The 144,179-nt window shown below is 48.8% G+C and overlaps 1 protein-coding gene across 2 annotated transcripts; it reads right to left on the bottom strand.

Annotated features, from left to right (window-relative positions):
- Window positions 1–30,377: 30,377 nt before the first annotated feature.
- On the bottom strand, window positions 30,378–72,261 carry LOC142309955 (proteoglycan 3-like). 2 transcript variants are annotated; one of them, XM_075347425.1, is made up of 5 exons: window positions 72,152–72,261; window positions 67,933–68,171; window positions 48,096–48,230; window positions 34,512–34,617; window positions 30,378–30,633 (listed from the first exon to the last, which is right to left on the bottom strand). In XM_075347425.1, the coding sequence occupies exons 1-5, from the start codon at window positions 72,204–72,206 to the stop codon at window positions 30,563–30,565; spliced, it is 606 nt and encodes a 201-aa protein (XP_075203540.1). In that variant the 5' UTR covers window positions 72,207–72,261; the 3' UTR covers window positions 30,378–30,562. The 2 variants fall into 2 exon arrangements, with proteins under 2 accessions (XP_075203540.1, XP_075203541.1); XM_075347426.1 differs by lacking the exons at window positions 30,378–30,633; window positions 34,512–34,617 and adding an exon at window positions 40,812–41,096.
- Window positions 72,262–144,179: the final 71,918 nt, after the last annotated feature.

The raw sequence follows: 144,179 nt of genomic DNA on the forward strand, positions 1-144,179 counted from the left end.
TTAAATAATTAAAAAAAAACGGCGTGCGGTCCGCCCCCAATTTTAATACCAGCCAGATAAAGCCATACGGCTGAAGGCTGGTATTCTCAGGATGGGGAGCTCTACGTTATGGGGAGCCCCCCAGCCTAACAATATCAGTCAGCAGCCGCCCAGAATTGCCGCATACATTAGATGCGACAGTTCTGGAACTGTACCCGGCTATTCCCGATTTGCCCTGGTGCGTTGGCAAATCGGAGTAATAAGAAGATAATGGCAGCCCATAGTTGCCACTAAATCCTAGATTAATCATGTCAGGCGTCTCCACGAGATACCTTCCATGATTAATCTGTAAGTGACAGTAAATAAACACACACACCTGAAAATATAATTTATTAGAAATAAAAAACACTAACAAATTCCCTGGTTCACCAATTTAATAAGCCCCAAAAAGCTCTCCATGTCCGGCGTAATCCAGGATGGTCAAGCGTCGCTTCCAGCTCTGCTGCATGAAGGTGACCGGAGCTGCAGAAGACACTGCCGCTCCTGTCAGCTCCACGCAGCTAATGAGGTGAGTAGCGCGATCAGCTGAGCTGTCACTGAGGTTACCCGCGGCCACCGCTGGATACAGCTGATCGCGCTACTCACCTCACCTGACATGATCCATGATGTACCCAGTACGTCATGAGTCGTGAAGAAGTTAAGAAAGGTCATCAATGTCCCCCACCTGGCACCCCCGCCAATCAGCTGCTTTTGGTGCCATTGGCGGCAGCAGAAAATGTTCAGTTGTGGAGCTGCCCCATCTTTGGATAGTGGCTGGGTACTGCACACCCACCTCCTATTCAAATCAATGAGATGCGGATGTGCTGTACCCGGCGCTATCAGAAGATGGAGCAGCTCTGAAACTGAAAATTTCTGGCCAACTGCAGCCACTGCCACCACCGGGCCCGAGAACACCTGATCGGCCAGGGTGTGGGGTGTTGGATCCCGGCTGATCAGACATTAAAGGGAATCTGTCACCATATTTTTCACTATTAAACTTAAAGTGTCCCCTTCTGCAGCTCCTGGGCTGCTTTCTATGGAGGTGCACCTTGGCCATAACTCCCCTTCCAGACCCCAAAAATAACTTTAGAAAACATGGCCCCCATGTATGCTAATGACCTGTGTTGGCTAGATGGGCGTGCTCATTTTCTGTTCCTGTCCCCCCTCCTGCCGCTGTTCGCCGTCCTCCTTTCTTGATTGACGTGATGACGCCTCTGTCATCATCCTCGTATTTTCAAATCTCGTGCCTGTGCTGTTATATCGGCTCGTGCAGTGCAGTTCGCTCTGCCATATCACAGGCAGAGCAGAAAACATAGCTGCCGAGGATTAGGTTGGGTACGAGGATGACGCTGGTGACGCCATACACAGCGCCGATCATAATCTCGCGCCTGCTCAAATAGCTCACCGGCGCGCGCGAGGGCAGCTATGTTTTCTGCTCTGCCCGGGATATGGCAGAGCGAACTGCGTCTGCACGAGCTGGCATAACTGCACAGGCGCGAGATTTGAAAGAGCAACGAGGATGATGACAGAGGTGTGATCACGTCAATCAAGAAAGGAGGACGGTGAACAGCGTCAGGAGGGGGAACAGGAGCCGAAAATGAGCCCGCCCATCTTGCCAACACAGGTCATTAGCATACATGGGGGTCATGTTTTATAAAAGGTATTTTTGGGGTCTGGAAGGGGAGTCAGGGCACAAGATGCACCTTCATAGAAAGCAGCCCAGGAGCTGCAGAAGGGGACACTTTTAGTTTAATAGTGAAAAATCTGGTGACAGGTTCCCTTTAATGACCTTTCCTAAGGATAGGCCATCAATGATACGGTAGTGGACAACCTTTCACATGTTGCATTTGTTATATGCAAATAAAAAGCGTCATTGTACAATACCAGCAGATTTCACACATCGACAAATGGAAAACTGCTGCGCTTTTCCTGTGTTTTAGAGACAAGCAGCGTGTCAATTCTTTCTGTGGTTTTGCTTTTTTCGCCAGTGAATGTAATGAGAAAGTGCAAAAACATCTCCAATGTCGCTGCTTTTCTAGTGAATGAAACTAACTTTATTTAAACATGTACTGTAGACAACTGACAAACAAAAAAACATAAAAAAAAGCAGTTTTTTTTTTTACTGCCAAGAGGGCAGGTTTGCTGCAGCAAAAAATGCAACGTGTGAACATGGCCTTACTCCGGGGAGAGAACGCTAGAAACCACCCTGGGCTCATTCACAATAATGTCATTTTCACGTTGCTGAAGTTGGTTTCTTATTCGTCCAGTTTCTTATTCGGGGCTGAAGTTGGTTTCTTATTCGTCAGTTTCTTATTCGGCAATTTAGTTTTTTCAGTTTTTTATGCATTTATCAACAAAAATAAACACATCACAATAATAAAATACAATGGACTGATGCGCCCTAATATAAATACACTCAAAACCAGCTGCGAAAATTATAAAACTGGCAAAAAAATGGGCATCAAAGTGGCCACCGAAGTATGTTAGTGAAAGGGTTAAATGGCTTTGGGCCACTGATCTAACACCAAAATTGCATATCTAGTGATGCCCCTAATCAAACTCAAGTGACACCAGCCTGGCCCAAAGGGGTTCTGGGCATCAAAACTGGCATCAAAGTGGGCACACAGCCAATTTTCACAGATTTGAATAAGTAACTGGTGTTTTTGAGGGGTTAAATGGCTTTGGGCCACTGATCTCACACCACATTTATATACCTAGTGATGCCACACATCAAATTCAGATCACTCCAGCCTGGCCCAAACAGGTTCTGGGCATCAGAACTGGCATCAAAGTGGGCAAAATCCCAGTTTTCACAGATTTGAATAAGTAACTGGTGTTTTTGAAGGGTTAAATGGCTTTGGGCCACTGATCTCACACCACATTTATATACCTAGTGATGCCCCACATCAAATTCAGATCACTGAATGCCCAGAACCTGTTTGGGCCAGGCTGAATTGATCTGAATTTGATGTGTGGCATCACTAGGAATGTAAATTTGGTGTGAGATCAGTGGCCCAAAGCCATTTAACCCTTCAAAAACACCAGTTACTTATTCAAATCTGTGAAAAGTGGGATTTTCCCACTTTGATGCCAGTTCTGATGCCCAGAACCTGTTTGGGCCAGGCTGAATTGATCTGAATTTGATGTGTGGCATCAATAGGTATGTAAATATGGTGTGAGATCAGTGGCCCAAAGCCATTTAACCCCTCAAAAACATCAGTTATTCAAATCTGTGAAAACTGGCCATTTGCCCACTTTGATGCCAGTTCTGATGCCCAGAATCTGTTTGGGCCAGGCTGAATTGATCTGAATTTGATGTGTGGCATCACTAGGTATGTAAATGTGGTGTGAGATCAGTGTGCCAAATCTATTTAACCCCTCAAAAACACCAGTAACTTATTCAAATATGTGTAAACTGGGGTTTGCCCACTTTGATGCCAGCTCTGATGCCCAGAACCTGTTTGGGCCAGGCTGGAGTGATCTGAATTTGATGTGTGGCATCACTAGGTATGTAAATGTGGTGTGAGATCAGTGGCCCAAAGCCATTTAACCCCTCAAAAACACCAGTTACTTATTCAAATCTGTGAAAATTGGCTGTGTGCCCACTTTGATGCCAGTTCTGATGTCCAGAACCTGTTTGGGCCAGGCTGGAGTGAACTGAATTTGATGTGTGGCATCACTAGGTATGTAAATGTGGTGTGCAAACAGTGGCCCAAATCTATTTAACCCCTCAAAAACACCAGTTACTTATTCAAATCTGTGAAAATTGCCTGTGTGCCCACTTTGATGCCAGTTTTGATGCCCAGAACCCCTTTGGGCCAGGCTGGTGTCACTTGAGTTTGATTAGGGGCATCACTAGATATGCAATTTTGGTGTTAGATCAGTGGCCCAAAGCCATTTAACCCTTTCACTAACATACTTTGGTGCCCACTTTGATGCCCATTTTTTTGCCACTTTTATAATTTTGGCAGCTGGTTTTGAGTGTATGTATATTAGGGCACATCAGTGCATTGTATTTTATTATTGTCATGTGTTATTTTTCTTGATAAATGCATAAAAAACTGAAAAAACTAAATTGCCGAATAAGAAACTGACGAATAAGAAACCAACTTCAGCCCTGAATAAGAAACCAACTTCAGCATCGTGTCATTTTCTACCCATAACTTATCCTCGTAGTGCAATGTCTTTGTGTGAGGGTGTATACAGCACTGGACCATGTTAGGGCTCTGGCTTAGTGTATAATACACATTGCCGTGGTGCAGTATGTGTCTATGTTTTATTCTTCACAGCTGGGAGGTGATAATAGAGACTGGACAGTAAGAGAACAGTGAGCGAAGTGACCCAATCTAACACAACCTTACATAGCCATGCAGACAGTGCAGAGGCCTATCTCCTAGAATGTGACTACAGTGCTGGAGGGGTTAATGCTCCTGTGCCCCACAATGCTGCCCATACACATACCTGTACTGCAGAGCAGCTCCTGTGAGGGAAGATGCTAGACTGTATGGGCTCCTGCTAGGTATGACGTCATCCTGCCCATAAGCTCCGCCCTTTCCTGTGACATCACCTCCCAGGACCGTGGACCTCTCTCTGTTTACACCTTGTATTTTTTTTTTCTTTGCTACATTTCGTTCTGCAGCAAAACCTGCTTTCATGGCTGTAGAGCTGCCCTTTTTACTGTTTTTTCAGTCTGTCATTTGTCTACAAAACGTGTTTAAATAAAGTTACTTTCATTCACCACAAAACCAGTTTTGACAGCGTTTTTGCACTTTCTCATTGCTTTCAGTGGTGAAAAAATGCAGCAAAAACGCTACAAGGATTGGCATGCTGCTTCTTTCTAAAACAAAGCAGTCATGTATTTCAGTCAGGTGTGTGCACATGAAATCTCATAGGTTTTGCTTGTATCATAAAACACAGCTTTTAGGCCATGTGCGCATGTAGCGTAATTCCATGCTTTTACGCTGCGTCCTGCGAGCCCTGCACAATGTATGTAGATTGTGCAAATTCCATCCGCTCATTGCTTTTTAGAACGCAACGTTTTGCATGCTGTCAAATCACTGCGCTCTAAAAAGTAACATGTCAATGGTTTTGTGCGTTCTGGATGCTTTCTCCACTCTGTCTGAGGCCCGCTTCACACACACGTGAAAAAACGAACCGTTTTTTCACAGACGTATTAAAGGGGTGGTTTGCTCCCCGTCTGCCGTGTTTGTGGCACATGCGTGTTCTCCGTGTGTTATACGTAATAACACATGGAGAACAGGAAGCCGTGCCTTACCCGATTCTTCCGGGGCTGTCTGTGGTGCTGACTGACAGTGTCCGCCCCAGGCCACGCCCCGCTGACGCTGCTTCCGGCTCCCAGTGAAGAAGATGCGTTGTTCAAATTCACTGGGTGTCGGATGCAGGTGACAGCCGTGGCAGAGACTGCAGGGCTCGTGGAGGTATGTGCTTTTTTATTTTTGCAATGATACATGTGTTTCTCCGGCGCGTGTTACGTGCACCCGCATCCACACTACATCCGTGTGGTATGGGTGCGGGCCGCGTGACACCCGTGCTGCCGGAGAAAAACGGACATGCCTCCGTATGGAGCACACGGCCTCACGTCTGCTCCACACGGAGGCACGGGCCAATGGCTGAACACGTGCATGCACATAGACCCATTGATTTTAATAGGTATGCGTGTGCCCGTGTCTCCGGTACAAGCGGGAACGGACCTAGCACGTACCGGAGACACGTACGTGTGAAGGGGGCCTATGGGAGAGGCAGCATACAGAACACAAGAATTCTGCAGGAATTCTGCAGACACCAAACTTTCAGAACGCAGCTTTTCAGCTACGTTCTCAATCGCACAAGCCGTGACTACGCTGCAGTGCAGAATGCACTTACGTGCGCACATGGCCTTGGGCCTTTTTTTTTTTTTTTGCATTTTTCTTGAGTTTTTTATTGCTTATTTTAACCAATAAAAGCAAGAAATAATCATCCCAGCAAAGTCTATGAGAATCCTGACTTTTTTCCTTGCAGATTTTGGTGCCGAGTAGAGAAGCAGCATTGTTTCTGCATTTCTATATTCCCCTGCAGTGTTTATCACTGTCTACAGGGAATTATAGCGAAGCACTTCGCTTCACACATCATGCGTACAGCATGGTGTGTGAGGCTCCGGAGCTCAGTAACCCGAGGTCATCAGGGTGATGAGCTAGGGATACTATGGCAACAATCAGGTCCCTGTGATCATATTACAGAGACCCGATCACCAGAGAGAGGTAAGAGATTCCTCTCCCTGACTCCTGAATGCTGCGATTGCACTGATCGCAGCATTCAGGGGGTTAAACTGCGCGGTATCTGCTCCAGGCAATGAGAGACAGTCTCAGATGTAACATCAGCTGGAGACCCGGAGGCAATCGCAGAGTTACAGCACAGGAGCCCTTTTTCGCGACCCATAGTGTTCTCATTTTTCGCGATATGGGGCTCAGTGACGGCTTATTTTTTAAGTCTTGAGGTGACATTTTTAACGGTACCATTTTTGCGCAGATGCTACGTTTTGATCGCCTGTCATCGCATTTTATGCAAAATATGTGGAGACCAAACAACGTAATTTTGGCGTTTGGAATCTTTTTGCCTCTACGCAGTTTACCGATCAGCTTAATTGACTTTATATTTTGATAGATCTGGCGTTTCTGAACACAGCGATACCAAATGTGTATATTTTTTTAACCCTTTCATTTTCAATGGGGTGAATTGCGGGTGATTTGAACTTTTATTTATTTTTTTTATTTTTTTACTAGTCCCCCTAGGGGGCTATAAGGATCAGCAGTCTTATCACATGTTCATTTCTGTATATCAGAGCAGCATTGCTCTGATCTGCAGAAAAGCTGCTCTCCCTTCACACACAATCCTGTCGGTAGTAAGAGGAACTGACTCATCATAGCTACAGCTCCAAATACGTGTATATTTTTATACCCTAATTTCCAATGGGGTTAATTTGAACTTTTAGATTTTTTTTCATTTTTTTTTTATTTTACTAGTCCCCCTTACAACTGAGATCTGCAGAAAAGCTGCTTTATTCTCACACACGGCAGTCTGCTGGGTGTAAGAGGAACTGACTCATGATAGCTACAGGAGACATCACGTGACCGTGTGCTGCCATGGCAACCATCGGCGTCACGTGAAGTCCGATGGCGCCGGGTAAGTGAATGTTTACCGTGGCCCGCTGTTATATCTCGCTGTCACATATTGACAGCGAGATGCAAGGGGTTAACACCCCGCCTGATAGCCGCACGTCAGCTTTTCAAATCAGCTGACACGGGCAGGGATTCGCTGCAGGCGGCGGTGATTACCCTGACATGATCCATGACGTACGCAGTATGTAATGTGTTGTGAAGATGTGACGCCCTGGACAAGCCAGGGGTCACAGGTAATGACATCACCACACCCTACACCCCGGTTAGGCACACCTAAGCTAGACCTGAAATCCTTGTTGCCTTCCTCCAGGGGCTGATGTCCACACCAGGGGGTGGAGCCAGGTGGTTGGTCTCCGCCCACCAAGGAGTTCACAGTCCTGGAGGAGGGAAAACACAGGTGGTTAGAGTGAAGCTAGGGAAGTGAGAGGAGAGATTAGGTTTGGAGTTTGAAGTAGAAGGAGGGAAAGTAGTGAAAGAGAAAAAGTGACAGTTTGAAAGCCTGAAGTTGGTCCGGGTGTGTGCCCCGGACCGAGACAGCAAGGTTAGCAGACGGTGGTGACCGTCTGCAGGAGTGGCCTATCGGAGTTACCGTAAGGACCGCGGACGGGTGGTGGCCCGGCGGTACCGGACCGGTACACAAGGAGAAGCCAGCACCATTGGCAGGGGCCTTTCAGATCCTGGCAAGGCTAGGAGTCGCCGTGAATTTGCCAAATCCGTCAGTGAAGGGGACCTCCGGGTCTCCAAACAACTAAGTCCCGATTGAAGGCAACCGTCCAACCGTATGAGAGAGACACCGCCACCGCCAAGGCACCAGTTTCTCAGGGCCAGCGCCTGCGGGCAAAGAGGTGCTCCTCCGGCCCATATCCAAGTCGGGGAGCAGGTTACCGGTGGGAACCCATCGCTACCAACATTACACAAGGTGCAGGGAAAGAGACAGTCACCGTTACCTACCGGGGAAAAGCAACAGCAGCCGTCCGTGGGAACCGTCTTTCCAGCCGTGTGTTTTACCGAGAACAGTGTCACCGTCTCAGGCTGAGTGAGTACCACCGTGCCGTACGGCACAGCGCTGCCCCCGCGACCCTGCACCTCACCAGGCCCCGCACCTGGCCTGCCATCCCTCATCCTCCACCCCATCACTGGGCCCCGGGACAACCAACCCCTACCCACGGAGGGGAGAACTAACAACTCTGCTGCTCCCTGTCACCGCTCCCGGGATCCCCATTCAGAGCAGCGGTGGTGTTACCAAAAATCACCACAACCGTGGGTGGCATCACGGACAATAAATCCCCAAAACCAAATCCCTTTTCACTCACGTGCGAGGAGCGCCGCTCGAGTCCCCGGGATTCGGCCCATCGCTCGAGCCACCGAGCAGCAGCGGCCGCAGCAGCGGCGGCAGCCGGACCCGAGCAGTGGGAGAGCGCAGTGTCCCCTCCTCCGCCCGCGACAAAGAGGTTAAGGTACGTTCCCACGATCAGTGTGAGGCCCCATGCGCACGCTGCAGTCTTTTAGTCACCACAAATTGCATGCTTTTCATTCACAGCAAAGTCTAGGAGAATTCACATTTGCTGTGTGAACATTGCTTTTTTTTTAACCAGAAAAATGCAGCATGACAACTCTTTTAGCATTTTTATGTGTGATAAAAAAAAGCATCAAAAATGCATGGGTTTTTTTAATGTGTTTTTTGGCCACAAGATTAAGGGCCGCTTTACACGCTACGACATCGCTAGCAATTGCTAGTGATGTCGAGCGCGATAGCACCCGCCCACGTCGTTGTAACGATATGTGGTGATCGCTGCCGTAGCGAACATTATCGCTACGGCAGCGTCACACGCACATACCTGTGCAGCGACGTCGCTGTGACAGACGAACCGCCTCCTTTCTAAGGGGGCGGCTCGTTCAGCGTCACAGCGATGTCAATGAACCGCTGCCCAATAGAAAAGGAGGGGAGGAGATGAGCGGCCGGAACATGCCGCCCACCTCCTTCCTTCCTCCTTTTCTGGTGGACGCAGGTAAGCAGATGTTTGTCGTTCCAGCGGCGTCACACATAGCATTACCGCACTTATCATCCCCGCACACACCCCGGCACTACCGCACTCATCATCATCACTGCACACACCCCGGCACTACCGCACTCATCATCATCACTGCACAAACCCCGGCACTACCGCACCCATCATCCCCGCACACACCCCAGCACTGCCGCACCCATCATCATCCCCGCACACACCCCGGCACTACTGCTCCCATCATCATCCCCGCACACACCCCGGCATTACCGCCCCCATCATCATCCCCACACACATCCCAGCACTACCACCCCCATCATCATCCCCGCACACACCCCAACACTACTGCTCCCATCATCTTCCCCGCACACACTCTGGCACTACCGCCCCATCATCATACCCGCACACACCCCGGCACTACCGCCCCCATCATCCCCCGCACACACCCCGGCACTACCGCCCCCATCATCATCCCCGCACACACCCCGGCACTACCGCCCCATCATCATCCCTGCACACACCCCGGCACTACCGCCCCCATCATCATCCCCGCACACACCCCGGCACTACCACCCCCATCATCATCCCCGCACACACCCCGACACTATCGCACGCATCATCACTGCACACATCCCGGCACTACCGCTCCTATCATCACCGCACACACCGTCGGCACTACCGCCCCCATCATCACTGCACACACCAGCACTACCGCACTCATCATGTCTGCACACACGCAGGCACTACCGCACTCATCACCGAATACACACCGGCACTACTGCTTCCATCATCACCGCACACACCGTCGGCACTACCGCCCCCATCATCACTGCACACACCAGCACTACCGCACTCATCATGTCTGCACACACGCAGGCACTACCGCACTCATCACCGCATACACACCGGCACTACTGCTCCCATCATCACCGCACACACACAGGCATTACCTCAGTGACGTCCCCGCTGACAGCGCGACTCACTTCAGTTGCTGCCTGGAGCTGACAGAGAGCGGCGGTGTTCTACGGCCGCACCTGTCAGCTTCATGTATCAAAGCTGGATGCGTCACGGGACCTCTTGTGGATTATGCCGGACCTGGAGGTGTATTTGGGGATTAATAAAGTGGTGAAAGAGGGTGTTGTTTTATCTTTTATTCCAAATAAAGGATTTTTTTGGGTGTATGTGTTTGTTTACTTTCACTTACAGGTTAATCATTGTCGGTGTCTCATAGACACCTGCCATGATTAACCTAGGACTTAGTGGCAGCTATGGGCTGCTGCCATTAACTCCTTATTACCGCAATTGCCACCGCACCAAGAAATTCGGGATGAGCCGGATAGATTCCCGGGACTTTCGCATCTAATGGATGCGGCAATTCCGGGCGGCTGCTGGCTGATATTGTTAGGCTGGGGGGCTCCCCATAATGTGGGGCTCCCCATCCTGAGAATACCAGCCTTCAGCCGTGTGACTTTACCTTGGCTGGTATCAAAATTAGGGGGGACCGCACGCAGTTTTTTTTAATTATTTATTTATTTATTGTACTGCACGATATAGACCCGCCCACCGGCAGCTGTGATTGGTTGCACTGAAACAGCTGTCACTCAGCATGGGGGCGGCTCTGTCTGCAACCAATCATAGGCGCCGGTGGGCAGGAGAAGCAGTGAATACTAGATGGAATAATGAGCGGCCGGCATTTTCAAAAGAGGAAAAGCCGACGGAGCTTTGTGACAACTGTGCAGCGTCGCGCCCGTGATCGGTGACTATGAGAAAGGGGGTGAGATGGAGGAGAGAGACCAGGAGTGATTTTAAATGATTTAGATTGTTCTGCTGGACATGCTGAGCATGCTCAGTAGAACGTGACGGAATCCGTCAGCAGATTCCGCCGCTTAGCGCATGGTGGCGGTTTCCGACAGTCATCAGACATCTTGACGGAATCCGTCAAGGTGCATTATTTTAACAACCCAAAAAGCTCTACATGTAGCGTTCCCTCCGCTAGATGCTGCATTAAAATAATGACACAGCGTCGTCCAGCGGATGAAACGCAGACACTTGCGTTACAGTGCGTCGGCAATACAAGTCTATGGAGAATAGCGCAGTGTGTTAATGGACTGCGCTATTCTCCATAGTGGCGGATTGCGCTGAACGCAAGTGTGAAAGTAGCCTCACACGTTCCCTTCCGAAGCAGACAATTAACCCTCTTTGAATATTCACTGCTTTCCCCGCCCACCAGTGCGTGTAATTGATTGCAGTTAGAAGCGCCCCCACCCTGAGTGGCAACATGTCCACTGATTGCAACCAATCACAAGCGCCAGGCCGGCCGGTGGGCGGGGATAGCAGTGCAAGTCAGTATCGTGGTATAAAAATAAATTAATAAATAAAACAATTGGCACAGGGTCCTGCATATTCTGATACCAGCACAGATAAAGCTTGGGCTTTATCATGGCTGTGTATCAGAATAAGGCTGGAGTCACACACATGCACGAGTCTCGTATTGCATCACCTGGCAGCCGCACACTCTACTGACACAAGCGTGCAGCTGCATAGAATTACATGCAGCCAACCCGCTCCTGTCAGGCAAGTGTGTGTGGCTGTGCTGGGTGATGCGGTGCGAGACTCGTGCAAGTCCCTCACAAGTGGGACTCCGGCCTAATAGGAACCACATGAGGCTTTTTTTTAAATTTAAATAAATAATTAAAAAAAAAAAAACGACGTGCGGTTCTCCCAATTTTGATACCCAGCCAAGATAAAGCTGACAGCTGGGGCTGTATTCTCAGGCTGGGGAGGTCCAGCTTAAAAATATCAGCCTCCAGCCGCTAAGAATTGTCGTATCCATTAAATGTGACAAGCCAAGAGCTTTACCTGCTCTTACTGATTTCCCTGGTGCGGTGGCAATCGGGTTAATGAGGGGCTAATAACAGTGCACAGCTGCTACTTAAACCTAGATTAGTGATGACACAGGCGTCTATGAGAGACCCGCATCAACTAACCTAAGTGAAAGTAAATAAACATACACCGAAAAAAATCCTTTATTTGGAATAAAATACAAAAAACACCCTCTTTCACCACTTTATTAACCCCAAGACGCCCCTGCAGGTCCGACGTAATCCACACAGAGTCCCACGGCGATTCAGCTCTGCTACATGTGAATATCACAGCGAATGGCCATAGAGCAGCATGGCTGCTCGCTGTGAGTGCAGAATGAATGAGATGCGATGAGTGGTAACTGGATGCAAGGAGATGTGTCACATAGGCTGGGGGTGCATCTGACTGCAACCAATCATAGACACCAGGCTGGCCGGTGGGCGGGGAAAGCCGTGCATATGAAATGAGTGGCCCAGGGAGGCCGCAGGAGCAGCATACAGCAGTGCGGGAGCCTGTATAAGTATGAAGCGCTGGCTTAATTCTTATTTCCTTTATTTGTCCTTTATTTTTTTACATTTTTTGAGATTTAGATCAAACAGCTGGAATCCTGGGCTCGGTCCAGCACCCGGGCAACTTTGAAACCGCCCTGATCTGGACTTTTACAGTCCGGGTCTGCCCAACCCTACACAAGATGCATTTTTGTGGTTAAGGGTATGTCGCGGCCGGCTGGGCACTGCGCTCACTAACGCTCGGGTCCGGCGCTGCTGCTGCTGCTCGGTGGCTCGAGCGGTGGGCCGGATCCGGGGCCTCGAGCGGCGCTCCTCGCCCGTGAGTGAAAGGGGGTGGCTTGGTTTGGGGATTTAGTCCGTGACGCCACCCACGGTTTGTGGTGAGGTTGGGGACACCACCGCTGCTCTGGACGGGGATCCTGGGAGTGATGACAGGGAGCAACCGAGATGTTTCTCTCCCCTCCATGGGTAGGGGGATTTTGGTGGTCCCGGGGCCCGGTAATGGGGACTGTAAGGTGGATGGCGGGGTTTGGCAAGGTGCAGGGTCGCGGGGGCGGCAGCGCAGTGCCAGGCGGCACGGTGGTACTCACTCAGCCAATAACGTATACGGAGTCTCTGGTAAAACAAACGGCTGGATGGACGGGTCCCGCAGCCGGCTCCTGTAGTTTCTCCCCTGACTCCAGGCTAATAGTGTGCGTCCTTCCTGGCATGGTTCCCCCCATCCTTAGTAAATGTACCCCATCCTGGCATGGTCCCCCCTCCCATCCTGGCATGTTCACCCCATCCTGGCATGGTTCCAAACATCCTGGTAAATGTACCTCATCCTGTTAAATGTACCCCATCCTGGCATGGTTTCCACTATCCTGATAAATGTACCCCATCCTGGTATGTCCACCCCATCCTGGCATATTCCAACCATCCTGGTAAATGTACCCCATCCCGGCATGTTCCCCCCCATCATGGCATGTCTCCCCCCATCCTGGCACGGTGCACCCCATCCTGGCACAGCAGCACACAGTTTAAACAAAAACAAAAAACAAACAAACAAAAAAAACCAAAAAGCCACTCACCTTCTAACACCTGCTCCACCGCTGCCACCGGATCCGCTCCACCCGGATCCAGCCCACCGCTCGAGCCACCGAGCAGCCATCGCAGCAGCGCCGGACCCGAGCGTTAGCGAGCGCAGCGGCGGCGGCGCTCTCCCCGCCCGCGACACAGCTACTTAGTGTGATCTCTCCACGAGCCTTATTGCACCTCCATTAGGCACAGCACACTGACTGTTGCTTCCTGGTGAGAGGCCGCACGGTGCGGAGACTCCACCCCTTCCGGTGAAGTCATCCCATTGTAGCCAGGATGTCTATCAGCTGTGCGACAGTAGCCGTGCACAAGGCTCTCACTGGCTGGAGTAGGAGGATGGTGAAAGTAGATGTCTAGGAGATTTTGACACTAAAGGCCCTGTCACACACAGAGATAAATCTGTGGTAGATCTGTGGTAGATCTGTGGTAGATCTGTGGTAGATCTCTGGTAGATCTGTGGTAGATCTGTGGTAGATCTGTGGTTGCAGTGAAATTGTGGACAAGCAGTTCCAGGTTTGTGGCTGTGTACAAATGGAACAATATGTCCATGATTTCACTGCAACCACAGATCTGCCAAAGATTTATCTCTGTGTGTGACGGATTGTGCGGTCAAGCATCTGGCTATCACTGCACTTGAGCAAATATGAAAACCTTGTGTTCATAGCCATTCAGAGAGGCGAAAACAGCTCACATAAACATGTTTCCTGTAGCCTCTATATACAGACCTCTTCTATCCTCTGCTTATAGACTCTTCTTGTAGCCTGTTTGTATAGTCTCTTCCTATAGACTTTTTCTGTAGCCTCTATATATTGACTTTTCTTCTATCCTGTTTGTATAGACTCTTCCTTACAACACTAGACTCCTTAATACTATTAGGCACATAGCACTGGATACTTTAATTTAATTCAATTTAATTTTATACAGTACTTGAATTGTGTAAATATGTAATTTATTATATTTAATATTTGAGCGACTATTTATAGTATATCCTTTTATATTTGTCTTTTGATTATTTATTCTTGATACTGTAATTTTTGAACAACATATAATATTTTTGTATTTTTTATAAAAATTCAAACTGCACCATAACTCATACTTTCTTCATTTACCCTTTTTTACTATATAACCTGCTTGGCCTCATATTTTTCATCCCATTTTGTATTGCCCCGTGGGAACTGACTCTGTTTTAAAACAATTTGTTTGCACATATACGCTGGTTATTTAAAATTGATTTTTAATATTTATATTTTTACATGATTTTATTGTTTTTTTATGTCACCATTAACCCATTTGAATGGGGATTTGCCTCTCACAATTCTACAGGGGCCTTTTTGATAGTCACCTGTAGACTTCCTGTACCCTCTTCCTGTAGCCTCTATATACAGGCTTTTCTTCTATCCTCTGTGTAGACTCTTCCTGTAGCCTCTATATACAGACTTTTCTTCAATCCTCTATGTAGACGTTTCCTATAGACTTTTCCTGTGGACTCTTCCTATAAACTCTTCCTGTAGCCTCTTCCTATAGACTCTTCCTGTATCCTCTATATACATTCTTGTCTTCTATCCTCTGTGTAGACTCTTCCTTTAGCCTGTATACACAGACTTTTTTTTCTATCCTCTGTGTAGATTCTTCCTGTAGACTCTTCCTTTAGACTCTATATACAGACTTTTCTTCTATCCTCTGTGTAGACTCTTCCTGTAACCTCTATATACAGACTTTTCTTCCATTTTCTGTGTAGACTCTTCCTATAGACTCTTCCTGTAGACTCTTCATATAGAATCTCCCAGTAGCCTCTTATTATGGACTCTTCCTGTAGACTCTACCTGTAGACTTTATATACAGACTTTTCTTCTATCCTCTGTGTAGCCTCTTCCTGTAGCCTCTATATACAGACTTTTCTTCAATCCTCTGTGTAGACTTTTCCTATAAACTTTTCCTGTGGACGCTTCCTATAAACCCTTCCTGTAGCCTCTTCCTATAGACTCTTCCTGTATCCTCTATATACATTCTTGTCTTCTATCATCTGTGTAGACTCTTCCTGTAGCATGTATATACAGACTTTTCTTCTATTTTCTGTGTAGACTCTTCCTATAGACTTCTCCCTGTAGACTCTTCATATATAATCTCCCTGTAGCCCCTTATTATGGACTCTTCCTGTAGACTCTACCTATAGACTCTATATACAGACCTTTCTTCTATCCTTTGTGTAGACTCTTCCTGTAGCCTGTTTCTGTATCCTCTATATACAGACTTTTCTTCTATTCTCTGTGTAGACTCTTCCTATAGACTTTTCCTGTAGACTGTTCCTACAGACTCTTCCTGTAGCCTCTTCTTATGGACTCTTCCTGTGGCCTCTTCCTATAGACTCTACCTGTATCCTCTATATACATACTTGTCTTCTATCCTCTGTGTAGACTCCTCCTGTAGCCTCTTTCTGTATCCTCTATATACAGACTTTTTTTTCTATCCTCTGTGTAACCTCTTCCTGTAGCCTCTTCCTGTAGCCTTTATATTCATACTTTTCCCCTCACCCATGACAGCACCACATGAGAGAGGGATTCGCCCAGCAAGGACAGGAAACCATTCTGAAATAAAAAGGCAGTACCTCGCCCCTTTTCAGTTGGTTTCCTGTCCTTGATGGGAGACCTAATTCTGTGCGCGGTACAGAAGAAATTGTGGGCCAGAAGAGGCCTCAACTCACACAACCCCGTCCGGTGACCGGAAGAACAGGCTGGGTCCTGTGCCGCCGTTCTTCGGGGTTGGAAGCGTTGTCCACCAACCCTCTGGGGACCTGGTGTCCGTGCGGGTGTGGGCGGCACAGACAAGGTCGTGACTTGCAGTCCAGCAGTTAGGTCACCTGAGGTCACACTGGGGGCTCACCCGCAGCCCTCAGTGAAAGTGTTGCCGGATGGTTGGACTGCGGGACACAGCCGTGACCCACAATCCAATAGTCCGGTAGCGACTTCAACTTTCACTGAGGGCAGCAGAGGTTCCTCCAGTGTGACCTTTAGGGGCACTTTGCACACTACGACATCGCAAGCCGATGCTGCGATGCCGTGCGCGATAGTCCCCGCCCCCGTCGCAGCTGCGATATCATGGTGATAGCTGCCGTAGTGAACATTATCGCTACAGCAGCTTCACATGCACTTACCTGCCCTGCGACGTCGCTCTGGCCGGCGAACCGCCTCCTTACTAAGGGGGCGGGTCGTGCGGCGTCATAGCGACGTCACACGGCAGGCGGCCAATAGAAGCGGAGGGGCGGAGATGAGCGGGATGTTAACATCCCGCTCACCTCCTTCCTTCCGCATAGCCGGCGTAAGCCGCAGGACGCAGGTAGGAGATGTTCCTCGCTCCTGCCGCTTCACACACAGCGATGTGTGCTGCCGCAGAAACGAGGAACAACATTGTAACCTCGGTATTTCCCAATTAATGGAAATGACCGACGCTACACCAATGATACGATTATGACGCTTTTGCGCTCGTTAATCGTATCATAAAGGATTTACACACTACGATGTCGAGTGCGACAGCGGATGTGCGTCACCTTCGTTTTCATCCCACCGACATCGCACCTGCGATGTCGTTGTGTGCAAAGTGCCCCTTACAGTTTGGGTTCGCTCATCCCCATTTGTGAGCACTTCTTTACTGAAATAATCCATCCACCTCACAGGTGAGGCATATCAAGATGCTGATTAGAGAGCATGATTACTGCACAGGTGTGCCTCAGGCAGGCCACAATAAAAGGTCACACTAAAATGTGCAGTTTTACAGTATTGAGGAGATTTGGGGGAAGGGGAGGGGCAGAAAACCAGTCAGTATCTCATGTGACCACCATTTGCTTCACACAGTGCAACACATCTCCTTTGCATATGTGTCGCCCGGGGACCAGGGGGTACTCAGATCCGGGCCACGAGGTCACTTCTGTGGGTATCACGGTGGTGTGACCCGGTCTGTGATCCCAGGCTCCACAGTCAAAGGGGGTTTGTTAAGGGAGATTGTCCGTGACGCCACCCACGGTTGTGGTGATTGTGGACACCACTGCTGCGATGAAGGTGCGGGACTCCCGGGAACGGTGTTGGGATGCAGCTTAGGATGTTAACCCCTCCGTGGGTAGGGGCAGTTGGTCTCGGGGCCCGTTCGGGGATAAGCAGGGAGCAGGGCGCAGTGCTGCGGTGCGGTGCCTGAGGGCACGGGCGTACTCACAAGTATGTCACACAGAGTCACTGGTAACTAGGAATTGCCGGTGTCCGCAGCCTTCGGTACGGGGGGTGTTAGTGTCCCACACACGGTGCAGCAGCTCCTGTTCTTTCCCTGCAGCCAGGTGCCTTTCTCTCCACTCTCTTCCTCTTTCTCCTCAGCCGGGAACGGGGAATCCACTCCCCTGCAGTGATCCGGGTCACCCTAGGTACCGTCGGGCCACTACCCTGCTCCGGCTACCTCTGGCCCCTTCCTCACTGCAGCCTGTCCCGGCCCTTTCGGAGCACGCTTCACTATCAGCCTGGGAGCTACAACTCCAGACTCCTCTTCTGTCTGTCTCTCCAAACACTCTGCCCCAGCCCCTCCCCTCTGCTCTGCTTTTCTCTTACACTGGGGGATGTGGTTTATCCTGCTGCACCGGTGTGAGATCAGATTACCAAGGAGGATTAACTCTTTCTGTGACAACCTGGCTTTGCCAGGGCGTCACACACCCCCTTGGTAAAACACGGCCCGTCCTCGGGCCGTCTGGCCACCAACATTTATTAAAACTGGAAAAATCAACACATTACAATCATACATCTTCCCACATCGGGAGGTACGTTTTCTAAAACTTTAAACCGTTCTGCCACCCCACACCTGCGGAGCAGATGGCCTCCTCCTGAACTTGAGGGCGTTCAACAGGGGTGACAGTCCATAAAACAGTCAACTTTTTAACTTGTGAGTAGCCGTCCATGCTCCACTACCGCTGCCGCTGCCGCCACTCCCAGTACGGGGCACGGGTTCCGTGCTCTGCCTCCTGCTCAGAAGCCAGGCCCACTTGGATGCCCTCGGCGCCGGCTACTACCGGCCTCGCTAACTGCCGAGGGCTCCATCTCTCACTGGCCTGCTCCTCCTCTCTGCAGGTGCACTCCGGCTGCTCCACAGCCGTGACGGGGTACCTGGGAGCGGCTGGCGCCACATCTGGGGCAGATTTCCAATCGGGTGCCACCTCCGTTGCGGCCGGGTGGACTGCCGGAGCCGACGTCATCACCGTGGCGGCTGGGCGGACTGCCGGAGCCGGGTAAGATGTCATCGGGGTTGCAGCTACTGCTTGTCCAGGAACGGAATTAGGCAAAGTCCTGGCGTCCCTGCCTTTACAGTCCTGGTCACATAAACTGCGGTTCCTTCCTCCTGCTCCCCCTTGGTACTCGGGAGCAGTCCTTTCAGCAACTTTTAAAGTTTTCCTTTCGCTTCCGGTCCTCCGGAGCTTCACTTCCGCCCGTGTTCTCAGGGGGCGGAGCCTCTTTTTCGCGCCCACCGCTTGGGGAAGAAGTCACTGGGAGGGAGATTTTTGCGCCCAAAATGGCGGCAAAGATGGCGACTTTCAAAATTTTTGCAGCGGATCACCGCTGACAGTCCAGAATAAGGCGCACTTCCTCCAGGTAACTGGATGGGTTCAATCCTGTTCGTGACGCCAAATGTGTCGCCCGGGGACCAGGGGGTACTCAGATCCGGGCCACGAGGTCACTTCTGTGGGTATCACGGTGGCGTGACCCGGTCTGTGATCCCAGGCTCCACAGTCAAAGGGGGTTTGTTAAGGGAGATTGTCCGTGACGCCACCCATGGTTGTGGTGATTGTGGACACCACTGCTGCGATGAAGGTGCGGGACTCCCGGGAACGGTGTTGGGATGCAGCTTAGGATGTTAACCCCTCCGTGGGTAGGGGCAGTTGGTCCCGGGGCCCGTTCGGGGATAAGCAGGGAGCAGGGCGCAGTGCTGCGGTGCGGTGCCTGAAGGCACGGGCGTACTCACAAGTATGTCACACAGAGTCACTGGTAACTAGGAATTGCCGGTGTCCGCAGCCTTCGGTACGGGGGGGTGTTAGTGTCCCACACACGGTGCAGCAGCTCCTGTTCTTTCCCTGCAGCCAGGTGCCTTTCTCTCCACTCTCTTCCTCTTTCTCCTCAGCCGGGAATGGGGAATCCACTCCCCTGCAGTGATCCGGGTCACCCTAGGTACCGTCGGGACACTACCCTGCTCCGGCTACCTCTGGCCCCTTCCTCACTGCAGCCTGTCCCGGCCTTTTTGGAGCACGCTTCACTATCAGCCTGGGAGCTACAACTCCAGACTCCTCTTCTGTCTGTCTCTCCAAACACTCTGCCCCAGCCCCTCCCCTCTGCTCTGCTTTTCTCTTACCCTGGGGGATGTGGTTTGTCCTGCTGCACCGGTGTGAGATCAGATTACCAAGGAGGATTAACTCTTTCTGTGACAACCTGGCTTTGCCAGGGCGTCACACATAGAGTTGATCAGGTTGCTGATTGTCACCTTTTAAATTTTGGTTCACTCTGAGTCTCACTGAGCAACTCAAAAACACCAGGTGGCGGGTCAGACTCTGCAGTGTGAACAGGGTCTGAAGTCACCAAGATACCTGGTGATTTTAGAGCTGAACACCGTGTGACAATATCTAAACATGGTTTGGCCACATAGCGCATTTATCCACCCATACACTGATCTAATATGTGGCCCTCTTTTTTTTTTTCTTTTTTTTTTTTGAGTTGGGGGGTTAATTTAAATTACTAGACAAGTCACATCTTGTTTTCTTTCACTTTCCCATGGTTTGGAACATGGAGTAGTAGGACATTAGTATTAAGAACCATCCATATTTAAGTAAACTTTGAAGTGGTTGAATGGCTTTTGCACTTTTTGATAAAAAAACAAAACAAAAACTCTTATGTAGTATCTTTTTATGTTTTTAACATTTACAGCTATATTGGAGTTCTTGTATTTATTCACTGCAATGTGCTCATACATTGTGTATGTATATAATGTATATTGGCTACATACACTGTGCGCAGAATTATTAGGCAAATGAGTATTTTGATCACATGATACTTTTTATACATGTTGTCCTACTCCAAGCTGTATAGACTTGAGAGCCAACTACCAATTAAGTAAATCAGGTGATGTGCATCTCTGTAATGAGGAGGGGTGTGGTGTAATGACATCAATACCCTATATAAGGTGTGCTTAATTATTAGGCAACTTGCTTTCCTTTTGCAAAATGGGTCAGAAGAGAGATTTGATGGGCTCTGAAAAGTCCAAAATTGTAAGATGTCTTGCAGAGGGATGCAGCAGTCTTGAAATTGCCAAACTTTTGAAGCGTGATCACCGAACAATCAAGCGTTTCATGGCAAATAGCCAACAGGGTCGCAAGAAGCTTGTTGGCCAAAAAAAAGGCGCAAAATAACTGCCCATGAATTGAGGAAAATCAAGCGTGAAGCTGCCAAGATGCCATTTGCAACCAGTTTGGTCATATTTCAGAGCTGCAACATTACTGGAGTATCAAAAAGCACAAGGTGTGCCATACTCAGGGACATGGCCAAGGTAAGGAAGGCTGAAAAACGACTACCTTTGAACAAGAAACATAACATAAAACGTCAAGACTGGGCCAAGAAATATCTTAAGACTGATTTTTCAAAGGTTTTATGGACTGATGAAATGAGAGTGACTCTTGATGGGCCAGATGGGTGGGCCAGAGGCTAGATCAGTAAAGGGCAGAGAGCTCCACTCCGACTCAGACGCCAGCAAGGTGGAGGTGGGGTACTGGTATGGGCTGGTATCAAGATGAACTTGTGGGACCTTTTCAGGTTGAGGATGGAGTGAAGCTCAACTCCCAGACCTACTGCCAGTTTCTGGAAGACAACTCCTTCAAGCAGTGGTACAGGAAGAAGTCAGTATCGTTCAAGAAAAACATGATTTTCATGCAGGACACTGCTCCATCACATGCTTCCAACTACTCCACAGTGTGGCTGGCCAGTAAAGTTTTAACAGATGAAAAAATAATAACATGGCCCCCTTGTTCACCTGTTCTGAAACCCATAGAGAACCTGTGGTCCCTCACAAAATGTGAGATCTACAGTGAGGGAAAACAGTACACCTCTCGGAACAATGCCTGAGAGGCTGTGGTGGCTGCTGCACGCAATGTTGATCGAAAATAGATCAAGCAACTGACAGAATCTATGGATGGTAGGCTGCTGAGCGTCATCATAAAGGAAGGTGGCTACATTGGTCACTAATTTTTTGGGGGGTTTGTTTTTGCATGTCAGAAATGTTTATTTCTAAATTTTGTGCAGTTATATTGGTTTACCTGGTGAAAATAAACAAGTGAGATGGAAACATATTTGGTTTTTATTAAGTTGCCTAATAATTCAGCACAGTAATAGTTACCTGCACAAACAGATATCCTCCTAAGATAGCCAAATCTAAAAAAACCCCCACTCCAACTTCCAAAAATATTAAGCTTTGATATTTGATTGAGAACATAGTTGTTGATCAATAATAAAAAAAATCCTCTAAAATACAACTTGCCTAATAATTCTGCACACAGTGTAGTGTATCTTTGCACTCCTGGAACGAATTATGCTCATAATTCAAGGTTCCACTGTATGTCAAAAAACAGTGCATTTATGGAACAGCGTAAGCAGCAATGTCCACGGTTTCCAGGTCCACTTGCTAGACATGTCGCGGGCGGAGGAGGGGACGCTGCGATCTCCCACTGCTCGGGTCCGGCTGCCGCTGCTGCTGCGGCCTCTGCTGCTCGGTGGCTCGAGCGAGGGGCTGGATCCCAGGGACTCGAGCGCCGCTCCTCACCCGTGAGTGAAAAGGGGATTGGTTTTGGGGATTTATTGTCCGTGACGCCACCCACGGTTGTGGTGATTGTGTGGACACCACCGCTGCTCTGTATGGGGATCCCGGGAGCGGTTACAGGGAGCAGCTTTGTTATTATTTCTCCCCTCCGTGGGTAGGGGGTTGGTTGTCCCGGGGCCCGGTGATGGGGCAGGGATGGATGGCAGGCCAGGTGTGGGGCCTGGTGAGGTGCAGGGTCGCGGGGGCAGCGCTGTGCCGCATGGCACGGTGGTACTCACTCAGCCTGAGACGTTGACACAGTTCTCGGTAAAACACACTGCTGGAAAGACGGTTCCCACGGACGGCTGCTGTTGCTTTTCCCCGGTAGTTGACGGTGACGGTCTCTGTCCCTGCACCTAATGAAATGTTGGTAGCGATGGGTTCCCACCGGTAACCCACTCCCCGGCTTGGATATGGGCCGGAGGAGCCCCTCTTTGCCCGCAGGCGCTGGCCCTGAGAAACTGGTGCCTTGGCGGTGGCGGTGTCTCTCTCCTACGATTGGACTGTTGCCTTCAATCGGGACTTAGTTGTTGGCAGACCCAGAGGTCCCCTTCACTGACGGATTTGGCAAATTCACGGCGACTCCTAGCCTTGCCGGGATCCGAAAGGCCCCTGCCAATGGTGCTGGCTTCTCTTCGTATACCACTCCGGTACCGCCGGGCCACCACCCGTCCACGGTCCTTTCGGCAACCTCCGATCAGCCTCTCCTGCAAACGGTCACCGCCGTCTGCTGACCTTGCTGTCTCAGTCCGGGGCACGCACCCGGACCAACTTCAGGCTTCCTCAACTGTCACTTTCTCTTCCACCTTAACTCCTCTCTCTTGCTCCTCTACCACTCACTTCAACTTCACTAACTGTTCTCACTCAACTGCCTGGTTTTCCCGCCTCCAGGACTGTGAACTCCTCGGTGGGCGGAGCCAACCACCTGGCCCACCCCCTGGTGTGGACATCAGCCCCTGGAGGAAGGCAACAAGGATTTTTGGGTAGCTTCGGTGTACCTATCCGGGGTGTAGGGTGTGGTGGTGTCATGACCTGTGACCCCTGGCTTGCCCAGGGCGTCACATTCCCCCTTAGCAAAATGCAGACCGTCCGCGGGCTGCCCGTCCAACACCGGTTTTATTTTTCTGAAAAAGATAAAAAACGGTAACACATACAATTATAGTAACATCATCCCACAACGGGAGGCACTTTTCTTAAATGTTACGGTAACATTTTAAACGGTTGCTACTGCCGCTCTCTCCCACCCAAGTAGCCTGGCCCTGATGCTGCCTCTAAGAAACAGGCAGCACCCCTTGACCCCAGTCCTGAACCAGTTTCCCGAGCGGGATCTGTCCTTCCCCTCCAGAGGGTAGCCACCGGTTCCGGTGGTGGCTGGGCCCCAGCCTGCTCCACTGCTGGCCCTCCCTCCAACCTGCCTCTCCGGAGGCGGTAACGGTAGCTGCAACAAACATATTTTATTTACATGCCACTAATGTTTGTGGTTGCCCTGCAAGTTCTCGGGCCTGTTCATAGAGAGTTCCCTATGCAACTTTTCAAGCGGTCCCCACGGGGACAACAATGCCGGCAACGGCCGGTTCCAATCACGGTTGCAGACAATCAGGTTACTTGCTCATCGGTGGATCACTTATCATTTTCTTCAAAAACTTTTCAAACCTTTAAACACACAGATGGTCCCAACGGGGACTGTGCAACGGTGCTCCGCTGCCTTACCCTGATTCTTCAGCTGAGGCGGATCCATCCTCCGCTACCATCATATCAAACATGCGCTGACATGCCTGCTGTGACAGGGGTGCCCGGTACCCATTCCCACCGGTGCGCGGGGTGTAGAAAACCACTGGGTCTCCTTCATAGCGGGGACGCTCACTTGCCCCTTCAAACTCAGCAGTGGGCCCGGGGCCGGAGTCATCATCAATTATTCTTGCGTCAGGTGGGTTGCTGCCAGCTGCCGCAGCCTCCTGGCCTCCAGCATCCAGCGCATCAGATCCTTCTGCAGTAGCACGGGGCAGCAGGTCAGGCGAAACACTGAGGCGCCCCATAAGTAACAGCAAGGGTGATGCATCAGTCGAGACTAGGCCGGGCCTCTCAGCCGCAGCGGCCGGTCCTGGTAGGACATAGGGACGTGGGTCACCAGTCGACTCTATTACATCTGTTCCCCTCCCGTACATCGGGGCAGTGGCAATCAGCATCTCCACCTCGTTGGTCCACTGCTCCATCATCCGGAAGATCTGATCCTGTTGATGTTGGTGGAACGCAATCACCCGGGCCTTCATCCATGCTACGGTCCCGGGCTCGGGGTCTGGCGCAATCACCGCCGGGACTTCTGGCACATTTCTATTAAGGGGCCGCGGTCCTAGCGGTTCCCCCGGGAACGATTCGGGGACGTCCTGAGTGTCTGCAGCCGGTTGGTCCGCCGGGGCGGATTGGCAGGGTATCGCTACCGGTTGGGCAGGTAGCGGGCCTAGTGGCGGAGCGGCAGCAGCTAACACAGGTAGCGGGGCGAGAGGCAGGGTGAGCGGAGGCAGGCCGGGCTCCTCAGCTTCAATGGCCGATCCCTCGGGAATACAGGTGCGTGGGTCTCTTACCCGCTCCTCCAAATCCTCTTCCACCTCGCGTCTCCGCATAGCAGCCACCACGTCCGCCATGTCGGTCTCCCACTCCTCCAGGAGGAGTTGCATGTGGGCCTGCAGACGGTTACTTAGCGGGACGGTCCGGTCCCTCAACCACGTCGCCGTGCCGGGCGCGGGGGCTTCCTCGTCGGGAATCAAACTGTACATCTTGGCAATCATGCCTTCCAGGAACCCAGTATTCCTGCAGAGTCCTGGCGTCCCTGCCTTTATAGCCGCGGCTACATGCGACCAGTAGCCATTTCGTCCACCTTAGCCTCTTTCCGGCCCCTCCTCTATCGGGGCGGGGTTTTGGCCTTCGCGCCTCCGCTACTCGAGAAGACGCTCGAGCGGGAACTTTTCGCGCCAAAGATGGCGACTTCCGAAATTTTTCGGCCGGACGCCTCCGGCGGTAACAAGGCGCACCTCTACCAGACAGCAGAGCGGTGAGATCCTGTTCGTGACGCCAAGTTGTCGCGGGCGGAGGAGGGGACGCCGCGCTCTCCCACTGCTCGGGTCCGGCTGCCGCTGCTGCTGCGGCCTCTGCTGCTCGGTGGCTCGAGCGAGGGGCCGGATCCCGGGGACTCGAGCGGAGCTCCTCGCCCGTGAGTGAAAAGGGGATTGGTTTTGGGGATTTATTGTCCGTGACGCCACCCACGGTTGTGGTGATTGTGTGGACACCACCGCTGCTCTGTATGGGGATCCCGGGAGCGGTTACAGGGAGCAGCTTTGTTGTTATTTCTCCCCTCCGTGGGTAGGGGGTTGGTTGTCCCGGGGCCCGGTGATGGGGCAGGGATGGATGGCAGGCCAGGTGTGGGGCCTGGTGAGGTGCAGGGTCGCGGGGGCAGCGCTGTGCCGCACGGCACGGTGGTACTCACTCAGCCTGAGACGTTGACACAGTTCTCGGTAAAACACACGGCTGGAAAGATGGTTCCCACGGACGGCTGCTGTTGCTTTTCCCCGGTAGTTGACGGTGACGGTCTCTGTCCCTGCACCTAATGAAATGTTGGTAGCGATGGGTTCCCACCGGTAACCCGCTCCCCGGCTTGGATATGGGCCGGAGGAGCCCCTCTTTGCCCGCAGGCGCTAGCCCTGAGAAACTGGTGCCTTGGCGGTGGCAGTGTCTCTCTCCTACGGTTGGACTGTTGCCTTCAATCGGGACTTAGTTGTTGGGAGACCTAGAGGTCCCCTTCACTGACGGATTTGGCAAATTCACGGCGACATCTAGCCTTGCTGGGATCCGAAAGGCCCCTGCCAATGGTGCTGGCTTCTCTTCGTATACCGCTCCGGTACCGCCGGGCCACCACCCGTCCACGGTCCTTTCGGCAACCTCCGATCAGCCTCTCCTGCAAACGGTCACCGCCGTCTGCTGACCTTGCTGTCTCAGTCCGGGGCACGCACCCGGACCAACTTCAGGCTTCCTCAACTGTCACTTTCTCTTCCACCTTAACTCCTCTCTCTTGCTCCTCTACCACTCACTTCAACTTCACTAACTGTTCTCACTCAACTGCCTGGTTTTCCCGCCTCCAGGACTGTGAACTCCTCGGTGGGCGGAGCCAACCGCCTTGCCCACCCCCTGGTGTGGACATCAGGCCCCGGAGGAAGGCAACAAGGATTTTTGGGTAGCTTCGGTGTACCTATCCGGGGTGTAGGGTGTGGTGGTGTCATGACCTGGGACCCCTGGCTTGCCCAGGGCATCACAGACATCATCTTCATGCTCATGCTAAGGAGGAATATTGTCGGGACCTGGCGCCATTCCAGCGGTGGGTGTTTGTAGGTTCTTTACATTTTGTTCCTCTGTTGCCATTATAATTTATTTTCCTATCACTGGGATTCCTATATATTAGCCAAATTGTGGACTAAATACTGTTTTATATTTGACCCCTGATTAGGTTAAAATGTTTGGCTGACATTTGAATGGAACTTTTTCACCTAGCACTTTTCTCCCTGCTGATCTGGTGCGCCACCTTGTGCACTTTCCCTTTTATTGCACATCATCTTGTATTCTAATTGATATCGTTATAACAGAGTATCTAATTTGTGATTTGTTTCTGATTCTCTTTTGTAAATTGGTTTTCACATTTTCTGGAATGAGCTTATCTATGGTTATTTTAGAACAGTGGGTGGTGGTATACAGTTTCCCATTGGTGTGACCACTTATTTTTATCTTTTTGTTCTATAAATGAGGCTGAAGTTTTGTATAAATAGCAGTATAGGTCTGGAACAAACAAAAAGAAAACACAATTTTGGCATTTGTGAATCCTTTTATCAGTTTACGGTGTTTTCCAATCAGGTTTATTGTTTTTATATTTTGATAGATCGCACTTTTATGGACAGCAATACCACATTTGGGTATTTTTTGTAATCTTTAACCTTGGAAAAGGTTGATGATTCAAACTTTTTTTTTTAAATTTTGTTTATATAAACTTTTTTTTTTACTAGTCCCCTTAGAGGACTTGAACCTGTGATAGTTTCAAATTTGTACTACAGTATTAATGCATATAGTAAAAACCACCCGGCCACAGGCTGGGTTTCAAAGGAGCTCCATGATGACCGGCACGGATCGGGGGTCTTCAATAGATCCTTGATTGTCATAGCCACCCACCGGCGCATCATGATCATGTCATGGGGGTGCTGCTGGGTCCATAGAATGACGCACCCCCTTGCCTGTGCTCTGTTTGTCAGCATTTGACAGCGGCATTGAATCCCTTCACGACCTTGGACGTACTGGTACGTCCAGTGTCATGTTCCTGCCTTTGATGCGGGCTCACATGCTGAGCCTGAACCTTTCCCTGCATGTGTCAGCTGATCTGATCAGCCGACATGTGCCTCTAAAAGACATGGTTGGATCGGAAATCTGCCCGCGGCTGTTAACCAGTTAAATCCCATTGTAAATCTGACGGTGATACTTAACACGGGCCATTCTTCACTCTCATCTGCGGAGACAATGGGTTGTCATAACAGCCAGGCGTCAGCTGCTGACCCGTGTCTATTACAACGAACTTCCTGTGAACGACGCCTATGAGCCGGCGTTCATATGAGATGATTATTTTTGTTGTACCTCCCCAAATCCTTTTTTCATTAGCTAAAATCCATATCATCAAAGTTTAGCTAGGGTATCTCAAGATCTAGACTGTCCCATTCAATCTGGACAGGGTTCAAATCATATTGGGGGTGTATATGACCCTGACTTTTTCTTGTATCAGAAAGCATCCATCCTTTGCTGTATTATGAACATTAATGTAGCCCCTTATATATGGACTGAACTAGAGGAATCTATCAACCCTACTCCTCTTGGTACATTCTTTTGTTATGGAAATATCATTTGGTCAAGAGTATCTCTTCCATCTCCTTTATACCACACTATATACATTTGGGACTCATTAATGACAAAATATGGTCTACCTTCACTTCTGTGCCCTTGTTAAATCTACATGGTTTTAGGATATTTCGGTTTCTGGGATGAGATGAGATGAGACATGTTACCTCTTCCTCATGATTAAGACTCATTGAGAGCCTTATCTTTCTTGCAACCATGTATGGACAGGCATGGATGGAGTATAGCTGTATCAATGGTCTTTTATTCTACCCCCCTCTCATGAGGTTTGGGTAAGACCTGTAACTGAATTTGAGTATTTATGTTCTAGTAAGGAGACCCTCCACCACAGTATATCATTGATCTATGTGTTGTTACAGGGAGATGAGATGTTTGATAATCCAGGGCCATTTCAGCTGGCATAGAAGAGAGAACTCAATAGAACTTCACCCACCATAATTGGAATAAGGTACGGTATTTATCATCAGACACAAACTTTCAATTTCCTGCCACATTCATGAAACATCATATCTATGAGGGCATAGGACCCCTGACCGTATATATTGCATATTTCCAGAAGCTTCGGACAGATGTTTGAGATGTGAGAAAGCTGAAGGCACCATGATTTATATTTGGCGGTCTTGTCCTCGAATTACCAAGTTATGGGGAGTCATATTTGACCTATTTAATGCGCTTTATGGTACACCCTTCAACGCCTGAAGCAGCTTTGCTCTCTATACTCTCAAAATTCAATTTCATTTATTAAAAAAGAGTTTATTTAGATTATTATTCTTAGCAGTGGCCAGACAAATCATACCTAGGCACTGGAGGTCTCTCACACCACCCTCCAGACTAGAATTGGTTGAATCAATTTATTTCTTAAAGTAAGGTGTCGTCCAAAAAAAAATAAAAAATTTAATAACTAAAAAAATGTAAAGTATTAATGTTTTAATGTTTTGTTTAAATATTATTGATTGTTTTTAATTGAGCAAAATATAAAAAATAAATGAAAATGTTTGATATTTTCCACTGTTAAACACTAGGGAGAGCAGCTGCTGAAATCCTACAGAAATCCTACTGTAGAAGTAGCCTGGATTACAGCGGCAGTAAAGTGGGCAGAATCTGCTCTCCTGTGTGTGATGTCACCTCCCTCTCCCAATCTGGGTGTTTCCAAGGGATAACAGAGAATGAAATTTTGGATCACATTGCGGAGCCATTTTGTTGGTGACCAGAAATGTCTAAAGTGTCACCAAGGACAGCAGAAGTATCACACAGGATAGGATTAGATACACGGCTCAGCAGACAGTGGCACACAGGATAGGATTAGATACATAGCTCAGCAGACAGTATCACAGGATAGGATTAGATACACGGCTCAGAAGACAGTATCACACAGGCTAGGATTAGATACACGGCTCAGTAGACAGTATCACACAGGATAGGATTATCAGCCCAGGGGGCGTGTCCAGGTCACAACAGATGCCTACTCTAACGTTACTAAATGGGGTGGGATCCCGACCACTGTTCTCTATGCACAGGGGCTGCTATAAAGGAGTGAGTAACTGTCGTTACACACAGCAAATCCAAGATGGCAGCCCCCAGTGCCTTCAGTAAAATTAGAATTAAATAAAAACTAAATAAGAAGTGATTTTAATTTTGTATTAAAAATACTTGATTTCATAATCACTATTTTTAATACAAAATTAAAAAAACGTGACACCCTACCTTTAAACCGTATGGCGGAAGTGATAATTTTAGACAATGGCTTTCTCTGAAAAGTAAGGAAAGATAGTTGATGAAGATAACTGATAGATTGGACAAGAGTTTCCACCACCGGACGACTGCCAATCTTGTTCAAGGTGTCTTCAAAGCAAGCAAGATAGTCTATAATGTCAGCCATTAATGTTATACAATAATAAAGAAATTCACAGCACATCAGTTTGCATGAAAATGAATAATACTTTTATTAGAAGCTACAAAGCAAAAGAGTAGGTTGCACATGCTTGTAAAGTAATTGGGGAAGTGCGGGGACTTTTGTTTCCCAAGACTGCAACTAATCCAATACTCATGTATGGTAAACAATTTCTGTGCACATCTTCAGAGCTGCAATCCTTCAAAGCTGATACATCAAAGATTAGTTGAGTTGACCAATAGCACAGATAAATGGCAATTCAGTGTGGCATCTGAGAGAGTACCACTTGCCAGCTGAAAGATAAGAAAAATATAAGGTTAAAGGGATTCTCATCTTGTTGAAGGGGTTGTACAGATTTTTCAAGAAAGCCTGCAGTCACTCTATGTGACTGCAGACTTGTGAATCCTCAAATTGTGCGCAGCACATTCTGTGAAAGATGTCTAGTGATGTCTAGGCAGGGTCCTCTCTCCTCCTGTACCAGTCTGTTCCTGGTATTGTTCATGATTATTGTACTTGTCTATGTACAGTCCCTGACAGAAGTTCTGTCGCTTATCCATGTTATCTAAATAAAAGCTTATAACCTGACTTTAAATTCATCCATTAGTTTCATAAATTTCTCTTTTGAAAGCTGAAACCCTCCCAAATTTGGTTTATGTTATGAAAATAAAGTTGCTGCAAAGCTGAAATATTGATCATTTAATGAACACAGAAAGGTCAGATTTTGGCAACACAAAAGTTGTGTCGCCTTGTCAAATCATGCACCAATCCTAGTTTACATCCTCACCTGTCACTAAATGATCGGTTAATTAGTGGGTGTGTATAAAAAGAAACCCAGCACCCTAGACCTTCAGTTCAACTGCAACTTGACCTATGGCAACAAGCTTATTTGTGAGGTAATATGAGGTCAGTGGGGAGATGGATAGAGACAGAGAAACAGACTTAGAGACAGACAGACAGACAGGCACAGACAGACAGGGAAAGAAACAGAGACAAACAGACAGAGACAGATAGAAAAAAAAACAGACAGAAAGAGACAGACAGAAAGACACACAGGGAAAGAGACAAAGACAGACAGACAGACAGAAGCAGACAGGGAAAGAGACAAACAGACAAAGATAGACAGGGAAAAAAGGCAGACAGGCAGAGACAGACTGAGAAAGTGACAGACAGGGAAAGAGACAGACGGGGAAAGTGACAGGCAGAGAGAGACAGACAAAGACATACAGTGAAAGACGGGGAAAGTGACAGGCAGAGAGAGACAGACAAAAACATACAGAGACAGACGGGGAAAGAGACAGACCTGGAACGATACAGGCAGGGAAAGAGACTGACAGACAGGGAGATAGAGAGACATACAGGGAGATAGAGACAGACACAGAGGGAGAGAGACAGACAGACACAGACCGAAAGAGAGACAGAGAGACAGACAGAGATAGAGAGACAGACAGACAAAGAGAGACAAAGAGACAGACAGAGAAATAGACAGACAGACAGAGAGACAGACACAGACAGACACATATGGATAGAGACAGAGACACACATGTATAGAGACAAACTCACAAAGACATATGTCACGGGCGGAGGAGGGGACGCTGCACTCACCCACTGCTCGAGTCCGGCTGCTGCTGCTGCTGCTGCTTGGTGGCTCGAGCGATGGGCCGGATCCCGGGGACTCGAGCGGCGTTCCTCGCCCATGAGTGAAAGGGGGTGGTTTGGTTTAGGGATATTGTCCGTGATGCCACCCACGGTTGTGGTGAGGTTGTGACACCACTGCTGCTCTGGATGGGGATCCAGGGAGCGATGACAGGGAGCAGCCTGGATGTTGTTTCTCCCCTCCGTGGGTAGGGGGGTTGGTTGTCCCGGGGCCCAGTGAGGGAGGGATGGCAGGTGGGCTACGGGGCCTGGTGAGGTGCAGGGTCGCGGGGGCAGCGCTGTGCTGCACGACACGGTGGTACTCACTCAGCCAATGATCAATGCAAAGTCTCCGGTAAAACAAACGGCTGGATGGACGGGTCCCACAGACGGCTGCGGTAGTTCTCCTGGTAGGTTGGTGGTGACTGCCTTTCCCTGCACCTGTGTTGTGTTTACGGTTCCAATGGCTTCCCACCGGTAACCCACTACCCAGCTTGGATGGATGCTGAAGGAGCCCTTTTTGCCCGCAGGCTCTGGCCCTGGGAACTGTAGCCTTGGCGGTGACTGTGTTTCCCTTCACGGTTTGAGCTGTTGCCTTCAATCGGGTCTTGACTGCTGGGAAACCCCGGAGGTTCCCTTCGCTAACGGATTTGACCAGTTTTACGGTGACTCCTAGCCTGGTCGGGGTCCGTAAGCCCTGCCGAATGGTGCTGACTTCTCTTCACTCCCCGATCCGGTACCGGCGGGCCACCGCCCGTCCCCGGTCCTTACGGTTCACTCCAATCAGCCTCTCCTGCAGACGGTCACCACCGTCTGCCAACCTTGCTGTATGTGCCCGGGCCACGCACCCGGACACGGTCAGTCTCCTCTCCTACCACTTCACTTCCCAACTCAAAACTAATCTGACTCCTTTTCCCGCCTCCAGGACTGTGAACTCCTCGGTGGACGGGGCCAACCGCCTGGCCCACCCCCTGGTGTAGACATCAGCCCCATGAGGGAGGCAACAAGGATTTGTGTTTGACCTAGATGTGCCTAGCCGGGGTGTGGGGTGTGTTGTTGTAGTACCTGTGACGTCCTGGCTTGTCCAGGGCGCCACACAGACACACAGAGACACACAGAGACACACACACACACACACACACACACACACACAGACAGACTCACAGCAACAGACACAGCGACACACAGACAGACACAGAGACAGATAGACACAGAGACAAACAGACAGAGACAGACAGACAAACAGACAGAGACTGGGATAGAGACAGAGAGACAGTTACTACAGCTAGTTGTATTATAAAAATGACTATAAAACATGATTTTTCTGGTTAGTATGATGATTTACCACTATAGGGACATGATTACATGATTAATGGGAAGATTAGTCTGGGTGAACACCTTCCCCATGAAGTTGCCCACTAATTAGCATATCTCGACTATAATTCTAAAATTTATTTTAGACGCATGCAGAATTCAATAAGCTACTTAAAATGCAGATAAAAATATAAAGTGATCAATAAATACATGGTGATGGGTTGAGGGGCCTGGGAAAGCTGTAAAGTTCCCTTTAAATACTAAAATGGTGTTAAAAATGCAACAAAACAAACTTTTTTTCTGCTATGTTGACTGAAAAAATTAATAAGATAAGGCTCTTTAAAGAAGAGGAGAAAAAAACGGAAAGGATAACAATGAAAATTGTTCTTAACGGGTTAAGAAGTATAAAAGTATAAGACAAAAATCTTCATGAAAATATGACGATTGCTGCCATGGATGATATGGTGAATGTAAGGCTAAAGGGTACTTTACACGCTGCGATATCGGTAACGATATCTCTAGCGAGCGTAGCCGCCCCCGTCGGTTGTGTGACACAGGCTAATCGCTGCCCGTGGCGCACAACATTGCTAACATCCGTCACACGCACTTACCTGCCCTGCGACGTGGCTCTGGCCGGCGATCCACCTCCTTTCTAAGGGGGCGAGTCGTTCGGCATCACAGCGACGTCCAATAGAAGCAGAGGGGCGGAGATGAGCGGGATGTAACATCCCGCCCACCTTCTTCCTTCCTCATTGCCGGTGGACGCAGGTACGGTGAGGTTCCTTGTTCTTGCGGTGTCACACACAGCGATGTGTGCTGCCGCAGGAACGACGAACTACATCGTACTTGTCGCAGCAGCGATTTTAAGGAAATGAGCGACGTGTCAACGAGCAACGATTTTTCACGTTTTTGTACTTGTTGATCGTCGCCCATTGGTGTTACACGCTGCGATGTCGGTAACGGCGCTGGATGTCCGTCACTACCGACGTGATCCCGACGATATGTCATTTCCGATATCGCAGCGTGTAAAGCCCCCTTAAGGCTATTACAATAGAAAAGTCTCCAAACTAAGAGACATTAGCTCCTCAGTACATTATCTAACCTCACATGGTGTTAAGTAGCCAAAGCAGTGACAGAGTAGTGCTGCACAGACGAAATACACAAAAGTAACCAGGGGAAAATAAAGATAGAAATATCGTCATGGTAATTTTTGGACTGTACTTACAGTTTATGTTCAAGGCAACACACCATCTTCCGGTGGATTTGCGTTGGTTAGCAGCGAAGTTGGTATAACTCCATTTGGTTCCATCAATATTCCAGTATGAATGACGCTAGAAATGAAGTGATGCTTTATTACTTCCACATACTGTATCTGTGAGAGTCATAGGCTTATTCACAATCATCTGGGCCCAGGGACTTCTTAACAGATAGAATACCACTTTTGTTGCTTTACAATCCATTCTGGACACTTAAGGGTGCTTTATACGCTGCGACATTGCTATCAATATATCGTTGGGGTCACGTCGGTAGTGGCGCACATCCGACGGCGATAGCGACATCGCAGCATGGGACACAAATGAGCGACGATCAACCGGCACAAAAACGTGAAAAATCGTTGCTCGTTGACACGTCATTTATTTCCTTAATATCGTTGCTGTTGCAGGTACGATGTTGTTCGTTGTTCCTGCGGCATCACACATCGCTATGTTCCACTGTTGGACCCACTATACTTTAAGTAGCCAATCTACCCCTGTTTGTACAAATGACCTTCTTTAGACACTGTCTTAGGGGTACTTTGCACGCTGCGACATCGCAAGCCGATGCTGCGATGTCGAGCGCGATAGTCCCTGCCCCCGTCGCAGCAGCGATATCTAGTAATAGCTGGCGTAGCGAACATTATCGCTACGCCGGCTTCACATGCACCCACCTGTCCTGCGACGTCGTTCTGGCCGGCGACCCGCCTCCTTCCTAAGGGGGCGGGTCGTGCAGCGTCACAGCGACGTCACACGGCAGGCGGCCAATAGCAGCGGAGGGGCGGAGATGAGCAAGATGTAAACATCCCGCCCACCTCTGTCCTTCCGCATTGCAGCCGTGACGCAGGTAGATGTTCCTCGCTCCTGCGGCTTCATACACAGCGATGTGTGCTGCCGCAGGAACGAGGAGCTACATCGTACCTGTCGCTGCACCGGCACTATGGAAATGTCGGACCCTACACCGATGATTCGATGACAACGCTTTTGCGCTCGTTAATCGTATCAAAAAGGATTTGCACACTACGATATCGACTGCGATGCCGGATGTGCGTCACTTTCGATTTGACCCCACCGACATCACACCTGCGATGTCGTAGTGTGCAAAGCCCGCCTTAGTCTGATTTGTTGTGGCTTTTTCATTAGTTTTCTTTTTTCATATATATATAAGATACCATAGTAGCGGAAGACGCCTGACCAGTGGACAGGCCACTTCTTTTTAACCGCTTCATGACTTTCGAAGCCCGAAAGCGTTAAAATAAGGGAAAAGACGGAACACATGCATAGCAAGTCGTTTCGACAATACAATGCATTACATTAATTATTTCTAGTGCCTTTTTCTGCGCTTTTTCAGAGGGTTCCAGGTGTAATGTGTTGTATGCACATACCCTTGTTAATTTTTATTAGCCTTGTAATTGTCTTTCATGCAAAAAAAGTTACTATCACAGCGTACAAAGATCCCATAAGAAGAATTCCCAGATAATGTCAGGTCTTTTCATCCCTGGATGATGGAAATGTCACATGGAGGTTTTTACAAACATCACAAACTGTCATGGAGTCGTCATTTTTGTTCAGGATACAGATTCTGACACTCCGCCTGATAACTTCTGATTTCTGTAATCAGCGTAAGCAGACTCAGGCGCTGACTAACAGCTTGGTAGTTCATAGGTAGTGTCAGGGCCAGGTGGACGGGCAGACCCAGGAGGTGGATCCACTGGGCCGAACTCCTAGATGGTGGTAAGAGGTCCGGTAGCTGGAGCACTATAGGCAGCAGAACAGTCCGTGCACAGGAGTATAACGGAGAAGTCCCTGGGACTACGGAGTCACTGGTGGTAGTCCGGGTGACGCAGCTCAGGTTCGGAAGCCGAGAAGATGTCAGGCGGGGTCCGGAACCTTTGGAGCGAGATGACAGGTCACCGCAGGGATCCGAGATGGTACGGACTGTCAGGATGGCAGATGGACTGCGTTCGGGGTTCGGGATTCGGTCTGGACCGGATGGCGAGGCAGGCACGGCTCTACAAGAGAGATAGGTGAGTATATACACATATACACCAGGAGACCTGACTCCTAGCTTAGGAAACATGAAGATCAGGCCCCGCCCCCTTGGACATAAACCCCCTTTATACCCTGTACCTGTTTTGCATCATTTCCTGTTAATGGACGCTGGCCCTTTAAGAAAGGGTCAATGACCGCGCGCGCGCCCTAATGCGCATGCGCATGGCCCGAGTGCCAGAAGCCAGAGGAGGAAGCTGCGAGGAGGAAGCAGCAGGGCCAGGATGGGGCCGTGAAGCCGACGGACGCCGGGTGCGGGGACCAGGACGCTGGGGACGCGCTGGCAAGGGGTGCTGGAGAGCGGGGAGCAGCGGTGACCGGACCAAGGAACCGGGAAGCGAGACGGGGGACCCGGGGAGCGTGACAGGTGAGCCGGAGGGCAGCACAGGGGACCCGGGGAGCGTGACAGTACCCCCCCCACGCCCCCCTCCCCGCAACCGGGACAGGAAGGCACGGATCAGCGGAGTACCCACATTCTCCCGGGGCTCCCAGGACCTATCCTCAGGACCATACCCTGCCCAGTCCACCAGGAAGAACTGTCGACCCCGTACGGTCTTCATGGCCACGATATCCCTTACCACATAGATGTCGTCATCGGCTATAGGAGGAGGAGCCGAACTGGCAGCAGCGGAGAAGGGACCCAGGACAACCGGCTTGAGCAGGGAGACGTGGAATGAGTTGGGTATCCTCATCGTGGCCGGGAGCTGTAGCTTGTAGGAGACCTCATTGATCTTGTTGAGGACTTTAAACGGCCCGATGTAGCGAGGACCCAGCTTGTAGGATGGTATCTTCAATCGGACGTACTTGGATGCAAGCCAGACTAGATCTCCAGGAGAGAAACACGGAGGATCCAGACGTCTCTTGTCTGCGTGTCTTTTCATCCGCAGGGAAGCACGCCCAAGGGACGCCTTGACAGAGTCCCAAATGGTTGCAAAGTCACGGGCTACAGTATCAGCAGCAGGGACATCCGAGGAAGGGGATACAGGCAATGGGACGGAGGGCTGAAGTCCGTAAACGACATGGAAGGGAGAGCTGGAGGAGGACTCACTGACGTGGTGGTTATGGGAGAATTCAGCCCAAGGAAGAAGCGTGGACCAGTCGTCGTGATGGGCGTTGACATAGTGACGTAAGAAGGAGGTCAATATTTGATTGACCCTCTCCACTTGGCCATTAGACTGAAGATGGTATGCAGATGAAAAGTCCAGAGTCACTCCCAGTATAACACTTTTTGCCTGTCAGTCTCAGAGACATAGGTCTTCCCGGGCGGTATCTGGGCCAGGGTGACAGGGGCCACCGGAATGATTTTGCTAGGACAGATGATGGGTTGGGTAGTCTCCTCCTCCTGCTCCATGGGCATGAAAGACCTGGACAAGGCATCAGCGCGTACATTCTTGTCCGCGGGTCGGAAATGGAGCTGGAAATCAAACCTGGCAAAGAATAAGGACCACCTGGCTTGCCGTGGGTTCAGTCGCTGAGCAGACCGCAGGTATTCCAGGTTCTTGTGGTCCGTGTAAATGATAACGGGGTACACTGCTCCTTCCAGAAGGTAGCGCCATTCCTCCAGAGCCAGTTTGACTGCCAAGAGCTCTCAGTCACCGATGGTGTAGTTGCGTTCAGGCGCTGAGAAGCTCTTGGAGAAGAATCCGCAAGTCACCATCTTCCCGGAGGAGGATTTCTGCATGAGCACTGCTCCGGCTCCTGAGGAGGAGGCATCCACCTCCAAGGTGAACTGGCGGTTTAACTCCGGACGGTGAAGTACAGGAGAGGAGGCAAATGCCCGCTTCAGCGAGCCAAACGCGGCGTCGGCCGCAGGTGACCAGTCCTTTGGATTAGCCTCCTTCTTGGTCAAAGCGGAGAGAGGAGCAGTCAGAGCCGAGAAGTGAGGGATGAACTGGCGGTAGTAGTTGGCGAATCCCAGGAAGCGTTGGATTGCCTTCAGTCCAGAAGGAGGAGGCCAGTTGAGAATGGAGGAGACCTTCTTTGGATCCATCTGCAGTCCGGTATCAGAGATGATGTACCCCAGGAAGGGGAGAGAAGACTGCTCAAAGACACACTTCTCATACTTCGCGTACAGACGATTCTCTCTCAGTCTTTGTAGAACCAGCTGCACGTTCTCTCTGTGGGTCTGGAGGTCCGGAGAGAAGACAAGGATGTCATCCAGATATACTACCACACAGAGGTAAAGAAGGTCCCGGAAGACGTCGTTCACCAGTTCTTGAAAGACGGCTGGGGCGTTACACAGGCCGAAGGGCATCACGCAGTATTCATAGTGCCCATCGCGAGTGTTGAACGCGGTCTTCCATTCGTCCCCAGAGCGGATGCGGACCAGATTGTAAGCACCCCGAAGATCCAGCTTGGTGAACACACGAGCTCCTCTAAGCCGGTCAAACAATTCAGGGATGAGCGGCAGAGGGTACTTGTTTTTTACGGTGATTTGATTCAAACCCCGGTAGTCTATGCATGGGCGTAAGTCGCCCTCTTTCTTCTTGACAAAGAAGAAACCTGCTCCAGCAGGAGAGGAGGATCTCCGGATGAATCCCCTTGCCAGGCTCTCTGTGATGTAAGTAGACATGGCCCTTGTTTCGGCAGGAGACAATGGATATATCCGTCCTCGAGGTGGTGTAGTTCCAGGGAGCAGGTCGATGGCACAATCGTAGGGACGATGTGGCGGAAGTACCTCGGATTCCTTTTTATCAAAGACGTCTGCAAAGGACCAATAGGCCGAGGGCAGCCCCGGTAGGTTCTCTGGAACCGGAGGTCGTCGGATGGGTTGTATGGTCTTCAGGCACTTCTCATGGCACGAAGAGCCCCATCGGGTGATTTCGCCAGTGCCCCAGCTGACTGATGGTTCGTGTGTCCGCAACCAGGGAAGTCCCAGCAGGATTTGATGGGACATGTGTGGGAGGACGTAGAGAGCGATGTTCTCGGTGTGCAGGGCACCAATACGCAGTTCTACCGGCTTGGTGATCCAGGAGATGGTGTCAGAGAGGGGTCTCCCATCCACAGAGGCAATCACGAGGGGCTTGTCAAGTGGAGTAACAGGCACCTGGTACTTGTCCACCGTGGCCTGCTGGATGAAATTGCCTGCTGCCCCGGAATCGAGGTATGCCTCAGCCGTGAACCGCGTCTCTCCCGTTGTCACTTGCACAGTCCATGTAACCGGGTCTGAGAGAGTCCCAGCACCTAGGGTGGCCTCTCCTACCAACCCTAGGCTTTGGAGTTTCCCGGCCTCTCAGGACAGGAGCGCAGCAGGTGTGTGTCCTCTCCGCAGTAAAAGCAGAGGCCCTTGGCGAGCCGCTCAGCTCTACGTTGTTCAGACTGCCGCACTCTGTCGATCTGCATGGGCTCGTGGACGGGGACCCCAGCTGTCGAAGACTGAAGTACGGCGGGCTTCTGCGGAGGAGAGGAATGCCGTACCGGTCGTCTCTCACGGGACACTTCCTTGGATCGCTCCTGAAAGCGGATGTCCACTCGAGTCGCTAGGGTAATAAGGGCATCCAGGGTGGTCGGTACGTCACGACCCGCCAGCTCATCTTTAATTCGCCCCGAGAGTCCTTCCCAGAAGGCGGCGGTTAGGGCCTCGTTGTTCCACCCGAGTTCCGAAGCCAAGGTGCGAAACCGGATTGCGTATTGGCCCACCGTCAGAGTCCCCTGACGCAGCCGGAGAAGAGACGAGGCAGACGCGGAGGCGCGTCCGGGCTCATCAAAGGTGCCACGGAATGCCTGCAGGAAGTCCTGGATGTTCGTGGTCACAGGATCCCCCTTCTCCCACAAGGGGTTCATCCACGCCAGTGCCTCACCCTCTAGATGGGACATGATGAAGGCGACCTTGGCTTGATCAGAGGCAAACAAATGCGGCAGCTGCGTGAAATGGAGGGAGCATTGGTTTAAGAATCCCCTGCAGGTCTTGGGGTCTCCGGCGTACCGGGGTGGTGAGGCCAAACGAAGTCTGGAAGTATCTGAAGAAGTCGCCACGGGAGCTGGAGCCGTGGCTTGACTAGTGGAGGCCCGGGATGCTGAAGACGTGACTGCCGCTTGTAGCGTGTTCAGGCGGGCGTCCACAGAAGACATAAATTGCAGCATGCGGGTCTGAGTCTCACGCTGGCGTTGGAGTTCCTCCTGTACGGCTGCTAGTGCTGCAGCGGGATCCATGGCCTGATCTTACTGTCAGGGCCAGGTGGACGGGCAGACCCAGGAGGTGGATCCACTGGGCCGAACTCCTAGATGGTGGTAAGGGGTCCGGTAGCTGGAGCACTATAGGCAGCAGAACAGTCCGTGCACAGGAGTATAACGGAGAAGTCCCTGGGACTACGGAGTCACTGGTGGTAGTCCGGGTGACGCAGCTCAGGTTCGGAAGCCGAGAAGATGTCAGGCGGGGTCCGGAACCTTTGGAGCGAGATGACAGGTCACCGCAGGGATCCGAGATGGTACGGACTGTCAGGATGGCAGATGGACTGCGTTCGGGGTTCGGGATTCGGTCTGGACCGGATGGCGAGGCAGGCACGGCTCTACAAGAGAGATAGGTGAGTATATACACATATACACCAGGAGACCTGACTCCTAGCTTAGGAAACACGAAGATCAGGCCCCGCCCCCTTGGACATAAACCCCCTTTATACCCTGTACCTGCTTTGCATCATTTCCTGTTAATGGACGCTGGCCCTTTAAGAAAGGGTCAATGACCGCGCGCGCGCCCTAATGCGCATGCGCATGGCCCGAGTGCCAGAAGCCAGAGCAGGAAGCTGCGAGGAGGAAGCAGCAGGGCTAGGATGGGGCCGTGAAGCCGACGGACGCCGGGTGCGGGGACCAGGACGCTGGGGACGCGCTGGCAAGGGGTGCTGGAGAGCGGGGAGCGGCGGTGACCGGACCAAGGAACCGGGAAGCGAGACGGGGGACCCGGGGAGCGTGACAGGTGAGCCGGAGGGCAGCACAGGGGACCCGGGGAGCGTGACAGGTAGGCTAAGAAGAGTTAATCTCTTCTGCTCTGCTTGTTAGTAGAGATGAGCGAGACTTTAGAGGTTTGTTTGTGTAGCACCCAGGGATACGGGGAACTTTGTTCCGGGCAATGTCTCTCTTGGAAATGTCACGGTGATGGCCGTTACCCGGTTCCGTACCCTGGGCCCTTTTTGTAATGGGGATATTTATAGGGGAGAATATGATAATGTTCACATGTGACGCCTCTTGCTGTGTTACGGCTAAGTGTAGGGAGCCGCCGCTGCAGAATGTCTCTACTGGGGCTGGTGGTATTGGCAGCTAGAATGGTAGTCCCTCCGCAAGTAGGGTTTTGCCCCAGAGGGTGTATGGTACAGTGGGCGTCGAAAGAAGGTAGTCCACACAGGTGTTCAGTGCAACTGGTTTACACACTGCTGAAGATGTTAACTGCTTGCCCGAGGCTGGCTGGTCTCGCCTTCAGGTCTCCTTCTTCCTAGTACCAGTTTGGTTCTCTGGTACCTTCTTCCCCTGCACCTGTCTCTGGTAAGTGGGTCCCCGTGGTATAGAACAACTGGGGGCTCCCCGTTCTGTGGTTTGTCTACTTCTGTCCACCTGACGATAGTGTGAACCCTGTGGGGTTGGAGTCTCTGGTCCTGTCCCCGGTTCTCCCTTTGCTACTGAGTCTTCGGATTCTTTAGGGTCAGCAAGGTCCTTGATGGTCCCCTTGCTGTTCAGGTGTTAACAGGTCGGCTTGAAGCTCTTTCCTGTCCTAGGGTCCTGTACCCCGCCGGTGCATAGCTCCGGGAGTACTCCACCGTACTCCACTGGCAACCACTTCTCCTGGGTACCAGGTCACCATTAACCCGAGTCAGGTCGTCACTTTGCTTCCACCTTCACTCCTCACCTGTCTGACACGTTCTCACTACTCTCCACTTTCTCTGCAGTTCTGACTACTGACTTCCTGTGTTCTCCCTGTCCACAGTCTGCCCCTCCCACCTGGTCAACTAGTGGACTAGATTGGCTCCACCTTTAGGCGGCCATCCATTGGTCCGACCCTACCTGGGTACCATTGTATGGGGGAATGTTGGGGAAAACTGGGATTACCTGGGTTTTTGTTGGTACCGGCACTGGGGTTCTGGGTCCCTAAGGCGGTAGGTCCTGCATCCTGGTGGGGATGCAGAACCTTGTAGCACCCTAATCGTCTCAGGGGCGCTATATTTGCTGTCAGCAAACAAGTCTAGCTCCACAGGCTCGAGCTTGACCCGAACCCCGGATCAAGTCACAGATTGGCAGTTTGAGTCTCTGCCCACATACAGTCAGCCATAAGCAGATCATTTCCAGGGGAGGGTAGGTGGTCTTTTTCAAAGTTTTTTTTTTCTGTTGCACCCTATATGTGATCACGCTGTTGTTATCAACAGGGTGCGCTGTTCAAACACTAAAGTGGCTCACACAGGGCTGAGTACCAAGCGTATCTGAGCACAGCTTTGCTCGTGCGAGTTTTGTTCGCACGTAAAGGATCCGAAAGCGAACCATGATTTTTAAATTTGGAATTCGGTTCGAAAACCGAACTTCAGGTTCGCTCATCTCTACTTGTTAGTCTCTTTTCATCACATATTGTAGGGGAGCAAGTCACATCTGCTCCCCTCCTATATATGCTGGCTAGATCCTTCCATAAGTACCTAATATACGAGATCACTACACAAGTAATATCAAAAAGACGTGCTTTATTATATAAATGCAAGTAGAAAGACCACACATGAAATTGAATACAAAAATACAAAGACCAACAAAAGACATGAAATGACAACCTCTAAAAACATTTAAAAACCAAATATATTGGTGCAAATGAAGTAACCCACATTATTTATATATATTATGTATATATATATTTACTTAGAATGGAAAATGACAAGTTCATAAACAGGACAATCTTATACACAAGTCCAAAATAACCGTCGAGGTCACACCACAGATTTATATAGAATGCACCCCCACAGCAAAAAGAATGAAAAACCAAAACTTAGGGCATAGGATTAAGCTGATGCTCTAAGATGAAGTGTACATTTTCATACCTAGGAGATCCCACTTTTATGTGGTGTCCCCCCCATTCTACATATACTTATTTTTCATCAAAACTGGCCTCCCACTTAATGTTTTTAGAGGTTGTCATTTCATGTCTTTTGTTGGTCTTTGTATTTTTGTATTCAAATTTCATGTGTGGTTTTTCTATTTGCATTAAGAAAATAAATCACATCTTTTTGATATTACTTGTGTGGTGATCCCGTATATTAGGTACGCTCTCTTCTCCAATTCAACATGTATTTTTTCATTCCTAGGAGATCCCCCCCCCCCCCCGTTCTACAAAGGTTCCATAAGTAAAGAAATTGGTGGAATGTGATGGCATAATCAAGCCCCAGTACAATGTCCCACAGTGGAGTTATTTCAAAGCTCTTAGGGGCACTTTGCACACTACGACATCGCAAGCCTATGCTTGCGATGCCGAGCGCGATAGTCCCCGCCCCCGTCGCAGCTGCGATCTCTTGTGATAGCTGCCGTAGCGAACATTATCGCTACGGCAGCTTCACATGCACTCACCTGCCCTGCGACGTCGCTCTGGCTGGCGACCCACCTCCTTATTAAGGGGGCGGGTCGTGCGGCATCATAGCGACGTCACACGGCAGGCGGCCAATAGAAGCGGAGGGGCGGACGTAAACATCCCGCCCACCATCTTCCTTCCGCATAGCTGGCGTGAGCCGCAGGATGCAGGTAGGAGATGTTCCTCGCTCCTGCGGCTTCACACACAGCGACGTGTGCTGCTGCAGGAACGAGGAACAACATCATAACATCGGTCATTTCCAAATTATGGAAATGACTGACACTACACCGATGATACGATTACGACGATTTTGCGCTCGTTAATCGTATCAAAAAGGCTTTACACACTACGATATCGCCTGCGACGCCGGATGTGCGTCACTTTCAATTTGACGCCACCGACATCGCACCTGCGATGTTGTAGTGTGCAAAGTACCCCTAAGACCCAGCTATCACAATTCTTTAATAGTATTGGTTTTCTCTTACTGACCAAAGGGAACATTTGGGCCCTTACACCCTAGACTTGGGTACGACCGCAGCCCGTGTACCTATCACAGTTACGCCATTGATGTCCCATATTAAATCTTTATATACAATCCAAGGAAATTACATGACTCATTACTGTAAGTATTGTGAGACTGTGACCGGGGTTGTCTATGACGGCCGGTACGTCTCGCCCCGGTTGTGCTCCCTCCATGTATAGAAAGCAACTCCACTCCAGGGTTAATGCTGTTTCCCTGCAGGCTGAAAGGAGGGTTAAAAGGAAACAGGAACATGGGCGTGGGTCCCTAGTGTGAGGGAGTGAACACAACTCCCTGAGTTTCTGCCAGAGAAAGACATGTGTGCTGTTTTGGACTTTTGGTTTGTGCAATAAACCGTGTGCTGTGACCATTGGTGCCTGGATCCCGTGTCTTCTGCCGCGCAGCTGACCACGCTACCTCACAGATAGTGGAGAATGCGGACATGCCAGCCCGGTGAGGTGTAGCATCCATCCCTGGTGACCCAGCAGCGCATGTCCTGGATTCGAGCGGCTATACTACAGCCCAAACCCGGCGACGCCATGGAGGACATACTAAAGCAGCTGGCTCAGGCTAATGCACAGCAACAACAGACCAATGCACACCTGCTCCGGTCGTTGGATCGTCAGCAGCAATCCTTGCAATTGCAGGAACAAAGGCACCAAGAACAGATGGTTCTCCTGGCCAAGTCGATCCGTGCCGGACCGGCAGCAACAACCCCGGGACCGGGTGACGACGGCAGCGTCCGGAAAACGGTGAGACAAGCGTTGCAAAAGATGACCCCGGGGGATGATGTGGAAGCGTTCCTGGCGGTGTTTGAGCGGGTGGCCGAGCGGGAAAAGCTGCCGACCCCCCAGTGGGCTGAGGTATTGTCGCCCTATCTGACGGGGGAGCCCCAAAAAGCGTACCTGGACCTCTGTACCGAGGACGCCATAGAATATGAGACCCTGAAAGCCGAAATACTTGCTTGGTTGGGGGTGAATACCTATGTACGGGCTCAGCGGGTAAATCAGTGGTTCTATGAGGAAGTCAAACCCGTATGCTCCCAGGCCTATGACTTGTTGCATCTGGTAAAGAAGTGGTTGCAGCCTGACACTCTGAGCCCTGCGCAAATGGTGGAAAGGGTAGTGGTTGATCGCTTTGTGCGCACTTTACCCGTCACCATTCAACGGTGGGTAGGACAGGGCGACCCAAGTACCCTGGACCAATTAGTGTGCCTGGTGGAGCGGCATGTGGCTACGCAGGACTTGATACGGGACACTGAGACTTTGCATGCCGCCCGTCGGTCCGGCCCCTCCAAGCCTCGGGCCAAGGATCCACCGCTGACACCGGTGCGGGAGTCCGCTACCATCCCGTCTGAGGCCGCGCAAAGCGGCCGCTACAATAGACAAGCCACCGTGCGGACCTTTAAACCCGGGGATCGGGTGTTGGTATTGATCCCCACGGCGGAGAGTAAATTCCTGGCTCAGTGGCAAGGCCCCTACGAGATAAAGGAAAGAATCGGGGTGGTCAACTATAAGGTATTGCAGCCCGGTAGGCGGAAACCTGAACAAATATACCATGTCAACCTGTTAAAACCTTGGCAGGAACGGGAAAGCCTGATGGTTGATTTTTCCCCATCTCCCTCCTCTTCGGGTCGTTCAAACCCGGCTCCAGCGACCTCCGGAGAGGACGAACCGGAAGTAAGGATTGGAGAAGCCTTCACCAAGCAACAGAGGCGAGAGGCCAGACGGCTGGTTCAGCAGAACCCCGATGTCTTCTCCGAGCTGCCTGGTAGGACAAGTCTGATACGACATGACATTGTCACCGAGCCTCACCTGAAGGTACGCCTGAAGCCATACCGGGTACCGGAGGCTCGAAGACAAGCCATATCAGAGGAAGTGAAGACAATGCTACGCCTGGGGGTCATCGAAAAATCCCGGAGTGAATGGGCTAGTCCCATTGTCCTAATACCAAAACCAGATGGCTCCTTAAGGTTCTGCAATGACTTTAGGAGATTGAACGAAATATCCAAGTTCGATCTCTACCCCATGCCCCGGGTGGATGAGCTGATTGATAGGCTGGGACAGGCGCGATATTTCACCACGCTCGACCTGACCAAGGGGTACTGGCAGGTGCCACTGACGGAGTCCGCCAAGGAGAAAACCGCTTTTGTTACGCCGGAGGGTCTCTTCCACTATGTTGTCTTGCCTTTTGGGTTACATGGCGCTCCGGCCACGTTCCAGAGGTTGATGGACTTGGTGCTGGAACCCCACCAGGCGTATGCATCAGCGTACCTTGATGACATCACTATTTACAGCTCTGAGTGGCAGACCCACTTGGAACAGGTACAAGCGGTGGTGAACGCGCTCCGAACAGCCGGATTGACAGCTAATCCCAAGAAATGTGCGTTGGGGCTCACGGAAGCCCGCTACTTGGGCTACGTAATAGGCCAAGGAGTGATTAAGCCCCAAATTAACAAAGTTGAGGCGATCCAGAAGTGGCCTAGACCCCTGACCACGAAGCAGATTAGGGCCTTCCTGGGTATCGTGGGGTACTACAGGAGGTTTGTAAAAAATTTTGCGGGACTATCGGCCCCCTTGATGGACCTTCTCAAAGGCAAGAAGTCCGTCATGGTGCGCTGGACTCCGCAGGCCGAGGACTCCTTCCGGGCCCTGAAGGGGGTCCTGTGCGGACAGCCCGTTCTTGTCAACCCTGATTTCCAGAAGGAGTTCGTAGTACAGACTGACGCCTCTGAGGTCGGCCTGGGGGCAGTGCTGTCTCAGGTGGTTCAGGGGGAGGATCACCCCGTCACCTTCTTAAGTAGGAAGCTCACCCCTCCCGAGCGGAATTATAGCATAGTGGAGAAGGAGTGCCTGGCGATCAAGTGGGCCTTGGAGTCCCTACGCTATTACCTGCTGGGACGGCAGTTTCGCTTGGTGACTGATCACTCTCCGCTGGTTTGGATGAGGTCCGCCAAGGAACGGAATGCCCGGGTTACCCGGTGGTTCCTTTCTCTGCAGAACTTCTGGTTTACGGTTGAACACCGGGCCGGTAGGTTGCAGGGCAACGCCGATGGCTTGTCCCGCGGCCAGTGTTTGATGGCGGGAGTTCAACCCCGCACGCTTGAACTGAGGGGGGGGTATGTGAGACTGTGACCGGGGTTGTCTATGACGGCCGGTACGTCTCGCCCCGGTTGTGCTCCCTCCATGTATAGAAAGCAACTCCACTCCAGGGTTAATGCTGTTTCCCTGCAGGCTGAAAGGAGGGTTAAAAGGAAACAGGAACATGGGCGTGGGTCCCTAGTATGAGGGAGTGAACACAACTCCCTGAGTTTCTGCCAGAGAAAGACATATGTGCTGTTTTGGACTTTTGGTTTGTGCAATAAACCGTGTGCTGTGACCATTGGTGCCTGAATCCCGTGTCTTCTGCCGCGCAGCCGACCACGCTACCTCACAGTATATAATATGTTGTAGTACTTACTGTTTTTTTCTTCCAAATACCAATCCAAACATAGCTGGAATTTTTCACAATTCCTTTGACGAATCTTTGCAGAAAACTATTTATTCTACTGCTATGGATGGAGCTCAGATCACCTCTCCAGTTACGACAGACACGCTATGAAAGAAAATAAATGCATAGGAAAGGTTAATCTTGTATCCTCATACTGATATAGGTACAGTATATAATGGTGAACAGGTATGTGTGGAACATGGAGGATAAGGATATATCTGCTACTTGTAGAGATCCTTGAAGGGAATATGTCACCACACAATAACACAGTTTGAAGAGTATCTCACCAGGGTTTTGCTGGTTTTTGCTTCTCCATGTGAGAGCAGCATAATGTGGGGGCAGAAACCCTAAATCTAGCACTGGGTATCTTATGGGGCTTCTTACTGTAGCTTTGAGAACATTACTGTTTCATGTGCTGTGCTTTAAGGCTGCTTTCACACTACGTTTTTTTAACATGCCTCATGAACTTTTTTTGCGGCAAAAGAGGATCCTGTTTTTGCAAAGAAAAACGCATGCAAACGCATGTGTTATTTTACCGGATTCTGTCACTTGAAGTTTATGGGCAGGCATTGGAGTCATGTGATCGGGAGTGAGGGGAACTGAACGTGATAGACTGGAAATTCAGACGCAGCTGGGGGCAAAAGAGAGAGAGAGGAGAGGAGAGAGTGAGAGAAGAAAGAGAGGAGAGGAGAGAAGGAGGAGAGAGGAGAGAGAAGAGAGGAGAGGAGAGAGGAGAGAGAGAAGAGAGGAGAAGAGAGAGGAGAGAGAGGAGAGAGTAGAGAGGAGGAGAGAGGAGAAAGAGCAGAGAGGAGAGAGAAAAGAGAAGAGAGGAGAAAGGAGAGAGGAGAGAGAGGAGAGAGGAGAGAGATGAGAGAGGAGAGAGAGGAGAGAGGAGAGAGAGGAAAGAGAGACAAGAGAGAGGAAGAGAGAGGAGAGAAGAGAGAGAAAAGAGGAGAGAAGAGAGAGAAAAGAGGAGAGAAGAGAGGAGAGAGAGAAGAGAGAGGAGAGAAGAGAGAGAAAAGATGAGAGAAGAGAGAAGAGAGGAGAGAGGAAGAGAGAGGAGAGTGTGGCACCCCAGGGTTGCCACAGTAACAACACAAAGGGTTAACTCCCCACATACAACACCAAGACCTCCTGGCCAGAAGGGGGAGACCAAGCTGCTTCCCTGTATATTCTGGTGGAGGGAGGAAATGGTCAGGAGTAGTTTCAGTTTGGAAGTTCAGTGCAGAGCACTGAGGAGACAGGATCTCTGCAGGTTGGAAGCTGGCTTTAGCTCACCTCAGGATCCACTGACCAATTCCAGGCCTAGCTGAGGGTCTGAGGAAAGGAGAAAACGTACACAGAGGAACATTCCTGGGAGGCAGAGCATTGCTGAGCTCATCCCCAGTGGAGCACACAGAACGGATGCTGGATCCGAGACTGCAGGTTACATACTGCACAGTTACCACCAGAGAAGTGAAGATTCCAGATCTTTCACCTGTACCACAGACACAAGCAACAAACGCAGAGTTCAGGAACATACTAGTAAGGACTCGAGTTGCCTGTCAGGTCGGTACCTAGGAGCAGAGCAGAGCAGAGCCAGCTGCATAGTTCACTCAGCAGCGGGGCCACAGACACACAGTGCAGGCAAGGAAGCCAAAACGGCCCGGCTGGGTGGGAGAAACCCTGAACCCCTCACAGACTCCGTGGACAGTACTCTGCTGAATACCATCATCAGTAAAGGACAAAGAAACTGCAAAACCGTGAGTCTGCCTGTTTATTGTGCTCGTGTCCTGCACTCCCCCCATAGACTACTATCACACTGCCCCGGGGAAAAGGCTCTACCCGTGGGGAGCCGTCCCATCTCAAGCTGCCTTCCATCACCCCCGGAGGTTCTGCAGCAGCGGTGGTCATCTCTGATCACATTCCACCGGTGGCGTCACGAACATAACCCCCCTTTTTATTGTGGAACCAGGGAGCACAGACCGGGTCACGACACCGTGATCCCCTTTCCAGAAGCGACCCCTTGGCCCGGTTCTGGGTATCCCCTTAACCCCTGGCGACACAACTTTGGCGTCACGAACAGGATGCGGACTGGACCCGGCTGCAACCCGGGTGACGTGTGCCTGTAAAGACTTATTGCATCGCATAAAAGACTTGCAGTGTGAATTGTTGCAACAAAGAACGGACTTTAAACTTTGCAAAGATACCTGGAAAAATCCAAAAACATCATTGGTAAAATTTTCCAGGCGCCATCTTTAATCACGCCATTACCTGCTACACGCGGGAGAACAGCGCGCCTAAAGTAAGACTCCGCCTACCGCTTGCAGAGGAGGTGCGCTCGGTGCTGCGACTCGAACGAAAACGCAGAAAAGTGTCCCAGGCTTGCTGTCAAGAAGACTGGTGAAATTAACTAAGGGGGCGCAAAGATGTCGCAGCAGGGAGACGCTGTTGTACCCGGCGGTGCAGCGGCACCTATCATGCCGTTCCTGATGCCGTACACCCCGGGTGCAGTGTGGCTGCCGCAGTACTCAGGTGAGCCCAACACACTTAATGACTTTATCGGAAAGCTAAAAATCTACTTCAGCATGTACCCCCTGACAGAAGCTCAGCGTGTTGGTATGCTTATGGGACAGTTAACCGGCAATGCCCAGCGGGAGGCTACATCCTGGCCGGATGATGCAAAGGACACTGTAGAGCATATAATAGCTGGACTAAAAGCAGCTTTTGAATCCACTGCTGGCAGCCGGGCTAAAATGAGGTTCTTTGGATGCAAGCAAAAACCTAGAGAGAGCGCAAGAGACTTTGCCTTAAACTTGCAGGAGGCGCTCAGAGCACTTAAATTAGCAGAACCTGCCTTAGCCCCTGGAGCAGATAAGCTGCTGATAGACCAATTCCTGGATGGACTCTCATCCCCTTCCCACCGGGGACAACTGAGCATGATGGTGATCCAGGATCCAGGACTAACATTTGCCCAGCTAAAGGATAGAGCCATCCGCCTCCAGCAGGTGGAGGAGCCGCAGGATATAGACTCTGTTCAACACCTTACAGTGGCACCCAAGCAGCCAGTAGTGCCGGTGACATCGGCCATGTCAGCGGCTGTTGCTAACCACCTTCAGCCGATCACTAATGAGGCTCTACATCAAAAGCTTGAAGCCCTTACAGACACTGTTGCTTCCATGGCTAGAATCGTCCAGGAGCTGCGTGGATCCAAGTCTGCACCCAAGATTGAGCTGGCGACCAGCAAGGAGGATGTCCCATGGATGAGGCCTAGGAGATACCAAGCGACGAGAGGACGACCCAGCGACCGCTACCAGCCGGATGGACAGCCCATTTGCCGCCGTTGCAAGGAGCCAGGTCACTTTGCCCGTGAATGTGCTTTAAATGGGGATCCCCTGGGGAGGCGGGCCGCTCCTCAGGAATGAACTCTCAAGGTCCTTCACCCTGGCACGACAAGTATGTGGGGGGACGTCCAGTCATCCCCATCGTGCTGGATGGCATTCCACTCAACGCCTTGCTGGACACTGGTTCCCAAATAACATCAATTCCGCATGTCCTTTATAAGAGGTACTGGGCTGATTCAGACGTTAGCAGTGGTCCATCTAATGTTGCATTGAATATGTTGAGGATAAAGAATTGAGTATCCAAAAATACTTAATTCAGCCATTTCATAGACTCAGTTATATAGTTCAGTAGATGTGAACTAACTCACATATTTGTGAATGCTTTTGTTTCTTACTAACATGTATATATGTATATTGCATATTCAGTGTATTTTCCTTAGACTCAGTATATACTATATGTATAGCTTGAAAATGGCCACCATTTCCTGGTTTACACCCAAGACAGATGGACAAAGAGAAATTCCTGGAGTCTAGACTTACCAATCAACGGAGAATATGCAGATCTCTCTACGTCATGAAGCCCTGACTTACGATATTTGATTGGACTAAAACTTTTGTTCACACCCCCTTACTGTTTGGTCTAGAGTCTCTTTCAAACAATAAAGAACACACTTGGTCAAGAGCCCGTCATGGAGATAGACATAACTGACTTGCTGTGCAGTTATTTTTCATTCTCGCGTGCACACATGACATTTTAATTAGAAGCAGCAGCCGGATATCGAGAGATCCTTTGAGTCTCATCATCATCGTCATTCTGACCTTGACAGCTGGCGACCACGAAGGGACTACCGTAAAGGGTGAGTCAGAGCTTCCATTTTCCGGACGTCTGGGGGCTACTCCACAAGTATCCAGGTGTCGCTTGATAGGATTGATCACCCTTCATTTCGCAGGTAACCATCATATACATTGTGTGTGCTGTTTTACCTGTGGTTCGAGAGACACCTGGCGAAAGTGGGTGGTCACTAGTCCGGAGAATGGTAGTGCACCGGAGACCTAACGGTGTGACTGTCACCCGCCGGTGGGCTAGAAGGACCCAGTCCCCATAGGGGCTAGGGGTAGGTTGTAAAGTATCCGGCTGTCTGTAATTAGAAATGGGGGGCTTTTTCTTGAGTAGCTGTTTTTATTTGTATAAAGTGTATAGTTGGTCAGGCTTGTGGTTTCTCTGTTTGGTTCTCGGAGAGTTGGTTGTCTGTTATTGTTCACGGAGGGAGAGAAAGTCTTTGTTCTGTGTCTGCAGCCTCTGAGAACAAAGAATGCGAGGGGGGAGCAGAAGCAGCTACATCTTTACATTCTTACACTCAGAGGAAGCAAAAAGAGGGGGGCCATATGTCCACCAGCTGCTTGAGGCAGAGCGGAGATCAAGTTACACAGCTCGGTCTCTTCTGTCATTTAGCTAAGAAGCAAGGGGGGTGGAGGGTGAAGAGGCAGATACCGGGTGTTAAAACAGCGCAGCTCTTTGGAGAGAGGAGGGGTCAGTGGAGGTGGCTGCAGTCTTTGTATACTACATTAAGTTGTAATGATTTGAAAGAAAAACAAGTGTTATTTTAGTTTGGATTTGAGAGAAATTAACGGGTTCATGCATTTTTCAGTTTTTTTAACTTGTTTGTTTTTGAACAGAAGTATGAGAACTAGCGATTCCCCTGTGTTGCGGACACAGCCACTGTTTGTTAGATATTAAACATTAGATATTAAATATTAGATATTAAATATTAAATATTAAGTGTTGAATGTTGAATGTTGGATAGATAATAAACGAGGCGGGAAGGGTTCTGTTAACTTAAAGTGGATTTAGCGTATTCCTCTGCGTTTTAAACGTGAGCCACTGTTATGAGCAGGTAGGTCTTCATAACGAGGCAGGAAAGGAACTCACTTTAGTTGAGGTAAGGGTGCTGGAGTTAGCGGATTCTCATGCGTATTAGACGCGAGTCACTGTCAGCGTGTTACAAACGCGGACGAGACGAGAAAGGACTCCATTGGAACGGCCGATCCAATTAAGCACTGTATACTCTGTTCAAAAGATAAATATGTTGTTTTTTAGTAGAAGCTGAGAACGCTGTCACCCTAGTTACAAAAAACGGAAAAAATATAAAAGATTGCAAAAAGTTGTGTAATATCGTTGTACTACCACTAGATGGCAGGCTGCAACCCATGTATTGAAGTTCAGATTAATCTGTAGTGAGTTTATAATGAAGAACAAAGACCCCATTCACTGTGTGTTGCTGTTTGTAGAATCACTAAATGTTTTTCTCTAGCGGTGCCTTATTGTTCTTCTCTAGAAGTCATTATATCTGGTGCTAATCATATCTCTTTTGTATGCTGGAATGCAAATTTACAGGCACTAAAGTATCCCTGGTTTACTACGTAGTTCCAGCCACTCCCAGTACACCCAGGGAGTCACAACATGGATGCTGCACCCGGAAGTCAGGTGCCTGGAACTTCCTGTGGCAGCCGTCTTGCTACACCCACTGATGGCAGTACACCTCATAAGCCACACCCCTCGCAATGGCTCTTTGTTCAAAGCTCTCCACCCATCCCCGGTGGGAGGTGTTCTGTGGTATATATGACTAACACATTTGAATAAGTATAAATTGTATATTTGTTTACTCAGTTATCCCATAAATGCAAGTCAAAGATAAGTGACATTTTTACAGAAATGATGTGGAAATAGATCTGTTCACATAAAATTAATTGGTATTTTAGAAGTCCTGCAGCATTATATCATAAAATAAAATAGAGGAAGGTAAATATATATATCTTTGTATTATGTTAGTTAATTTAAAACAAAAATTGTAAACGACTTACCCCTACTGATGTCAAAATGTATCAAATCCATTTGTAAAAAAGGAATTAGGAAAAATGTATAATGTATTCAATGTAGATATGGGTAATGGATGTGTTCCCTGCTATGTTTTTGTTATAACAAAGGATGAGTTTTTTTTCCTCCTTCCTTTTTCACTTTTAAGAAGTAAGAATGGAATGTGTCTTTCCCCAATAGTGACGTAAGTTTGGTTTAACCCTTAGAGTTCAGGATTTCCCATTTTTAGTTTGCTGTTTATACCTGAATAGGGAATATTAAATTTTATGGGATGTGCGATATAATTTGTGTTGTTTTGTGCTTAATGGCGATTTATTTGAACAATATATTTTTATTTTGTGACTCTATCACCTTTTCTGTTTTTATGATTATTTCTACACAATTCATATATTTTTGCAAGTTAGTTGCCCAGTCACAGCTGTCATTTCATCATGTCTCAGTTGTTTTTACTATGAAAGGTTTTTCTTTTCTTTATGGATACAGTGTTGTTTATTGTAAGTTTTGAAATTTCCCAGTAATGTATAGTGTTGTGAGATGTACGTTATTTTCAGTGTTTGTTCATTTTAGGTTTTAGTATGTGGCTAATTTATTACCTGCTGTTTTATTTTTTCTTTTAGGGAATACCAGTATACAAATGCTGAATTTTGCCATATTGGTAAATAAACAATTAAACATGGGGGGAATAAGGTATTAATTATATTCTCCAGTTTCTTGGAGGGCGCAGCAGGCATATTAGATAGGTTTTGAAGTTGACCTTGGTTTTGAAGCTGACCTTTTTCCCATAGGTTATGTTTATTAGATTACTATGAGGTATATCTGTTAACTGAAATAGGAAAGTTTTGTCTTATATGTTTATTTGTTTATTTATTTGTTTGTTTATTTATGTAGTATTCTCAGTCATGTGAGGTATAGATGACCACTAACTGTATTATGATCAGAGATGAAGTTATAAGAATGATCTAATGTATATTTTTTAGTTTTTGTTTTTATAGATGAAACCAGATGGTGGTCGATTCTGCACTGGATATGCTGCTGTTTACACCACATGAGGTAGTCTAAATTCGACCACTCCCTCCAATCCTATTGATACAGGAGACAGTGATGCATTAAATGCCCTCTCTAGATGGGTAGAACAGGAGTGGGTAAGAGTCTTTAGAGGTGTATGTAGGTTGTAGATTTTTTCCTGTTGTCAAATTAATTAGGTATGCCGAAAAGAAGGTCTAGATCTGAGCTGATGGATTCGGATGGAGATCCTTGCACAGGTGCAGCTGACCAAGAAGCAGTGAACGGGCCTAGAGTTGAGAGTCTTTCACCAATACCGACCATGCCTTGGTGACATTGGTCACGTCAGTGATTTCTGTTACTCCTTGTGTTCTTAAATCCCTACAGGAACAAGCGATACAACAAGGAATGGACTGTGACATGCAAGGAGCCAGCTGACTGAGGAAGGTCTGTGGACAAAGGGTGGTAAGCTTTCTCTGCCATGAGAGCTCTTCTTAATGATGGCCCAGGTAACACCTGTGAAAGACAATTGTCAGTGTGTGCTTTGGTGACACCGGGTTCAGTACCCAGGTGGGCAGATTCACCCAGTCTTGTGAGACAAGTGCCTAGAACGAAGTGAGAAAAAAAAAAACTGTAAAGAGTCCGTAGAAACACCCTGTACCTACTCTACCCATTCTTAGAGACTGCAAACTGATTATAGATGTATATCATGAGCACGTTGTATGCAAGTCTGTGCGTGTTGTGTAAATTTTTCTCCAGGTTTGGTCAGAGGTATTCCAGTGCAGAAAACGACATTATTGTTGAGAAGCACATGAAGGTGGTATGTAAAGAAAAATGTGTTTACAAAAAGTGTATATTTTATAGAAAAGTGGAAACTAGTAAATCGTGTACAAAATGTATATGTTTTGTTTTCTTTTTGCAATAAGCAGGTTTTTATGTAAGATGTTTTTTGGTTTAGCATAGGCATGTATATTTTTATAATTGACTGAATAGTGTGCTAAACAGGTGTATTCTCCCAATTCCAGATCTTAAATCAGAGCTATTAGCATATGGTCTCCAGTCAGGAGACTGATTGATCCTAAAGGACAAGCGAGAAAGAGCCATGAGTCAACACTAGATGAGCCGATCCAACCATAGAAACATCTATGGATCAACACCTCGCATTGCAGAAGGGTTAATCGACCGGAGCTGCACTGAGCGTTCTGCTCATACTTATCCTTTTCAGAAAACCCTGTACAGTCTTAGACCAGCATTGCCAGAACAGTTAGAAGAGAGGACTTAGAGAACCTTGAGACATGGGAAAGTCCAACTACAAAGGGTGAGGACTCGCCTAGGAGTCCTTGGTCTCAAACCGGTGAAGAAAACCCCTTTCCCCTTTCCGCCCATGTTTCAACGTTCAGTTAGGCAGGTTTTTCAACAGATCTTTCTACCTCTCTTCCTAAGGGAACACAGTACCCTTAGAATTTAGAAATGGCAGAAGTAAGTCTTTAGGGGGGACTGTTGAGGATAAAGAATTGAGTATCCAAAAATACTTAATTCAGCCATTTCATAGACTCAGTTATATAGTTCAGTAGATGTGAACTAACTCACATATTTGTGAATGCTTTTGTTTCTTACTAACATGTATATATGTATATTGCATATTCAGTGTATTTTCCTTAGACTCAGTATATACTGTATGTATAGCTTGAAAATGGCCACCATTTCCTGGTTTACACCCAAGACAGATGGACAAAGAGAAATTCCTGGAGTCTAGACTTACCAATCAACGGAGAATATGCAGATCTCTCTACGTCATGAAGCCCTGACTTACGATATTTGATTGGACTAAAACTTTTGTTCACACCCCCTTACTGTTTGGTCTAGAGTCTCTTTCAAACAATAAAGAACACACTTGGTCAAGAGCCCGTCATGGAGATAGACATAACTGACTTGCTGTGCAGTTATTTTTCATTCTCGCGTGCACACATGACATTTTAATTAGAAGCAGCAGCCGGATATCGAGAGATCCTTTGAGTCTCATCATCATCGTCATTCTGACCTTGACAAATATATGGGCTAGCAATGGTGAATTAGTACCACAGGTTGGTTTCAGAGAAATGACCATTAAGATTGGGAGAGTAGAATTGCAGAATCAGGGTATTATCATTGTTGATGTTGACCGACGAGAACGTGAACCAACTATGCTGCTAGGAATGAATGTAATTGAAAATTGTTTTGCAGAGGTAATTACTGTCTTGCAGCAGATCGTCGAGACTGCCAAACCTGGGCAACAGAGACTCCTGCAGAAGGAAATTAAAGCCTTGATGCTGAAGCAGCAGGTAGAAATGTCAGGAGGTGAAATTGGCAGTGCAAGGGTAAGTGACCCAATACCTATTGTAATTCCTCCCAAAACAGAAATGCTGGTCTGGTGTAGAGCCGCAATAGGCATCAGAGGGCGAGACTATCAGGCCCTGGTAGAACCCGTGTACTCAGACAGTAGGCCCACTGTACTGACGGCCAGAGGCATAGTTGAGGTACACAGGGGAAGAGTGCCAATACGCCTTCTAAATTGTGGGGAAGATGAGGTCACCCTACCAAAGTATGCTACCATGGCTAAGCTATATACGGTTGATAACAACGCCATCACCACCGTTGAGCCCTTGAAGCCGTCAAGTCAGGCGGAAGACAATGGCTCAGAGGGAAAGCTGGAGGATTGGTGCCAAAAGCTACATGTAGGTACCGATTCTACACCCTCCCATCAAAAGCATGGAGTATACAGGGTAGTGAATGAATATGAACAAATATTCAGCAAACACCCATTAGACTTTGGGCAGATCAAAGGGGTAGAGCACACTATACCCACAGGTAACCATCCACCCATAAAGGAGAGGTATAGACCAGTACCACCAGCTCACTACCAATGCGCCAAAGACATGCTCAAAGAAATGAAAGAAGCAGGGGTAATAAGAGACAGTTGTAGCCCCTGGGCAGCCCCACTAGTGCTAGTTAAGAAAAAAGATGGGACCATGAGGATGTGTGTAGACTACAGACGGATCAACCGCATTACACACAAGGATGCATACCCATTACCTAGGATAGAAGAGTCATTGGCTGCATTAAAATCCGCTACTTACTTTTCCACCCTAGATCTGACTAGTGGGTATTGGCAAGTTCCTGTGGCAGAGGCTGATAAGGAGAAGACAGCATTCACCACGCCGATGGGCCTCTGTGAGTTCAATTGTATGCCGTTTGGACTCTGCAACGCACCTGGAACCTTCCAGCGACTGATGGAGTGCTGCCTAGGACATAAGAACTTTGAAACTGTCCTCCTGTACCTGGATGACGTCATAGTCTACTCCAAGACCTATGAACAGCATCTACAAGACCTGGCAGAAGTGTTTGAAGCCTTATCCGGATACGGCATGAAAATCAAGCCATCCAAGTGTCACCTTCTAAAGCCAAGGGTACAGTACCTGGGACATGTCGTGAGCTCAGAAGGGGTAGCACCAGATCCTGAAAAAGTTACCGTGATCAGAGATTGGCCGAGACCCACCAGCGTGAAAGAGGTGAGGCAATTCCTGGGACTGGTAGGCTACTATAGAAGATTTATAAAAGGGTTCACGAAGTTAGCAGCTCCCCTACAAGACATCCTGGTAGGACAGTCAAAGAAGTCTGCAGCCCGAAATCCTCCTTTCCAGTGGAGTGATGAGAAAGAAGAGTCCTTTAAGAAGTTGAAGTGGGCACTGACAGGAGAAGAGATCCTGGCATATCCAGATTACCATCAACCCTTCATTTTGTACACGGATGCCAGCAACGTGGGACTGGGAGCAGTATTGTCTCAAAGGCAGGAAGGCAAAGAGAAAGTTATTGCCTTTGCAAGCAGGAAGCTCCGGCCTACAGAAAGAAACCCAGAGAATTACAGCTCCTTCAAGTTAGAACTACTGGCAGTAGTTTGGGCTGTAACAGAGCGTTTCAAACACTACCTGGCAGCTGCAGAATTTACCATCTTTACTGACAACAATCCGTTGACCCACCTGGACTCTGCAAAATTAGGTGCGCTGGAACAGCGATGGATAGCCCGACTGTCAAACTACAACTTTGTCATCAAGTACAGGGCAGGCCACAAGAATGGGAATGCAGATGCCTTATCCCGGATGCCACACTCGGGGGACGTGGAAGAGGAACCGGAGGGACTGGAAGAAATTGAGCTGCCGGCCTTTCACCATCCTAAGGTGGGACAGTATCAACCGAGTGTCTACCAAAAACAACAGCAGGCAACTCTCAACCCATTAGCACACCACGGATGGGCTGACACACAAGACAGCGATCCAGCTGTGAAGCTAGTGAAAGAACTGCTTACACAACAAGGTGCATACCCTAATCAGAATGCCCCAGCTGAGACACAACATCTCTGGAAAGAGAGAGGTAAATTTTTCCTGTACCAAGGGAAGCTCTGTAGAAGGCACACCAATCCAAAAACACATGAGTTGGTCTGGCAGATCATCGTGCCCAAGAGAGACGTCAAGATGGTTCTGGAAGCTTACCACGACGGTGCTGGTCATTTTGGTTGGAAAAAGTTGGAAGTGCTCTTAAGAGAAAGATTCTACTGGGTTGGCATGAGAAAATCAATTGAAGATTGGTGTAGAAAATGCGGACTGTGCAACCTCAGAAGAAAGGATCAACAGAACCAGAGAGCTCCACTCCAGTCCATAGTAACCAAGCAACCACTCGAGCTAGTCGCATTAGACCACGTCAAGTTGTCACCAAGCCGGTCCGGCTATGTCTATGCCTTAACCATCGTGGACCATTACTCACGCTTCTTAGTGGTGGTACCCGTGAAAGACCTTACAGCTAGAACAGCAGCTAAAGCATTCCAGACGTACTTTTGCAGACCCCATGGTTACCCAGAACAAGTCCTTGCAGATCAAGGTCCAGCTTTCGAATCACAGATCTTCCAAGAATTCTGCAACATGTATGGCTGTAAAAAGATCCGCACAACAGCATACCATCCCCAAACAAATGGCTTATGTGAGAAGATGAACCATATTGTGATTGACCTGTTGAAGACCTTACCAGAGTCAGAAAGAAATCAATGGCCAGAGAAATTGCCAGACTTGGTGGACTTGTACAATCATGTCCCGGTGAGTTCTACAAACTGCACCCCCGCTTACCTTATGCGTGCAAGGCCCGGTAAACTGCCAATTGATTTAGATATGGGAATTCTGAAGCCAGATGCAGAAGTTCAAGAATCCAATTGGGATACCCTACGTCAGCAGCAGTATCGCCAAGTACAAGAGTGCGTAGAGAAAAGTCTCCAACAAGCTAGGGGAAGACAGGAGAGAAACTTCAACCAGCATGCTCTAGCAACCCCATTGCAACCTGGTGACCAAGTTCTCAAGAGGAAGCGGCGCACAAACAAATTGGATAATCAGTGGGAAACCACCCCATATACAGTCTTACCATCCAGTATGGATAATCCCAAAGTGTGTCTAATCAGTAAGGATGAAGGAAGGACATCAGCTGTCGTGTCAAGAGATCAACTCAAACCGTGTCCTGAAACCCTGAAGACACCAGAAGTCACCTTACCCATACAGGTACAACCTGTCAAAAAGGAAGAAGATGTATTCCATACAGTCTTAGGAGATTTCCCAAAAACATGGCCAAATTACTATGGAGCAGTAGTAGTCCCAATGATCGCCTTCCCTCAAGTGGTGGAACCACAATCAGAACCCATACCACAAGAAGTCTCAAGACAAGAAGAACTGGAAGTTGAAACCGTAGAGGAAGAACAGATTCCTGGTCCCAGTGAGCTTGCCAGTCCTACAGTCAGTCCACTATCCTCACAAGTACCAGAAACACCAAATAGGTACACTTCCACTCACACCATTATGCTAAGTACACCCAGTACACCAGCAGTACGCAGGTCACAGCGTAGTACTCAGGGTCAGATACCAGCAAGATATAAAGACTAATGTGGAATTGCATATAAAATGTACATATGTTATAATGTTTATATGAAAAACCGTAACAGTTTAGTGTACAGAAGAGGTGAGAGAAGAGTGGTGTAAGGTGGCAGCACGGAGAGTTACAACTTGATCACATTGTTGGTGGCCCGAGGGCCGTGAGGCCTACTGCACTTATGACCAGAGTAGAGACACCTTTAAGAAGTGTTTGTTGATTGAAATGTTTATTTAATTGCAACGTTAAGACCAAAAGCCCAGTACCTACAGAGACTATACTGTATGAACACTTATATATTTTTGAACATTTTGGACTCTTTTTGAGCTTTAAGGTTTTTGTATTTTTTCCTTTTGAGACTCTGTATATATACAATTGTTGTGATAACTTGTTTGTTTGTTTCACAGTCCCGGAGTACTGTTCTTCACTAAGGGGGAATGTGGCACCCCAGGGTTGCCACAGTAACAACACAAAGGGTTAACTCCCCACACACAACACCAAGACCTCCTGGCCAGAAGGGGGAGACCAAGCTGCTTCCTTGTATATTCTGGTGGAGGGAGGAAATGGTCAGGAGTAGTTTCAGTTTGGAAGTTCAGTGCAGAGCACTGAGGAGACAGGATCTCTGCAGGTTGGAAGCTGGCTTTAGCTCACCTCAGGATCCACTGACCAATTCCAGGCCTAGCTGAGGGTCTGAGGAAAGGAGAAAACGTACACAGAGGAACATTCCTGGGAGGCAGAGCATTGCTGAGCTCATCCCCAGTGGAGCACACAGAACGGATGCTGGATCCGAGACTGCAGGTTACATACTGCACAGTTACCACCAGAGAAGTGAAGATTCCAGATCTTTCACCTGTACCACAGACACAAGCAACAAACGCAGAGTTCAGGAACATACTAGTAAGGACTCGAGTTGCCTGTCAGGTCGGTACCTAGGAGCAGAGCAGAGCAGAGCCAGCTGCATAGTTCACTCAGCAGCGGGGCCACAGACACACAGTGCAGGCAAGGAAGCCAAAACGGCCCGGCTGGGTGGGAGAAACCCTGAACCCCTCACAGACTCCGTGGACAGTACTCTGCTGAATACCATCATCAGTAAAGGACAAAGAAACTGCAAAACCGTGAGTCTGCCTGTTTATTGTGCTCGTGTCCTGCACTCCCCCCATAGACTACTATCACACTGCCCCGGGGAAAAGGCTCTACCCGTGGGGAGCCGTCCCATCTCAAGCTGCCTTCCATCACCCCCGGAGGTTCTGCAGCAGCGGTGGTCATCTCTGATCACATTCCACCGGTGGCGTCACGAACATAACCCCCCTTTTTATTGTGGAACCAGGGAGCACAGACCGGGTCACGACACCGTGATCCCCTTTCCAGAAGCGACCCCTTGGCCCGGTTCTGGGTATCCCCTTAACCCCTGGCGACACAAGAGAAGAGAGAGAAAAGAGGAGAGAAGAGAGGAGAGAGATGAGAGAGGAGAGAGAGAGAGAGACTGCGATCACGCTAGGATCCTGTTTATCAACATACCACCATTCACATGCGTTTGCGTGCAGTACAGTCAGGATCCAGCAATTTGCAGTATGTGGACGCAGCTCAAAAACGCTACAAGTAGCGTTTTTGAAAAAATTTAAAAAACTGCAAGTCGCTGGATCCTCACTATAACGCACGCAAACACATGTGAATGCATGTTGACGCGAGTCCATTACAAATGCATTGAAATGAAAACGCATTTGCACTGGATCCGTTTTTGCAGCATGTTAAAAAAACGTAGTGTGAGACCTCTCAATGAAGAGCTCCTGCTCGGTAGTCCTCAGTATTTATCTATTTTTTCCTCCCACCATGGATTAGCAGCTTTGTGCTAATGCACAGTGTACACAGAAAGCTATCAATCACTGCCTTTGGTGGAGCAGAGCTCATCATTGAAGAGAACTAGCAGAGCCGCAGGACATAAACAGATTGTATCAAAACTACAGCAGGGAGTGCCACACCACTGGAGTCGGGGTCTTTGTCCTCGATTTATGCTGTATATATATATATATATTTATATATATATACACAGTACAGACCAGAAGTTTGGACACACCTTCTCATTCAAAGAGTTTTCTTTATTTTCATGACTCTGAAAACTGTAGATTCACATTGAAGGCATCAAAACTATGAATTAACACATGTGAAATTAAATACTTAACAAAAAAAGTGTGAAACAACTAAAAATATGTCTTATATTCTAGGTTCTTCAAAGTAGCCACGTTTTCATTAATGTCTGTTTCAGGGGCCAGGCCAGTCCATGCTCTACTGAGCATGCGCCGGTTGTAAATTCCTATGCACACTCAGTATTCACTCCCTGGTCACAGTGCTATACTCCTTTGAATATGCAGTGACTGTGCACTTCATTCCTGGGTCTGATGAAAAGTGATTGAATAGGATAGACCGTGGCAAGCTGGGATAGCAGAAATTAACTACTGGTGTCAATAGTGACACCCCGTCTCAGGGATGTAACTTTTGTTTTGGTGGTTGGGCAGTCTCTACTCTCCCTGCTCGCCTCAATCTCTCATTTTCAATGCGCACTGACAGCGTATACTGAGTATGTGTCAGAAGTGACAATCTGCACATGCTCAGTAGAGCAGGGACTTTTCCAGCTCTTGAAACTGACATTACTGATGACACTTTGATTTGGGGTGGGGAAAGCAGCTGTGGCAGTGACTACAGCACCAGCTCCCTGAATACTTGCCGTTTGAGTATCCCAGCATGCACTGGGGATTCCCAAACAAAACTATATCTGAATGGAAGTAAAAGAAATAGAGTAGTGAGTGAATGGCAGGGAATTTTTAAATGAAGTATATTAGAAAATGATTAGATTATTAAATTACATAGAAAAACATTTATGATTAAATTCAACTTTGGTTTCCGACCACCCCTTTAAATTAGCTAAGCACAGATAAATATTCTCACCAATTAATAAATCGCTACTAGGTTTACTACATTATCAGGTTAGGGTACATGAACACATTGAAATACTGGTATAATAGTGTCAATATTGTACACTTTTATATAACATGCAATATTTAAAGCGTAATTGTCATTTTCTTCTTTTCCAATAGTACACATGAAAATAACCAACTTTGTAGTCTATCTTATCTGTGAAATTTTCTTCTTTGTCTGCCAGGAGTGATCATTCCTTCTTGAATTTCTCAATTCAGAGGTAAAATCAGTATTCAGTGAAGACAGACTTTCCCGTTACTGAGATAGGAGATGGCAGTTGGTGCTCATAAAATTCCATGGAGAAGTGTAAATGGTTTTAGGAGAACTTGTAGGAGAACTTGCAGTAGAATGTCTTTGACTTTCTCTTGCTCCTCCTTTCTCCAATAATGAATGTTAAAAGCACCAAAAGCCATCTCTAATCTCGGTAATGTCTTCACTGAATACAGATTTTACCAATGAATCGAAATATGCAATAAAAATTAAAATGATGATTACTCTTTAATGGGAACCTGTCACATGGAGGAATACTATTAATCAGGAGATATGGAGATAGTCTGCAGGTTAAAAGCATTCTCAATCTGCTCAGAGTCTGCAAAATTAAGCCTGCTTTACATGTTACGATTCTGCATACGATATCGTATGCGATCGTAATGTGGCGCCCTGGACAAGCCAGGGGCCACAGAGCACAACACCCACACACCCCACACTCCCGGTTAGGCACACCGAAGTCAGACACAAAACCCTTGCTGCCTTCCTCCAGGGGCTGATGTCCACACCAGGGGGTGGGCCAGGCGGTTGGCCCCGCGCACCGAGGAGTTCACAGTCCTGGAGGCGGGAAAAGAGTTCAGTTTAGTGAGGGAAGTGAAAGTGGAAGGAAAGTGGCAGCAGAGCAGACTAAAGTTGGTCCGGGTGTGTGGCCCGGACGGAGCAGCAAGGTTGGCAGACGGTGGTGACCGTCTGCAGGAGTGGCCTATCAGAGCTTACCGTAATGACCGTGGACGGGCGGTGGCCCGGCGTTACCGGACCGGTACGCAAAGAGAAGCAAGCACCATCTGGCAGGGGCTTACGGACCCCGGCAAGGCTAGGAGTCGCCGTGAATTTGCCGAATTCGTTAGTGAAGGGAACCTCCTGGGTTTCCCAGCAGCCAAGTCCCGACAGAAGGCAACAGTCCAACCAAGAGAGGGAGACACCACCAGCGCCAAGGCAACCGTTTCCCAGGGCCAGAGCCTGTGGGCAAAAGGGGCTCCTCCAGCCCATATCCAAGCTGGGGAGCGGGTTACCGGTGGGAACCCATCGGAACCATCTACCGTACATAGGTGCAGGAAAAGGCAGTCACCATCAACCTGTCGGGAGAAACAACACCGCAGCCGTCTGTGGGACCCGTCCATCCAGCCGTGTGTTTTACCGAGAACTGTGTCCTCATCATTGGCTGAGTGAGTACCACCGTGCCGTGCGGCACAGCGCTGCCCCCGCGACCCTGCACCTCACCAGGCCCTGTAACCCGCCTGTCATCCATCCCTACCCCCATCACCGGGCCCCGGGACAACCAACCCCCTACCCACGGAGGGGAGAACTAACAACAAGGCTGCTCCCTGTCACCGCTCCCGGGATCCCCGTCTAGAGCAGCGGTGGTGTCACCAATATCACCACAACCGTGGGTGGCGTCACGGACAATAATCAAATCCCCACAATCAAAATCCCCTTTTCACTCACGGGCGAGGAACGCCGCTAGAGTCCCCGGGATCCGGCCCACCGCTCAAGCCACCACCGAGCAGCGGCAGCAGCAGCCGGACCCGAGCAGTGGGAGAGCGCAGCGTCCCCTCCTCCGCCCGCGACAACTTGGCGTCACAAACAGGATCCTACCGTTCTACCAACTGGTGGAAGTGCGCCTTGTGTGACCGCCGGAGGTGTCCGGCCGAAAGGTTTGTGAGGCCGCCATCTTGGGCGCGGGGAGTTCCCACTCGAGCGTCTCCTCGAGTGGTGGAGGCGCGAAGGCCAAAACCCCGCCCCTGAGAGGAGGACCCGGAAAGAAACTAAGGGGGACTGATGGCGTCTGACCGCATGTAGCGCGCGGCTATAAAAGCAGGGACGCCAGGACCCTGCGGCTATCTTGTTCCTGGAAGAGGCCGCCAGAAAGATGTACATGCCATCCCGTAGCACCGCAGCCCCCGAGCCTGGAACCGCGGCGTGGGTGGAGATCCGGACCACGCAGCTCCAACAACGGCTCCAGGTCAAGATGCAGCTCCTCTTGGAGGAGTGTGAGGCCGACATGGCGGAGGTTATAGCGACCATGCGGAGACGCGAAGAGGAGGGAGCTTCGGAAGGGAGGGTGAGTGACCCACGCCCCGGTACCCCTAGTGGGTCAGTCATCGTGGCTGCGGGACCCGGTCTGAACCCTATCGCCCTGCTACCTCCCTCGCTACCCGTATCGGCTGCCGTGACCCCACCACTAGGCCCGCTACCCCCGCAATCCGGCCCACCGCTCGAGCCACCACCGACCAGCGGCAGCAGCTCGAGCCACCACCGAGCAGCGGCAGCAGCAGCCGGACCCGAGCAGTTGGAGAGTGCAGCGTCCCTTCCTCTGCCCGCGACAGTAACCGCCCCCATCGTATGTGCGGCACGTTCAATTTTGTTGAATGTGCCGCACAAACGATTAACCCCCGTCACACGTACTTACCCGTCCATACGATCTCGATGTGGGCGGCGAACATCCACTTCCTGGAGTGGGAGGGACGTTTGGCGTCACATTGACGTCACGCAGCAGCCGGCCAATAGAAGCGGAAGGGCGGAGATGAGCGAGACGTAAACATCCCACCCACCTCCTTGCTTCCGCATAGCCGGTCGGGAGCCGCGGGACGCAGGTAAGATCTGTTCATCATTGCCGGGGTGTCACACACTGCAATGTGTGCTACCCTGGGTACGATGAACAATCTGACGTTCAATCCATGAGGAATGAACGACGTGCGTGCGATGAACGTTTTACCGTTCATTCGCAATCGCACGTAGCTGTTACACACTACAATGTACCTTACAATGCCGGATGTGCGTCACTTACGACCTGACCCTGCCGACACATTGTAAGATATGTTGTAGTGTGTAAAGCGGGCTTTAAACCCCACTGCCGGGAGGAAATAAATTTTAATCCTCGTGGCCCGGTTCCGGTTTCAGTCACAGGGGTGGCATCGACACATGTTCAGTCAACTCTCTGTGTATGGAGAGTGGCGGTTGAGACTGCGCCCTCTGCACTGACTGACAGCCCCTCGACATTAGAGGAAGTGCGGGGGTGTGTTGCTACTGCTGCGACTCTCAATATACAGAGCGGTGATGGAACTTATGTCGGCACTGCCCCTGTGACTGAAACTAAAACGCTGTCGGGAAGAAATGAACTTTAATCCTCCCGGCAGCATTCTGGTTTCAATCATTGGAGCAGTGGTGGCATGGGTTCTTTCACCGCACTGTGTATGGAAAGCAGTGGCTGTAACCACATCCCCCTCACTTACTGACAGCTGTTCAGCATTAGAGGAGGTTGTCAGTCTGTGTAGGGGGTGTGGTTACAGCCACCGCTCTCCATACATAGAGCGGTGACTGATCCTGCTCCACCACCGCCCCTATGACTGAAACCAGAACGCTGATTAACCCCATATCTAAATTGACAGATTCTCATTAGGGCTCTTAATTAGTTATATAAACATACCGTGGCTCTGTAGAAGCGCCTATGCCTGAAGAAAACATGATAGCTGCATGTTGCTTTATTAGGACAGGCAGCATCTTCTGCTTTCTCAGTAAAATTTGGCTTAATGTGGTGACTTTCTTCATCTAAAGACAAGTCTTCTTCATCCAACTCATTGTATTGATCATATGGCTCAGAAAAGAAGTCATCTTCATCGCTGGCAGCTTTAATGAACTGATCATCGATTTCCTCAGGATAATTTCCTGGAAATAAAATAAGACAAAAAATCATTTATCATTAGTTGAACTTGTACTGTGGGCTTTATCACTCCTAACGTCCATTTTTGTGTCTATGTCACATTTATGTGTCACATTTCTGCTAGATATTTTCTATTGGAATGCTGCTGGTCTTTGCTTCCTAGAATAACATAAAAATTACTTATTATGTTTTTCAGAGATCATACATTCATCTTAGAGTGTGGCATTCACATTGTAGCAATAGTACTAAAAGCATGGCTGTTATCAGTATTGGAATACAATTGCTCTCATCCAAATGAGAAGGATGAGGCTTATTTGGTAATAGTGCTCAATATCAAGTAGATGCTGCAAAAGCAAACTGAATTTTATGGTGTATGAAAAGAAACAAAAATGAGAATTAAATATGAAATTGCCCCTTTATAAATCACATGTATGTTTTTGTCGATATAAAGAAGAAAACGGCACTTCCTTCATATATATTTTCAAAAGATGCCGGGGTGCACTTCAGGTTCCAAAGCCATAAAACAAGAAGTAACAAGGCACTCCCAGAGTGTGATGAAAAAGTATATTTATTGGGCTTGAAGAACGTTTTCGGCCCAAATTGGACCTTCCTCAGTAGCACTAAGCATAAAAATAAAATACAGAAATAAATAACATAAATACAAAAGATGTATATAACACTGAGGGCAAACAAAATAGTTTCATATAAGTGACGGTGTACATTATAATATTCAAATTCATATTCTTTGATAGAAAAAGTCTCATACATATATTCATTTCATATATGTGACAATTTATACATCATTCTGTAATAAACAGATTTCATATTCACTCAGAATTTTTTTGAAAATTAAGACATGAAAATGAATAAAAGAGGAGTAAAAGAAAAGAAAAAGAAGAAGAACCATAGAAAAAAGAAAAAAGAGAAAATGTTGGTTTGTACAGGGTTAATGGAGGGAGGGAGGAAGATGTGTAGTAAATGTCTATATGGGTGGATGAGAATGGTAACAGGGAAAGACCAGTGGATAGCATATGTGTATAGCCATCAGGGGTGTAGGATGTGATAGTATGATTACAGAGTAAGGTGAATTAGTATGAATGTACGCGCTGTGTGTGGGAGAATGTTTATAGGAATTGTAAGTATTGTGTGAAAGAAAGTGGAAGACTGGATATGAGTATTGTAATAGAGAGAGAAAGGATCCTTTCCCTCTCTTTCACAATACTCATATCCAGTCATCCACTTTCTTTCACACAATACTTACAATTCCTATAAACATTCTCCCACACACAGCGCGTACATTCATACTAATTCACCTTACTCTGTAATCATACTATCACATCCTACACCCCTGATGGCTATACACATATGCTATCCACTGGTCTTTCCCTGTTACCATTCTCATCCACCCATATAGACATTTACTACACATCTTCCTCCCTCCCTCCATTAACCCTGTACAAACCAACATTTTCTCTTTTTTCTTTTTTCTATGGTTCTTCTTTTTCTTTTCTTTTACTCCTCTTTTCTTCATTTTCATGTCTTAATTTTCAAAAAAATTCTCCGAGTCAATATGAAATCTGTTTATTACAGAATGATGTATAAATTGTCACATATATGAAATGAATATATGTATGAGACTTTTTCTGTCAAAGAATATGAATTTGAATATTATAATGTACACTGTCACTTATATGAAACTATTTTGTTTGCCCTCAGTGTTATATACATCTTTTGTATTTATGTTATTTATTTCTGTATTTTATTTTTATGCTTAGTGCTACTGAGGAAGGTCCAATTTGGGCCGAAAACGTTCTTCAAGCACAATAAATATACTTTTTCATCACACTCTGGGAGTGCCTTGTTACTTCTTGTATATTTTTGTCTTGAATGAAAGGCACAGTTTTGAGCTTCACAATAAAAAATATATATGTCATGGTTCATGCATGTCTCTGCCTTCGCTGAGCTGATGCATGCATTCTGTCCCAGGGGTTTTAGGTCTAATGGGAGGGACTTGTTCCATTCTGCCTCGTTCTCGAGGTTATGCTGCCATAGCTTGGTGCTGCTGCCTCCAGGAAGCCGCCAGTAATAGTTTCTGCTCAGCTTCCCGTGAGTCTGACTCTGATCCGTGCCGTCTACCAGCTATTTCTTCCTGACCTGTGTCCTCTCTGTACTGTTTGTCCTTCCGTCCTTCTGACCCCAGTCCCTTCCTGTGTCTCCTTCAGGTGCGTGCCCACGATCAGTGTTTGCAGCGTTTTGGACCCAGCATGCTTCAGCTGCGTCCAAAACGCTGCGTTGTACAATACAAGCATAGTGGACGGGATTTCTAGAAATCCCATGCCCACTGTGATTGTTTTTTCAACAGCAAACACTGACCTAAGGAGCATCTTTCTAGACCGCAGCATGTCAATTGTTTGCCCAGATTCGCATGCGTCCTCCTTAAGGAGAGCACAAGCAGGAGACCGCAGCGCACTGAACTCTGATCGTGAGTATAAGCAGCTGCGGTCTCCTGCGTTCTCCTGTGAAGGAGACTAGGGGCCCAGCAGGTCAGAACCCGCTGTGTCCAGGATGCAGGGAGTCCTGATCGTGGTCACAGACTTTTTGTACTGTCTGTCTGACTCCCCGGTCCCGTCCCGTGTCTCCACCTCCTCTTTACGTACTTTGATCTCCCGCTACTGACCTTGATTATGATCCCCGACTTTGGCTTTGTTTTGCCCCGCTGCCTATGATGTTACTTCCCGGCTTTCGACCCCTTGCTTCCCCCTGTTAACGCCTTGCTTACTCCCCGGTACTGACGAGACATTCTGGTATTAGACTTTGGCTAGATGACTATTCTTTCATGTGCACTATCACCCTCTTGTGGGTTTTTTCCTAACTGCACTTTGGAGTTGTCTCTCCAACGTGCTTTAGTGTTCCCTCACAAGCAGAGCGTGACAATATAGCGCTGTAGCTAAGTGAAGAGCTTCAAGGGAAGCCTTCACCCTAATTAGCTTGGCAAAAAAACGACATCAGTGCTCCTAAGGGGTATTTTGCAAAAATCAAGTTATCCTCTATTCATAGAATATAGGTTAACTGACTGCTTGCTGGGGCTTGACCACTGGGACCCCCAGCAATCCCAAGATTGGGTCTGTTGGACACTTATGCCGGCGTCACACGGGATGATCTATCGTGCGATTGCACGAGCGATCGTACCCGCCCCCGTCATTTATGCGTCACGGGCAATTAGTTGTCCGTGGCGCACAAAGTCGTTAACCCCCTGTCACATGTACTTACCTCCCGGACGATGTTGCTGTGGGCGGCGAACATCCTCTTCCTGAAGGGGGAGGGACGTTCGGCGTCACAGCGACGTCACACAGCCGCCAGCCAATAGTAGCGGAAGGGCGGAGATGAGCAGGACGTAACATCCCGTCCACTTCCTTCCTTCCGCATTGCTGGCGGGATGCAAGTAAGCTGTGTTCATCGTTCCTGGGGTGTCACACGGAGTGATGTGTGCTGCCTCGGGAACAATGAACAACTGGAGCACAGAAGGAGGACCGACATTTTGAAAATGAACGACGTGTCAACTAGCAACGATAAGGTGAGTATTTTTGCTCGTTCACAGTCGTTTGGAGGTGTCACACAGTACGACATCTATAAGCAGGCCGAATGTGCGTCACGAATTCCGTGACCCCGCCGACATATCGCACGATATATCGTACCGGGTGACGCTGGCATTAGAGCTGGGCTCTAGAGCCCATCCTGATTTGAGCAGAGGTGAGAATACTCGTCTTCCACTCCATTCATTGTTTATGGGGCTGCCGGAGAAAGCTGAATACAGTGCTAATGTTTCTCAGGCATTCCCATAGACAATGAATGGAGGCGAGCTTGAGCATGAGCACCTCCATTCAAGAGAGAACACAGAGCCTTATTCTTGGGAGTGCCAGAACCCCGATCTTGGGATCTCTGTAGCCTTCACTATTCTGCCAGACCAGGTGTCAATATAACTTACCAGATTCTTGAGCAAAGGCCGCCCCCGCAAATAGCAGCAGAAGAAGCTTCCACATGTTGTCTAGGTGTCTTCTCTCAAATCTGATGGTCTTCTACAGGCTTGTTCTGCTGTTTCAGAGCTTGTCTTTTATAACAGTAATTTAGGAACTTGACCACCAAGGTACATTACTCCATGAAGCGGATAAGAAATGCTGCAAAAAGCAGATAGAATAAGATAACAATTATTACCCAAGATTAACTGACAAGACATTTATGTAAACTCAGGTTTCTAAAATTTTGTTGACTTGGATTTTTATTAAAGGGATTGTCCCACAAAAAATATTCATTTTAATCAATAGATGTTGGAATGATACTAATTTTCTCAATTCAATGTGTTTAAAAAAAATGTTCCTGTGCGCTGAGATAATCTTATATATGTCCCCCTGCTATATATTAAAAATTGCATGTGTCAGACTGTACAGGGACATGGTCTGATCATACCACAGCTCCTGGGTCGGGACGAAATAGAAAAGTATACTAACAGCATGGCAAATGATTCTTTCTTTGACGTATAAACAGACAGGGAAATGTTTTACCTTACAAAAAGAAACAGGCAGGGAAATATTTTATTTAAAAAAAAGAATCAGTTGTGATCCCATGCTGTAATATCTGTATACTCTCTTTGTGTCCTCCCCTGCCCAGGAGATGTGCTATGATCAGATCATGTCCCTGTACGGTCAGACACGGCCATTACACAGTATACAGCAGGAACATATATATAAGATTATCTCAGCACAGGAGCATTTTTCTTTAAACACATCTGTGTCGTCCAGGGAATTGGGTACTCGGTACCGGGCAGTGTATCACTGGGGAATGTCACTTTGGTGGCCGTTGCCCGGTCCCGTGCCCTGGCTGCTTTTTAATGGGGAGTATTTACAGGGAAGAATAAAGTCATTTGTGTGACGACACCTGCGGGTTGCGGTTAAGATGGTGGAACCGCCTCTGCTGAAGTGGTTACTCCTAGGGCTGGTGGTAATGGCAGCTGAGGTGGTAGGCCCTCCGCAGGTAGGGCTAAGCCCAAGGACCTGTATAGTGGATGTGCTGGAATAAGGGAGACCACACCGGGGTTGTAATTAAGTCTCTTCTCACTCGTGGTCCCATGGACGACTCGTTCAGATCCCTGTATTTCCAGTGCCAGTTGATGACTCAGTTGCTTTGTCCCCAGCGCTCTCAGTGTGGTTGGGTCCCCGTAGCATGGAGCGTTTGGGTCCAGACTGTCCCTTTGTGGTGGCAGTCTCCTCCATACGGTGGGCAGTGTGGACCCTGTAGGGCTGGTCTGTGTCCCGAACCCTGATCCTTGCTTTACTGCTGATGCTCCCGGAGTTGTGGGTCAGTGAGCTCCGTGAAGGTCCCCTCACTGTGCAGGTATTTGCCAGGCCATCTGAAACTGTTGCTTGACCTAGGGCCCTGTACCCTGTGCGTGCTCTGGTCCCAGCAGTACTCAGGTGTACCTGCCCTGGCGACCACTCTCCTGTGCCCCCAGGCCACTGTTACATGACCCAGCTCTCAGGCACGTCTTTCTACTTTTACTTCCTACTCAGACTGTCTGCTGCCCCCTCCCACCAGTCTGTCTAGTCCCTGGTCTGACTCCGCCCTCTAGGTGGCCATCCCTTTGTGTGACTAGGCAGTGCCCCCTGGTGTGGAGTGCTAACTAGGATTTTAGTGTGTGTGGGTGTTTCTGGTACTGGTGTTCCAGATCCCAGGGGGTAGGTCCTGCATCCCCGTGATTATGCAGCTCCTTGTAGTGCCATGAGTGTCTAAGGGGCACTACACATCCAATTGTGGAACTTATTATTATTCCAAGATCCATTGATCAAAATCAACTTTAAGTAAAATTTGTTAAATTAATTTACAATTATTCTCTAGAAACATTTATACTGAGCTACCACTACCAACACTCATTGAATGTGACCAAATACCAAACTACAGAAATGAGATTCCTACCCCAGATGCTGCATTTCATCAACCACACCTAAAGTCTGCTTTACACGCTGCAATGTATCTTACAATGTGTCGGTGGGGTCACGTCGTAAGTGACGCACATCCGGCATTGTAAGGTACATTGCAGTGTGTAAAAGCTACGTGCGATTGCGATTGAACGGTAAAACGTTCATCGCACACACGTCGTTCATTCCTCATGAATTGAACGTCAGATTGTTCATCGTACCCGGGGTAGCACAAATCGCAGTGTGTGACACCCTGGAAACGATGAACAGATCTTACCTGCGTCCTGCGACTCCCGGCCTGTAATGCGGAAGGAGGTGGGCGGGATGTTTACGTCCCGCTCAGCTCCGCCCCTCCGCTTCTATTGGCCGGCTGCTGCGTGACGTCGATGTGATGCCGAATGTCCCTCCCACTCCAGGAAGTGGACGTTCGCCGCCCACATCGAGGTCGTATGGACGGGTAAGTACGTGTGACGGGGGTTAATCGTTTGTGCGGCACGTTCAACAAATTGAACATGCCACACATACGATCGGGGCGTTGCAAATCGCATACGATATCGTATGCGAAATTGCAACGTGTAAAGCAGGCTTAAGGCACATGGCCAGTGTTATCCCACCCATGGACGCTAACGCAGAGATTCTACTCCTGCTCGGCAGAGACAATCTAAGGGTACACAAGGTGCGACAATAGTGTAATGGGCCTGACCATGCACCATATGCCCAGAGACTGGACTTGGGATGGGTAGTCATAGGAAATATATGCATGGATCTTTCAGGAATTGACTCCTTCAAGACTTATGTGCGTGGAGATGGACACGAAACCTGCATAAAGCCATGTCCCCATCACTATTTGGTGAAAGAGAAGTCTCCAGACATCATACAATTACCTGACATCGCTTCTTCTCAATCTCTACATATCGATGACTTGAGAAGATCAGTCTTTCATACAACCAAGGACGACGATAAAGTAGCCTTGTCAGTAAAACACAGAGAACTCATCAAAATAATGCACTGTGAGTTTTCTAAAGACAAAACCAACCACTGGGTTTCTCCGTTACCCTTCCGAGCTACCAGAGTAAAGGGTATTTTACACGCTGCAATATCGGTACAGATATCGCTAGCGAGCGTACCCGCCCCCGTCGGTTGTGTGTCACGGGCAAATCGCTGCCCGTGGTGCACAACATCTCTAACACCCGTCACACGGACTTACCTTCCCTGCGACGTAGCTCTGGCCGGCGATCCGCCTCTTTTCTAAGGGGGCGGTACGTGCGGCGTCACAGTGACGTCACACGGCCGCCGTCCAATAGAAGCGGGGGGCCGGAGATGAGCGGGACGTAAACATCCCGCCCACCTCCTTCCTTCCTCATTGCAGGCGGGACGCAGGTAAGGAGATGTTCCTCGCTCCTGCGGCTTCAAACACAGCGATGTGTGCTGCCGCAGGAACGAGGAACAACATCGTACCTGCCGCTGCAGCGAAATTATGGAAATGACCGACACTACACAGATCACCGATTTTCGACGCTTTTGCGATTGTTTATCGGTGCTTCTAGGCTCTACACGTTGCGATGTCGTTACCGGCGCCGGATGTGCGGCACTTTCGATTTGACCCCAACGAGATCGCAGTAGCGATGTCGCAACATGCAAAGTTCCCCTTAGGTCATGAGCGGGAGGCAGCAGAGCCGAAGAAAGCAGGAAAATATGGAAAATCTTTTTAATTCACAGACCCGTGTTTTCTCCGGTACCTGTCACACATATGCAAACAGGTACCGGAGAAACGCAATCAGGCCCTGTAATGGCGGCACGCCGCTGCAGGGGGCGGGGTGGGAGAGTGTGGTACCCGATGTAATTCCAGTACCACTCGCAGTTACGGGCTTTTCTCTGCGCTGATTCTAGGAACTAGACCCGCTCTAGTTATGTTTGAGCTCCACACGGAGCCAATGCCGGAAGGACCACAATCAAGTGTCTGCTCTCAGCAGCAGGGGCGGACACTGACAGCTTGGGCCCCTGTGCAAGAAATTGTATCTGGCCCCTCCTTCTATGGCGACAAAGCTTCATATAGCATAAATACACACACACACACATTGTGTGTATATATATATATATATATATATATATATATATATATATATATATACAAACACATACATACATACATACATACATACATACACACACACACATACATACACACACAAATGTACATACGTGTATATATATATAATATATAAAGCTCAGTGTATGTGTGTGTGTGTGGGTGTGCGTGTGTGTGTGTGTGTGTGTATGTCCGATAAAGGAATTCACACCATCGCATTTACAATAAAGAAATTTTGCACAGACGCCCTTTGTGACCCAGGGAGCGTCGTAGACTATGTTTTGACAGAAAAATTTAACCCCGTGCTTTACAGTTAGTCTCTAAAATCCTGCCGCCATTAAACTGAATGGAGGTGGGAGCTATAGGTTATTAATAGCAACTGTCAGTGGTTGCTATAGGAACAAAATAAACCGTTAGTTGAAGCTTATGCGTGAGGTTACATGATGTCGGTGGAGAGACAGAAAAAGACAGACAAAGAGACACATACAGAGGCAGATGGGGAAAGAGACAGCCCTGGAAAGAGACAGACGGGCAAAGAGACAGCCCTGGAAAGAGACAGACCTGGAAAGAGACAGACGGGCAAAGAGAAAGATGGGCAAAGAGACAGATGGGCAAAGAGACAGGCGGGCAAAGAGACAGGCGGGCAAAGAGACAGGCGGGCAAAGAGACAGATGAGGAAAGAGACAGATGAGGAAAGAGACAGACGAGGAAAGAGACAGACGAGGAAAGAGACAGGCGGGGAAAGAGACAGACCTGGAAAGAGACAGACCTGGAAAGAGACAGAAGGTCAAAGAGACAGACCTGGAAAGAGACAGCCCTGGAAAGAGACAGACGGGCAAAGAGACAGACAGGCAAACAGACAAACGGGCAAAGAGACAGACGGGCAAAGAGACAGCCCTGGAAAGAGACAGACCTGTAAAGAGACAGACGGGCAAAGAGACAGATGGGCAAAGAGACAGACGGGCAAAGAGACAGGCGGGCAAAGAGACAGACAGGCAAACATACAAACGGGCAAAGAGACAGACGGGCAAAGAGACAGTCCTGGAAAGAGACAGACCTGTAAAGAGACAGACGGGCAAAAAGACAGACGGGCAAAGAGACAGGCGGGCAAAGAGACAGACAGGCAAACATACAAACGGGCAAAGAGACAGACGGGCAAAGAGACAGCCCTGGAAAGAGACAGACCTGTAAAGAGACAGACGGGCAAAGAGACAGATGGGCAAAGAGACAGACAGGGAAAGAGACAGACAGGGAAAGAGACAGACGGGGAAAGAGACAGACGGGGAAAAAGACAGACGGGGAAAGAAACAGACGGGGAAAAAGACAGATGAGGAAAGAGACAGGCGGGGAAAGAGACAGGCGGGGAAAGAGACAGACGAGGAAAGAGACAGACGAGGAAAGAGACAGACGAGGAAAGAGACAGGCGGGGAAAGAGACAGACCTGGAAAGAGACAGACCTGGAAAGAGACAGATGGTCAAAGAGACAGACTGTCAAAGAGACAGACGGGGCAAGAGACAGACGAGGAAAGAGACAGATGAGGAAAGAGACAGACGAGGAAAGAGACAGACGAGGAAAGAGACAGACGAGGAAAGAGACAGACGAGGAAAGAGACAGACGAGGAAAGAGACAGGCGGGGAAAGAGACAGACCTGGAAAGAGACAGACCTGGAAAGAGACAGACCTGGAAAGAGACACACAGTCAAAGAGACAGACAGTCAAAGAGACAGACGGTCAAAGAGACAGACGGGGAAAGAGACAGACGGGGAAAGAGACAGACGGGGAAAGAGACAGATGGGGCAAGAGACAGACGAGGAAAGAGACAGACGAGGAAAGAGACAGACGAGAAAAGAGACAGACGGAGAAAGAGACAGACCTGGAAAAAGACAGCCCTGGAAAGAGACAGACGGTCAAAGAGACAGACGGTCAAAGAGACAGACGGGCAAAGAGACAGATGGGCAAAGAGACAGACGGGGAAAGAGACAGACGGGGAAAGAGACAGACGGGGAAAGAGACAGACGGGGAAAGAGACAGATGAGGAAAGAGACAGACGAGGAAAGAGACAGGTGGGGAAAGAGACAGGCGGGGAAAGAGACAGACCTGGAAAGAGACAGACCTGGAAAGAGACAGACAGTCAAAGAGACAGACGGTCAAAGAGACAGACGGGGCAAGAGACAGACGGGGCAAGAGACAGATGAGGAAAGAGACAGACGAGGAAAGAGACAGACGAGGAAAGAGATAGACGAAGAAAGAGACAGGCGGGGAAAGAGACAGACCTGGAAAGAGACAGACCTGGAAAGAGACAGATGGTCAAAGAGACAGACCTGGAAAGAGACAGCCCTGGAAAAAGACAGACGGGCAAAGAGACAGACCTGGAAAGAGACAGATGGGCAAAGAGACAGATGGGCAAAGAGACAGACGGGCAAAGAGACAGACGGGCAAAGAGACAGACGGGCAAAGAGACAGATGGGGAAAGAGACAGACGGGGAAAGAGACAGACGAGGAAAGAGACAGATGAGGAAAGAGACAGACGAGGGAAGAGATAGGCGGGGAAAGAGACAGGCGGGGAAAGAGACAGACGAGGAAAGAGACAGACGAGGAAAGAGACAGGCGGGGAAAGAGACAGACCTGGAAAGAGACAGACCTGGAAAGAGACAGACCTGGAAAGAGACACACAGTCAAAGAGACAGACAGTCAAAGAGACAGACGGTCAAAGAGACAGACGGGGAAAGAGACAGACGGGGAAAGAGACAGACGGGGAAAGAGACAGATGGGGCAAGAGACAGACGAGGAAAGAGACAGACGAGGAAAGAGACAGACGAGAAAAGAGACAGACGGAGAAAGAGACAGACCTGGAAAAAGACAGCCCTGGAAAGAGACAGACGGTCAAAGAGACAGACGGTCAAAGAGACAGACGGGCAAAGAGACAGATGGGCAAAGAGACAGACGGGGAAAGAGACAGACGGGGAAAGAGACAGACGGGGAAAGAGACAGACGGGGAAAGAGACAGATGAGGAAAGAGACAGACGAGGAAAGAGACAGGTGGGGAAAGAGACAGGCGGGGAAAGAGACAGACCTGGAAAGAGACAGACCTGGAAAGAGACAGACAGTCAAAGAGACAGACGGTCAAAGAGACAGACGGGGCAAGAGACAGACGGGGCAAGAGACAGATGAGGAAAGAGACAGACGAGGAAAGAGACAGACGAGGAAAGAGATAGACGAAGAAAGAGACAGGCGGGGAAAGAGACAGACCTGGAAAGAGACAGACCTGGAAAGAGACAGATGGTCAAAGAGACAGACCTGGAAAGAGACAGCCCTGGAAAAAGACAGACGGGCAAAGAGACAGACCTGGAAAGAGACAGATGGGCAAAGAGACAGATGGGCAAAGAGACAGACGGGCAAAGAGACAGACGGGCAAAGAGACAGACGGGCAAAGAGACAGATGGGGAAAGAGACAGACGGGGAAAGAGACAGACGAGGAAAGAGACAGATGAGGAAAGAGACAGACGAGGGAAGAGATAGGCGGGGAAAGAGACAGGCGGGGAAAGAGACAGACGAGGAAAGAGACAGACGAGGAAAGAGACAGACGAGGAAAGAGACAGGCGGGGAAAGAGACAGACCTGGAAAGAGACAGCCTTGGAAAGAGACAGACGGGCAAAGAGACAGACGGGCAAAGAGACAGACAGGCAAACAGACAAACGGGCAAAGAGACAGATGGGCAAAGAGACAGCCCTGGAAAGAGACAGACCTGGAAAGAGACAGACCTGGAAAGAGACAGATGGGCAAAGAGACAGACGGGCAAAGAGACAGATGGGCAAAGAGACAGATGGGGAAAGAGACAGACGGGGAAAGAGACAGACGGGGAAAGAGACAGACGAGGAAAGAGACAGGCGGGGAAAGAGACAGATGGGGACAGAGACAGGCGGGGAAAGAGACAGACAAGGGAAGAGACAGACAAGGGAAGAGACAGGCGGGGAAAGAGACAGACCTGGAAAGAGACAGACCTGGAAAGAGACAGACCTGGAAAGAGACAGACAGTCAAAGAGACAGACGGGGAAAGAGACAGATGGGGAAAGAGACAGATGGGGAAAGAGACAGATGGGGAAAGAGACAGATGGGGAAAGAGACAGATGGGGAAAGAGACAGACGGGGCAAGAGACAGACGAGGAAAGAGACAGACGAGGAAAGAGACAGACGAGGAAAGAGACAGGCGGGGAAAGAGACAGGCGGGGAAAGAGACAGCCCTGGAAAGAGACAGCCCTGGAAAGAGACAGCCCTGGAAAGAGACAACCCTGGAAAGAGACGGCCCTGGAAAGAGACGGCCCTGGAAAGAGACGGCCCGGGAAAGAGACGGCCGGGGAAAGAGACGGCCGGGGAAAGAGACGGCCGGGGAAAGAGACGGCCGGGGAAAGAGACAGCCCGGGAAAGAGACAGCCCGGGAAAGAGACAGCCCGGGAAAGAGACAGACCTGGGAAGAGACAGCCCTGAAAATAGATAGTCTTGGAAAGAGTCAGCCGGGCAAAGAGACAGCCCTGGAAAGAGACAAAGGAGAAAAGAGACAGACGGAGAAAGAGACAGACCTGGAAAAAGACAGCCCTGGAAAGAGACAGCCCTGGAAAGAGACAGACGGTCAAAGAGACAGACGGTCAAAGAAACAGACGGGCAAAGAGACAAATGGGCAAAGAGACAGACGGGCAAAGAGACAGCTCTGGAAAGAGACAGACGGTTAAAGAGACAGACGGGGAAAGAGACAGACGGGGAAAGAGACAGATGGAGAAAGAGACAGACCTGGAAAAAGACAGCCCTGGAAAGAGACAGCCCTGGAAAGAGACAGCTCTGGAAAGAGAGACGGTCAAAGAGACAGACGGTCAAAGAGACAGACGGTCAAAGAGACAGACGGGCAAAGAGACAGACGGGCAAAGAGACAGCCGGAGAAAGAGACAGACGGGGAAAGAGACAGATGGGGAAAGAGACAGACCTGGAAAGAGACAGACCTGGAAAGAGACAGACCAAGACAGATGGAAAAGAGACAGACAGGGAAAGAGACAGACAGACACACACATAGAGACAGACACAGAGATAGAGACAGACAGACACAGAGATGGAGACCAATAGACTGATACAAATACAGACAGAGATAGAAATAGTCAGACAGAGACATAGACACAGACAGACAAGGAAAGAAACAGACAGAGAGACAGACAGACAGCGACGCTCAGACAGAGACTGGGAGAGAGACAGAGAGACAGTTACTATCCCGGGCGATGCCCGGGTACTACTGCTAGTATATATATATATATATATATATATATATATATATATACAGTTCAGACCAAAAGTTTGGACACACCTTCTCATCTCTAGAACAACTGTTAAGAGGAGACTTTGTGCAGCAGGCCTTCAAAGTAAAATAGCTGCTAGGAAACCACTGCTAAGGACAGGCAACAAGCAGAAGAGACTTGTTTGGGCTAAAGAACACAAGGAATGGACATTAGACCAGTGGAAATCTGTGCTTTGGTCTGATGAGTCCAAATTTGAGATCTTTGGATCCAACCACCGTGTCTTTGTAGAAAAGGTGAACGGATGGACTCTACATGGCTGGTTCCTACCGTGAAGCATGGAGGAGTAGGTGTGATGGTGTGGAGGTGCTTTGCTGGTGACACTCTTGGGGATTTATTCAAAATTGAAGGCATACAGAACCAGCATGCCTACCACAGCATCCTGCAACGGCATGCTATTCCATCCGGTTTGCATTTAGTTGGACCATCATTTATTTTTCAACAGGACAATGACCCCAAACACACTTCCAGGCTGTGTAAGGGCTATTTGACTAAGAAGGAGAGTGATGGGGTGCTATGCCAGATGACCTGGTCTCCACAGTCACCAGACCTAAACCCAATCGAGATGGTTTGGGGTGAGCTGGACTGCAGAGTGAAGGCAAAAGGGCCAACAGTGCTAAGCATCTCTGGGAACTCCTTCAAGACTGTTGGAAAACCATTTCCGGTGACTACCTCTTGAAGCTCATCAAGAGAATGCCAAGAGTGTGCAAAGCAGTAATCAAAGCAAAAGGTGGCTACTTTGAAGAACCTAGAATATAAGACATATTTTCAGTTGGTTCACACTTTAAGTTTTCCATTCCACGTGTTTTAATTCATAGTTTTGATGCCTTCAATGTGAATCTACAATTTTCAGAGTCTTGAAAATAAAGAAAACTCTTTGAATGAGAAGGTGTGTCCAAACATTTGGTCTGTACTGTATGTATGTATATATATATATATATATATATATATATATATATATATATATATACACACATACGTACACACACACACACATACACACTATTTACATATATACGCAAACAATCCCCATATATACATCACTACATCCCTATATACTACACCTGTAATATACATCACTACACCCCTATATACTACACCTGTAATATACATCACTACACCCCTATGTACTACATCTGTAATATGCTACATCACCACACTCCTATATACTGCACATGTAATATACTACATCACTACATCCCTATATACTACACCTGTAATATACATCACTACACCCCTATACTGTATACTACACCTGTAATATACTACACCTCTACACTCCTATATACGACACCTGTAATATACTACACCTCTACACTCCTATATACGACACCTGTAATATACTACATCATTACACCCCCATATACTACACCTGTAATATACTGCATCACTACACTCCTATATACTACACCTGTAATATACTACATCACTACACTGCTATATACTACACCTGTAATATACTACATCACTACACTCCTATATACTACACCTGTAATATACATGACTACATCCCTATATACCACACCTATAATATACTACATCACTACATCCCTATACACTACACTTGTAATATACATCCCTACACCCCTATATACTACACCTGTAATATACATCACTACACCCCTATGTACTACACCTGTAATATACTACATCACCACACTCCTATATACTACACCTGTAATATACATCGCTACGTTCCTATATACTACACCTGTAATATACATCACTACACTCCTATATACTGCACATATAATATACTACATCACTACATCTCTACACTCCTATATACTATACCTGTAATATACTGCACCTCTACACTCCTATATACTATACCTGTAATATACTGCACCTCTACACTCCTCTATACTACACCTGTAATATACATCACTACATCCCCATATACATCACTACACCTCTAAAACTACATTCCCATATACTACATCACTACACCCCAAATATTAGTCACCAGTTACCCCCCCTCCCCCCCATTGTCCCCTCAGGTTATTAATCACCACTCACCTCTCCCTCCTCAGGCACCTCCGTACAGGCCCCCGCCGAGCTGCTTCTCCTCTTGTACAGGCCCTCGCCGCTGCTGTTCTTTTATGGGTCCCCGCTGCTGCTTCTCTCCGTACGGGCCCCGGCTGCTGCAGCTTCTTCTCCTGCCAGGCGGGAACTTTTCAAATGACACACACGCGCGCTGTACTGACGACATCAGGGTGCGTGTGTGTATCACAGAGAAATGTGCAGGGCAGGTAACAGAGGACAGAGTCCTGCGTTCCACTGCCTACACTGTGCCGAGCTGCAGAATCGCTCCCTGCCCGGCACGCAGCGTGTGATGAGGACGATCTGACCAGGGGCCTCCGGAGCCTGGAGCTCCAGACAGCAGGTCAGATTGCCCTCATCACTGACCGGGCAGCAAGGACGCCCTGAACCAGAAGGGCTGGTCACAGATGGTAGGCGGCCGGATGTGGCCCGTGGGCCGCTCCTTGCCCAGGTCTGGTCTATGGGAAGCCCGAATACTTCCAAATAGTTGTTATTCGGGTTTCCCATAGACTTAAATTGCGCAACGAATATTCGCGAATAGTCGAATAGCGGCGACCTATTCGGCAAATATTCGCGAAGCCGAATAGTTGAGGTATTCGATCATCCCTAATCAGGAGATTCTCCAAAGCAGAACAATGGCATTATGTACCATCTGAACCAAATCCAGCAGAATACGCCTCTAGACCTATGTCTATTAGTTCTTTTGCTAACTCTTCTTAGCTCTTACAGGTCCACAGTTTCTGCTAAGACAGCCAGAAGAAGGTGTCCAGGAAGCATTCAGCATCCTAGATCCAGACAATGATCCAGAAGTCCGCAATGAAGTTAATACCCAGGTAACTGGTGCAGAGAAAACCTCCAGCCTCGGTTGTCAGCGTTTTGAACGTTTCTCCAGCTGGATGAGACTTATCAGGATTATCGCAAGGTTGGTGTGTGACGCCCTGGCAAAAACCAGGTAGTCACAACTAGGCCCCCGCATTACACCGTTTCCTCACTAGGAAACATACAGCCAACCAGGAAACTCTAGTCACCCCCCCCTTAGGGACGGACAGACACACCAGTGGGGGTGACCAGGCGGTTGGGACATGCCCACCCAGGGGTCTAGACAGCCCGGGGTGGGAAAAAAAACAGTTGAGTTTTGAGTTCAGTTTGGAGAGGAGTGTGGGCTGGAGCTAAGTATAGCTCCAGCAGGAAGTTCAAGTTGAACGGTACCAGGGTAGGAGCACTGGTGCCACTGGCTAGGAGGCTGACGGTGGTCTCCATCAGGAGGAGACGGGAAGACGGCACGGCAGAACCGAGGTGGACTGGGACAGGGTTGTAGCCCGCCGGTACCGTCACAGGGAACTGACCCAGAAACCGTACCACAAAGGGGGATACTCGGACCCTAAAGCCAGAACCTGGAACCAAGCGGACTGGTTAATTCACCAATTGAGGCCAGGACTAGAGGTCCTGTCCACCCAAAGTCCCTCATAAAGACAACAGCCCACCAATAGGGATAAGAGGTCACCGCCAGGGCCCATAGATCCCACGGGCCAGCGTCTGCGGGCACGGCTCCTTAGGCCACATCCAGCCAGGAGCGTACTCCTGAGTTTCACACTAGGAAAATCCACCTTACACAAACAGTGCAGAGGAAAAGGATAGAGACCACCAGCCGGGTGGGAGACCCGAATGCAACCGGCCGCGGTGCCGGCCACCATCACCTTGGTTTACCAGAGACTTGTGTGGTTTATTAACAGTGAGTACACCAACACTCCCTGTGTTCGCTATCCCCTGCACCGAGCCACCAGGTCCCGGGGCCACTATCCCTGCCCACGGAGGGGTTAACAACTTGCTGCATAACATCTCCCCCGGGTGCCCCATAACAGCAGCGGTGGTGTCCCACCTCACCACACACCGTGGGTGGCGTCACAAACTTACTACGGCCTAGCCCGTACATCTACGTCCTCCCATTTATTCGGCATGTCCGTGAGACCCCTGGGTTCAGAGACCCTCGAGCCATTACCCCTGAAGGCCAAGACCCGAGCAGCGCCGACTGCTGGCATGGGTGCGGCACAGGTGCACATCTCAAGATGTTATCATAATTAGCCTGAAGATATAGACTGTCATGGCTGGCATGTCTCCCAGAAACCCCTTTCTGCTGAGGACATCTCCTATAATGAGTCCCTCATAATACGCCACCTCCAACAGGGAGAATTTGCCACAGAATGGAAGTGCTTATGTCGCGGGCGGAGGAGGGGACGCTGCGCTCTCCCACTGCTCGGGTCCGGCCGCTGCTGCTGCGGTTGCTGCTCGGTGGTGGCTCGAGCAATGGGCCGGATCCCGGGGACTCGAGCGGCGTTCCTCGCCCGTGAGTGAAAAGGGTGGGGATTGATTGTGGGGATTGGATATTGTCCATGACGCCACCCACGGTTGTGGTGAGATTGGTGACACCACCGCTGCTCTGGACGCGGATCCCGGTAGCGATGACGGAGCAGCCTGGATGTTAGTTCTCCCCTCCGTGGGTAGGGGGTTGGTTGTCCCGGGGCCCGGTGATTGTCCTCGCGGCAGGTTGATGGTGACTGGCTTTCCCTGCACCTGTGTAACGTGTACGGTTCCAATGGGTTCCCACCGGTAACCCACTCCCCCAGCTTGGATGGGTGCTGAAGGACCCCTTTTGCCCGCAGGCTCTGGCCCTGGGATCTTTAGCCTTGGCGGTGACTGTGTTTCCCTCTCTCGGTTGGACGGTTGCCTTCTGACGGGACTTGGCTGCTGGGAAACCCAGGAGGTTCCCTTCGCTAACGAATTTGGCAAATTCACGGCGACTCCTAGCCTTGCCGGGGTCCGTAAGCCCCTGCCGGATGGTGCTGGTTTCTCTTTGCGTACCGGTCCGGTACCGCGGGGCCACCGCCCATCCACGGTCCTTACGGCTAGCTCCAATAGACCACTCCTGCAGACGGTCACCACCGTCTGCCAACCTTGCTGATCCGTCCGGGCCACACACCCGGACCAACTTCAGGCTTCTCTACTGCCACTTTCCTCCTTCCACTTTCACCTCCAAACTCTATCTGCCTTACTTTTCCCGCCTCCAGGACTGTGAACTCCTCAGTGGGCGGGGCCAACCGCCTGGCCCACCCCCTGGTGTGGACATCAGCCCCTGGAGGGAGGCAACAAGGGTTTTTGTCTGACTTAGGTGTGCCTGACCGGGAGTGTGGGGTGTGTTGGTGTTGTGCTTGTGACGTCCTGGCTTGTCCAGGGCGCCACATTCCCCCTTAGTAAAATGCAGACCGTCCACGGGCTGCCCGTCCATCACCGGTTTTGTTTTCACAAACTGGAAAAGATAAACGGTAAACAGAGATTACAAGTATAATAACATCTTCCCACATCGGGAGGCATGGTACTTAAATGTTGCTAAACGGTAACGGCTTCCGCTCTCTCCCACCCAAGTAACCTGGCCCTGATACTGCCCCTAAGCAAACAGGCAGCACCCCTTGACCCCAGTCCAGCACAAGTTACCCGAGCGGGTTCTGTCCTTTTCAGGGGACCCACATCCATGGGGAGCCCCTGAAACCCCCCCGGAGGATCGCCACCGGTTGCGGTAGTGGCGGGCCTGGGCCATCACTTCCCTCCAGGCCCATCCTCCAAATCAGCTTCTCCGGAGGCGGTAGCGGTTTAGCCATAAAAACATCATTTTTATTTACATACCACAAGTTCGTGGTTGCCCTGCCAGTTCTCGGGCTTGTCCGTAGCAGTTTCTACGCATTGGTTTCAAGGGGTCCCAACGGGGACCCGTTGCCGGCAACGTCCGGTGCAAATCAAGGCTTCAATCAGATGACTCTTCGGTTATCATTCTTATCATTCATTTACAACTTTTAAACGGTTCTTTCAACACACAATACTGGTGGTCCCAACGGGGACAACTTGCAATGGGACACCGCTGACTTTAGAGCGGCTACCACCGCAGGGGGTCGGTCCACTCGGGGACCGGTCGGTACATCGGGTTCTCCTTCCACAGGCAGTTCAGTCCAGAACCACTGACGGTCGTTAAGAACGGTGGCGGGGGCAGCGTGGTCGGAACCCCCTCCTCCATCAGCGACATTCTCTCTGGACCTCCGGCTGCGGTACCAGACCCCGGCTCCCATGCAATAAGGGGTGGTTCTGGGGTTTGGGTGGACTGGTCGCGACGCGGCACGTCCGCAGCGGCCCCTTGCTCCCGGGCCCCCACTACGGCAACCATCCTGCGCATCTCCGCCTTCCAGTCCAGTAGCTGCTGCAGGCTCTGCGCTATCACCTTCAAGCAGAACTGGCCCAGCTCCCGTTCCAGCCACGCAACGGTCCCGGCGGGGAGCTCACCCGGGCCGCAGTCTTCGAAGGCTACTCCTCCTTGGTTCCCCCAGAGCTTAGACGCCCCGGTAGCGGGTACTCCCGCGCTCCAATTCGAGGACGCCGCCATCTCTCCATCCAAGTCCCCCTTAGTCTCTTTCCGGCTCCTCCTCTACAGGGGCGGGGTTTGGCCTTCGCGCCTCCACTACTCGAGGAGACGCTCGAGCGGGAATTTTTCGCGCCCAAGATGGCGGCTTCTCAAATTTTCCGGCCGGACACCTCCGGCGGTTACAAGGCGCACCTCTACCAGACGGCAGAGCCGTAAGATCCTGTTTGTGACGCCAAGTTGTCGTGGGCGGAGGAGGGGACGCTGCGCTCTCCCACTGCTCGGGTCCGGCCGCTGCTGCGGCTGCTGCTCGGTGGTGGCTCGAGTGGTGGGCCGGATCCCGGGGACTCGAGCGGCGTTCCTCGCCCGTGAGTGAAAAGGGTGGGGATTGGATATTGTCTGTGACGCCACCCACGGTTGTGGTGAGATTGGTGACACCACCGCTGCTCTGGACGGGGATCCCGGGAGCGATGACAGGGAGCAGCCTGGATGTTAGTTCTCCCCTCCGTGGGTAGGGGGTTGGTTGTCCCGGGGCCCGGTGATGGGGTAGGGATGGATGGCAGGCGGGTTACGGGGCCTGGTGAGGTGCAGGGTCGCGGGGGCAGCGCTGTGCCGCACGGCACGGTGGTACTCACTCAGCCAATGATGAGGACACAGTTCTCGGTAAAACACACGGCTGGATGGACAGGTCCCACAGACGGCTGCGGTGTTTCTCCTCCCGGCAGGTTGATGGTGACTGCCTTTCCCTGCACCTGTGTAACGTGTACGGTTCCAATGGGTTCTCACCGGTAACCCGCTCCCCCAGCTTGGTTGGGTGCTGAAGGAGCCCCTTTTGCCCTCAGGCTCTGGCCCTGGGAACTTTAGCCTTGGCGGTGACTGCGTTTCCCTCTCTCGGTTGGACGGTTGCCTTCTGACGGGACTTGGCTGCTGGGAAACCCAGGAGGTTCCCTTCTCTAACGAATTTGGCAAATTCACGGCGACTCCTAGCCTTGCCGGGGTTCGTAAGCCCCTGCCGGATGGTGCTGGCTTCTCTTTGCGTACCGGTCCAGTACCGCCGGGCCACCGCCCATCCACGGTCCTTACGGCTAGCTCCAATAGACCACTCATGCAGATGGTCACCACCGTCTGCCAAACTTGCTGATCCGTCCGGGCCACACACCCGGACCAACTTCAGGCTTCTCTACTGCCACTTTCCTCCTTCCACTTTCACCTCCAAACTCTATCTGCCTTACTTTTCCCGCCTCCAGGACTGTGAACTCCTCGGTGGGCGGGGCCAACCGCCTGGCCCACCCCCTGGTGTGGACATCAGCCCCTGGAGGCAACAAGGGTTTTTGTCTGACTTAGGTGTGCCTGACCGGGAGTGTGGGGTGTGTTGGTGTTGTGCTTGTGACGTCCTGGCTTGTCCAGGGCGCCACACTTATATGACGCCCTGGCAAAACCAGGATGTCACAGAGCCTGCATAAATCCAGCAAAGTGCAGGCCATTCTCCTCCTTGGTAACCTGATCCCACACCAGTGCAGCAGGACAGACACACCCCCCAGTGTAAGAGCTAAACAGAGCAGGAGGGGAGGGGCTGGAGCAGAGTGAGTTTGGAGTGTGAAGAGAGCAGACCAGGGGAGGATAGCTCCTAGCTGCCATAAGGAAGGGAAATGTGAGGAAGGGGCCCGAGGTGACCGGGGCAGGGTAGCGGCCCGCCGGCATCAAGGGGTAACCCGGATCACTGCAGGGGGAGTGGGCTCCCCGTTCCCGACTGAGGAAGGAGAAAGAAGCGTCTGGCTGCAAAACAAGAACAGTATCCTGCTGTACTGCGTGTGGGATCCCAAACACCCTCTGCATCGAAGGCTGTGGACTCTGGCAGTTTCTAGTTTACCAGTGACTCTGTGTGGTTTACTTGTGAGTACAATAGTGCCATCAGGCACCGCACCGCAGCACTGCGCCCAGCACCCCTCCAATCCATTCACCACCGGTCCCCGGGATCACCAACCCCTACCCACGGAGGGGACAATATCCTAGCTGCTCCCTACCATCGCTCCCGGGATCCCCGTCACCAGCAGCGGTGGTGCCCATTATCACCACGACCCGTGGGTGGCGTCACGAACTATCTCCCAAAACAAACCACCCCCTTTTCACTCGTGGGCGAGGAGCGCTGCTCGAGTCCCCGGTTCCGGCCCACTGTTTGAGCCACCAAGCAGCAGTAGCAGCCGCAGACCCGAGCGTAGCGAGTGCGGCCCCTCCGCCCGCGACAACTTGGCGTCACGAACAGGATAGAACCAATCTACCTACCAGTAGAAGTGCGCCTTGCAGTCCCCGCCGGCGGCATCCAGCCGAAAAATTTGAAGTTCTGCCATCTTTGGCGCGAAGATTTCCCGCTCGAGCGTCTTCCCCGAGCAGGGAAGGCGCAAAAGTGAAGCCTTGCCCCCAGAAGAGGGAAGTGCTAGAAAGAACCAAGGGGGGGCGGGTGCAGGTGTGCCTGATGTAACCGAAGGCATAAAGAGCAGGGACGCCAGGACTCTGCACCCGTCTGGTTCCTGGAAGCAGTAGCCGCAACCCCGATGACATCCCACCCGGCTCCGGCAGTCCGCCCGGCCACAGCAGAGGCGACACCCGATCGGAAGTCTGCCCCAGATGCGGCGCCAGCCGCTCCCAGGTACCCCGTCCCGGCTGTGGAGCAGCCGGAGTGCACCTGCAGGGAGGAGGAGCAGGCCACTGAGCGATGGGGCCCTCGGCAGTTAGCGAGGCTGGTTGTAGCCGGCACCGAGGGCATCCGAGTGGGCCTGGCTCCTTAGCAGGAGGCAGAGCACGAGACCCGTGCCCCGTACTGGGAGTAGCGGCAGCAGCGATGGTAGCGGAACATGGACGGCTACCCGCAAGTTAAAAAAATCGACTGTTTTATGGACTGTCACCCCTGCTGAATGTTCTCAAGTTCCGGAGGGGGCCGTCTACACCACAGGTGGGGGTGGCAGAACAGTTTAAAGTTTGAGCAAACGTACCTCCCGATGTGGGAAGATGCATGTTTGTAATGTTTAATTTTTATTTTTCCTGTTCAATAAATGTCGGTGCCCGGACAGCCCGAGGACGGGCTGTGCTTTACCAAGGGGGTGTGTGACGCCCTGGCAAAGCCAGGGTGTCACAGAGCCTGCATAAATCCAGCAAAGTGCAGGCCATTCTCCTCCTTGGTAACCTGATCCCACACCAGTGCAGCAGGACAGACACCCCCCCCCAGTGTAAGAGCTAAACAGAGCAGGAGGGGAGGGGCTGGAGCAGAGTGAGTTTGGAGTGTGAAGAGAGCAGACCAGGGGAGGATAGCTCCTAGCTGCCATAAGGAAGGGAAATGTGAGGAAGGGGCCTGAGGTGGCCGGGGCAGGGTAGCGGCCCGCCGGCATCAAGGGGTGACCCGGATCACTGCAGGGGAAGTGGACTCCCCGTTCCCGACTGAGGAAGGAGAAAGAAGCGTCTGGCTGCAAAATAAGAACAGAATCCTGCTGTACTGCGTGTGGGATCCCAAACACCCTCTGCACCAAAGGCTGTGGACTCCGGCAGTTTCTAGTTTACCAGTGACTCTGTGTGGTTTACTTGTGAGTACAATAGTGCCATCAGGCACCACACCTCAGCACTGCGCCCAGCAGCCCTCCAATCCATTCACCACCGGTCCCCGGGATCACCAACCCCTACCCACGGAGGGGACAATATCCTAGCTGCTCCCTACCATCGCTCCCGGGATCCCCGTCACCAGCAGCGGTGGTGCCCATTATCACCACGACCCGTGGGTGGCGTCACGAACTATCTCCCAAAACAAACCACCCCCTTTTCACTCGTAGGCGAGGAGCGCTGCTCGAGTCCCCGGGTCCGGCCCACCGCTTGAGCCACCGAGCAGCAGTAGCAGCCGCGGACCCAAGCGTAGCGAGCGCGGCCCCTCCACCCGCGACACTTATAATATAAACAACAGATTCCATTAAGAAGCCCTCTTGCCAATTTAAACCCAGTTATGGACAGTTCCGGCTTACGGAGAGTTGGTGGCGTTTAAATCAAGCACACCTTGGAGTTGCAGAACAAAATCCTCTTATCAGTCCCAACAAACACCGTGTTACAGTCTTGCTGATCTGACACCACCATGAAATATCACAGCACTTGGGTTTTTTCCCGTTTTCCAATACAACATGGGGCAGAATGAATGGTGCTATTCAAAAGTGCAAGTTGTCGGGCAAAAGCCCTCATATGGCTATATTGACAGAAAGATCAAAAAGCTGTGGCACTTTGAAGAAAAAGAGGAAAAAATTGAAAACGGAAAATCGACGGGGAATGAAGGGGTTAATTGCACAGTTTTCATAAAATCACATTCACTATGCTTGGAAAGTTGAAAAGCAGTTATTGCACAAAAAAAAATGCGGAAGAAAAAACTGGAGTATTAGCCTAAGGCTATGTGCACACACTGCAGTTTTGTTTCTTCAGCAAAAAAACGTATCCTCTGGCCGAAAAAACGCATGAAAAAAACGAATGTGTGTCGCCCCAGGGTTATGAGGTACTCGGTCCCGGGCCGTATATTTACGGTCACTGGGTGGCCGTTGCCCGGTTCCGTGACCCTGGGGTCGCTCCAAAAAAGGGGGTTATATACAGGGGAGATGAAATAAAAGTTTTTGTCGTGACGCCACATGCGGGTTCCGGCTATTTAAGTGGAGCCGCTGCTGCACAGTTCTCACTACTGGGGCTGGTGTTGGTGGCAGCCTGGATGTAGGGCCCTCCGCAAGTAGGGCCAAGCCCCAGGGGATAGATGGTGTTGTTGGGCGCGGAGAGAAGGTAGGCCACACAAGGTATTGCAGTATAACTGGTTCTTTTACTTACAGCGTTATTATGGCTGCTAACCCGAGGAAGGCTGGTTCTTACCGCTGGTCCCCTTAGTTCCAGTGCCGGTTTGGTAACCTGGTGACTTCTTTCCCCTGCACCTGTCTCTGGTTGGTGGGTCCCCGTGGCTTCAAGCGTCTGGGGGTCCCCTCCTGGTTCTTGTTCAGTGTTAGTCCATATAACAGGTAGTTCGAACCCTGTGGGGACGGTTTCTCTGGTCCTGTTCCCCGGTTCTCCCGTTGCTACTGTGTCCTAAACTTTATGGTCAGTGAGGTCCTGGATGGTCTCCTCACTTTGCAGATTTTATCAGGTCTGCCAGGAGTATTTGCCTGACCTAGGATTCTGTTCCCCGTTGGTGCTATGGTTCCGGGAGTACTCCACCCTACTGCACCGGCAACCACACGCCTGGGCCCTCAGGTCACTGTTAGGCTATGTCCGCACGTTGCTTTTTACCTGCTTTTTTGCTGCTTTTTCAACTGCAGCGTTTAATGGCACAATGGTTGTGTTCTGCTTTTCAAGCAAAGTCTATGGGAATTTGGGTTTCTTGTCCGCACTATGCAGTTCAAACTGCAGCCTTTTTGTTGCAGAACTTTGGTCAAAAACTCAGCTTTGCAGTGCAAAACCCAAATGGCAAAAACAATTGACATGTCAATTGTTTTTGCCATTTGGGTTTTGCACGGCAAAGCTGAGTTTTTGACCAAAGTTCTGCAACAAAAAGGCTGCAGTTTGAACTGCATAGTGCGGACAAGAAACCCAAATTCCCATAGACTTTGCTTGAAAAGCAGAACACAACCATTTTGGCATTAAACGCTGCAGTTGAAAAAGCAGCAAAAAAGCAGGTAAAAAGCAACGTGCGGACATAGCCTTACACTCTCCTGTCAGTGTGGTTACGTCTGTCTCCTCTCACTTCCATTCACTGACTGTCTGGCCCCTCCTCTCTGGTTGTTGTCTAGTGGACTGGATCGGCTCCACCCCTAGGTGGTCATCCATTGAGTCCAACCCTAGTCTGTCACCAGTCTTTGGGAAGGGAAAAACAGGGATTAAAATGTGTTTTGCTGTTAACGGCACTGGTCTTCTGGGTCCCTGCGTGTAGGCCCTTAATCTTTGACAGGATGCAGTACCTTGTGGCTCCTGATGGCTTCAGGGGCGCTACACATGTGTTTTTGATGCGTTTTTTTTACTATGTTCAATGGAAAAACGCAGGGAAAAATATAAAAATATTTGACATGCTGCTTCTTTTTTCTTCATCCAAAACTGCAAGAAAAAAAAAAAAAAAAAGCAACGTGTGCACAGCCTTTCAGATTTCTCATAGACTTTGCTGGGAAAGGAGATGCATGCAATTTAGGGCAACAAACGTCACACAGAACTGCACCAAAAAGGCACCAAAAAGGCATCAAAAACTGCACTGTGCACACAGGGCCTCAGGTGGTGTTGTCATTAGTGTTTGAAGGGTTCAAAAATGACATATTTTTAAAGAGGAGTCTACGGTAGGAAACTCTCCTTTTTTGGGAAGTTTTTGCAGAGGATTTTCCAGCCAAATTTGACATTGATTTGACATTGCAGAGTTTGTGTGGATCCCATCAAGATCTATTTCAAAAGAAGTGTTGTCCTTTTTTTTTACCAGTTATTTTTAAAAATATTTCCTGGAAAAAAAATGCTCAAAAACACCTTGTGCGAACAGCAAAATGAATTTCTCATACAAATGAATAGGAAGTGTTTTCCAAGAGTTCTTGAAGCAGTTTTTGAGAAGGATCTTGGAGACAATCCACTCCATGTCTGTGGCGTCCATTTTGGCATTAAATGTAATACGCCTTTTCTACAGTAATGTATAGTCACCATACCTCATGTTCTCTGTTCTGTTGCCCTAGGTTTTTCTTCTCCAAAATGACAGCCAAAAAGATGGAAATTTGGAAATTCTGAAAACCCTTTCCATTGATGTGACATAGACAGGTGTGGCGCCCTGGACAAGCCAGGTCGTCACAGAACAACACCTACAAACCCCACACTCCCGATCAGGCACACCGAAGTCAGACACAAACCCTTGTTGCCTTCCTCCAGGGGCTGATGTTCACACCAGGGGGGGTGGGCCAGGCGGTTGGCCCAGGCGGTTGGCCCCACCCACCGAGGAGTACACAGTCCTGGAGGTGGGAAAAGAGGCAGTTTTAGTTTTGGAGGTGAAAGTGGAAGGAGGAAAGTAGCAGTTAAGCAGCCTGAAGTTGGTCCGGGTGTGTGGCCCGGACGGATCAGCAAGGTTGGCAGACGGTGGTGACCGTCTGCAGGAGTGGCCTCTTGGAGCTAACCGTAAGGACTGTGGACGGGCGGTGGCCCGGCGGTACCGGACCGGTACGCAAAGAGAAGCCAGCACCATCCGGCAGGGGCTTACGGACCCCGGCAAGGCTAGGAGTCGCCGTGAATTTGCCAAATCCGTTAGCGAAGGGAAACCTCCTGGGTTTCCCAGCAGCCAAGTCCCGTCAGAAGGCAACAGTCCAACTGAGAGAGGGAAACACAGTCACCGCCAAGGCTAAAGTTCCCAGGGCCAGAGCCTGCGGGCAAAAGGGGCTTCTTCAGCACCCATCCAAGCTGGGGAGCGGGTTACCGGTGGGAACCCATTGGAACCGTTACACTACATAGGTGCAGGGAAAGGCAGTCACCATCAACCTGCCGGGAGGAGAAACACCGCAGCCGTCTGCGGGACCCATCCATCCAGCCGTGTGTTTTACCGAGAACTGTGTCCTCATCATTGGCTTAGTGAGTACCACCGTGCCGTGCGGCACAGCGCTGCCCCCGCGACCCTGCACCTCGCCAGGCCCCGTAACCCGCCTGCCATCCATCCCTACCCCATCACCGGGCCCTGGGACAACCAACCCCCTACCAACGGAGGGGAGAGCTAACATCCAGGCTGCTCCCAGTCATCGCTCCCGGGATCCCCGTCCAGAGCAGCGGTGGTGTCACCAATATCACCACAACCGTGGGTGGCGTCACGGACAATATCCAATCCCCACAATCAATCCCCACCCTTTTCACTCACGGGCGAGGAACGCCGCTCGAGTCCCCGGGATCCGGCCCACCGCTCGAGCCACCACCGAGCAGCAGCAGCAGCAGCCGGACCCGAGCAGTGGGAGAGCGCAGCGTCCCCTCCTCCGCCCGCGACAACTTGGCGTCACGAACAGGATCTTACCGCTCTGCCGTCTGGTGGAGGTGCGCCTTCTTACCGCCGGAGGTGTCCGGCCGAAACATTAGAGAAGCCGCCATCTTGGGCGCGAAAAATTCCCGCTTGAGCGTCTCCTCGAGTAGTGGAGGTGCGAAGGCCAAAACCCCGCCCCTGTAGAGGAGGAGCTGGAAAGAGACTAAGTGGGACTGATGGCGTCTGGCCGCATGTAGCCCGCGGCTATAAAAGCAGGGACGCCAGGACCTTGCGGCCATCTTGTTGCTGGTTCCTGGAAGAGGCTGCCAGAGCCATGTTCATGCCGTCCCGCAGCACCATAGCCCCCGCGCCTGGAACCGCGGCGTGGGTGGAGATCCGGACCGCGCAGCTCCAACAACGGCTGCAGGTCAAGATGCAGCTCATCCTGGAGGAGTGGGAGGCCGACATGGTGGAGGTTGTAGCGACCGTGCGGAGACGCGAGGAAGAGGGAGCTTCGGAAGGGAGGGTGAGTGACCCATGCCCCTGTGCCCCTAGTGGGTCGGTCATCGCGGCCGAGGGACCCGGTCCACGCCCGCTCGCCCTGCTACCTCCCCCGCTACCCGTACCGGCCGCCGCGGCCCCGCCACTAGGCCCGCTACCCCCGCAACCGGTAGCGGTACCCCGCATGTCCGCCCAGGCGGATCGGCCTGTAGCCGGAGCCCGTGACCGACCAGAGTCGCTACCCTGGAAGGTGCAGAAGCCTGAGCCGGAGGCATCCCCAGAAACTTCCTCCGAGCTGGAGCCGACAGGCCGCTCCGTGCAGGAGGCCCGGCGGAAGAGGACCCCTGTGCCCATCCCCCACACCTCGGCTGAGGTTGCAATCAACCTGCCGGGAGGAGAAACACCGCAGCCGTCTGTGGGACCCGTCCATCCAGCCGTGTGTTTTACCGAGAACTGTGTCCTCATCATTGGCTGAGTGAGTACCACCGTGCCGTGCGGCACAGCGCTGCCCCTGCGACCCTGCACCTCGCCAGGCCCCGTAACCCGCCTGCCATCCATCCCTACCCCATCACCGGGCCCCGGGACAACCAACCCCCTACCCACGGAGGAGAGAACTAACATCCAGGCTGTTCCCTGTCATCGCTCCCGGGATCCCCGTCCAGAGCAGCGGTGGTGTCACCAATATCACCACAACCGTGGGTGGCGTCACGGACAATAACCAAATCCCCACCATCCAATCCAAACCCTTTTTCACTCACGGGCGAGGAGCGCCGCTCGAGTCCCCGGGATCCGGCCCACCACTCGAGCCACCACCGAGCAGCAGCAGCCGCAGCAGCCGCGGCCGGACCCGAGCAGTGGGAGAGCGCAGCGTCCCCTCCTCCGCCCGCGACACAGGCACCGATGATTAACTTTTTCATCACTCCCCATTCCTCTGTGATGGCCATTTTGAAGAAGAAGATGGAGCACTGACCTGACAGATGGAGGGAGTTGCAGCAGAGCACAGGACATGGTGTGCTAGATATGATGACTATCCTTTAGAAATGTGTAGTCGCATTTAATGTTGGTGGTGAATGGTTGCTTTAATCCGCTACCAACATACGATGTACATTTATGTCATATGTCGGCTCTCTCACTTTGATGTGGGCCATTATCTGCCTCATATCGGAGCTCTGATTGCAGCTGTTAACCCATTAAATACCATTATCAATCTCTGACAGTGGAATTTACTGCATATTGGTATGGGGGGGTGTCATTCTCTGCTCCCATGACTCGATCATGGGGCGCTAATTCGTTGCCATGACACCCAGGGGTTTGCTGAAAACCTCCGTGCCAGTAATGATGGTACTCCTGTGAAACCAAACCTGTAGCTGGCATTTATGAGTGACTGTGATTTTCTTTATACACAGCAGTACTGTAGCATTGTATTGTACTGTAGTATTGTACTGTAATTGAGTATTGTATTGTATTGTAGTATTGTACTGTATTGTAGTATTGCCATGTACAGTACAAGTGATTGCAGGTTCACATCCCATAAAGAAACTAATAAATACAGTAAAAAGTTAAATAAAGTCAAAAAAAGTAAAAAAAAATATAAAAAGTTCAAATCACCTCCTATTCTACCTTTTAAAAATAAAGAAATAATAACAAAATACATATCAAAATATCTCATATAAACTAAAATGGTATCAATAAAAAAATCAGATTAGGGTGCAAAAAAAAAAGCGGTCAAAATTGAAAACATTACGCGTCTCAAAAAATAATATTTGAGTAATTTTTTACTGTATAACAAACACTGTAGATAAAAAAATGCCCCAAAATAATTGTAGAATTGTACTTTCTTGCCACACTTTGAGTTTGTTCCTGTTTGGCAGTACATCACATGTTAATGTGAATGGTGCCACTCAAAACTACAACTCGTCCTGCAAAAACAAGCCCTCATGTGGCTTTGTGGACGAAAGAATAAAAAAGTTATGTCTCTTGGAAGAAGAAGATGAAAGTGCTAAATCGAAAAAAAAAAAAAAAAAAATAGAAAAATCGCGATGTTGAGAAGGGGTTAACTAGCCGTCCGTTATTAACAAAAACCCAAAACAGGAATTAGACAAGTAAAACTTTTTACCAGTCTCTTTTGTTTGGCAGTTTCTAAGGGGCACCAAATGTTTAGGAGTCCATCGTCAATCTCCCATTTTGAAAGGACCTGTTTATGGAAAGGTCTGGAAAGAAGGCTGATATGAGAGCTGATAGGCCTTATTCACACGTCCATTTTCCCATACACGTGAAAAACAAAAATCAATTTTCATCAGGGATTTTCACGTATGCAAAAAAAAAAAAAAAGCAAACCTTCTCAAGTGTGCTAGGAGTCGAATCAAATTTGACATAGTGCTATAATTTGTGCCTGGACATATGGTCCGCAAGAGACACAGACATGTGAACAGCCCCATAGATAATAAAGGAATGGACATGGGCATAGTAACTTTGTTGGGAAAGTAAGGGGTTAATTAAGCAGTATGCAGGGCCCATGTCACATGAAAGTGTTTCCGGTATGTATATCGCCGTTTTTACATGACGCGCCCCCCGGGGCGACTCGTTACCGGGCAGGGGTTCTGGCTATGGGGCGCCCTTGTGGCGTGGCCCGGTTCCGTGACCCCAGCGGTGTCTTTTAATAAAAAGGAAGGGGATGATGATAGTTTATTCGTGACGCCACCTGTGGTATGCGGCAAGTTAGGTGCCGCTGCTGCGAGATGGGGCTCCCCGGGGCAGATGGTGACGCAGCTTAGGTGATGTAGCTCTCCACAGGTAGAGCTGGGCCCCAGGGCAGATGGGGGTGGTAGTAGTAGTCTATGTTGGTGGGCACAGGCGAATAACGGAGCGACACAAGGATGCAGTCTCAAGATTTTTACTCAATGTAGCCGGTTACACACGCCAGGGACCCCTTTTAGTGTCGGGATTCACCATGATGCGCTCCAGCCGATCCCGGGTAGTTCGGAGGTTGAGTCTGGTGCACCTTTCTTAAGTGTCTCTTTCCTGGTCGTCTCTGCGCTTACTTAGCCCTCCTGCCTTGCGCCCTCGCTCACCGAACCCTGTGGGGTGGCGTGAAGCTCAACTCCCAGACCTACTACCAGTTTCTGGAAGACAACTTCTTCAAGCAGTGGTACAGAAAGAAGTTTGTATCGTTCAAGAAAAACATGATTTTCAGGCAGGACAATGCTCCATCACATGCATCCAATTACTCCAGAGTGTGGCTGGCCAGTAAAGGTCTAAAAGATGAAAAAATAATGACATGGCCCCCTTGTTCACCTGATCTGAACCCCATAGAGAACCTGTGGTCCCTCATAAAATGTGAAATCTACAGGGAGGGAAAACAGTACACCTCTCGGAACAGTGTCTGGGGGGCTGTGGTGGCTGCTGCACGCAATGTTGATCATAGCAGATCAAGCAACTGACAGAATCTATATCTGACAGAATCTATTTGAATCAATCTGACAGAATCTATATCTCTGATATTTGAGTCTTTTGGGTTGATTGAGAACATAGTTGTTGATCAATAATAAAAAAATCCTCTAAAATACAACTTGTCTAATAATTGTGCACACGGTGTATAATGACAGCTTAAAAGATGGAACAAACTAATAGCCCCTACCCGAAGAGCAGCTGCCAATCACTTGTTCGTTTTTAATTGGTATTTGTAAAGACTTCCAAAAATCATGAAGTTACATTTCTGCTTCATTTCCAAAAAGAAACAATCTTTACCATATTTAACTTTAAATTTAAAAAAATCAACTACCGTATGTTTCGCTTTATAAAACGCACCTGATTATAAGATGCACCCCCAAATTTGGTGAAGGAAAAGAGAATTTATTTTTTTAATGTTAAATAGGGTCCGTCTTATAATGCCAGTGTCCGTCTAACAAATCATATAGGGTATATGTCCCTTATAGCCCCCATCCTAAAATTAGCTCCCTTAATCTGGATATGGCCCCCTTATATTGAATATAGCCCCCATGTGCTGGCACACGTCCCCCAGTGATGCCACATGTCCCCCATTGATGGCACATGTCCCCTATTGCTGGCACATGTCTCCTATTGATGGCACACGTCCCCTATTTATTGCACACATCCCCCTGTACTGGCACAAGTCTCCTATTGCTGGCACAAGTCTCCTATTGCTGGCACAAGTCTCCTACTGCTGGCACGAGTCTCCTATTGCTGGCACACATTCTAGATTGCTGGCATACATCCCCTACAGCTGGCACAGGTCTCCTATTAATGGCACACGTCCCCCTGTGCTTGATTTGGCCCCCATGCTGCTGCCCATAGTAAAATAAACACTTTACTTCACCTTCTCCAGCGCTGTCCTCCTGGTGTCTCCCTCCGTGCTGCTGAGCTCCTGCACTTCCTGGTTCTCGGTGCCGGTCATGTGATTGGCACAGCAGAGTGACATGATCTCTGCGTGACTGATCACAGAAGCAACAGTGACATTGGGGAGACACCGGGAGACACGTGGAGGAGGTAAGTAAAGCTTTTTTATTTTAAGATGGGCAGCAGCATGGGGGCCATATCTAACACAGGGGGGGCATGTGCGATCAAAGGGGGGCGCAGGCACATATAATGTGCGCTGCTCCCCCAGCCCATCACCGCGGTGCGGTTTCAGCACCACGGTGATGGACAACGGCAGTGCATATTTTATGAGTGGGAGCAGGAGATCTCCCACTGCCTCCTGCAGGCTCTACCAGCCTTCACCAGCCCCCAGCACCGCTCCAGAGTTGTCCCCACCTCCCCTGGACCCTGCAGTATATAATCTGTATATTCAGATTATAAGGCGCACCCCCTACTTTGCCACAAAATTTGGGGGAACAAAAGTGCGTGCTATAATGCGAAAAATACGGTACTTCTCGACAACTGTATAATTAGCAGCGAGTGCTTGTGGATCTGCTGACTCCAAATTATCATTCTGTCCTCATAGTACATTGATTTCAGAAAAATAGAGTTCCTTTAAAGAACATATATATAAATACAAAGTTATAGACAAAAAAAACAAGCAAACTACAGCTGTTTCCTAATCATTGCGTATGACATATTATTAATTCTGCTCGAAAGACTGAAAAAGATCTGATTTGGGGAAATTAAAACTATTGCTTAAAATTCTCAGACTTTTTGAAAATAATTAAAGAAGTAAAGGCTCATTCACATGGCCGATTTTCACGTACTAGTGTTAGCAATGATTTTCCGGGTAGCACTCATACTTGTGATAGTCTAGGGGCTTTTTTCATGAGGTCCATGGAAAATTAGGGAGACATGTCCGATTTTGTTATGAGAGTCGGATCAAAATCAGCAATACAAGTCAAAGGGTCTGTGAAAAAAAATCTGACATCCACCCAATTTTCATCGACTGTGAGAACGGAGAAGATCGAGAATTTTTTTTATTTAATTTCTCCATGCATGAGAAAATCGAATAACACTCGTACCACACTGTGATCAAACTCTGACTATTGTCTGGCCAGAATAATCGGTCTGTTCTTCTTGTAACTGGAAAAATTGCACTGTGAATAAGGTCTAGTACTAACTCTCCTCAATAACTGCAGATACAGTTCTGGCTCTTACTAAGCCTTTGCTGGTATTGCAACTCATCGGGGCAGAGGCTGAAGTAATGGGCCCAGCTTCCCCTTCATTCTCCAGTTTGGTGGATGTTGGATTAGAGATGAATAGAATAGCATTAGAGAGCAATAAAAAAAAAAAAATAAATTCCTTTCTGGAAAGCTAGTGAAGACCCAGAGTGTGACCAAAATGGACATATAATGTGTAGGTCATCAAGGCAGTATGCAGTGGGTGGCCTGTGGCAGCAAAAGGAGAAAAGAAGCCAAATTGAGATAGTGTGATCCTGAAGTGTTGTCTGAGACACAGAATGCAAGATAATGCTGAGGAGAGACACTGACACCGACCTTTTAATAAAATGGACCTACGCAGAAGGCAAGATGAGACTTTAGCAACATGGCCCCAAGCCTAAAAACTAACGGGTCCAATAGGACTTATATGTGGATGGAGTCAACTTTCCCTGTCAGAGTGTCCCCAAGTGTCTGAGAGTACAAGGCTTCTCTCTGACAATACTGGCAAACCCCCTACCTCCCTCTATGCAGAGAATACGGAAGTGTCTCGGAGCATAAGACTCTACTTTGGCCATAATGAACAAAACCTTGTACCACCTCCTCTATGGGGAGAATAGATGTGGAGCAGCGGAAAGGGAAAGTGACTGCCACAGATTAGACTGTTGTACTGGGCTGGATTGTGCTTGGACTCCGAAGACCAGTAAGACCGGGAACAACCCAGAGGGAGCTGGAAATATGACTGAAGATGTGTGGTAAAACTGGAATGACCTGGAAGTTATGCGTTTAAAGTTATTTTTGAAGAACCATTAAGAGTTGTTGAAACTGAACTGATGGTCTCCTTGCAGAAGCAAGTCATCATCTGGTACTGGACAACTGAAGCCAACGGTGACATGTGGCCTACATGACCGTACAGCCTACATGACATAAGTCCACACACCCAGCTAGGATCATGTCTTTCATGAAGCGTGCCGGGGCGTCTGGAGTCAATCTGTGCACCATTTTACCCTTGCTTTAATTTTCCATGTCTAGTTTTGGGAATAAAATCAGAACTTTGGTTGCTTTAGGTCATAGGGACACAATTTGTATTTTTATAGTAGAGGTTCAGTGTATATTTTTTTTAACATCCTTAATCTTACAAAAATGTGAGAATCCTCATCTTGTGGCCTCACATATTGGATAAATAATAAACTGTGTGATTATACTTTTTTGTGGTTTTGTGCCGTTTCTATTTTAGATTTGCCCTTTTTTATCCAATGTTCTTCTACGGTGTTATTGAAATTATGATGTCTGCCGGGTGAGATTTTTAATGTCCTGTCTCTTTAGTAGAGTTGAGCGATGTTCGAGGTTCGCCAATTTCATGTTCGAGTGATTTTGGGGGTGCTCTAGATCAAACTCAAATGCGAGCTTTTTGCTAAAAGCTCGACAGCTCGAGTTACGTTCGAGAACGGTTCAATCAGCAAAAAGCCTAGCTAGTTACTAGCTGGCTTTTCACTGTAATAGTGTGAGTCACTGTGATTCACACTATTATCAAATTTCAGCGTATTGTGTGCGGGGGGGACGCAGTTTAGATCTGTGGTGCTGAGAGAATGCCGATCGCCATTTTTTTTTTCCTAAGCGCGCGTGCAGTTGGGTGGGCCAGGATGTCAGCCAATCACAGACACACACACAGGTAAGTGGATTTTTGCCAGACAAGCAAGGGCATGTGTCATAGGCTGTGAATGTCACATGTCCTTGCCTTATAAATACGGCCATTTTCCCTCAAGCCGCCATTATCTGCCTTCTGTGTGTGGGTGACAGTCACCGCTCACGCTGCTGCCGCCGCGGATCCTGCTGTGTGCAAAAATAGACATAGTGCAAGCTACACAGCGCTGTAGGGATTAGGGAGGGACTGCAGGCTATTTCAGCCCTTTTCAGGCTGATTTCCAAGCGTTCCTAGCCAAAGCTGCTAGGCAGGTCCGTTCAAACGCTGTGTACAGCTTTAGATAACAGCGTCTGTGTAGCTCAGCTCAGGGAATTCCTTGCTGCATTTCATCATTAGGAGGGATAGAAAGTGAGGCTTCCTTTCCTGTCCTGGTAGCCACAGAACCCGGGCACTGTACCCACCTGTCCAATTTTGCCCCGCTATTTTATTTGCCCAAAGAGCTGACACTTTTCTGCCATCCTAAAAGTGTCTGGAATACTAAGTTAGTGTTCCTTTCTTGTCCACTGACCCACAGAACCCGGGCACTGTACCCACCTGCCCACTTTTGCCACGCTATTTTATTTGCCAAAGAGCTGACACTTTTTCTGCCATCCTAAAAGTGTCTGGAATACTAAGTTAGTGTTCCTTTATTGTCCACTGACCCACAGAACCCGGGCACTGTACCCACCTGCCCACTTTTGCCACGCTATTTTATTTGCCAAAGAGCTGACACTTTTTCTGCCATCCTAAAAGTGTCTGGAATACTAAGTTAGTGTTCCTTTATTGTCCACTGACCCACAGAACCCGGGTACTGTACCCTCCTTCCCATTTTTGCTACGCTATTTTTTATAGCAAATAGTGCTGAAACTTAGTGGCATCCAAAGAGTGTCTGCTATACTAACTTAGTGTCCCACTGATGCCAAGCAAGTTCCACCACCTCTGCATTCTACCCTCCTACCCATTTTTGCTACGCTATTTTTTATAGCAAACAGTGCTGAAACTTAGTGGCATCCAAAAAGTGTCTGCTATAGTAACTTAGTGTCCCACTGGTGCCAAGAAAGTTCCACCACCTCTGCATTCTACCCTCCTGCCCATTTTTGCTATGCTATTTTTTATAGCAAACAGTGCTGAAACTTAGTAGCATCCAAAAAGTGTCTGTTATACTAACTTAGTGTCCCACTGGTGCCAAGCAAGTTCCACCACCTCTGCATTCTACCCACCTGCCCACTTTTGCTACGCTATTTTTATAGCAAACAGTGCTGCCAGTTTTAGGGCCATAGTTGCATTGTCAGGGATAGTCAGTGTTGTTTCTTCAGCTGTCAATAAAGCTACACCACCTCTGCAATCTACACCACCTCTCAATTTTTGCTACCAGATTTTAAGTGTCCAATCTTGCCGCTAACAAAATGAGTGGCAAAAGGACAGATGCTGGTGGAGCGGTGAACAGGCGTGTTGGAAAAGGAAAAAACTTTTGTGTCTGTGGGGAAGGTGGGAAAGCTACATTAACATCTGCTGAAGATAGGCCATCTTCCAGCAAAAGTATGATGTCTACTACTTTCCGTGGACAATCCGATGTGCTACATTTTTAACGGAACAAAACAACTGTAACAAAGGTAGATGATGCACAAAAAAAGCACATGCTTGAATGGATCTCAAGTGCTCCAACAAGTGGCCTCTCCTCCACCTCAACTTCAACATCAAAAAAAGAACAGTCCTCTGAGTTGTCATCCCAATCGCACTTGCTTTCTCCCAGCTCTCAATTCTCCACCCGCCCTGCAGAGTATGGTGTAACAGAGAAGGCTGCATCTGCAGAGCTGTTCAGTCACACTATAGCCTGGGAATCAGAGGTCTGCTCTCAAGCTACAGTGAGTACAGACCAGGAAATGGTCTGCAGTGATGTCCAGAAGCTTTGTGAGTCAGATTCAGGCCCTGATGAGCAAGTTTCTGAGCACAATGTAGACCCTCATTCCCAAACTGTAACACCTGTTGGTGGAGACAATGAGTAACATACTGATGACGATGAGACGTAGATACCAGATAGGGATGACAACTTAACTATTCAGTCAGGGCAGGAAGAGGTTAGGTCTGAGGGCGAGGGGAGTGCAAACACAACGCTTGATGATGAAATTCTAGATCCCACTTACTGTCAACTCACAGTCAGGCACTCGAGGAGGTCACCAGAGACGGTGGAGGACGATGCAACTGAAGACGAAGTTACCTTACGCCTTCCTGGACAGAGTCGGAGTACTGGAAGCACGTCAACAAGTGCATCCTCAGCCACCACTCTGTCTGTGAGCATAAGTCGGGGTGGCTCTGCAGGTCACATGTCCTCTAAGCCTGGCCTAGCCTGGTCCTTTTTTGACCTTGCAAAGGATCTCCCAAATCATGTGATCTGTAAAATTTGTCGGCAATCTATAAGTAGAGGCCAAAACCTCACCAGTATGACAACTTTTTCCATGAATCGTCACATGAATAACAAGCATAAGTCCCAGTGGGAAGCTCACTGTGCTGCAATGCGGCCTAGCGGAGCGGGCCAACCACCGCCTGCCCCTTCCAGTGCATCCGCGCGCTCTTCATCTTCTATGACTGTGGGGACAGCTGTCACACCTGGTTTTCCACGCAGACCTTCCACCACTTTAACCGCAACAGGCAGTTTGCTTGGCAGGTCGTCAGTTGGTTTGGAAGGGGAAACAAGTGCTGGTATACAGCTCTCTTAGACATCGAGAGCACCAACTTTGGATGAAGGCAACATCATGTCTCCGCCTGCACTTTCCTCACAGACCTGCAGTTTTCCAGGGACACCCTACTCACCACCGTCTCCACACAGCAGCCAGATCTCGGTCCCTCAGATGTGGACAAATAAAAGGCCATGTCCTCCGAGCCATGACAAAGCTAAGAGGTTGGCTTTATCCCTCTGTAAGCTCTTGGCTACCGAAATGCTGCCTTTCCGCCTGGTGGACACAGAGGATTTTCGAGACCTTATGTCCGTTGCAGTGCCCCAGTACCAGATGCCCAGTCGCCACTACTTCTCCAAGAAAGGTGTGCCTGCGCTACACCAGCATGTCGCACACAACATCACCGCTTCCTTGAGAAACTCTGTGTGTGACCGGGTGCATTTCACCACCGATACTTGGACAAGTAAACATGGACAGGGGTGTTACATGTTGCTAACTGGGCACTGGGTAACTATGGGGATAGATGGAGAAGGGTCTGCTGAACAAGTCTTGCCATCTCCAAGACTTGTGCGTCAATCCTCTGCATGTCGAAGTTCCTCCACTGCTTCTGCTTCCTCAACCTCGTCTGGGTCCTGCACCTCCGCCCCAAGCCTGCCTGGTCAGGCCACCCGCGTTGTAACTGCGCACAAGGAATCCCACACACCTCCTTACTATGCTGGCAGCAGAGCTCAACGGCATCATGTCTTTACCTTGAAATGTCTTGGAAATAAGAGTCACACAGCGGATGAGTTGTGGTCAGCTCTGCGGTCCGAGTTTGGTAAATGGTTGTCTCCACTCAACCTGCAGCCAGGGAAGGCCGTGTGCGACAATGCTGCAAACCTGGGAGCGGCCCTTTGGCGGGGCAAGGTGACACACATGCCTTGTATGGCTCACGTGTTGAACTTTGTTATCCAGCAATTTTTAACCCACTATCCTGGTCTAGATGGGCTTCTACACAGGGCGAGAAAATTATAACCAAAACTCCTAAAATTACCAATTTTTATTATTATCAACGTTTTAAAAGGGAAAATCCCAACATCAAATTTATAATACAAATATCAATATCAAAAAAGTACAGGGGAGGGGCCTGACCCTTGATTGACCCTATAACTCGCCCCTTCCTTGCCGCGGAGGTCGGCACCCTAGAAGCCTGCGCAGTTGGCGCCCCCGCTCAACGAAGACTATCCCTCCGGGCCCTAAATGACCCTAACAAATGAGGTGATAGCCCTGGCTTGGGCGGTTTGTGTTTTGAACCATTAGTTCATCTTTGAATGGTTTTCTCCTGGGTCATTGCACCCTATCATTGTCTCTAATCTAATTATATTGGTGACAGTGTATATATTTTTATGCATATTTGAGATATTATTGTTGGTTCAAATATTGGAATTCATTCCTCATAGTACTATCACCTCATTTGTTAGGGTCATTTAGGGCCCGGAGGGATAGTCTTCGTTGAGCGGGGGCGCCAACTGCGCAGGCTTCTAGGGTACCGACCTCCGCGGCAAGGAAGGGGCGAGTTATAGGGTCAATCAAGGGTCAGGCCGCTCCCCTGTACTTTTTTGATATTGATATTTGTATTATAAATTTGATGTTGGGATTTTCCCTTTTAAAACGTTGATAATAATAAAAATTGGTAATTTTAGGAGTTTTGGTTATAATTTTCTCACGTTTGTACTTCTAAACTATCTTTCTTGAACGAATCTTCTACACAGGGCACGGTCACTCTCTGATCACTTCCGCCATTCAACTGCCGCAGCTGACCGACTTGCATCGCTCCAGAAGTCTTTCGGCCTGCCGGTTTATCTCCTGAAATGTGATGTGGCGACACGCTGGAATTCAACTCTCCACATGTTACAGCGACTGTGGGAGCACCGCCGAGCCCTGGTGCAATACGTTATGACGTATAGCCTGGGCCAACGAGATGCAGAGGTGGGGCAGATCACGCTGCTGGAGTGGTCTCAGATCAAGGACCTATGCACCCTTCTGCACAGTTTCGACATGGCGACGAATATGTTTAGCGCTGACAATGCCATTATCAGCATGACAATTCCAGTCATTTACATGCTGGAGCACACGCTAAACACTATTCAGAGTCAGGGGGTGGGACAAGAGGAAGGGGAGGAAGTACAGGAGGATTCATATGCGCAAGGGATAACAACATCTACATGTCCAGATGTTCATCATCACCAAGGCAGCAGGCATAGGACGGTTGGGGAGAGGGATTAACAAGGGCGTATGGTAGCAGCCAAAATGTTGAGGAAGGTGCAGGAGACCATGAAGAAATGGAGGACGAACTCTCGATGGACATGGAAAACTCAGCAGATGAGAGAGACCTTGGTCAAATTTCGGTTGAAGGAGGTTGGGGGGAGATGTCAGAGTAAGAAAGCACGGTTAACACCTCTACGCCACAAACACAGCGAGGACTTGGTCCGCTTGGATGCACAAGACACATGAGCGCCTTCTTGCTGCACTACCTACAACATGACCCTTGGATTGTCAAAATTAGAAGTGATGATGACTACTGGGTTGCCACACTATTAGATCCCTGGTACAAGTCCATATTTGGTGAAATAATTCCAGCCATAGAAAGGGACGCACGTATGCAGAAGTATCAGCAGAAGCTGTTACTCAATCTTAGCTTGGCTTTTCAACCGAACGTCAGTGGTGCATGGAGTGAATCTCTCAGTTGTCACTTGCCAAGCATGGGACTGTCTCGTTATTATCAGTCAAACCGTACCAGCAACACCGTATCTGGTGCTGGTACCATCAATTTTATGGAATCATTTCATAATTTTTTTTAGACCATCCAATGCAAGGCCACAAGAGACAAGAAGTCTGACACATAGTCAACGGCTGGAGAGGATGATACAGGAGTATCTCCAAATGAACATCGATGCCATGACTTTGCAACTGGAGCCTTGCTCATTTTGGGCTTCCAATCTTGAAAAATGGCCTGAGCTCACCACTTACGCCTTGGAGATCTTGTCAAGTCCCGCAGCCAGCGTGTCTCTGAACGTGTCTTCAGTGCTGCTGGGTGTGTGCTGACAGATAAGCACATGCGTCTGTCCAGTGACAATGTGGACAGACTAACGTTCATCAAGATGAACAAGTCATGGATCCTCAAGGACATTACTACCCTTGTGTCATCCTGGCGAGAGTAAAGGCTGGCGTTTTATTTGACATTGCTTGATGCAAATGTACCTGTGAAGTGTACAACTTGGGCACAAGTGACGCCACTGAAGTGGTGTCTGTGGGGCCTAATTTTTGGAAAAAAGGGAGACACCGCTTGGAGTCCCCTTGCGGTGTTTTACATGATTTTAGAAGGGCATGCCATGCCTATATCTGTGTCTCGTCCTCTTTTTCCTCGCCCAGCTGTTTTGTTTTCGCATGAGCATTTGTCCTTGTCACTTTCCCATGTGTTTGTGTTGTCTTGGGAGTTCTTTGTCACCTTTTGGACACCTTTGAAGGTGTTTTCTAGGTGTTTTTATGTGTTTGTGATTGCCTCCCATTGTTTTCAATGGGGTTCGAGAGGTTCGTCGAACGGCTCGCCAAACCGAACTCGAACGCGGCCTTTGTTCGACGAACCGAGTCGAACTCAAGCCTCTGGAGGTTCGCTCATCTCTACTCTTTAGCTCCTTCCATAAATGTTTTTGGATTTCCGCCAGACTTAAACAGTAAAAACAATTGGAGGCCGGTAACATCAGTAATGATTTTGATAAAGTGGTTTTGTCCTCATGGGTGGTGTAATAATATCACAAGGGGTTGAAATGTATGTTTCCAAGATCTTAATGATAACCTTGGTAATGTAAGGTGCTTCAACAATTAGGAGAAGTAACAGGCACTGCACCTAATTATTACACTATATCATTACACCAATGAAGATGGCTCTGGTGGTATGAGATTGGCTTCTCTCCGCACTCGCTGACCTTCTCCATTGAAATAACTGGAGGTTCAAAGTCATAAATGTTCCGTATTAATGAAATTCAGGCACAAAATGAAAAAGGGATTACTGCCTAAACGTATTTTTAGAAGCATCTCATCAAAGTGACTCTCGACCTTTAACACAATGTTGTTTTTAATATGTGATTAATTTGATAACATATTTTCCTAACTGGCAGATCTCCAATTTTCTTCAAATTCACTAAAAGAAAGTTAAAGGACTTATAAAATAATAAATAAATATATTATTGGGTTATAAAACATCTATATAGTTCAATGACAGTGCTGGCCAAAAGTATTGGCACCCCTGCAATTCTGTCAGATAATACTCAGTTTCTTTTTGAAAATGATTGCAATCACAAATTCTTTGGTACTATTATCTTCATTTATTTTGCTTGCAATGAAAAAACACAAAAGAGAATGAAACAAAAATCAAATCATTGATCATTTCACACAAAACAGCAAAAATGGGCCAGACAAAAGTATTGGCACCCTTAAGGCTGCTTTACACCAGAAGATCTATCGTGCGATAGATCGTCGGGGTAACGGTTTTTGTGACGCACATCCGGCATCGCTGGCGATGCCGGCCTGTGTGACACCTCCTAGCGACGCAGTATCGCTCACAAATCGTGAGTCGTGTACTGGTCGCTAGGTTCCATAATATCGTTTAATTTAGTTGTTCATCATTTCCGTGGTAGCACACGCCGCTCCGTGTGACACCCCGGGAACGATGAACAGCAGCTCACCTGCGTCACGCGGCCGCCGCCGGCTATGTGAAAGAAGGAGGTGGGCGGGATGTTTACATCCCGCTCATTTCCGCCCCTCCGCTTCCATTGGCCGGCGGCCGTGTGACGTCGCTGTGACGCCGAACGTCCCTCCCACTCCAGGAAGTGGACGTTCGCCGCCCACAGTGTGGTCGCAAGAGAGGTAAGTACGTGTGACGGGGGTTACCGACTTTGTGCGACACGGGCAGCGATTTGCCCGTGACGCAAAAAGGACGGGGGCGGGTACGATCGATTGTGCAATTGCACAATCGGTCGTACTGTGTAAAGTAGCCTTTAGCCTAATACTTGGTTGCACAACCTTTAGCCAATAACTGCGAACAACCGCTTCCGGTAACCATCAATGGGTTTCTTACAATGCTCTGCTGGAATTTTAGACCATTCTTCTTTGGCAAACTGCTCCAGGTCCCTTAGATTTGAAGGTTGCCTTCTCCAAACTACCATTTTGAGATCTCTCCACAGGTGTTCTATGGGATTCAGGTCTGGACTCATTGCTGGCCACTTTAGTAGTCTCCAGTGCTTTCTCTCATCCATTTTCTAGTACTTTTTGAAGTGTGTTTTGCGTCATTGTCCTGCTGGAAGACCCATGACCTCTGAGGGAGACCCAGCTTTCTCAGACTGGGCCCTACATTATGCTGCAAAATTTGTTGTTAGTCTTCAGACTTCATAATGCCATGCACACGGTCAAGCAGTCCAGTGCCAGAGGCAGCAAAGCAACCCCAAAACATCAGGGAATCTCCACCATGTTTGACTGTAGGGACCATGTTCTTTTCTTTGAATGCCTCTTTTTTTCCCTGTAAACTCTATGTTGATGGCTTTTCCCAAAAAGCTCTACTTTTGTCTCATCTGACCAGAGAACATTCTTCCAAAACGTTTTAAGCTTTCTCAGGCAAGTTTTGGCAAACTCCTGCCTGGCTTTTTTATGTCTCAGGGTAAGAAGTGGAGTCTTCCTGGGTATCCTGCCATACAGTCCCTTTTCATTCAGACGCCGACAGATAGTGTGGGTTGACACTGTTGTACCCTTGGACTGCAGGGCAGCTTGAACTTGTTTTGATGTTAGTTGAGGTTTTTTATCCACCATCTGCACAATCTTGCGTTCAAATCTCTCGTCAATTTTTCTTTTCCTACCACATCTAGGGAGGTTAGCCACAGTACCATGGGCTTTAAACTTCTTGATGACACTGCGCACCGTAGACACAGGATCTTTCAGGTCTTTGGAGATGGACTTGTAGCCTTGAGATTGCTCATGCTTCCTCACAATTCGGATTCTGAAGTCCTCAGACAGTTCTTTGGTCTTCTTTCTTTTCTCCATGCTCAATGTGGTACACACAAGGACACAGGACAGAGGTTGAGTCAACTTTAATCCATGTCAACTGGCTGCAAGTGTGATTTAGTTACTGCCAACACCTGTTAGGTGCCACAGGTAAGTTACAGGTATTGTTAATTACACAAATTAGAGAAGCACCACATGATTTTTCAAACAGTGCCAATACTTTTGTCCACCACCTTTTTTATGTTTGGTGTGGAATTATATCCAATTTGCGGGGGCACAGTGGCTCAGTGGTTAGCACTGCAGCCTTGCAGAGCTGGGGTCCTGGGTTCAAATCCCACCAAGGACAACATCTGCAAGGAGTTTGTATATTCTCGCCGTGTTTGCATGGATTTCCTCCGGGTACTCCGGTTTCCTCCCACACTCCAAAAACATACTGATAGGGAATTTAGATTGTGAGCCCCAGTGGGGACAGCTTTCCTGATGTATGGAAAGCGCTGCGGAATATCTTAGCGCTATATAAAAATAAAGATTTAATTTTTTTTTATTTTTTATTTGGCTTTTTGACATATTTTTTTTTTATTTTTTCATTGAAGACAAATTAAATGAAGATAATAATACCAAAGATTTTGTGATTGCAATCATTTTCAGGAAGAGTATTCTCTGACAGAATTGCAGGGGTGCCAATGCTTTTGGCCAGCACTGTATGTCAGGTGCCATAATTGTAAGGTAGCTTCTCGGGTCTTGGATTTGACCTTCACCTCCGTTGAGCTTCCTCTCCGGCCATATTCCTCATACAGAACAGCGTTTCCAGGCTCTATTTGAAGGGGACTGGCTGATGGCTCATTTCAATAGCTAAACATAGAAAAGGAAGGGAGCTGGTTTAGCTATTAACATGAAGTATTCCATCAGTCGCCTTCACACACAATTCCGGTTATGTACTGAAATTCTGTCCTGTGTCAAGCAAAGGGCTGGAGAAAGAGCAGTTGAATCTGGAGCATGTCACGCTCGGGTTACCGGACGAGGTGGAATTGGGTCCACTGGACCACGGTACCGTTCGCTGGCCCTGAGGAGCAGACCTGAGCAGCCACTGAGTCTTCACTTACTACCATCGGAGGTGACAGTAGGTACACAGGGTGGTAAGTGTCTGCCTGGAGGTGTAGCGCCCACAGGGCAGGGGGTGAAATACTCGTCGCCGGGCCAGTGATGTCGGGTCTGGGATGTCATGCGTGGCCCTGCCCAGCTTCGTGGCCCCGAGGTGTACACCAAAAAGGGGATGAAGTATGGTGGGATGATGATGGGGAGATGAGGATGTTGGGAGCTGTCTCGTGACACCACCTGCGGTATGCGGCTAGGGATTAGCCGCCGCTGTGGTCGCTGTCCTCTGGAGCGGATGGTTTTGCAGCTAGGATAGTTCAGCTTCCCACAGGTGAATCTAGGCCCCAGGGAGGATGATGGAAGTAGCAGTGGCCGTTGGCGCTGAAGCTTGAGGCGACGGCGCCACCAGAGAAGGACTGACACGGTAGTTACAGTTCCAAGTGTCTTTACTCACTGTCCTTTGATTGTCCGGGGGTACTGGTCTCTGCCATGATGGGCTCCAGACGATCCCAGATCCTTTGGAGGTCAGTACAGGTGCGGTAGCCTGTAGGTCGTTCCCTCCTTGCACTTTTAGTGTTGGATCCCCGTGGCCTGAAGCTACTTGGGGACCCCGGTTCTTGTAATTCAGCTCCCATCCCGTGTGCAGGTGGTGCGGGTCCGCTACAAAGTTTGACTGTAATCACGACTCCGGACCCTATGTGCCACTGTGCTCTGGGATTCTGTGGTGGCCAGAGAGACGTGGAATCACCCTGTCCTACAGATTCTGGTGGTCCAATCTACAACACAGAGAAGCCACACTCGCGTCCTACTAGTCCCTCTACAGACTAGGGAATCCCTAGCCACACAACTAAAACATGACACTTCAGACTTGGCTCCCTAAAAGGTCATCAAAGTGTTTCTCATACCTCCTGAGGAACCAGAGGGGAGACTGCTACACACAGCTAATTAGGAGAGGGGAAGCATGCAGAGGTATACAGGGATCCAAGGTGAAGAAATTGCATGTGCACAAAGGGGGTAAAAGGAGAATAATAAATTATACAAGTATATCCTTCCACCAACCCAACTGAGGAAAGACGAAACATATTTGGAGGTCAGACAAACACACAGCAGAATTGCAAACAGAGTCTGTCTAGCACGGAAAATCCTTTCATTGAAGGGCTGGAACTCCTTTGCAAAAATCAACCTAGAAGTATAGCCAGTAAGGAAGTGTAGTGAAGGGGAAATATATATATCAACACCCAGAATGTGAGAGGACAAACCAAAACAGAACAATTGAAAACACCTGAATAGGATAAAGCCCAAAACATAAAAACAAAGGTAAAAGGAATCATCAACATTAGGGTTGAGAAGCAACGGACCATAGCTCAGCAGACGGGGGAAATGACCACAGAGCAAGAGGTGATCAGGTCTCTAATTGAGCCATGACACTTGTACCTATTCTCCACCAGGGCTCAGTGATTGTAATATATAACACTGAGAACTGTTTATGTCCTAAATTATCGGATTTCATATGCAATGTTTGTACAGTCAGGGCCAGAAATATTTGGACAGTGACACAAGTTTTGTTATTTTAGCTGTTTACAAAAACATGTTCAGAAATACAATTATATATATAATATGGGCTGAAAGTGCACACTCCCAGCTGCAATATGAGAGTTTTCACATCCAAATCAAAGAAAGGGTTTAGGAATCATAGCTCTGTAATGCATAGCCTCCTCTTTTTCAAGGGACCAAAAGTAATTGGACAAGGGACTCTAAGGGCTGCAATTAACTCTGAAGGTGTCTCCCTCGTTAACCTGTAATCAATAAAGTAGTTAAAAGGTCTGGGGTTGATTACAGGTGTGTGGTTTTGCATTTGGAAGCTGTTGCTGTGACCAGACAACATGCGGTCTAAGGAACTCTCAATTGAGGTGAAGCAGAACATCCTGAGGCTGAAAAAAAAGAAAAAATCCATCAGAGAGATAGCAGACATGCTTGGAGTAGCAAAATCAACAGTCGGGTACATTCTGAGAAAAAAGGAATTGACTGGTGAGCTTGGGAACTCAAAAAGGCCTGGGCGTCCACGGATGACAACAGTGGTGGATGATCGCCGCATACTTTCTTTGGTGAAGAAGAACCTGTTCACAACATCAACTGAAGTCCAGAACACTCTCAGTGAAGTAGGTGTATCTGTCTCTAAGTCAACAGTAAAGAGAAGACTCCATGAAAGTAAATACAAAGGGTTCACATCTAGATGCAAACCATTCATCAACTCCAAAAATAGACAGGCCAGAGTTAAATTTGCTGAAAAACACCTCATGAAGCCAGCTCAGTTCTGGAAAAGTATTCTATGGACAGATGAGACCAAGATCAACCTGTACCAGAATGATGGGAAGAAAAAAGTTTGGAGAAGAAAGGGAACGGCACATGATCCAAGGCACACCACATCCTCTGTAAAACATGGTGTAGGCAACGTGATGGCATGGGCATGCATGGCTTTCAATGGCACTGGGTCACTTGTGTTTATTGATGACATAACAGCAGACAAGAGTAGCCGGATGAATTCTGAAGTGTACCGGGATATACTTTCAGCCCAGATTCAGCCAAATGCCGCAAAGTTGATCGGACGGCGCTTCATAGTACAGATGGACAATGACCCCAAGCATACAGCCAAAGCTACCCAGGAGTTCATGAGTGCAAAAAAGTGGAACATTCTGCAATGGCCAAGTCAATCACCAGATCTTAACCCAATTGAGCATGCATTTCACTTGCTCAAATCCAGACTTAAGACGGAAAGACCCACAAACAAGCAAGACCTGAAGGCTGCGGCTGTAAAGGTCTGGCAAAGCATTAAGAAGGAGGAAACCCAGCGTTTGGTGATGTCCATGGGTTCCAGACTTAAGGCAGTGATTGTCTCCAAAGGATTCGCAACAAAATATTGAAAATAAAAATATTTTGTTTGGGTTTGGTTTATTTGTCCAATTACTTTTGACCTCCTAAAATGTGGAGTGTTTGTAAAGAAATGTGTACAATTCCTACAATTTCTATCAGATATTTTTGTTCAAACCTTCAAATTAAACGTTACAATCTGCACTTGAATTCTGTTGTAGAGGTTTCATTTCAAATCCAATGTGGTGGCATGCAGAGCCCAACTCGCGAAAATTGTGTCACTGTCCAAATATTTCTGGACCTAACTGTATCTACACCATGTTATACTAGTGCAGGATTTTATGGTTATCAGACAGCACAGTGGCGTAATGCTTAGCACTATATTATTGTATTGCTGGGGTATTGAAAAGTGATGGGTGGACTCGCAGATAACCAGGACCAGTGTATCTAACCAGGTTAAAAAAAAATCCTGGTTCTGGCCCAAGATTGGTCCTGGTTATCCGACCTGATTCCAGTCCCCATATAAGTCTATTTGGACCAGAAATCGGCGATTACAAATGGTGGTAGAAGGGATAGAGGGATAGGAGCAAGCGCTTCATTCTTACTGAGGCTCTGGTGTGGCTGTAAATGCTCCCGTGGCCGTTCATTCTTTTCCGGGGACGCTTATTATTGCTCATTAATATGCACTGCTTTTCCGGCCCACCGGCCATCCTGGCATTTGTGATTGGTTGCAGGTTGCAGTCGGACACGCCCCCAGCCTGTGTGACGGTGTCTGACTGCAACTAAGATGTTTGTATGTTCTCCTCATGCTTGTGTGGGTTTCCTCTGGGTTCTCCAATTTCACTTTGTGTCAGTATATTTCATAAAGAAATACAGATAGAGAATTTAGTTTGTGGGCCCCAATGGGGACAGTGATGATGTCTGTAAAGTTCTGTGTAATAGAGCCCTAAATATTTTAGGCTTGGACATCCTAACCAGGTGCCTTAGGGCTCCCTCACACATGTGTGGCGCCCTGGACTAGCCAGGTCGTCACAGTGACTCCAACACGACACCCCCACCCCGAGATAGGCACATCAGTCAGACACAAATCCTTGTTGCCCCCCTCCAGGGGCTGATGTCCACACCAGGTGGGGTGGAGCCAGGCAGTTGGCCCCACCCACTGAGGAGTTCACAGTCCTGGAGGCGGGAAAGGAAGTTAGTTAAGCTCGGGCAGAGCTTGAGTGCAGTGAGGGAAGTGGTAGTAGAGGAGCAAACTGACTGTGTCCGGGTACATGGCCCGGGCACCGAGAGCAAGGTTGGCAGACGGTGGTGGCCGTCTGCAGGAGAGGCAGATCAACGCGGAACCGTAGAACCGGGGACAGGCGGTGGCCCGCTAGTACCGAACCGGGGAGCGAAGTGAAGCCAGCACAAACCGGCAGGGCCTGCGGACCCCGACCAGGCTTGGAGTCGCCGTTAAACAGGTCAAATCCATTAGTGACCGGAACCCCAGGGGTTTCCAAAGAGCCAAGACCCGATTGAAGGCAACCGTCCAACCAGCACAAGGGAAATACAGCTACCGCCACGGCTAGAGTTCGCAGGGCCAGAGCCTGCGGGCAAAAGGGCTCCTCCGGCCCATATACACGCTGGGGAGCGGGTTACCGGTGGGAAGCCATCGGGACCGAAGATACACAAAAGGTGCAGGGAAGGGCAGCCACCACCAACCGTCCGGGAGAAACCACAGCAGCCGGCTGCGAGACCCGTCCATCCAGCCGTTTGTTTTACCAGAGACTTTGCGTACATTTGTGGCTGAGTGAGTACTACCGTGCCGTCCGACACCGCGCTGCGCAGTCAAAGCGACCCTGCACCTTGCCCGACCCTGCCTCCCCGTCACCTCACCGGGCCCCGGGACCACCAACCCCCCTACCCACGGAGGGGAGAGAAACATCCCAGCTGCTCCCTGCCATCGCTCCCGGGATCCCCGTCAACAGCAGCGGTGGTGCCCCAACCTCACCACAAACCGTGGGTGGCGTCACGGACCAAATCCCCCAAACCACACTACCCCCCTTTCACTCACGCTCGAGTCCCCGGATCCGGCCCACCGCTCGAGCCACCGAGCAGCAGCAGCAGCAGCGCCGGACCCGAGCGTGGTGAGCGCAGCGCCCTCCCCGCCCACGACACATGCATATAAATCGGATGAGTGCAGCCTGATAATAAAAGGGATTGCAGTGCTATTGACCCCAGTCTTACAATGAAAAACACAAAAACTTATGGAACTTCCATGGGGAATTACTTCCCAGCTCCACGGAATGTGCGGATTTCAATTTGTGTTCTAAGCATTGAATAGTAAAGCAATAGCGTCATAAATAAACTCTTAATAGTACAAGTTTATGCACAGCCTTGTTTTATTAGAATCCAAATCTCAAAATATTATCTCTCTGGTAATAGCAGCAGCCATTCAACCAAAGATGCAATTAACATGGTAAGGAGGGGGGATTAAGAAATTGGTTCACTATTTTGATTACTAAAAATGATTACGATCCAGGGCTACATCTCTCACAAAGTCAATGTAACTGGAAGAATTTGTATCATCAGTGCGCCCTCTGCTGCTTAGAAGTCAGAATGCACTACAGAAACTATAGGCAATATACTATGGCACTAAAAGGGAATCTGTCACCAGTTTTTGCTCCCCCATCTGAGAGCAGCATAATGTAGAGACAGAGACCCTGATTCCAGCGATGTGTCACTTACTGAGCTGTTTGCTGTCATTTTGATAAAATAAATGTTTTTTCTGCTGCAAATCTTGCAGTTATACAGAGCACTTGAATATAATGGACTACCTTGCAGCATGATTGCCAAGTAGTCCTCTAAGGATAATCTACTGCGATTAAAGGTACCGTCACACTAAGCGACGCTCCAGCGATCCTACCAGCGACCTGACCTGGCAGGGATCGCTGGAGCGTCACTACATGGTTGCTAGTGAGCTGTCAAACATGCAGATCTCACCAGCAACCAGTGACCAGCCCCCAGTCAGCAGCGACGCGTGGAAATGATGCTGCGCTTGGTAACTAAGGTAAATATCAGGTAACCAAGAAAAGCCTTCGCTGGTTACCCAATATTTACCCTGGTTACCAGCGCACACCGCTTAGCGCTGGCTCCCTGCACTCCTAGCCTGAGTACACATCGGGTTAATAAGCAAACCGCTGTGCTTATTTACCCGATGTGTAGTCTGTCTAGGAGTTCAGGAAGCAGGGAGCCGGCACTGGCAGTGTGAGAGCGGCGGACGCTAGTAACTAAGGTAAATATCGGGTAACCAGCGAAGCACTTCTCGGTTACCCGATGTTTACCGTGGTTACCAGCGTCCGCAGAAGCCAGCTCCCTGCTCCCTGCACATTTAGTTGTTGCTCTGTCGCTGTCACACACAGCGATGTGTGCTTCACAGCGGGAGAGCAACAACTAAAAAACGGTCCAGGACATTCAGCAACAACCAGCGACCTCACAGCAGGGGCCGGGTTGTTGCTGGATGTCACACACAGCAACATCGCTAGCAAGATCGCTGTTGCGTCACAAAAATCGTGCCTCAGCAGCGATGTTGCTAGCGATGTTGCTTAGTGAGACGTGGCCTTTAGATTCAGCTCCCTCCAAAAATGTTTTATTGGGTTTAGGTTTGGAGACTGATTGGGCCACTGCAGATCTAGCAGTTATACAGAGCTCATAAATATACTGGACTACCTGCAGCACGCCAAGTAGTCCTGTAATGAAAATTTACTGCTGATTAATCATTGATTTTATCAAAACTACACTAAGCAGCCCAGTAAGTGACACATTGTTAGAATCAGGGTCTCTGCCCCTACATTTTGCTGCTCTCAGATTAGGTGGCAAAAACCTGGTGACAGATTCTTTTTTTTTTTTTAATCAGATAAATTTTTATTTTTCACCAAGTATACAAAACATGCGTTATATTTTCAGCAATAACGAGCAGAACTATAAACGTTCCCTCCCCAACATCCCCTCCTCCTCCCCCTCAGCGTACATATTACCCATATCAATATCAAAGATCTTACATTTTAACCCTTCAATAGCATATATTGGAATGTATAGAACTAACTATCTCTGCCCATAGTCCAACATCTCCCAACTCTAATATTTATCCATATTGCAACCACGGATTCCACAATCTATCAAAAAGTGCAAGTTCTTTCCTTTTCCCATATATGCTTCTCTCCATTCGAACAATATGATTAACATATGTGACAAATTCCCCTCTAGTCGGTGGGTCCCCCTGCATCCAGTGTTTGGTAATTACTTTCCTTGCCGCATACAGCAGTCTGGCTATCACTATTTTAAAATTGTTGTCTACTCTAATTTCTTCCACGTAACCTAAAAGACATACCAGGGGTTGTCTGGGAAGTTTACATCTATAAGCTCCTTCTATTCTATTAAGAACAGTTATCCAAAAGGACGTCAACCTGGGGCACATCCACATCATGTGGAAAATGCCGGCACCCTCTCCATTACATCTAGGACAGTCGGAGTTACTCCTCAATCCCATTTTACACATAATTATCGGGGATCTATATGCCCTATGCACCACGTAGAGGTGGGATGATAATCTTGCTGGTTCACGCATTGATAATTTCGGTATGTATTCCAAAACACTATCCCATACCTCATCAGTGATCCCGTCTATCTCTGCCTCCCATTTAGTCCTAGTGTTTACAGAGTGATCAAGCAAATATGTATGCAGTAGGTCCCTATATATAGTAGATATGATTCTGTGACACCCTGGACTATCCAGGTCGTCCCAGGTAGTCACACACCACACCACACCCCCCTTCCAGTTAGGTAACACCAGCCAAACTAAAACCCTTGTCACCACCCTCCAAGTTTGATGTCCACACCAGGGGGCTGAGCCAGGCGGTTGACTCCGCCCACCGAGGAGTTCACAGGCCTGGAGACGGGAACCTAAGTAGTCAAGTTCAAGTTGAAGGGCAGAGTAGTTTCGACTGTGAAGGAGGGAGGTTGAGTCCAGAAGCAGACCTGTGCTCAGGCCTGCCAAAGACTACTCCGGTGGCTGGGTTGGAGTCCAGTAACTATTGGCAAGGAGGCAGATGGTGGTGACCGCCTGCAGGAGACAGGGAAAATGACCGGTGGTACTGTAAGGGATCGGGACAGGGTAGTGGCCCGCCGGAACCGAACTGGGGAGCCAACTGGATACCGGAGCACCAGGCAGGGTACTCAGACCCAGCACAAAGTCCTGAACTGACAGGGCCGAGTCGAATCAACTGATTGCGGGCTGGACTTAAGGACCTACCCCACACAAGTCCCTTTAGAAGACAACAGCTCAACCATACAGGGTAAAGCCACTGCCAAGGCATAGAGACCCAAAGGGCCAGCGTCTGTGGGCAAACGGGCTCCTCCAATACCAGTCGGGGAGCGGACTACCGGTGCCTAGGCACAGGAGTCAGAACATTTACACAGAGGTGCAGGAGAAAGGTGGAGACCACCAACCTAGTCTGGAAGAAAACCTATAAAGAACCATGAATGAACGAGCCTGATAATTAAAAATATATTTTTTATTGAGTAATTATTTAAAAACATAAACATGTAGAAGACAAAAATGAGGTCACAATCAGGTACCCTCAGGTGATCAAAATTACTGGTCTATAAATGGCATAAATGCACAACAGGTATGTGTCAGAAAAACCTATACCTCAAAAAAACATAGTGAAATGACATGGAGAGAAGAAGAGTGGACCCCTATTAAAAATAGAGGAAATCGACATTAGTACTAGAAAGATACAACACATATGAATGCCACATAAAGCTGCCCCAATGAAGACTAATACTATAAAGCCTATGTCAGTAGCTGAAAAAAATCAAAGGCCAATGCCCATTATATCCATTAGATGGAAATAAACACACATGACTTGTAATGAAAGGCCAGCAAAAAAAAAAAAAAAATATTTAGGTGATGACCATCATGTGAAAAGTTATGAAATAGAAAGGAAGGATATAGGTCAGGCTGGAGGGAGATGAACCCCAATCGCAGGATACCAAAAAATTAATTAAGTAGTGGCAGTGGAAAAATCAAAAACTGGCAGAAATAAATGAGACTGCCCTAACCGGAGCTAGTACTGTAAAGCCCTATTCCCAAAGCCACAATGCAGTAGTAATGTGGAGACAAAGAAAAAATAATGAAAGATCTTAAGTAGGGATCAAAGGCAAATGCCCATTGTATCCACAAAATGGTTGTCCTGCAGAGTATAGCCAAAAGCCATAGGAGTCAGCCATAAAGGGGTAGCTTCTTCCCCCTTGGAAGAAGCTATTGCGAAACACGTGTAGGGGTATCATCTTACCCTCAGGTTGTTATCTTTCTGGTATCTTGTGTCTTACTTATCTTTATGGCTGATTCCTATGGCTTTTGGCTATACTCTGCAGGACAACCATTTTGTGGATACAATGGGCATTTGCCTTTGATCCCTGCTTAAGATCTTTCATTATTTTTTCTTTGTCTCCACATTACTACTGCATTGTGGCTTTGGGAATAGGGCTTTACAGTACTAGCTCCGGTTAGGGCAGTCTCATTTATTTCTGCCAGTTTTTGATTTTTCCATTGCTACTACTTAATTAATTTTTTGGTATCCTGCGATTGGGGTTCATCTCCCTCCAGCCTGACCTATATCCTTCCTTTCTATTTCATAACTTTTCACATGATGGTCATCACCTAAATAATTATTATTATTTTTTTTTTTTTGCTGGCGTTTCATTACAAGTCATGTGTGTTTATTTCCATCTAATGGATATAATGGGCATTGGCCTTTGATTTTTTTCAGCTGCTGACATAGGCTTTATAGTATTAGTCTTCATTGGGGCAGCGTTATGTGGCATTCATATGTGTTGTATCTTTCTAGTACTAATGTGGATTTCCTCTATTTTTAATAGGGGTCCACTCTTCTTCTGATTCATATCTCCATGTCATTTCACTATGTTTTTTTGAGGTATAGGTTTTTCTGACACATACCTGTTGTGCATTTATGCCATTTATAGACCAGTAATTTTGATCACCTGAGGGTATCTGATTGTGACCTCATTTTTGTCTTCTACATGTTTATGTTTTTAAATAATTACTCAATAAAAAAATATATTTTTAATTATCAGGCTCGTTCATTCATGGTTCTTTATAGGTTTTCTTGCTAAGTGAGTGGAGCCATTATTTATGACTTTTGGTCTAAAATTGGTTTTCTAGTCTGGAAGAAGCTGCAGCCGGCTGCGGGCCCCGTTCATCACTCCGTTTGGTTTTCCAGCGACTCCAGTGTCTTGTGTTAGAGTGAGTACACCAGTGCCATCAGGCACCGCATCGCACCGTACCACACCGCGACACTTCACCCTGCACCCCGGCCCTCACCTACCGGGCCCCGGGACCAACAACCCCCACCCATGGAGGGGTCAACACCTAGCTGCGCCATTACACCACTCCCAGGATCACCGCACCTTCACCGCAGCGGTGGTGTCCATAATCACCACAACCCTTGGGTGGCGTCACGAACTATCATCCCAAACCAAACACCCAAATCCCTGCGTGTAGCGCCAACTCCCTTGCAGAACGACGTGACTCTCAGGTCAGTGAGAAGCTTGAGCCACCACCCGCAGTAAGAGCACGGATCCGAGCGGCTTGGAGGTCGCAGCCGAGCCCGCGGGGCGGTACAATTCCTCTTGTGGGTCCACTACTACACACATATTTCAGTACTAGGTCTGCCTGTACCAGCAATGATTGCTTAACCCCCTGAGCCACCACTGCATGCGCCAACCGTTTATATTGGTGTGGGGCCCCGAGGCTCGGTGTCGGTGCAGCGGCGCATTACCTTCAGGGACTCCACGCGGCTGGATCTTGTCACAGGTAGGAAATCCTCTATTTTGATTGTCGTGACGCCACTCTCAGAATTGCGGTCAGTGGGGACCGCCACTGCAGGTTAGGGGTGCCTGGGGCTGATAGTAGGTGCAGTCAGTTGTAATAGCCTCCTGAGAGTGAGGCATGCCCCAGGGTCCCGTGTAGGTGTGTGGAACTACAAGTCGCAGAATGACTCACACGCACAAGCAGGATGTCTTTCAGGGATTTTACTCACTGATGGTGGCAGGGTGAGTAACCCGGGCGTAGCTGGGATGAACCAGGCTGGAACCAGGTGTCCTTCAGGCTGACTTATGAGGGTGGCTACCAACTCGCCTTCCTTAGCCCGTTGTCTTTTGGGGTAACCCCTGCTTGAAGCCCTGCTGGGGTCGCCCAGGGAAGTTGCTGGTGCCTCTCTCCCCTTCTTTTTGGCCCGTTTGCTTGTAGCCTGGACCAGGTCACTCCGGCTGCTTGCCTCCTGTGAGCTATGGGCCCTCACTTTGCTACGTGGCTGCGGACTCTGTGGTGTTGTCTTGGGGGTGTAAAGTGCCCCCTCATGCAGGTTTGGCAAAGGACAGGTGGATCTATCCCTGCCCCGGGACCTGCTACCCGTTTGGGCCTGGTACCTCCCTGACAGTCTCCTTACTTTCCACTCCGTTGCTCTCTCTTTAGCTGTGTGTGGATTTCAGGCAGCACTACCAGGTGACCGTTCTCCCCCGTCGGTAGTCACTGCGCGGACGCTGTTAGACTGCAACAGCCCCAGGGTCTGCTCTCACGTCTGCTTTCCCTGAGCTGCACACTAAACTGGCTCACTGCCCTCCTCTCCTGTTCTTGCCTACGTCACCTAGCAACCAGGCTCTCTACCACACCCCTTGAGTGGAGATGGAGGCTTCGCCCCCTCCACCCCTCGAGTGGAGGTGGAGGCTTCACCCCCTCCTGGGATCCCCAGGGGTCCTCTCAAAGGTACATGTGTGAGACCTGATCACTATGCGCCTGTGTAGTCACACCTCGGTCAGCCTTCTGGATTACCTGTTTTGTACTGTCCCCAGCATGGGTGCAGTACTCAGTGGTGCCTGACCAGGTCAGGGGCGCCACATTCCCCCTTAGTTATCACCAGCACGTCCTCGGGCTGCAAGACAACATTTTAAAATGCGTAAAACAGTAAAACATGGTAAAACGTTTTAAAACCATCAGGTACCATACATCACCACCCTCCACCCACAAGTCCGTTAACCCACCCTAAACCCTCTCAGGCGGCAGGTCACCGGTTTCTTTTGGTAACCAGGTCTGGGCCATCAGCTTCCCCAGACCTTTCTTCCCATCTGCCTCTCCCGTTGGCCGCGCCTTCAGCCACTTCTGGCAGGATGTAGAGGCGGCTTTCGTGGTCTGGTGGTTTCAGGGTATACCTGGCCTAGTGGAGCCGCGCCTTCAGCCTCTTCTGGCAGGATGTAGAGGCGGCCTCCACAGTTGGTGCTGACCAGGTACCCTCTTTGTGGTGGAGAGCCAGGCCCCATAAACAGGCGTGCTCCCTGGTAGTGGTTGTACCTCTGTGGTAACTATAAACACTGCGAGAGTTTGTGGCTATAGCCAGTTCATAGCCTTAAGGTTCATTTTTCAAAGTGCAAAAAGAGGTTTCTCACATTAGTTCATGTGGGCACATTTCTTGAACATGTAAACGTTGCAAAACTTGTCAAAACTTGTAACTGCTGTACTTTACTTTACTTTACATGGACTTTGCTCCTTCCTCCTCCTTACCAGGGCTTGGGCCTGTAGGGCTGCGGCACCTGTCGTCATCATCTGTAGTGGTTTCATCAATGAGTTCTTTGTATTTTCTTTCCTCTTCTTCTGTGTCTGTTTCTTTTTCTCTTTCTTTATCTTGTAGTGTTAAGACAGCAGGGTTACTGCAGGGATTTCTGGGGCATGGTGTAACATCTAGTGCGTACCATCCGCGTTCTCCTTGGTGTTTTGTGAATTCCACTGAGTCTCCTGTCTGTAGGTTTCTTCCTGGATGTCCTCTAGGTAAATGGGCTCTAACATCCCTTCTGTTCACAAAGATGCCTTCTTTCATTCCAGGTACAACTATAAAGCCATATCCTGATTTTAAACTAAAGTCTTCCACTACTCCATGACAAAGGGGGCCTCTGACCTGGGATTTAGCTCTCCTTAATGACTGCTTCTCCTCCAAGTCTCTGGCTGTTACTTCGTCTTTTCTATCTGGAGATTGCTGTGCAGGGGAAAACTTTGTTCTGCTGCGGCGCCGTGTCTTGCGGGCTGGGTCCTGCCTGGCTGCTACTTCACTGCTTGCAGGCTCCCAGGTGAGGTATCTGGGCAAATCTTCCTCAGCGGAGGATGTCGGGCCCTCTTCATCCCAGCGGGAGTACGGCAGCATCTCTGGCTCTTGGACTGGCGCTGCATCCACTGCTGATGGCTCTGGGGTCAACTTCTCAGCTTCCTGGCCTCCCCTCCCCCTTAGTTCTTCTGGGCACTCCTCTTGTGGCAGCGCTAGGGATGGATTTTCATCAGCAGGCCAGGGCGGGGGACTCTTTTGCATGAATGTTGCAGGAGTCTTCTTGTGAGTATGCGGAGGGAGCAGATACCGGTCCACCATCTCCTTTGGGAAGTGGGCCTCTAGATCAGCCTTCAGCTTCCAGTATTCGGGGTCCTCCCCCAGCAGGGACTTCCTAGCAGGGACTTCCTTGGGCTGGGGAGCGGTGTCTGCTCTGGCCTTGCAGGCCGGGGTAAATAGTTGTACGGTCTTGTCTTGGCGGGCCGAGCCTGGCGCGGCAGCGGCCTGGTCTTGGCGGGCCGCGCCTGACATGGCGGCGGCCTGGATCAGCGTCGCTGTCGCAGTCTCAATCAGGGTCGCAGCTGGAGTCTTAGCGGGCATCGCTACTGTGGCCGGGTCTTGGCGGGCCGGGCAAGGCATCGCGGCGGCGGCCTGAATTGGCGTCGCAGCTGCGATGGGATCTGTGCAGGCTGGACTGGGCGTCGCTGCAGCGATCTGGGCTTGGCGGGCCGCACCTGGCGTGGCTGCGGCATGGTTCAGCACCTCACTTGCGGCGCGGACGAGCGTCGCTGCTGCGGTGGGGTCTTGGCGGGCCGGGCCTAGCATGGTGGCGGCCTGGGTCAGCGTCACACCTGCGGCGTGGAGGAGGGTCGCGGTGGCAGCCGGATCTTTGCGGGCCGGGCTGGGCATCGTTGCGGCGGCCTGGGCTCGGCGGGCCGCACCTGGCGTGGCTGCGGCCTGCTTCAGCGTCGCCGCGCCGGGCATCTCTACAGGGACCGCGGGCATGGCAGCAGGGGTCGGGGCACTCGCGCTGACATGGGCAACACAGGACTCACCCATCGGCAACATCGTCGGGGCCTGAGTCGTCGCCGCTCGGTCTGGCACTCGTAGCGCGGCTCTCTCCTCATAGGCCTGAACCGCCGCAGCCATCTCCTGCAGCTCCGCACGTCCCTCTCGGATCTGCTGCACGATCCTCGCTTCCAGTCGGTCACTGAACTGGGCAAGCTCCCAGGACCACCAGGCAGCGGAACCCGGCTCTGGGCTCCTATCTTCAGACGCCATCTTCACCACGTCGTCGCCGCTCTGCAGATCTTTTCTCAGCAGCAGACCTCCGACTCTTCCTTGCAGTCTCAGTGCCAGTTCCTTCACCGCCTTGAACTCTTCTCCCAACAGCAGGCTTATCAGTTTCTGCTCTGCCTTTTCCAGCAGCAGGCTTCTGGCTCCCTTTCCTTCCCGACGTCTCTGAACGCCTCCGCTCTCATCACTTGCGAGACCAGGACTCTTCAGGGGATCTCTGGGTAGCCACACCTCTTCGTGGGCGGTAACTTCTCCCAGCGCGGGCTGCTGTTGTTTTTCAGCGCGCTTTTCATGGTGGCAATATGGCGGCGCTTCCAATTTTCCAAGCGGACCGCCCAGGCACATGGTCACCTGTCTGAACAGGTCTAGTCCTTATCCTGTTCGTGACGCCAGATGTGTGGGGCCCCGAGGCTCGGTGTCGGTGCAGCGGCGCATTACCTTCAGGGACTCCACGCGGCTGGATCTTGTCACAGGTAGGAAATCCTCTATTTTGATTGTCGTGACGCCACTCTCAGAATTGCGGTCAGTGGGGACCGCCACTGCAGGTTAGGGGTGCCTGGGGCTGATAGTAGGTGCAGTCAGTTGTAATAGCCTCCTGAGAGTGAGGCATGCCCCAGGGTCCCGTGTAGGTGTGTGGAACTACAAGTCGCAGAATGACTCACACGCACAAGCAGGATGTCTTTCAGGGATTTTACTCACTGATGGTGGCAGGGTGAGTAACCCGGGCGTAGCTGGGATGAACCAGGCTGGAACCAGGTGTCCTTCAGGCTGACTTATGAGGGTGGCTACCAACTCGCCTTCCTTAGCCCGTTGTCTTTTGGGGTAACCCCTGCTTGAAGCCCTGCTGGGGTCGCCCAGGGAAGTTGCTGGTGCCTCTCTCCCCTTCTTTTTGGCCCGTTTGCTTGTAGCCTGGACCAGGTCACTCCGGCTGCTTGCCTCCTGTGAGCTATGGGCCCTCACTTTGCTACGTGGCTGCGGACTCTGTGGTGTTGTCTTGGGGGTGTAAAGTGCCCCCTCATGCAGGTTTGGCAAAGGACAGGTGGATCTATCCCTGCCCCGGGACCTGCTACCCGTTTGGGCCTGGTACCTCCCTGACAGTCTCCTTACTTTCCACTCCGTTGCTCTCTCTTTAGCTGTGTGTGGATTTCAGGCAGCACTACCAGGTGACCGTTCTCCCCCGTCGGTAGTCACTGCGCGGACGCTGTTAGACTGCAACAGCCCCAGGGTCTGCTCTCACGTCTGCTTTCCCTGAGCTGCACACTAAACTGGCTCACTGCCCTCCTCTCCTGTTCTTGCCTACGTCACCTAGCAACCAGGCTCTCTACCACACCCCTTGAGTGGAGATGGAGGCTTCGCCCCCTCCACCCCTCGAGTGGAGGTGGAGGCTTCACCCCCTCCTGGGATCCCCAGGGGTCCTCTCAAAGGTACATGTGTGAGACCTGATCACTATGCGCCTGTGTAGTCACACCTCGGTCAGCCTTCTGGATTACCTGTTTTGTACTGTCCCCAGCATGGGTGCAGTACTCAGTGGTGCCTGACCAGGTCAGGGGTGCCACATTGGTACCACCCAAGTGGGGATATCCCAAACTCATCCTGTATTTGTGTAAACGATTTCAGACGTCTGTGGCTAAGAATTTGCCCCATATACCATATACCTTTACGTGCCCATTCCTTAATTTTGCCTATCTTGTATATCTCAGAGCAGTTTTCATTGTACCACAATGGAGGTGACAGATTATTTTTAACTATAACAGGTGAGCAATGGACAGAAAGTCAACATATATCTAGATATAGTTTGTAGAAATGTTATGATATTAAAACACTGGATTTCTAGGGCAAAATATTCCAAAACCTGACAACATTTACCCAACAAGCTGTAAAGAGAATATCCAAGTTAATTACCAATATAGTCTCCCCAGATCCTCTCCAGTAGCCTTCTGTTTACCTTGGATTGTTAATGTCCCATATGACCGCTGCAGCCAATCACTCGTCTTAACGCTATGTAGCATGAGATGGTTGATGCCAGTAATTGGCATTGGTACTAGCACAGGGGCCACTGGGTTGGGTCCATGAAGTAGGCTGGTGACCAGTGGAACAAGATGAATAGTAGTTACCAGGGGGTCAAAGTCAGGAACAGAATAAAAAGTATGAAAAATTGTCAGTGAAGAAACTATAGTCAGAACGAGAATCGAAACAGCAGAACAGGAGCTGAGAAAGAAGAGTGAACCAGAACTAGTATAGACTATATCTGGCAGTAGGAGTAAGAAGCTCAGGAGAATAAATAGAAAGTCCCACAGTAGGAAGAGCTTATAACTAGCCCAGAATTAACGCCACCTTCCAAGCTTGGTGGTACTACATGTCCCAGGAGTAAAACAAGGCTACTTAGTCACCCTGTATTGTCCAGCCAAAGAGGCAGGTATAGATAGGACAGCTACTGGCATGGATGTGATGCAAGCTTTATAGTGTACTGTGAATACACTGCTTCCTGACATTCATTCTAATTTTATTAAAAAAAAAAATTGGTTACAAAATAATTGTACGTAGCAGTAATTGTATCCATGATTGTTTCTGCTTAAGAGTTTTCTTTTCTGATGGGCAGATAATTGACTGTAAATGATTTTCCTCCTTTATAATGATACCACTATAGGATTTACCAGCAGTGAAATTTCCAGATGGAATAATGTACATATTCAATGACACAAAAGGGACATTTACAGCGCAAGATAATCATGATTTCTGGTAAAAATGCTTGTTTCACGATTATTCTGCTGTGTAAACAGGCAGCCGATCATCCAATCAGTGAGCAAAATGCTTGTTTATTGAATGAAATTATTTTCTTTTCCAGCAAAAAGAGATAATCGGTCTTGGCGGTGTCAGGAGAACAATGGCGGCCTATATGCACTGAGTGATCTAGTACAGATCACTCAGTGCACATCGTTTACTTACGTCTGACTATGTAAAGAGAGATTGAAAGTTTACCAATCGGCGGTTGTATAGCGCAATCGGTCGATCTGTGTAAATGGACCATAAGACCCTGATTCATTAAGATTGACTACTTACATGTCGGTCCTAATGAAGGGAGTGCATGAGCCAAATTAATTAAAAAGTGAAGACATCTTACAAGTGGCAGGAGACACCTCCAAAAAGGTTTCCGAATTCATGGGGTGGCATTAAATTTCTGGTATAATTTACTTTAGCTTTGTGGCGCAAAATTATAACACCTTTTCTAACACTGTCCATTGGAAACAAAGCCACACGCCAAATGGAAATGGGAGGAATGCTATTGTTTATGTATGGCCGTCTTCAAACTTTGTGAACACAGTGTTTGAGACTTTCATTGGAGGTAGTGTGTAACCTCTGTCACGCTCCCGGTGTCCCGGCATTGCTCCTTACCCACTGATCCGGTCTCAGCGTCACGGCACCGCTCCTTACCCACTGGTCCAGTCTCACCATCACGGCACCGCTCCTTACCCACTGATCCGGTCCACGTGCCCACCGATCGTTGCCGCCGCTCCTGCTCTTGCTCCCCTGCGTTCTGTCTCCGGCCTCCTGTGTTTGCCTCTGGCTCCCGGGCTTCATGCATGTGTATTAGAGCGGGGCCGCGCTCACTCACCTTGTCTTATAGGGCCAGCATCCCTGGAACAGGATATGGCTGATACAGGTGCAAGGTATATAAGACTTCCCTTTCCATGTGGGCGGCGCCTGATCAACGTGTTCCCATAGCTAGGTGCTCAGGTCTTTCTGTGCCTTGTCTCCCTATTAACACTGTCTCTTCCGCAGAGTCCGTCTGCCACCCTAACCTGGTCCTGACTGCTGATTCCCCAGAAAGTCTTCTGGTGACTATCTGCTGTGGATCCTGCCATCTCCCATCAGCCTGAACCTGTCACCGATCCCCGACTTCACCTGGTAACATCAGCCTGCACGTCTCGCTGGACCCGGACCCCGTCTGCTGTTCCTACCAGGCACCTGAACCCGGTTCCAGTCATCCGTCCTGCCTACGGTGCTCGTTGGACTAAGAGACATTCCTGTGCAGACCCCTGAAGGACTCTTATTCTATACCCCTAGTCTTCCGGCTACCGTGCATCAAGGCCCTCTGGCGGGGTGACCGGACAGTCCCTGTATAGGGGTTAGCTCCGGGTTGCCTCCCTGGGGGAGTCCGGTGCACGGCCCAGTGAATCCACATCCAGGACGTTACAACCTCCAATGGATGGCACCAACAAAGGCTGCTCTATTATAGGGTTGGCGCGTGCGCAGATTGAGCTATCGGGTCAATGACAAGCCAAGATCACATCTGGGCATTTGACAGCTCCGGGCACCATTTTCCTTATGTCTGCTGCTGGGAGATCAATGGGCCGGAGATGGCTCATGTGCAGATGAGATCTTGAGCTGAGAGCTCCATCTTTGCATGTGCCGACTCCAGGCACCATTATTTTAAACCAACACCACCGACACTTCAGGATAGAGCCCCCTGCCTCACCACCCAGCCCAGCACACAGCACCTCGCACAACCCCTGCCTCTTGTGATCCTTCTCCAGCACCCCCCATTAAGCTACATTCGTCTTATAAGACGCACCCCTCATTTTCCTCCCAAATTTTGGGGAGGAAAAGTGTGTCTTATAATCTGAAAAATATGGTGCATTGCTTATTATTAGGGGATACCTACTTAAGAAACACGTACATTTATGGAAATTTTCTTACACATGTCCAGTAGACTTAGGGGTACTTTACACGCTGCTACATCGCTGCCAAAATATCGTCAGGGTCACGTCATTAGTGATGCACATCCGGCGCCGGTAGCGACAACACAGCATGTAATACAAATGAGCGACGATCAACGAGCACAAAAACGTGAAAAATCGTTGCTCGTTGACACGTCGTTCATTTCCATAATATCGGTGCTACTGCAGGTACGGTGTTGTTTGTCGTTCCTGCGGCAGCACACATCGCTATGTGCTGGAACGACAAACATCTCCTTACCTGGGTCCACCGGAAAAGGAGGAGGAAGGAGGTGGGCGGCATGTTCCAGCCGCTCATCTCCTCCCCTCCTTTTCTATTGGGCGGCGTTCAGTGACGCTGCTGTGACGTCGCTGTGATGTTGAATGAACCGCCCCCTTAGAAAGGAGGTAGTTTGCCGGTCACAGCGACGTCGCAGGGCAGGTATGTGCGTGTGAAGCTGCCGTAGCGAACATTATCACCACATATCACATGTGCAACGGGAGCGGGTGCAATCACGCTCGACATCGCTAGCAATCACTGGTGATGTCGCAGCGTGTAAAGCCCACCTTATAGTACATTAAGGAATAACGTTTGGAACTCCATTCTATGTCTGAACTGGGTGCAAAAAACCTAAAAAACATCACTATGGGGAGATAAGGTATGCACACCAGTGACTATGGAAGGGGAATACATGGAATAGCAGAAACTGCTGTGTGAATACTGACATGAAAAATTCAATAGCTATTTGTAAGAATGAAATGTGAAAAATGGAACCTGCATTACTGCCATGAATATATGAATAAAGAGAAATTTAGCTACTGAATTGATCAATGCAGAAGAGCCCCAACACTACGCCAAAGTATTTCTCTACGTTGGGGTCCCTAGCTTGTGTGTCCTCTCATGCAGTTAAAAAACTTACCGTGTATGGGACGCTGAGACCCAGGCTATATATGCGTATAATGTGGATTGGCAATAGGTGTGTATGGGGAGGGTTCACAAACGAAAAACTACTAACATTAAGGAATAACGTTTGGAACTCCATTCTATGTCTGAACTGGGTGCAAAAAACCTAAAAAACATCACTATGGGGAGATAAGGTATGCACACCAGTGACTATGGAAGGGGAAAACATGGAATAGCAGAAACTGCTGTGTGAATACTGACATGAAAAATTCAATAGCTATTTGTAAGAATGAAATGTGAAAAATGGAACCTGCATTACTGCCATGAATATATGAATAAAGAGAAATTTAGCTACTGAATTGATCAATGCAGAAGAGCCCCAACACTACGCCAAAGTATTTCTCTACGTTGGGGTCCCTAGCTTGTGTGTCCTCTCATGCAGTTAAAAAACTTACCGTGTATGGGACGCTGAGACCCAGGCTATATATGCGTATAATGTGGATTGGCAATAGGTGTGTATGGGGAGGGTTCACAAACGAAAAACTACTAACATTAAGGGATAACGTTTGGAACTCCATTCTATGTCTGAACTGGGTGCAAAAAACCTAAAAAACATCACTATGGGGAGATAAGGTATGCACACCAGTGACTATGGAAGGGGAATACATGGAATAGCAGAAACTGCTGTGTGAATACTGACATGAAAAATTCAATAGCTATTTGTAAGAATGAAATGTGAAAAATGGAACCTGCATTACTGCCATGAATATATGAATAAAGAGAAATTTAGCTACTGAATTGATCAATGCAGAAGAGCCCCAACACTACGCCAAAGTATTTCTCTACGTTGGGGTCCCTAGCTTGTGTGTGTCCTCTCATGCAGTTAAAAAACTTACCGTGTATGGGACGCTGAGACCCAGGCTATATATGCGTATAATGTGGATTGGCAATAGGTGTGTATGGGGAGGGTTCACAAACGAAAAACTACTAACATTAAGGAATAACGTTTGGAACTCCATTCTATGTCTGAACTGGGTGCAAAAAACCTAAAAAACATCACTATGGGGAGATAAGGTATGCACACCAGTGACTATGGAAGGGGAATACATGGAATAGCAGAAACTGCTGTGTGAATACTGACATGAAAAATTCAATAGCTATTTGTAAGAATGAAATGTGAAAAATGGAACCTGCATTACTGCCATGAATATATGAATAAAGAGAAATTTAGCTACTGAATTGATCAATGCAGAAGAGCCCCAACACTACGCCAAAGTATTTCTCTACGTTGGGGTCCCTAGCTTGTGTGTCCTCTCATGCAGTTAAAAAACTTACCGTGTATGGGATGCTGAGACCCAGGCTATATATGCGTATAATGTGGATTGGCAATAGGTGTGTATGGGGAGGGTTCACAAACGAAAAACTACTAACATTAAGGAATAACGTTTGGAACTCCATTCTATGTCTGAACTGGGTGCAAAAAACCTAAAAAACATCACTATGGGGAGATAAGGTATGCACACCAGTGACTATGGAAGGGGAATACATGGAATAGCAGAAACTGCTGTGTGAATACTGACATGAAAAATTCAATAGCTATTTGTAAGAATGAAATGTGAAAAATGGAACCTGCATTACTGCCATGAATATATGAATAAAGAGAAATTTAGCTACTGAATTGATCAATGCAGAAGAGCCCCAACACTACGCCAAAGTATTTCTCTACGTTGGGGTCCCTAGCTTGTGTGTCCTCTCATGCAGTTAAAAAACTTACCGTGTATGGGACGCTGAGACCCAGGCTATATATGCGTATAATGTGGATTGGCAATAGGTGTGTATGGGGAGGGTTCACAAACGAAAAACTACTAACATTAAGGAATAACGTTTGGAACTCCATTCTATGTCTGAACTGGGTGCAAAAAACCTAAAAAACATCACTATGGGGAGATAAGGTATGCACACCAGTGACTATGGAAGGGGAATACATGGAATAGCAGAAACTGCTGTGTGAATACTGACATGAAAAATTCAATAGCTATTTGTAAGAATGAAATGTGAAAAATGGAACCTGCATTACTGCCATGAATATATGAATAAAGAGAAATTTAGCTACTGAATTGATCAATGCAGAAGAGCCCCAACACTACGCCAAAGTATTTCTCTACGTTGGGGTCCCTAGCTTGTGTGTCCTCTCATGCAGTTAAAAAACTTACCGTGTATGGGACGCTGAGACCCAGGCTATATATGCGTATAATGTGGATTGGCAATAGGTGTGTATGGGGAGGGTTCACAAACGAAAAACTACTAACATTAAGGAATAACGTTTGGAACTCCATTCTATGTCTGAACTGGGTGCAAAAAACCTAAAAAACATCACTATGGGGAGATAAGGTATGCACACCAGTGACTATGGAAGGGGAATACATGGAATAGCAGAAACTGCTGTGTGAATACTGACATGAAAAATTCAATAGCTATTTGTAAGAATGAAATGTGAAAAATGGAACCTGCATTACTGCCATGAATATATGAATAAAGAGAAATTTAGCTACTGAATTGATCAATGCAGAAGAGCCCCAACACTACGCCAAAGTATTTCTCTACGTTGGGGTCCCTAGCTTGTGTGTCCTCTCATGCAGTTAAAAAACTTACCGTGTATGGGACGCTGAGACCCAGGCTATATATGCGTATAATGTGGATTGGCAATAGGTGTGTATGGGGAGGGTTCACAAACGAAAAACTACTAACATTAAGGAATAACGTTTGGAACTCCATTCTATGTCTGAACTGGGTGCACCCAGTTCAGACATAGAATGGAGTTCCAAACGTTATTCCTTAATGTTAGTAGTTTTTCGTTTGTGAACCCTCCCCATACACACCTATTGCCAATCCACATTATACGCATATATAGCCTGGGTCTCAGCGTCCCATACACGGTAAGTTTTTTAACTGCATGAGAGGACACACAAGCTAGGGACCCCAACGTAGAGAAATACTTTGGCGTAGTGTTGGGGCTCTTCTGCATTGATCAATTCAGTAGCTAAATTTCTCTTTATTCATATATTCATGGCAGTAATGCAGGTTCCATTTTTCACATTTCATTCTTACAAATAGCTATTGAATTTTTCATGTCAGTATTCACACAGCAGTTTCTGCTATTCCATGTATTCCCCTTCCATAGTCACTGGTGTGCATACCTTATCTCCCCATAGTGATGTTTTTTAGGTTTTTTGCACCCAGTTCAGACATAGAATGGAGTTCCAAACGTTATTCCTTAATGTTAGTAGTTTTTCGTTTGTGAACCCTCCCCATACACACCTATTGCCAATCCACATTATACGCATATATAGCCTGGGTCTCAGCGTCCCATACACGGTAAGTTTTTTAACTGCATGAGAGGACACACAAGCTAGGGACCCCAACGTAGAGAAATACTTTGGCGTAGTGTTGGGGCTCTTCTGCATTGATCAATTCAGTAGCTAAATTTCTCTTTATTCATATATTCATGGCAGTAATGCAGGTTCCATTTTTCACATTTCATTCTTACAAATAGCTATTGAATTTTTCATGTCAGTATTCACACAGCAGTTTCTGCTATTCCATGTATTCCCCTTCCATAGTCACTGGTGTGCATACCTTATCTCCCCATAGTGATGTTTTTTAGGTTTTTTGCACCCAGTTCAGACATAGAATGGAGTTCCAAACGTTATTCCTTAATGTTAGTAGTTTTTCGTTTGTGAACCCTCCCCATACACACCTATTGCCAATCCACATTATACGCATATATAGCCTGGGTCTCAGCGTCCCATACACGGTAAGTTTTTTAACTGCATGAGAGGATACACAAGCTAGGGACCCCAACGTAGAGAAATACTTTGGCGTAGTGTTGGGGCTCTTCTGCATTGATCAATTCAGTAGCTAAATTTCTCTTTATTCATATATTCATGGCAGTAATGCAGGTTCCATTTTTCACATTTCATTCTTACAAATAGCTATTGAATTTTTCATGTCAGTATTCACACAGCAGTTTCTGCTATTCCATGTATTCCCCTTCCATAGTCACTGGTGTGCATACCTTATCTCCCCATAGTGATGTTTTTTAGGTTTTTTGCACCCAGTTCAGACATAGAATGGAGTTCCAAACGTTATTCCTTAATGTTAGTAGTTTTTCGTTTGTGAACCCTCCCCATACACACCTATTGCCAATCCACATTATACGCATATATAGCCTGGGTCTCAGCGTCCCATACACGGTAAGTTTTTTAACTGCATGAGAGGACACACAAGCTAGGGACCCCAACGTAGAGAAATACTTTGGCGTAGTGTTGGGGCTCTTCTGCATTGATCAATTCAGTAGCTAAATTTCTCTTTATTCATATATTCATGGCAGTAATGCAGGTTCCATTTTTCACATTTCATTCTTACAAATAGCTATTGAATTTTTCATGTCAGTATTCACACAGCAGTTTCTGCTATTCCATGTATTCCCCTTCCATAGTCACTGGTGTGCATACCTTATCTCCCCATAGTGATGTTTTTTAGGTTTTTTGCACCCAGTTCAGACATAGAATGGAGTTCCAAACGTTATTCCTTAATGTTAGTAGTTTTTCGTTTGTGAACCCTCCCCATACACACCTATTGCCAATCCACATTATACGCATATATAGCCTGGGTCTCAGCGTCCCATACACGGTAAGTTTTTTAACTGCATGAGAGGACACACAAGCTAGGGACCCCAACGTAGAGAAATACTTTGGCGTAGTGTTGGGGCTCTTCTGCATTGATCAATTCAGTAGCTAAATTTCTCTTTATTCATATATTCATGGCAGTAATGCAGGTTCCATTTTTCACATTTCATTCTTACAAATAGCTATTGAATTTTTCATGTCAGTATTCACACAGCAGTTTCTGCTATTCCATGTATTCCCCTTCCATAGTCACTGGTGTGCATACCTTATCTCCCCATAGTGATGTTTTTTAGGTTTTTTGCACCCAGTTCAGACATAGAATGGAGTTCCAAACGTTATTCCTTAATGTTAGTAGTTTTTCGTTTGTGAATCCTCCCCATACACACCTATTGCCAATCCACATTATACGCATATATAGCCTGGGTCTCAGCGTCCCATACACGGTAAGTTTTTTAACTGCATGAGAGGACACACAAGCTAGGGACCCCAACGTAGAGAAATACTTTGGCGTAGTGTTGGGGCTCTTCTGCATTGATCAATTCAGTAGCTAAATTTCTCTTTATTCATATATTCATGGCAGTAATGCAGGTTCCATTTTTCACATTTCATTCTTACAAATAGCTATTGAATTTTTCATGTCAGTATTCACACAGCAGTTTCTGCTATTCCATGTATTCCCCTTCCATAGTCACTGGTGTGCATACCTTATCCACCTTATAGTACAGACCAAAAGTTTGGACACACCTTCTCATCTCTAGAACAACTGTTAAGAGGAGACTTTGTGCAGCAGGCCTTCATGGTAAAATAGCTGCTAGGAAACCACTGCTAAGGACAAGCAACAAGCAGAAGAGACTTGTTTGGGCTAAGGCCCGTTTCACACGTCAGTGAAAAACACAGACGTTCTTCACTGACATGTAAAACACGCACATGTCCCTCCGTGTTCCGTGATTCGTGGGTTGTCCATGTGCAAGCCGTGATCCGTGATCACATATGGACATTACTCACCTGCCTTCACTGCTGCTGTCCATGGTGCTGAAGTCTCTGGCTCTGCAGCGTCCGCCCACTGCTCTCAGCAGCTACTTCCTGGTCGGGTTTTCCTGCTCTCATGAATATTCATGAGCCAGGCAGAAGCTTCCGAGAGCGGAGGCTCCAGAGCGAATCGCAGGCAAGGTAAGTTGAAAATATTTAATATTTAATATGTCCGTGATTTTTTAGTATGTGTTTCACTGATCACACACGGATCACACCATAGTGTGGTCCGTGGGTCATCAGTGATGCCAGAAAAAAACTGACTTGTCTCCATGCAGAATCACGGCCACGGGTGCACGCTGCACGGAGACAAGTTCAGTGAAAAATCACTGATGTCTGAGCAGACCCATTGATTATAATGGGTCTGCGTATGTCTGTGACTCTGGTGCGTTTTAAAAATAGCACAAACGTACCAGAATCACTGACGTGTGAAACAGGCCTAAAGAACACAAGGAATGGACATTAGACTAGTGGATATCTGTGCTTTGGTCTGAGTCCAAATTTGAGATCTTTGGATCCAACCACCGTGTCTTTCTAGAAAAGGTGAACGGATGGACTCTACATGGCTGGTTCCCACCGTGAAGCATGGAGGAGGAGGTATGATGGAGTGGGGGTGTTTTGCTGGTGACATTGTTGGAGATTTATTTAAAATTGAAGGCATACTGAACCAGCATGGCTACCACAGCATCTTGCAGCGGTGTGCTATTCCATCCGGTTTGCGTTTAGTTGGACCATCATTTATTTTTCAACAGGACAATGACCCCAAACACACCTCCAGGCTTTGTAAGGGCTATTTGACTAAGAAGGAGAGTGATGGGATGTTACGCCAGATGACCTGGCCTCCACAGTCACCAGACCTGAACCCAATCGAGATGGTTTCGGGTGAGCTGGACTGCAGAGGGAAGGCAAAAGGACCAACAAGTGCTAAGCATCTCTGGGAACTCCTTCAAGACTGTTGGAAGACCATTTCCAGTGACTACCTCTTGAAGCTCATCAAGAGAATGCCAAGAGTGTGCAAAGTAGTGATGGAAACAAAAGGTGGCTACTTTGAAGAACCTAGAATATAAGACATATTTTCAGTTGTTTCACACTTTTTTAAGTATTTCATTCCACATGTGTTAATTCATAGTTTTGATGTCTTCAATGTGAATCTACAATTTTCAGAGACATGAAAATAAAGAAAACTCTTTGAATGAGGTGTGTCCAAACCTTTGGTCTGTACTGTGGGTTATTTTTGGCAGTCAAGAATGGAGGGATTATTACTTTTCGTAGAGGTGTCTTCATGGGTTTATTTAAAGAATATCAGGACAGTTTTCCAAATTCTATCCCCAGAATGTGACAATTTGGCGCTCACTGATCTGGAGAACATACACGCTACCTCCTACTATTTGTTGATTGCTATTTATATTTTCGGTGACATTTCTGTAGGGGAAGCTGTAACCTGTAACAGGCAGGAGGTTGTGGTGTCGGTGACAAGCTGAGACATAAGTATATTAGAAAGAAATGCTGATTATTGGATGTTTTGGGATCACTTTCTGCCCACAGTTATTGCTTGATAACCTCGCTGTACTTCAATTGAAGCTGCTGTAATCGTTCTGTTTTTCTAAAGTTGGTCAGATAATACTTTTCTAGATGAGGTTGGATGTCACTCATCTAGTTTCTTATGGAGATGAGCGGTGGTGATAGTGTTGGTGAACGTCTCATCTCTATAGCGTCTCTTAATTCAGAAAGTTGGAAATGAAGTCTGATAGACCTCAGGTTTTCTATATATCTTAACTATTAACTGCCCCATGATTATTTGTGCCTCTCCGATGGAGGGCCTTCACTAATTGAATTGTGTTTGTTGCGTGATGCGGTAGGTTAGCCCTCAAAGACTCTTCAGCCCCTTTATTAAAGTGATTAGTCGGTGTCCTAAAATTCTGACTATCACCAATCAGGGAACCTGTCAGGTGCAATATGTACCCAGAACCATGAGTAGTTCTGGGTACATATTGCTAATCCCTGCCTAACCGTCCCTATTAGAGATGAGCGAACCGGTCCCGGTTCGGCTCGAGGTCGGTTCGCCGAACGGAGGTCCCGTTCGAGTTCGGCTCGTCGAACGTTCGACGAACCGAACTCGAACTGCATAGGAAACAATGGCAGGCAATCACAAACACAGAAAAACACCTAGAAAACACCCTCAAAGGTGTCCAAAAGGTGACAAACAACTCACAACACATGGGAAAGTGACAAGGACATTTACTCATGCGAAAACTTGTAGAGCTGTAGGGGGAAAAAGCGCAATAGGGTCTTACCCGGTATGAGGGTAGAGAGACAGAAAGAGGTACACTCACCTGGTAGGGTTGTGAAAGTCACAACTCCTTATGATCGCATGTGAGTGCCTTTTTGTGGTTTAGCAGCGGCCCCGGAATGCAGTATATAAAATATAGGTCAGGTAAAGAGAAAACCGGTTTAAATGCCGCGCTAAAAACCACTGATGTTGTAGATGAAAAAGATTTCCTTTATTTCATAACTCTATGCGTTTCAGAGACATCTCCATCTCCTTCCTCAGGAAAATAAATCATATTACAAAAAAGGGGGCAACAGGCTCTGTTGCCCCTTTTTTGTAATATGATTTATTTTCCTGAGGAAGGAGACGGAGATGTCTCTGAAACGCGTAGAGTTATGAAATAAAGGAAATCTTTTTCATCTACAACATCAGTGGTTTTTAGCGCGGCATTTAAACCGGTTTTCTCTTTACCTGACCTATATTTTATACTCATGCGAAAACAAAAGAGCTGGACAAGGAAAAAGAGGAGGACACACAGATATATGAGTATATGCAAGGAAACATCGATTCCATTATTGTGCAACTTGAGCCCTGCTCATTTTAGGCTTCCAATCTGGATAAATTGCCTGAGCTCGCCACGTACGCCTTGGGGATCTTGTCGTGTCCTGCAGCCAGCGTTCTCTCGGAACCTGTCTTCAGTGCTGCTGGGGGTCTGCTGGCAGATAAGCACACGTGTCTGTCCACTGACAATGTGGACATGGCTCTCAGAGGACTTTTCTTCCCCTGGGTCAGCCAGGGGAGGCGAAAGGCACGCGTATTTTTGAGAGTGCTTCATGCAAAGCATCTTTTTTATTTTGAAAAGGGGCATCAACTGATGTCAGTCAAGAGGGGTGTGTGTGGCCCAATTAGTGGCAACGAGGGAGACTGTGGTTGGAGTCCCCTCGCTGTGTTTCTAAAAGAACCAAAATGAACAAATCATGGCTCTCAGAGGACTTTTCTTCCCCTGGGTCAGCCAGGGGACGGGAAAGGCATGCATATTTTTGAGAGTGCTTCATGCAAAGCATATTTTTCATTTTGAAAAGGGGCATCAACTGATGTCAGTCAAGTGGGGTGTGTGTGGCCCAATTAGTGGCAACGAGGGAGACTGTGGTTGGAGTCCCCTCGCTGTGTTTCTAAAAGAACCAAGATGAACAAGTCATGGCTCTCAGAGGACTTTTCTTCCCCTGGGTCAGCCAGGGGAGGTGAAAGGCACGCGTATTTTTGAGAGTGCTTCATGCAAAGCATCTTTTTCTTTTTCAAAAGGGGGGTCAACCGATGCCAGTCAAGTGGGGTGTGTGTGGCCCAGTTAGTGGCAACGAGGGAGACTGTGGTTGGAGTCCCCTCGCTGTGTTTCTAAAAGAACCAAGATGAACAAGTCATGGCTCTCAGAGGACTTTTCTTCCCCTGGGTCAGCTAGGGGACGGGAAAGGCACGCGTATTTTTGAGAGTGCTTCATGCAAAGCATCTTTTTCTTTTTCAAAAGGGGGGTCAACCGATGCCAGTCAAGTGGGGTGTGTGTGGCCCAGTTAGTGGCAACGAGGGAGACTGTGGTTGGAGTCCCCTCGCTGTGTTTCTAAAAGAACCAAGATGAACAAGTCATGGCTCTCAGAGGACTTTTCTTCCCCTGGGTCAGCCAGGGGACGGGAAAGGCACGCGTATTTTTGAGAGTGCTTCATGCAAAGCATCTTTTTCTTTTTCAAAAGGGGGGTCAACCAATGCCAGTCAAGTGGGGTGTGTGTGGCCTAGTTAGTGGCAACGAGGGAGACTGTGGTTGGAGTCCCCTCGCTGTGTTTCTAAAAGAACCAAGATGAACAAGTCATGGCTCTCAGAGGACTTTTCTTCCCCTGGGTCAGCCAGGGGACGGGAAAGGCACGCGTATTTTTGAGAGTGCTTCATGCAAAGCATCTTTTTCTTTTTCAAAAGGGGGGTCAACCGATGCCAGTCAAGTGGGGTGTGTGTGGCCCAGTTAGTGGCAACGAGGGAGACTGTGGTTGGAGTCCCCTCGCTGTGTTTCTAAAAGAACCAAGATGAACAAGTCATGGCTCTCAGAGGACTTTTCTTCCCCTGGGTCAGCCAGGGGACGGGAAAGGCATGCGTATTTTTGAGAGTGCTTCATGCAAAGCATCTTTTTCTTTTTCAAAAGGGGGGTCAACCGATGCCAGTCAAGTGGGGTGTGTGTGGCCTAGTTAGTGGCAACGAGGGAGACTGTGGTTGGAGTCCCCTCGCTGTGTTTCTAAAAGAACCAAGATGAACAAGTCATGGCTCTCAGAGGACTTTTCTTCCCCTGGGTCAGCCAGGGGACGGGAAAGGCACGCATATTTTTGAGAGTGCTTCATGCAAAGCATCTTTTTCATTTTGAAAAGGGGCATCAACTGATGTCAGTCAAGTGGGGTGTGTGTGGCCCAATTAGTGGCAACGAGGGAGACTGTGGTTGGAGTCCCTTCGCTGTGTTTCTAAAAGAACCAAGATGAACAAGTCATGGCTCTCAGAGGACTTTTCTTCCCCTGGGTCAGCCAGGGGACGGGAAAGGCACGCGTATTTTTGAGAGTGCTTCATGCAAAGCATCTTTTTCATTTTGAAAAGGGGCATCAACTGATGTCAGTCAAGTGGGGTGTGTGTGGCCCAATTAGTGGCAACGAGGGAGACTGTGGTTGGAGTCCCCTCGCT

This window comes from Anomaloglossus baeobatrachus, chromosome 5 (genome assembly GCF_048569485.1).
Source record: "Anomaloglossus baeobatrachus isolate aAnoBae1 chromosome 5, aAnoBae1.hap1, whole genome shotgun sequence".
In the NCBI taxonomy this organism is placed as follows: domain Eukaryota; kingdom Metazoa; phylum Chordata; class Amphibia; order Anura; family Aromobatidae; genus Anomaloglossus; species Anomaloglossus baeobatrachus.

What these genes read in the sequence shown, in the direction of transcription:
- LOC142309955 (XM_075347425.1), bottom strand. Translation starts at nt 72,206, where the DNA reads ATGTGGAAGCTTCTTCTGCTGCTATTTGCGGGGGCGGCCTTTGCTCAA. An exon ending in GGCGCTTCTACAGAGCCACG is followed by an intron (nt 48,231 to 67,932) that starts GTATGTTTATAT and finishes TTTCTTTCATAG; the next exon opens with CGTGTCTGTCGTAACTGGAG. An exon ending in GTATTTGGAAGAAAAAAACA is followed by an intron (nt 34,618 to 48,095) that starts GTAAGTACTACA and finishes CTTCATTTCTAG; the next exon opens with CGTCATTCATACTGGAATAT.